Below are 144,179 nucleotides of genomic sequence, written 5' to 3' on the forward strand. Positions count from 1 at the left end.
AATGAGATTTTGATGTTGTAGGGCGCCTTTAAACCAGAGCTAATGCTCTTGGTAAATTAGTGGAATTTCAACGTCCTCGAAAGGAACGTATTTCACTGGAGGTTCCTCTACTTTGTAGTAGTGGAACTCGTGTGTTACTGGCTTTGCTGCAGGAAACAGAATCCATGAATAGAATACCTCTGTCTGCCGATATTCATGTGCCTCTATAACAAATATTACTTTACCACCTCTCGATGATACTCCATTTTATAAAAGTTTTATAGTGATTGTTTTCCTTATATTTACCGTGATGAGTATAGCATCCGGGTAAGCATGGGCGGATCTAGCGGATCTCGCGTACGCGAATTTGCGGATTAACGGATTCGCAATCCGCGACAATACGCGAACTCTCGCGGATTTGCGGATTTTCCCGTTTTTTGTGTTGGCGAGCGTTCGCGCGGATTTTGGGACAATTTCGCAATTGCGAACTTACTTTTCGGCTCGCAACGGCCGCGACTATGTTGTTTCTACGTCTGATTTATCATCACAGGTTCACAGCACCCTCTGTTTCACCACTGCCACCCTCTGGGACACCCATGCCACCCTCTGGTACATCCTCACTGCCACCCATTAGGTTTGTTTATCACTGTAGTTTATGGGGGTTGAAAAAAGCAAGCACACCTCCCCTACTTCAACTGCCATGAATTAATTTGGGGTTGATTAATGTGTCAGTTGTTTTGAAAGTTCCAGTCTGGCTGGCACCTGCTTCCTTCCTTATCTGTAATTTGCTTTCTGTTGCAGTGCAATTTTTTTTCACAGGACCTTTATGGTCTACTTGTAGCTATTCTATGAGCCTGCTGTTTGGGTCATAGCACGGTCATAGAATAGTTGCAAACTCTGGAGGGGCCCCTCAGGAAGCACTAGAGTGAATGTTACTAATGTTAAGTTTGAACTTTTGCACCTGCTCATTGCTTTCAGTTTAGCAAAAATCGTTTTTTCTGCAATTTTGCGCGTTTTTTGGGGCGCGAATCCGTGCGAGATTGATTTCGGAAGCCGCGAATGCTTGCGAATACACGAAATTTTTTTTTGCGACGTGTATGTTCGCGTGATTTTGTGCGTGTTCGCGAGGCGCTTGTAGCTATACGTTTGCCAAGTTACCCTAGCGGTCGTACACGGGCGCGGCCATCTTGTTTGCGTGACGTAATTCCGTTTCCGGCCGCTATGTGTAATCTCGCAAACTGTGCTGCTCGCTAGTACAATTTCGCGCGTGCTCGCGAGGATAATCTCACGCGAACTTACCCACGCGGTCGTGAACGGGCGCGGCCATCTTGTTTCTCATTCATTGCTATGGTTCTGGGCATGCTTTCTGTATCCTCTCTGAATCTCTGCCATCCTTTGCTTGTTTGAAGTTTATTTGATCTATTTTACTTATTATCTATCCCTCTATTTTTCTAGCTCTATATTTTTGTGTTTTCTGCTGCTTTTAGTTACTTTTAAACTACTTTTTTAAACTCTTTTCTTTTCTTCTTCACTATTCTATTTCTTCTTTATCATTTAACTTTATTTCTGCCAGACCATGGTAAAGGGAGCCGGGAAGCACCCTGAGAAGGGGAAGGGTCCCGCACCCCGTGCCCGGCTCCCGTGCGGGCGTTTGAGGGGGGAGCAAGTGGTGCCACGGGAGATCTTTAGCGCGGAGGAGGTGGCCGCACTCATCTTCCACGTCCAGCGCCGCCTCCCCAAGACGATCCTGGGAGGCGGCAAGATCGCAACCGGCTATGGCATCCGGGAGCGCCGGAAGCGGTGGGAGAAGGTGTGCCGGGCCATGTTTAAGCTCTCTGGGGTCCGGCGCACATAATACCAGGCCACCCACCGCTGGACAGATGTCATGGACCGGGAACGGGACTTGCTGGACGCGCTCGGCGTAGAGGTCCCCGGGCTTGGTGAGTAGTAGTAGCTATTCATCACTACTCTGTTTTATCCGGCTCTGTTATTTGCAAATCTTTGTTCTTTACCAAGAGCAATAATGCTGCCGATTACATTGTAGGTAAATTATATTTCAAAATCTTCTATGCATTTCAGGTGCACTGCTCTCCTTCTCAGTAGCCTTGCTTGCTACTATGCTTATTTGTTTTGTATTTTGTGTTCATTTCATTGGCCTGAGAAATTATGTATGAGTGTAGTGTACAGATAAGAACTGCGTAATGCTAGACACTAAGGGTCATATTTTCAATTACCGGCGCATCCCTGCAAAGTAGCAGGGATGCGGCAGTAATTGTGTGCCATGCCACCACCACCCATTGGCCCAAAACATCACAGAAGCCTTACGCATCTGTGCCGTAAAGGCGGCGCATTGCTGGAGTTGCGTGCCAACGATGGCGCAGCTCCAGCAATGCTCTGGGGTACCCTATCTCCCCAATGCTGCATCAAGCCGTACGTCGGCTTCAAGTGCGCAGGGTTTGAGTCATGCATCATTGTCCTAAAAGTGACTGATTGACATCTTGTAGATTTCCCTCAGCCACTTTTAGGATTCGTTCCTGCGCAGGTACGCCCTCCCTTGCGCCGGAACGCCCCCTGATGGCGCAGGGCTTTACAACGTGATGCATCGCCCATATGTGTTTTTTTTAATATATACGCCGCACCAACACCATGGCGAGTCTTTTGTTCTGCCGCTGCGTCACAAAAGTCACGCAACAATGGAGGAAAATGAGCCGCAAGGGACTTCTAAATCAGCCCCAACAGACTGAAGTCCAGTCCTTCCTTTAGACACATGGCTATAAGAAGAAATAGTGGTGGTGGTCGGTGGATTGATAGTTTGAGTATTCACTGATCTGCAAGCAGGATGGACTTTGTCTGTCACTTCGCGTGCTGCGGACTGCTGCCTGCCAGGCCTAGGCAAACCTCTTTAGTAGTCTGTTTATTGAGTTACATAGGAACTTTCTAAGTCAACGGTCCGCAAATCAGGCAATACGAATAACGTAGTATACCACATGAGATAGATCCCGTGGAATAGTTGTCTATCTATTTGCTATTTCTCCAAAATATTTTGTTATTGTTCTTTTGAAATGTTTGATTTGGTTGACAAATCTCATCCATGTTTTCTGGTCTTTCTTTCTTTCATGTTGTACATCAGCTCCCCCCAAGGGCAAGAGGAGTCGGACACAGGAGGAGGAGGAGGAGGGTGCTGTTCAGGAGGATGCAGGCCAGGATCGGGCAGGCGAGGGCTCCTTTGCTGGCCCCAGTAAGTTTAAATTTTAATAAAGAGTACCTATTTTTTCCTAGCGTTCCTCATTCGATTTTTTCTAAATTGTCTTTGATCTTCTTGTAGACTGGATATAAATTCTTATCCTGCCTCGAATATGACTCCCTGTGGTATTACTAGATTATTCTTATTAGTCTGTCTGTGTAGCTAACTAAGATTGGACATTTGGCAATTCCATTGGACTCCCATTCTATTCAGCAATAGCTCTATGCACTGTCTCCTTACTGATTAGATAGTGTGGCAGAGTCATTTAGCTCCCGAAGTCACCGATGATTGATCCCCAATGATCTTTAGATTATCCTACGCAGGACAAGAGTACGGAGTCACAGTCAAGAAGTGTCAGAGGCACTCATGCTTGCAAAAATTCCAAAACCTTTAGCTCATCCACTCTAGTCTGGAGGACCAAAAACCACAGAGTCTATTTAAGTTTAAAAGCTTTATTAAAAGTAAACACATTTATTAAAATCAACTTTGTCATAAAACTATTTAACTGAAAACGGAAAAGTGCTTAGTGCTGACGATTAATTGGACACATTTCTTGTGGTCGAGCCGAGCTCTCACCTGGTTTGAACTTGATCCTGGTCGTGTTCTTAAAAGTCAAGCTTCTGTCTGTTAGGAGAAAAAGTGGTGCGTGTTAAAAATAAAAAGCAAGCATTCATCAGTTGTGTATAAAAGTGCAGCAAGACAACAGCCTTCCCTGGAAAAAGGGACATTTTTACTTTAGAGTAGACAGTCACAAATTATTACATTGTATTCTGTTTTTTTAACATTTCTTTATTACTCCTAGACCAAATATTATATAGTAGTGAGTGGTGTATTCTAACATTCTTAAATGTACTTTGTAGGTGGAACATCTGGTGGCGGGGCCAGCGCGGAGGTGGCGGTGTTGGGCGAGGAGTCGGAGGACTCTGGGGAGGATGCGGTACAAGAGCCGGCGGACGGTCCTGTGGGGGTTCGCACGGTGGTGGTGGGAACAGGTAAGCTATATATTCCTTACTTATTGAGATTGAAGACTGCATAGTGTGCTTTCTGCACGGGTGTATTACAAATCAACCAGGTAGTAGCCTCCTCGAAATGTACTCCGACTTAGCTGTGAAGTTTTTGGTGAGAAGAATCCCAATAAGATCTTAGATGAACGTGATGGATGGGATGAACGAAAAGCGAAAGAAGGGTGTAAGTAAGTGGGACGCGAAATTTTATGATGGCTGGCAAAGAAGAACGATATGTGTTTGCTTGGCCCCCGAGGTGGCTGGGAAGGAAAGAATATGGTATGGTGCATGGCTGGGTCAATGATGAAGCAAGGATGGGTGGAAGGACAGCAGCCTGGGTGGGTGAAACAGAAACTGTATGTGTGCGTATACTTTGAATGAATGGATGCCTGGAGCATGGTATTCTCTGACTCTTAGATAGCACATGTGTATCTAGAGAGAGTAGACTGTCGCTGGATGAACTAAGTGTTACCTTGAAGAGCATGTACCACCGCGCCCGCACGTCCGTTCCAGTGTAGGGAAGGCAAGGAAAAGAAATTGTAAATGTGTCCAATACTACCATGAATAGTAGCAGTACTTTGTATTGCAACTGCAAGCACAGCATATATCCGGTTATTACGGTGGACACTCCGTACCTCTCTTAATAACTTTAGTTTAGTTGTAGTACGTCATTCATGTGTGGGTGTATCACTGTTCACTCAATATTAAGCAAAGCACCTAAAGTCATCCCATATGTCATCAAATACGTCCCATGTGAAGTGATAGATAATCAAATTATTTAGCTTCTTCATTTTCCTTTTCTAGTACTCATTTGCACTGTAGGGTCAAAGGTAAAAGGTAAATTAATTAAGCAGTAGCCCTTGTAACAGAGTATTCTCAGTGCCACCCGTAATAGAAAAGTAATAGCTTCACCACCTGCATGTACTGGACCGGTACAGTAACGCCAGTCTGTCTCACTCATCATGGTGTGCAACTGTTTTTCTCGGGTGCAAGTTCACTGTGCTGCCATTCTGCCGGCTTGCATAAGATAACGTACCAATTTTCCTAAACAAGAGAGAAGAAGAAGAATAAGACTGGTGTACTGTCATAGTCGACTGTAATGGAAGTCCATAGTGGTCGTAGAATTTGTTCATTAAACTACCACTAATGTTAGAGCAAGGCTCGAATGGCCCGGCAACGGAGGCTGGATGCCACTGTCGCCGAATATCGGCGGCTGGTGGCCCTGGAGGAGGAGGAGGACACGCAGTCGACCGGTGCAACCACAACATCCTCGACTGGGACAGCTGCATCCTCCTCAGTGACCCCACGGGCCGCCAGCATGCGCAGTGCTCCAGCGGTACGGAGCCGGGCTAACAAAGCCAACCGCCACCGCCAAGCAGCAGAAAGACCAGCTGCCCCCCACAGGAGCTGCAAGGCACGCCAACGCCTCCTAGGAGTCCGAATGTCCTACCTGGAGCAGGAGGTCCATAAGTATAAGAACTTGGTGGAGGGCCTCCGCTTCGAGCTTGCCACCCTCCGCAAGGAGTATGATGCCCATGCCGCAAAATGCACCAGCACCCTCCAGTAGTGGAGTGTCCCTTGCCCTTTTTTTAGAGACTTTTGGGGGGTGGGATTTGGGAGTTGGGGTCTTTTTGGGACTTTTCAAAGACAATCGTTGGGGTTAGGGAGGGTCTTGAGGGAGATTATTTTGTTAGGGCTACATAAATATACATTTTTAAACTTTATCTGACCATACCTGTTTTTTACTGCTTTTCAGTCTGGTGGGTGGGGGACGGGGGTGTAACAGTAAGTTTGTTTTCCTGAACAGTCGTAGGACTTTAGTAGTACTACCGTCAATCTCTCATCTAGTCCTAATACTCCATTATACTACCTCCCACCAAACGCTTATCTTACCTGTAATTTGTGTTAGAAATTAGGGCTAGGCCCAGGGCTGGCTCCACGTGAAATGGGGATTAACGTTGGCAATCCTGGGCGGGTGAAATTTCCTCATTGCGGTGGTACTAGTGGTGTGACACAGTGGCAGTTGCATGCCTATGGAAAAAAAGAAAACGTTTCCTGGTTTGTCCTTACTGTAGCATTACAACGGTTACGGTACGATCGAGAATATAGCAGGTGACAGTACACTAGAACAGTGCCATAATGTAGCCTAACAAATGGTAAAGTATTTGCTTGCAAGTATAACTAGTACTTGCGTTGAATTTATTTGACATTGGCTCCTACTACTAGAAGAAATAGTACTGAAGCTGAGTAAGTCTAGAAGATATCCTCGTATTCCTTCACCAGCCTGTTGCTATGACCTTATCCTCCCCAGCAAGTGTGTGGAATTATTGATGTCATTTTAGTCAGACATCAAGCAAAACAACACAGCCCAGGGGAAGAGGGTTAGGGTTTGGAAAATGGATGGGAATGGGGGTTTCTTTTTGGGTAGGTTTTGTTGAGAGAAGAAAAAAAATGCACAGCCTGGACAAACAATAATTGAAGATAAAGAAATCTTTGGGTACAAACTAAAGCTAAGCACATGCAGTCACACTCATAGAAGAAAACAATGGATACTGTATCTGTATTCTGTATGTTGTTGGAGTTGTCCTGTTGAATTTGGTAAGTAAGTTGCATGCAGCAAACAATTCCTCTTATTAGCGGCACTCCTCCATTCCAGCTAACGCTTCGTCCATCAATGTTGGTGACCACTGACAGAAGACACCCTGTCCACTGCCTGCCTGGCGGATGTTGACTGAAACCCGGCCTGTAATTATTGAACGGAAAACAGGAAGTGCTATTACAATACCTTTGATAAATAAATATAAGGTATGTACGCTGTGTGGTGCAAAAAGTCACACTTTGATTTCCCTAATAGACAGTACAATATTTTTGAAATTGCGTGCTCTGTCTGAGTCACCTTTTTAAGGATAAATAAGTATGGCCAAAATATTATAGCGGATCTTTCCCCTCAAGGTAGGTGTACTGTAAACTGTGTTTTAGAACAAAATTTGACCTTCCCAGCAATGCTCCCACCAAGACCCTTACTAAAGCCAGTCGCAAAAATGTAGAAGACCCCCAATCAGATCTCCAAAAACGATGCCTAGCAGAAAAATGGTGACAAAACGTACTTTGAAAGTAACAGTAGGCCCAAATACACCCTTACCGACCGTGGATTGTATTCAAACCACTTGCAAGCAAGCAAAAGTATCCATAGCCAGCATCGCTCCAAGAGTGCTCTAAAACCCCAGAACTGCGTTGCAATAGAACACCCCGAAACACATGCAATCCTGCTGCTAGGGCTAACCCTAACGAACCCTAACTTACAAAAAGTGCCAAAAGGTTTTTCCTTATGGATTTTGTCCAAAACACTTCTATCCGGTATTAGACCTTCCCAGGAATGCCCGAAGACCCGCCAACCCACCCGCAAAAAAGCACGCGACAACACCCCCAAACAGCAAAAAAGCTAAATCTCATACTTACAATATCTCTCGGCCTTCGGTCCAAACGCGCTGTGCAGCTAGGTCATCATCATAACTCCTGTTTTCCACCACGGATTTCCTGAAAAGCAAATGCAATCAAGATTAGACTGTCGCAGCAGTGCTTCGACAGAGACCCCGCAACCCACCCACGAACAGCAGGAAGCCCCCCAAAACGCTACATTGAGCAAGATGTCAGAAGAAATAGCAAAAAAAAGGCTTTTCCTTAAGGATTTTGTCCAAAACACTTCTATCCGGTATTAGACCTTCCCAGGAATGCCCCAGCCAAGACCCGCCAACCCACCCGCAAAAAAGCACGCGACAACACCCCCAAACAGCGAAAAAGCTAAATCTCATACTTACAATATCTCTCGGCCTTCGGTCCAAACGCGCTGTGCAGCTAGGTCATCATCTTAACTCCTGTTTTCCACCACGGATTTCCTGAAAAGCAAATGCAATCAAGATTAGACTGTCGCAGCAGTGCTCCCAGACCCCAAAACTCACCCACAAACACCCGGAACCCCACCAAAGAGCACCTCAAAGGCAAGCAAGTCAGCAAAAACGGCAAGAAATTTCCACCTCATATTTGGTCCAAAACACTTTTATCCATTATTAGAGCTTGACAGCAATGGGCCCAAAGCCGTCAACTCACCCGCAAAGAAGTAGAACACCCCCACAAGTGCTGAGTCCTTCTTCATTGGGCGTAATCCAGCACTCTGCTTTGAGGGAAATTGCAGTCTGGAGGAGGAGACTAGAGGAGCATGTTCTTCAGAACTTGTGAACCTGAGGAATGTAGACTGCGGCACCTTCAAATCAATAAGCAAACAAGTGAAGACAGTTCTGCTGATGGTCTTGTTTTTGGGATTAGGTGATTAAAGTTTGAATTAAATTAACTGTGCAAAACAAAGAAAGACAGACACACAGGAATAAAAGTGAATAAGGACGAAAAAGAAAGTTATTGATTCATTGTCTCATTTTCAGGGCTCGGTGTCAGGGAATAAGAAGAAGATTTCGTCATCATACTCTGCGAATTCAGGCAGGATGAGGTCAGTGCCACCGAACAGAGAACAAATCCCCTCATCTAGGTTGCCGTCCACCTCGTCTTCATGCGGCGTGCTTTCTCGTACTTTGTAATCTGGTGGTATGAGGTGCTGATTCATCTTGATCATTGTCAGCCGCTCAACATTTTTGGGCGAGAGGCGGCTCCGTTTGGGAGTTACAATGCCACCAGCAGCACTGAAAACACGTTCAGAAGACACACTTGCGAGTGGGCAAGACAAATAGTTTATAGCCAGGTTGGAGAGCTGTGGCCACAATTGTTTTTTGCCATGCCAATACTGCAATGGCTCATCATTAAGAAAGACCTCTGTTGAGTCATTCAGATAGTCCTGCACCATCGACTCAAGGTCATCAACGGTTCCTCCACTTTGCTTACTTCTTGCTGTGCCTGTGACATTTTTTCGAGAACCATACCCAAGCAAACTTAGCCAATCCTCCACAGCAGCCACTGTTACTGTTGTGTGTGGTGCAGATGATCCAGTTGCCGGTGTCTTTAACGGCTGAGAGGTCACTTGTGCCCCAGCCACAGGTGCAGAAGTGGATTCTTGTGACTGGGGATGGCCTGCTGATGCTGATGCTGATGTACTGCCTTCTCCTTCAATAACCTGCCGTTCTTTTTCAAACCTCTTGTCTGACCAGGCTAGCCAATGTTTGTACTTTTGAACATCTTCATCAGCAAAAGGAAAGAATGCTTCGCCTGCCAGCGCCTTTTTGTAGCGTGGATCCAGAATAGTAGCACAAATGTAATGCTGTTCTGACTTGATCTTTTGAAGACGTTCATCACCACGTAGGCGCTCTAATAATTTCTCAGACAAAATAAAAGGGTCTTTTTTTTTACATCTTTTTCAAACTCAGAAGACACCGCCATCAGTTGGTGCTCCAGCATGCACAACAATGGGATAGCTTTTCCCAAATTACAGTCCTCCTGGCTGACTGCACGCGTGAAGAACTCAAAAGGACGAAGCATGTCTGTCAGGCTTTTAACTATGTCCCATTGCGCCGCACCCATCCGCAGGTCCTCCTTCTGAGATGTACCCTCTGTTAAGAAATAGTGATCGAGTACCGTATACTGCTCATACAGACGCTCAAGCATGTAGAAGGTTGAGTTCCAACGTGTTGCCACCTCCTGGATGAGTGCTTTCACTGGTATTCGACTTTGAAGTAGCAGCCTCCTCAGATGCTTCCGGGCCTTAAAAGAATGGCTGAAATGGTTGCACATTTTGCGGCAGGTGGCCATTACCGCGAACGCTGCACTGTCTCTATCACTCAAGAATTTTTGAACTACCAGGTTGATACAGTGCGCCAAACACGGCACTCTGAAATAGCCACCCAGCGACATGGCCTTAACTACATTGGCCTTAACTACATTATCCGTGGAAACATAACCAATCTGGCGTTTTTTTGGGGATAGCATTTTCAAGACCTTTTTGTTAAACTCGTCCAAAATGTTTTGGGATGTGTGACTTTTCTCCAAGCCAAACATGGCTAGTGTTGCATGTTTCCGAGCAGCTTTAAAAACTTGGTCCGGGTCAACACCTACGTTTAGCTTTGCTTTAACACCTGAAAAAGAGACCCAGTGTGCAGTGATGCACATGTAATCAGCGCCTGCGCCACTGGTCCACATGTCTGTTGTCAGATGTATTGTGTGAACAGCACTCTTCTGCAAAGCTGCCCCAATCGCCTCCAGCACATCTTCATGTAGTGCTGGAACCGCAACTCTGGCAAAATAGAACCGGCTAGGAACCTTCCATTTAGGGCAGAGCGTTTCCACTAATTCTAGAAAACCTACCGCTTCTACAAAAGAAAAAGGGAGAAGGTCCACAGCTAGCATTTTAGCCAGCTTAGTGTTATACAGACGCGTCAGTGGGTGGTTGCGTTCATATGGCACGTCTGAAGAAAACATGGTTCTAATGTTGCCCTGGACCAAGCATTTACAGGATGATAATGACTTCGTTGACCCAATTTTGCTCGCTGGTGAACTTTTGCGCGTTGGTGTCTCACTCGCTCCAACACTCTTAGTGTGCCTCACATTCGGTGTGCTGCTGACAGGGGTACTGGGTGTAAGGGAAGTGTTTGACACGTCTTCTTCCTCCTCGTCATCATCAGATGCAACATCAACGTTTTCTTGACTTCCAATTCGGGCTTCCTTGATCGCATCTAGGTGCGCAAACCATTTGACAGTGTGCTTTCTCTCAAGATGACCTCTCTGGCCTCCGGTACCATAGTTGGTACCTGACTTACCACGACTAACTGCAAGCTTACAAAGGGTACAAATGGCAAACTTTGGACTTTTTTGGCAAACAGTAAAGAAGTCCCAAACTGGGGACTTGAAGTGTCTGTGGGGCCTGGAGGAGGCGGCGATACTTGTGGTGGTGGTCATGATGCTAATGCCAGATGAAGTGGAGGATCTGGATTGCCCAACTTTTGTACGTTGTGCACTTTCACCGCCACTAATTAAGGTCGAGGTGGATGGAGGTCCCTTCTTGCCAGAAAGAAATATGGAAGCGGTACGAGTTGGTGTACTACTTAACTCCAATGATTGTGGTGGTGTTTCCACTGCCTCCTCGTCGACAACATCATCATCATCACGCTCAGCAGCTTTTCGGGCTAGGGTCAAAATGTCTGTTTGCTGCATGCCCGCTGGAGCTGCAGTGACCTTTATGATGACTGGGTCGTTGTTGTCAGAGTCTTCATCAGCAGCAGTATCCGCCACTTCTTGTTGAGCCTCATCATCACACTCCATAACTCTGAGACTTTGGACGAGCTTCCTTTTACGCTTAACTACCTTTGTCAGATCATGGTGTGCCTCACTCTCAGGCAGTGGTGCTGGTTCCCAATTTTGATCCGTATCATCAGAAGGAGGTGTGCTTGAAGAAGATGTAGACACCACCCTTGATCTCTTCCTTGCTAGGGGTGTGGAAGACAATGAATGATCATCAGGAGGAGTGTCTTCCTCAAATGATACCTAGCCTTGATTGTTGATTTCCTGATGTGCCCCTACTTCGGGAGGAACAACTATTGTGGGCACTTGTGACCCTCCATGCACCTCTGCTTGCGCATCTCCTTGCGCTGCCTCTCCTTCCACATGTACTTGGGCTTGTACTTGCACATGTGATTGTTGTTGCGGCTGTGGTTGTTCAACACTCGTCAGATGAGCTACAACAACCTGTGTTGATTGAGGGACATTGCTGCTGCTTTCTTGCGATGAGCCAACATCACTGGTCGATGGTGATTGAACAACTATACTGGCTGCCTCTGCAGCACTCAAGGGCTTGGACTTAAGTTGGCGTGGTGGTGGTGGTGGCACTGAGCCCAATGGAGCAGGGGTGCTGCTGCCAGCTTGGTCCCCAGCAGATCCCGCTGCTGCTGCAGGCATACTTTTTTTTTTACTCCCAAAAAAAGGGGCGGGCGGCACACCAGTCTCCTTGGTAACTTGCTTCTTCTGCTCCTTACTGGCACCTTTCTTGCTAGAGGAGCTACGGGTAACTTTTTTTGGGGCCATCTTCTTCAGAGCAGGTCAGAACAGCAGGCAGCAGTTGCACGAGTTGCAGAGTTGTCTGTGTCCAGACGTGACGTCGCGTGACGTTATGCTGCACACACACACCGCTGCAGGACTTCTTCCTGGCACTGGTGGTTCTCTTGAGTCTTGTGCACCTAAAAGCAATGGAAGACAGAGGAACATCAGTTCAGTTATACACCCCAAAAAATCGACAAAACACAGAAAAATCAGCACAATCCCATGCCATCCATGATGTTTACATTGAAGACACCCCACAGAAAGACTAGGGCCATGCAAGTATGCAACACTCACTACCCCTGGGCATAATGGATGAAAAGTAGGCAAAATAAGTGCAGGCCTCAGACACTGCCTCTCTTCAAAATGGCCCCTTACACCCCAAGCCAGTCCACATCAACAGTACACCCCAAAAAAACAGAAAAACAGCCAAAAATCACCACAATCCAATGCCATCCAGGATGTTTACGTTAAAGAGAGTGAGACCACACTACAGGCACACTCAGTCCATGCACCACTACCCCTGGGCAAAAGGCCACACCAGCAGCCCCAAAAAAACAACAAAAACAACAAAAAACAGCACAATCCCAGCCCATCCATGGCCTCAATGGTGTTTAAATTCAAGAGGACACCCCACAGAAAGACTAGGCCCATGCAACACTCACCACCCCTGGGCAAAGGGCCCCACCAGCAGCCCCAAAAAAACGACAAAAAACAATAAAATCAGCACAATCCCAGCCCATCCATGGCCTCAATGGTGTTGAAATTCAAGAAGACACCCCTCAAAAACACTAGGCCCATGCAACACTCACTACCCCTGGGCATAATGGATGAAAGGTAGGCAAAATAAGTGCAGGCCTCAGACACTGCCTCTCTTCAAAATGGCCCCTTGCACCCCAAGCACATGTTGCCTGTACCAGCCAGCACTCAAGATGGCCACCACCACCACCCACATGGCCAGTCCACATCAACAGTACACCCCAAAAAAACAGAAAAACAGCCAAAAATCACCACAAACCAATGCCATCCAGGATGTTTACATTAAAGAGAGTGAGACCACACTACAGGCACACTCAGTCCATGCACCACTACCCCTTGGCAAAAGACCACACCAGCAGCCCCAAAAAAACAACAAAAAACACAAAAAACAGCACAATCCCAGCCCATCCATGGCCTCAATGGTGTTTAAATTCAAGAAGACACCCCACAGAAAGACTAGGCCCATGCAACACTCACTACCCCTGGGCATAATGGATGAAAAGTAGGCAAAATAAGTGCAGGCCTCAGACACTGCCTCTCTTCAAAATTGCCCCTTCTTACACCCCAAGCCAGTCCACATCAACAGTACACCCCAAAAAAACAGAAAAACAGCCAAAAATCACCACAATCCAATGCCATCCAGGATGTTTACATTAAAGAGAGTGAGACCACACTACAGGCACACTCAGTCCATGCACCACTACCCCTGGGCAAAAGGCCACACCAGCAGCCCCAAAAAAACGACAAAAAACAGCACAATCCCAGCCCATCCATGGCCTCAATGGTGTTTAAATTCAAGAAGACACCCCACAGAAAGACTAGGCCCATGCAACACTCACTACCCCTGGGCATAATGGATGAAAAGTAGGCAAAATAAGTGCAGGCCTCAGACACTGCCTCTCTTCAAAATGGCCCCTTACACCCCAAGCCAGTCCACATCAACAGTACACCCCAAAAAAACGGAAAAACAGCCAAAAATCACCACAATCCAATGCCATCCAGGATGTTTACATTAAAGAGAGTGAGACCACACTACAGGCACACTCAGTCCATGCACCACTACCCCTGGGCAAAAGGCCACACCAGCAGCCCCAAAAAAACGACAAAAACAACAAAAAACAGCACAATCCCAGCCCATCCATGGCCTCAATGGTGTTTAAATTCAAGAGGACACCCCACAGAAAGACTAGGCCCATGCAACACTCACCACCCCTAGGCAAAGGGCCCCACCAGCAGCCCCAAAAAAACGACAAAAAACAATAAAATCAGCACAATCCCAGCCCATCCATGGCCTCAATGGTGTTTAAATTCAAGAAGACACCCCTCAGAAACACTAGGCCCATGCAACACTCACTACCCCTGGGCATAATGGATGAAAAGTAGGCAAAATAAGTGCAGGCCTCAGACACTGCCTCTCTTCAAAATGGCCCCTTACACCCCAAGCACATGTTGCCTGTACCAGCCAGCACTCAAGATGGCCACCACCACCACCCACATGGCCAGTCCACGTCAACAGTACACCCCCAAAAAACAGAAAACCAGCCAGAAATCACCACAATCCAATGCCATCCATGATGTTTACATTAAAGAGAGTGAGACCACACCACAGGCACACTCAGTCCATGCACCACCACCCCTGGGCAAAAGGCCACACCAGCAGCCCCAAAAAAACGACAAAAAACAATAAAATAAGCACAATCCCAGCCCATCCATGGCCTCAATGATGTTTAAATTCAAGAAGACACCCCACAGAAAGACTAGGCCCATGCAACACTCACCACCCCTGGGCAAAGGGCCCCACCAGCAGGCCCAAAAAAACGACAAAAATCAGCACAATCCCAGCCTATCCATGGCCTCAATGGTGTTTAAATTCAACAAAACTGTTGTATCATGCACCCATAACCAACCCTGGTCCTACTGGATACTGTGGCTACCCACAATATAATTTATTTAATGTTCTGAAAAAGTTCCAAAATTGTAGTTGCAGCAACTGTAATGCCCCAAACAAACTTACTTGTGAAAGTTGATTTCTAATCCAAAAGTGATCCAAAGACAGTCAAAAAGGCCTCAAATCCAAATATGCAGCAGCACCCACAAAAAGTAATCCTTCCAGCTCCAGATCCAAATGAAAGTGACCAGGAGATGGACAAAGCACTGGGAGGAGCCTGCTGGACAGGAACAGGAAGTTGGAGACTGTGGGGCACTTCCTTCCTCCCCCCCCCAAAAAATGGACTCCTTGCAAAAAAAAAGGCCATGCAAATGTCAACCTGAGGAGTGATTCTGATAAAAATCATAATTTTCTGAAGGTTTATCCTGTTTGCTGGTGATTTTCTTGTGCAGAATTGCAAAATCTCTATTTCGCGAGTGCGAGATTGTTCCTTTCCGCCGCAACTACGTGTTCGCAATTGCGAACTCTCGCGAGGTGTGCTGTGCAAGGTGGCAAGCCGCGATTACGTATTCGCGGGCGCCAAACGCCCGCGGGATCACGCAGCAAGATCCAAAATGGCGCGGCACTCGCAAAATATGATCGAGAAAAACAACTCGGCAAACGCTTAATGACGGAAAGTGAACGCCGTGCACCACGCCACGCGCCGCAACCAAGCAAAAAATCCGCCGCAAGCGGATTCACGGATTTTCGACAAATTCGCGAGAGTTCGCGGATTGCGAATTTGCCGAAAATCCGAAAAATCCGCAATCGGAGCGGATTTTACGCCCATGCTTACATCCGGGTCATTTTGTTGGAGACGTGTGTCGTCTATAACTGCCTGAGCTGCTGCTGCGTCTCTCTCCATTTCGTCGCCACTCTCTGACAATTTGTTGACAGAACGTTTGCAGAGCAAGTTTCAGGGAAACAAAGATTAGGTGCACAATATTTTGGAACACTGTATCCTGCAACGTTGAACAGACCAAAAACGAATACATAGGATTTTTGTCCTACTCAGTTATGGCGGATATTATATCCTTTAACCCACTCCAGACGTCTATTGGAGTATTTTACGGGAAAAAGGGGTCTGTGTGAAAAGCACAACTGAGTTACTCTAGTATCTAGTGTTAAATTATCGCCTTACCAAACGCTGGGCGCCATGTAGTGTAGTTCCTATATTCCCAATACGCTCTGCGCTTTGGAATACAATATCCTATAGATTAGACGTAGGACTGAGGTCGACTAGGTCTCTATCGAATATACTAGACTTAATTGTGTGTGCCAGCTAGCTCAGAGGTCACTAGAAACTTTCTCGAATAAACAAGAAGGAATTAGTTTCTGACAACCGCATAAACATGACAACTTTGTTTCCCAAGAATAAGAAATATACCTCTAGAGTTGCAGAAACAATAGATAGTTATTTCGCTCAGTCAATCATGCATGTTTCGTTTCACTAGAGGTGCAGAGAAATAGAGAGACGGGCGTTTTCAATAAAAGGATTTATTGAACAGTCTTCTTTCTCAAGCATAAGAAATGAACTGCTACAATCGTAATACTGGTTGCAAAGTACAATGTGTACTGTACGAAGAGTATTATAAAATAATACTGTAAAAGCATGATATGGTTTCTAAGCCATAAAATACATAGAATACTTACATTAATAAATAAAGACTAAAAGTACTCAACTGGTGCTTCTAAAATACGCCTATCCCAGTGTACCTAACCTAGGTCTAGTACAAGGGAAGAAGTAAGTGAGGTGTAGCTTAATTTCAGTATTCTTTTGCCAAGAATCTATCCAAGAATTCTCTAAGGGTCTAATCAGGGTTTTAGAATGAAGGAGGTCTGGTATCTCTCTCTCAGGACTCGATTTCCCAACAACCCGCGAGGGTAGCTTGGAAACACTGGAGCTGGATTTCTCGGCAACAGAAAAGACAGCGTCTCTCTCAGTGCGTCTGCTGGAGGGTCGGCTTCCTTCGGCACTTGCTTCGGCGAGCTGTGTCGTGTAGGTAGATAGTCGAACTGCTCCAAACCACCGTATGTTTTCCTGGGCAAGTGTGGGCATATTTATACCTTGAAGGTACCTAGTTTGACGTAAGGTTGGACATAATAACGTCATCAAAGACTCAGTTCTTTGAAAACTCCATGAGTTCTTGGATAAATCAATATTCAAGCAAGGGGAACTCCCTGACTGCTAAAGGCAGGTTTTTCCAAGAAATCTTTGTGGATTTTCGGAACTAGTGGAAGTAGCCATGCCATATTTGGAATGCATAGGCTAAGTCTAAATATGGTTATGATTTCTATGCCTACATAAGGATAGGGTGATTTATACCTATATATGGGCATGAATCGGGAAAATTACACTAGGGTCCTAAATTCACATACAACAGCACCAATCGGGTTCTTGCATGTGTGCAGGGCACAGCCATCGGCCCCCATATGCCATGAGAGAGCCACTTTGAATTGAGCCATGTGCAGCGCTGCACTGATCGGACCAGAGATGTGCTTGCAGCCAAGTCAGCGACCCCGTTTGCCTAGAGGGGCTATCATGAGTAAGACTGCTGTGCAGTAAGGACCATAGCCTTGTGTGGTAGTGGGTGGCACCCCCTGTATGCCAGTAGGGGCCACTGTGAAGAAATTCACTATGATGATAGAGCCGCAACCCATGTGCTGTGAGATATTCAATCCGTACACCAGAGGGGTCATTAGAAGCATCAAGAACTGCTACTTGATCTGCTACCTCCCACCGGAGAATTGAGAACATCTTGGTAGCACCTGCACACCATCACTCACGAGAGGCACCCAAGTAAAAACTGTCACAGCCACCTCCACCAAGAGAGAAAGCTGACACACTGCAGCAGGAGCTGCCGAGAACCTCCGGTCACTTGGTGAGTGCAACCATGAGCGAGAGACTCTGCACCCACTGCATGCAGCCACCTGGACCCCTTGTGGCCAACTCACCTGAACCCAGCTATAGTCGCTGCAAGCACCTGTGGGTGGGGTGCATCTAGGAAATCCAGACGCTCCAGTCCTGCTGGAGCAGCTAAGACTAGTTTTGGGTCTGTCAGCCCCAGGGAACATATGATAAATTAGCACTGTAACGCTGGACCACTGTTGAATTTAATTCAGAGTCATATTGAACGCTTGAGTCTCAGACTTTTAGTGGAACTTATCCTGGATAATATCAATACTGAATGGGGAATAACCACGATTGATAATGCAAGGGGGGGTGGGACAGAGAATTGCTAAAGTAACACCAGCGCCTGACCTCAAGGGGGGGACTGTGTGATTGTTCGTGAATGTCATATTTTTCCTTTGTGCTGGTAGCGGTACAAAATAAAATACTTCTCTACGTCATGAAAATAAGTATTTGGCTGGATAATGATTCATTGCTGCTGCTGAGTATATTTTCAGCTGTGAGCCTGTGTTCACTACCCTATATCCAACCCTCAACCCCGAGGGAATCTTGGACTGATTAACCACGGTGTTACAAAGAGTCAAGTGCAGATGGGGTACTTGGCTTATTAGCTCAGAATCCATAGTAGGTTCGGACCCTGGACGTCAGGAGTAGAAGGCTTCAATCCCCTAGGTTTAGTCTAGTAACCCCTGCTTGCCCCGTGGCCCTCTAAAATGGTTTCTGGCATTGTATATTAATGAAAAACATCTAAATCAAGGAATACCAACATTGTGAACATCTTCAAGAGAAATTGGAGTGAAAATTCTTAAGATATAGTCGGAAGGAAAAGCCTCAATAAATGAATTCATTCTAAAGCATTCATTCACAAATATTCCACTTATAAATTGGACAATCGTGTAAGCCTGTGAACATCGTAAAATAGAATTGTGCCACAAGCTAATAGTTTTTCTCTGTTAATAGCTGAAAAATACAACCTTTGACATGTACCAAAAATGTAAGTTCTTCACGGGCCTCTGATCTTTTATATAACTGGTGTTGAAGCAGAGCACTCACTTGTAATGCCACTTAATTATATAGCATATTTTGTTGATATGCTGGTTCATCCTTTTTTTAGAGTGAAATATTTTTCTACCTCTCTTTTCTTGGTGGCAAGGTTGCCAGAAGAATACATGTATCAGAGGTGGAAGGCATATTTTGATTTATAGTTTGGGCGTGACTTACGCACTACTAAAGATGGCAGCATTTTCTTGAGCTGCGTCATGGAACAGAGCATTTTGCCATTTTAAAGCCGCAATAAGGCAGAATCCTCCTTTAAATGTTGCTGATGTTTTCCTGACACTCCTGACTTCGGAGGTGTTGCTGCATACTGGTTTCTCTGCGGCGTTCAAAGACCCGGTGCTGCGGCAGTGATATCAGGTAAAAGGGCAGGCGGATGCCATTTTATGCAGCACGCTGCCCGCTTTCCTCAGTGACATTTCGCCTCAGACGTTACCCATTCCTTCGACTAAACTACTGCAAATATGCTCATAATAACTTCTTTTGGGCATGTTCACTAGCCCTTTTTTACCTGCCTTTGTTATTCATCTCTTAGCTCTCTTTTCTGCACATTGACCCATTCCTACCTGAAGCTTCTCTGATGTCATATGGAAATATCACTGCAATTTGTGACTATTTCCCACATGCATCAAAGTTAGAAATTGCGATTCGTTATTTGCGATTTTTAAGGAATCGCAAATAAGGAATTGCAATTTTGAATGCATCATTTTTTTCGCATTTTTGGGCATTTGGTAAAAATCGCTATTTTTTCCGAATCGCATTAATTTTGCGAATTCTTAATTGCGAATGAGCAAATTGTGATTTCGCAATTTGCGAAAACACACACATGCTGAATCTCATTTAGATTACAGCCAGGAAGGCAGGGGAGTAATTGCACGCAGCTGCTCCCAGGTTTGAAGGGGAGGTTTGGCAGTTGGAAGTTGGAGCTCTGTGTGGAGGACCTGCAGCAGTGTGTGTGTCTGTATTCTTTGGACAAATGGCTAATGAAAATGCTGCTGAAGCACAAATCCAAGCCAGGAAAATAAAAATAAAATTCAGTGACCAGGAGTTGGAAATTCTTATTGAGGAGGTCACTGTGCGGCAGGAACAACTGTTTGGAAGGTGCCTGAAGCTGTTAAAAGGAATTTCTGGCTTGCTATCCAAGCAAAGGTGAATGCTGTGGGTGTTGCACATCGTGATATAAACAACTTACAGAAACGCTGGTATAACCTGAGGAGTCGTGCCAAGGAAAGACTAGCAACCAGGATGAAGGCTGCCAAAAAGACTGGTGGAGGTACCCCCTTGGATAGGCCCAATACCCCCCTTGAAGACATGGTAGAAGGAACACTTTTACCTGAAGCTGTTGTTGGAGTAATTGACATTGATACTTCAGACCTTGTTGGACATTCTGAAGGTAAGAGATTTTTAAAATATTTTTCAAATTGTACAATTGGATAGGAAGAGGTCTTAAAATTATTCACTTGATGTTCAAATAGCATTTCTCTCTTGTATTAGTTCTCTATCTTTTTAAAATTCAAATGATAACTCATTTTCAGTCATGCAGCAGTGCATTCTGGGAGATGTAGTCTGTTCAAAAATTGCATTTGTAAAAACTTAAGCAAAGATTTTTAAAAAACCATTATATTATGAAAGGAGACCAAAGCAGGCATGCAGCAAGCTATTTTTAAATGAAATGTTTTATTTAGAAAAGTAAAAAAAAAGTGCAAAATTTAAAGTAACTCACTGTTTGCACTATTTCATTCATAGATATTCAACAAGAAATAAATGAAACTGAATTGACAGAGTTTAATACTCAAGATGGACAAGACACAGATGAGTCAAATGTGGCACATTCATCATCATTACATTTAGAAAGAAGGCAAAGACACAGACTGCGCCAACTGCAGCACGCTGATAGTGATGAACCTCAAAATGATAATGTCCCAGAAATGCAGGCTGTTGAAACACCAGGAACCTCTAACCCAATGCAGAGCAGGCATAATAGAATTGTTCAGTTTTATAGGCGCAGGTCAAATGCTTCACAAAGAGGAAGAGCTGTAAATTCCGGCCCGGCGGCGAAGCTTCCGGCTTGGGGGCGGAGCTTGCGGCCCGAAGGCGGAGTTTCCAGCCCAGAGGCGGAGCTTGTGGCTTGGAGGTGGAGCTTCTGGCTCAGAGGTGGGGATTTAGCCGTATCTGAAATCTCCACCTCTGGGCCGGAAGCTCCGCCTCCGGGGCACAAGCTCCGCCCCCATGTCGGAAGCTCCGCCTCCGGGCCGGAATTTACGGCCCGAGTGCGGACTTAAAGTTAGTAGTCTTAAATCTATTCTGTGAATACCGAAAGTAGTATGTTCATTCTGTGAATCCCAAAAAGTAGTAAGTTCACTCTGTGAATCCCGAAAGTAGTAAGTGCATTCTGTGAATACCAAATAGTAGTCAGTTTAGGATTTAGTCTTAAGTACATTCTGTGAATCTGGCCCCTAGTGGCTAAGTTGTGCAACATTGCACATGCAGCAACTATTTTACAGCAAATTTCTGGGCGATATTGTAAAGCTCCTCCATTTTTATGCAGTATGCGAAAGCGAGATTTCATCACACCAAAGGTTCTTTCTATCACATTGCGGGTTGATACGTGAGCATGGTTGTACTGCTGCTCTTTTCTGGTTGCAGGATTAAGATAAGGTGTTAATATGTATGACCTCACTGCATAGGCACTGTCACCTAAAAAATAATAACAGATACAATGCATGAGCAACATGTGTCTTGAAGGCACAGGAGTATTTAAAGAATAAGTTAATTATATTTACCAAGCAAATATCCTTCTCCAAATTCACCAGCAAGCAGTCGTGTGTGGATGGCACTGTGTCTAAAAATATAGGAGTCATGGGCACTTCCTGGGTAACTTGCAACTAAGTCTGTGATGATGGTTTGAGAATTGCAAATTGCTTGTATGTTCAGAGAATGGTGACTTTTCCTGTTGCGGAAAATGTACTCATTTTCAGAAGGAGGGCAAATAGGAACATGTGTGCCATCTACACAGCCAATGACATGTGGAAAATGTGCCATGTTGTAGAAATCTAACTTGGTTTTTAACAAATCCTGTGGAGTACTTGGAAATTTAATGTGAAACCTTATCCTTTGCAACATGGCACTCAGAATAGCATTAAAAAATCTTGAAAGGGAACTCTGGGAGACACCACCAGCAATGGCGATTACACCCTGAAATGACCCAAAGGCAAGGAGGTGTAATGAACACAATACCTGAACATGGGTTGGTATTGCTTGTGTCCCGCGTGTTTGTCTGTGCAAGATTGGGTCCAATTCTGCAATTAAATCTAAAATTAAATGAGCATTGAGCCTATACTTATCATAGATTTCTGCTTCTGTCTGCCCTAGTAAGGTGATGCTGACTCTGAAAATTCTCTCTTGGATAATCCTTCATCTCCATCCTGCTGCAGCTCTCAACCTCTGCCTCCGTGCCAAAAAAAAGAGTGCTGCCATTGTTGAAGAATGTTTCAAGCATTCTGGGGCACCTTTTATACACTCCTGATGGATTTCACCTGCATTGTGCAATTTTGGAGAAATTAACACCAGGTTTGACTTCTTCTAATTTTAAGAATACCTAATTGCGATTTCTTACAAAATCGCAAATAGCGAATTTTCATGCATACAATTTTTTCGCAAAATTTGCGATTTATTTTGGAAATCGCAAAACATTTTGCGATTCCTAAAATAGCAAAAAGACGCTTAAAAGATGATGCATCCCAAAACAATGAATTGCATTCGCAAACGGCCGATTTTTGCGATTCGCATAAGATTCTACATTTGCTCTTTTTATGTTACTCACAGTTTTTTATATAATATACTAGCTTACCCGTCGCACAATGCTGCGATCTCCGAAGAAAGGAAATTCAAGGAAACTCGTTATGATAACATTCAATTTACATTGTGTCATTTTTATTGAAACTTATTCATTTTAATATGGAAAACATTTCAAAGTCTCGTTTTAATTCTATTTATTTATTTGAGTGCTTGTGGATACACGATTTTTTGTTTTCCCGTCTGGTGCGTGCATCAGTGTTCGAAAGAATATGAGGGCCCGGGGGGGGGGGGGCGATATTTAAAAAAACTTATGCCAGAAACCTTCGCGGGTGTGTACTCAACAACTTCTCAAAGTTTCCTGGCGATCGGATGAATGCTGTTTTAATTCTATTTATTTATTCGACTGCTTGTGGATACATGATTTTTTGTTTTTCCGTCTTGAGCGTACATCAGTATTCGAAAGATTATGGGGGCCTTGGGGGGCCGATATTTTAAAAAATTGTATGCCAGAAACCTTTGCGGGAGTGTACTCAACAACTTCCCAAAGTTTCCTGGCGATCGGATGAATGCTGTTTTAATTCTATTTATTTATTCGAGTGCTTGTGGATACACGATTTTTTGTTTTTCCGTCTTGTGCGTACATCAGTATTCGAAAGATTATGGGGGCCCTGGGGGGCCGATATTTAAAAAAATTGTATGCCAGAAACCTTCGCGGGAGTGTACTCAACAACTTCCCAAAGTTTCATGGCGATCGGATGAATGGTGTTTTAATTCTATTTATTTATTCGAGTGCTTGTGGATACACGATTTGTTGTTTTTCCGTCTGGTGCATACATCAGTATTTGAAAGATTATGAGGGCCCTGGGGGTCCGACATTTTAAAAATGTTTATGCCAGAAACCCTTGCAGCAGTGTACTCAACAACTTTCCAAAGTTTCATGGCGATCGGAGGAATAGAGTTTTAATTCTATTTATTTATTCGAGTGCTTGTGGATACACGATTTGTTGTTTTTCCGTCTGGTGCGTACATCAATATTCGAAAGATTATGAGGGCCCTGGGGGGCCGATATTTAAAAATCTGTTATGCCAGAAACCTTTGCGGGAGTGTACTCAACAACTTCCCAAAGTTTCATGGCGATCGGATGAATGGTGTAGTAATGCATAAAGGACAAACAGACAGACAGACAGACAGACAGACATACATTTGTTTTTTTGATATGTATAGATGAGTATATATACTTTCCTGTGCTCTTCTTCTAAGGCTTCTCTTTTCCCTTCACCATTTTATTTTTTGGCATGGATGCTATGGAGGGCCCCATTTTAATTTTTTATGGTATTTTTATTATTGGATGTACTCCTGGTGCCTTCCAATTTTCTATCTTACTGACTTAACTATACAACCGTAAGTGTGTATCTCCATTGTCTGACTTCAAGTGTCAGTTATTACTTGTCTTCAAATTGTGCTCTTTACAACTTTACTCATATGGGCAGAACAAGGCACATCACGAACATCCCTCATTGTACTATGCACTGCGCCAAGATGGCGAGCAACCTTCTCGCAGCTGCTAAAATCATCTCCTCCAGCACAATATCTAGGAGGGAAAAAAAATCTCCCTCCATCGCCTATCATGTCCTCTTATAATCCAGTCTTAGATACCATTGTGGATGAAATAAGAGGTTTGAAACCCTTTAAGTGGTCTACCAATGAAAAACGTCAACAAATTGAGGATCAATGGAATATTATGGAAAATAAATTGAGCAGGAACATTTTTCTCTCCAAACACACACAGAAGATCTTGAAAACAGGAATCTATGATTAGTGAAACTCCTGTTTCACTAATCCGGTCCGGAGTTTGCAGCAGATCGATCATCGATCGATCGAGAGAGCCGAGAGAACCGAGCAGCAGCTGCCTGAGGCGGTGTGGGGCGGAGCTTCGGAAGGGCAAACCCCTGAGAAACCACTGAGCACAGAGCCACTAAGCAACTTTCTGGCTCTGAGCCCCGAGTCCTGCAGGCTGCCAGCCGCCTCTTGAGCCCCTTGAGTCGTGTCTGGTGTCAGCCGCCCCCGCCGCCATCCGTTGTACGCAAAGAGCGGCGCGAGGTGTCGGGAGCCGGGGAGCAGAGAGTGCCGTGAAGTGCAGGCTGAAAGAGGAGCGAGGCAGGGGGGCTCGGTGGCGGCGTGAGGGCCCTGCGGTTTGCCGCGTAAGCACCGCCGTGCTCCAGCCTGTTCCTGAAGTGGTTTCCACGGCCGAGACTGTCCGGGTAGGTGTCGCATGCGAAGCTCCCAATTTGCCAAGCTGCCAATCTGCTCACAGAGACCCCAGAACCACCACAGAACCACCGAGTAAACCGTATTGGGGCCCCGGTGGGGGGGACGCCGGGGAGGAGAGACTTGAAAGGCATGAGAGTAAAAGAAGAAGTGTAGTCCTAATCCCACATACCGCCTAGTTAGCCCACATCGCTGCTACACACTGTCAAAAACCATCAAAAACCTCCTGCCAGGAAAAAGGCATAACGCCACACAGCGAACCCGGTGGGGGAACTTGGAGGGGGATAGTAATATCAGCTTAGTGAGCGTCGCTTCAATAGGGAAAAAAGGAAAAATAAAAAAAATTTAAAAATCCAAAGCGACAGTGGCAATAATCATCCTCATCCTTACTAACGACGAACCCCCTAGCAAACCTCCAGCAAACCCCCAGCCAGAGCAAAAACCCAACCAATCCACGCCCTTAGCCGGCCATGGAGCCAGGGAGTTCTTTTTGTCTCTAAGTGCAAAGAAATAAGAAAAAAGATCAGGTCCCTGGCCAAGCTGTGGGCCGCGCAAATGAGATCGGGGACAGTCCGCCAAGCGGCGACAGGCAAAGAAACAGGCAAAAAAAAACAACAAAAAAAACAAATCTAAAACATCAAAAGAGGAGGACTCTCTTCTCAATCAAACATCAAAGGGAACAGGCCTAAGGGAGAGGTTGGTCTCAGTACCTACCCGGATAACAACAACTCCAAGCCCGAAATACAAATCAAGGATCCGTAAATTATATTTTCTAAAGGATCCAATGGTGGCAATCTACGCTCCATCAGCAGAAGCCTCCCAGTTACCTAGCCCAATCCTTCCTGATAAACCACGAGTTATTGCCCCGCAGACACCCGCAAACCTTAACAACGTATCACAAAGGGAATCATCTGTGGAAAAAAATACGGGGATGCGTGTGAAAACTCGTGACCATAACAGCCCAGGTGCACCAGACAACGCTCACAACACCTGCCACAACATTTACAATAAAACCCGAAGTGACTGCTAAAACCCTTAACTTAAATGCAACTGAGCCAGTCAATAACGTTGCATTGGTGGGAAGGACCGAGACTCTCACGGAGGAAAAGAGAGAACGGGAAAACCCTAACAGCAGTTTTGTAGCTTTCAATGTAGCCCCTGAGGGATTATTAACCGCCACGGGCTCAAATGATGGAAAATTACCAGTAGGCCTCAAGGAAGAGGGTCGATCAAACACAAAATGGACTAAGACGGAAAAATTAAACTTAATAAAATCCGCAGCAAAGGCAGCCTCTAAGGAAGAAGTTCGCAGTAAATCATTTTCTAATATAAATGACTCAAACTTGGTGGAAATCCTAGAAATATTGGAATCCAACTGTCAGGGCAATGAACGCCAAGAAATGGACCCACAATCAGTATCAAGAAAAAGAACACCACAGAGCAGATCCAAAATGGTTGCATCTAAACCTTTAAGCCTATAAGGCAAACAAGATCCTAAGCTCGCAGTACCAGAGGAGGACAGTCACAGCTCTATAGGAGTCAAGCAATTAAACCTTTTATCACCAATAACTATTTCATCTATTAGCGGGACAGACCTCGGGCCAGAGGTCTCGGCGCAGCATAATGAATATCATTCCAACACTCAATGGGCTCAAACCCTGATTCACACTCTAGAACAAGCCATAAGGGTTTTGAACTTCCAGTCAGATAAAATGGATGTTCAAATAGACCTTGTAAATCTCATTGCCAGCCACATCTCAGGTGTAAACACCAAAATAGATTTAATAACATCCCTATTAACAAATAGGAAAAACATGGAACAGCTAAGAGACAACAACAAACAATTATCCATCTGCTGCTGCGGCCCCATAATAGAGAAACTGGCAACCCTTCCCGAAATTTTAAAGGACGTCCTAGGGGCAGTAAAACAATCTTGTAACAGCAAACAGCATAAAAACTCACAAAAAAGTGCTGAATTAGAGGAAAAAACGAAATGCGCCAAATTAATAATAGAAGAAATCAGTGACGTCAACAATGAATCAGAGAAAGTGGAGCCCCAGGTTCAACCTGACTTAATAGACCCCCAATTAGACTCTCCACAGAACTCCTTTAAACCAGTAACGGTGGTTGCCAAACCCACAAAAAGGGAAAGAAAGCGTGCAAGGAAGGCACGGCTTAAATATAATAAACAGCCAAGCCCAGCCTCGGAAAAAATCTTCCCGTTATTTACAGTAAAACCAGCCATGGGGAAAAAAAACATCTCCCCCCCTGCGTGGGGCGGCTCTTCCTGCAGTAGATCAACATCAAGTTACCCAGTCTCCTAAACCAAAGCAACGGAGCACAACCTGAACCACTCCAAGCCTTACATATGGATGGAGGAGCCTCCCCAGAGGCCAAAGTAGCCCATAAATCCCTCCAGGAAGTGCAGCAACAAGAAGGCAATGAAGCATCCAACACAGGAGAGGGGCAAGAAAAAACATCGCTCATGTTAGGCAAAAGAGAACCTGGGAGTAACAGGTCCGAGCACACAATCGCGGGATTTTGAACATGAAGAGAGGAAAAAGGGGTCAGAATCAGCAAAGCGGAAAGATTCTCGAGTCAAGAAGTTTCAGGCACCAACAATCCCCAAGGCTCAATACCTTACCAAACCAATTGCGGTTACAATAACTGGAAAAGCCCGACATTGCAAGTTCCTTCACCCGGACCAAGTGCCGGTGCAAACAGGGAAAAGTGCAACTAAAAATCTAGGAACGCCGGAACGGATTTCAGAGGAGGCAACCGCCGCCCCCACGAAGTGCGAACCCCGACGTAAAAAGGACACCCCACTAACAATAACTTCTGAAGCCGGAAGAAAGGAAATTGCACCCTTCCACCACAACGACCAAAATCAGTCAGAGGAGTTCGAACTGAAATTGTCATTTATCCCCGAATATTCGACCAAAGGAAGACAAGACACCCTAAACAGAGGGAACCTATTGAGGCTTTTCAATGAAATCCCAGAATTAAAAGGAATTTGCTCCCGAGACTTAATATCGGTAGAATTCAAACCAACAACAAGGATGGGAGCTGAAGAGACACTGACAACCTGGTCCTCTAAGGACCTGGTGGATAAAATATCTTCAATGAGTGCAAGGTTCGGAGTCTGGGGAATTGTGCTGAAGGTTCACAAACGCCCAAGGTACCCACATCCCCTCCTTATAAATCCAAAAGAGGTGGACTCTCCAGGGAAAAGCCATATCACATGTGTACGCGGTGCACGTTCCAACTCGCCCGCAACACCCTCCAACGAGAACAGGTACAACATAAGGGAAAGTCCCGGAAACATGGAGGGCAGTTCACAGGAAACCAGGGACTGATCCTGGGTGTCTAAAACACTAAATAATAAGCATCCCTAATGAAGATAAGAAAAGCACAACAGCAGCAAGGAGGATGGCCCCCCAAGTGGAAGACGCATGTCCAGCCAACATCACGTTCTGCTCAAGGAATGTCCATGGATTTAAAGATATGGGGCAAGACCATGAAACTATATCGTTCTTCACCCAACAAGATATAATCCTGCTCCAGGAAACTTGGAATCTGGTTCTAACCTCAATTCCAGGATTCATAGAACACCACTGCCTGGCAGAAAGATTCTCCAGTTTCGGGCACCCAAGGGGGGGCCTATCAACATTCGTTACACAAAAACTGGACTGGTCAACAGAAAAACTAGACACGGGGGCTAACTGGATCCAAGTGACCAAACTAAGTGGCAAACACGTGCCCGACGAATTAAAGTGGCAACCCCTATTATTTAACGTCTATATTCATCCGGAAAGAAAAAAGCAGAAAGGAAAATATATAATCCTAACGAAATTAATAAAATCAATGCAGAGAAGTCACGAGCACTGTCAAATAGTTATCTCAGGCGACTTCAATTGCAATCTCATAGCCAGCACTCCGCTCGGAAGGAAAAGAAAAGATATTCAGGGAGCGAGAGCATAAGTGAACGAATTAGAATCTCTCGATCTGACAATCCTGAACGGCAATACTTCGGGGAATACTCCTGCTGCTGCTACATATTAAAGCGGAAAACACTTCTCAATGATAGACTTTACCATCATTAGTAACAACTTGCTCCCACAAATCGACACATTTAAAATCACTCCACGAGTCCAAAGCGACCATCTTCCTCTCATCCTAATAATGAACATCAAAGCCTGCACAAAAAATTAAGTCTATTATGCAACCCCCTGAAAAATTGAATCTTCGAAGGTTAAAATGGCGGGGAGTGGCACCTCAATCCATTCAGGAGACAGCCATGGACTTCTTGGGCAAACAGGGCCCTCAAGCAGAAAACGATCGTGTTAAAACCTGGGAACAGCTGGCCCAGTTATTAGTTCAAAAATTCCCCGCCACTCTGGGACGCACTTCAAGAATAGTGACCAAAAGCAATCCCTGGTGCAACCAAGACCTAAGAAAACAAAAAAGAGAGATTGCAAGAGAGGTGCGATTTCAATTACAAGCAGCAAAATGGGGTTTTAAAACAGAAAAACTGAAGCTGTGCGAACTGAGGAGCAACTACAAGAGGAACCTGAGGAGCGCGAAAATAGCGCACAAAGGGACCATCTGGCTAAAATTATTGTCCGCAAGCAAAAAGCCCAATAGCAGTGACTTTTGAGGTATAATAAACAAACTGTCAACTGGCCCAACATTACAACAAGAAGCGGGAATTGGAGAAGATATGTGGATTTACCACGTGCAATCTCTGTATAGCAATACAGCAACGGGTCTCGCAGGAAGGCCCTGTGGGCGACATCTCGACCAGGAAGAAATACAATCATCTCCCACCCCGGAACCTGACTAACGCGAAGGAACTAAGAGGTTTTATATTAAAAACTTAAGACTGAGGGAGCGGCAGGTCCAAATGGCCTTCCTAACGCCATCTTCAAGAACGACCCGGAGTTTTGGTCCTCCCATCTCACCCTCCTCCTCAATGAGATCTACACCCAGACCAACATCCCGGCTTCCTGGAAGGGGAACATCATCCACCCCATATTTAAAAAGGGGGACCACCGCAAGCTGGGAAATTATAGACTGATCTCATTGATTGACGTAGAAGCTAAGCTTTACGCTTCTTGCCTGTTAGTCCAACTGCAAGACTGGATGGAGGAGAAGAACATAATCCCCACGTTCCAGACGGGTTTCAGGCAAGAGATGGGCACCACAACCAACCTCGCCATTCTAGCACTCCTAATCAAAAAAGCGCAAAAAAGGAAATCTGTGCTATTTGCTTGTTTTGTGGATAACAAATCTGCTTTTGACAGAGTAAGCAGGAGTCCTCTCTGGAAGAAACTTAACGTATGGGGCTTGCCAAGCGCAATGCTCAACGCCATCATTTCCCTGTACACGGATACCTGGGCAAGAGTTAAGCTGGGCGACGGGTTCAGCACAACTCCAAGCATCCATACGCAACGAGGCTTGAAACAAGGCTGCGTCTTAGCTCCCAGCCTATTTAACTTGTTCCTATCAGACATTGCACCAAACATTGAAAAACCCGATTCCCACCCGCCGAACATGGCCAAGGAGTCAGTTGCCATCCTACAATATGCAGACAATATCGTTTTGCTGAGCCAAACTCCTATCAGCTTACAGAGATCAATAAACAATTTAGCAGCTTACTTGGATCAGGAACAACTGGAGCTAAACAAAGAAAAAAACAAAAATTGTTTGCTTAGTGGATCCCAAAAAAAACAAGTTTAAATGGACAGCCAAGAGGCAATTGTGGAGGAGCAGCGCACATACAAATATCTGGGCGTAACAATTGGGCAGGGCACATCTCACAAAGAACATAAATCGGTACTAAAAGCAAAAGCTCAATCACTAACCCCTTCGGTGCTCATGACGAGCTCAGCTCGTCATGGCATATACCTCTCAGGTGCTCATGACGAGCTGAGCTCGTCATGACCACACCCGTTTTTATTGCTGTCCAGCACAGGAGAAGAATATCATCAGCAGCGATGTGGCTAATCTATGCATACAGATTACTACGTAAAAAAGTGGACAGCCCAAATTACACTCATCTGTTAAAAGTTATGGCCGCCCAAATCCAGCCCAGCCTGTCCTACGGCCTGGCTCCCTGGTGCAGCAAGGAAGCGCACTTATTGAACGAGCTTCAGGCAAAGATCTATAAGGTCGTTTTTGACCTGCCAAAATCTGCCTCCTCTTCCCAGGTCAGATTGGAATTCGGCCTTCATCACCAGAAATTCCAGGGAATGAGCGGCTTTGTTAAACGTTGTCATAAATTCCGCTCTTCAAACCCGGACACCTTGAACAGATTATGCTGGGACGAAATTAGGCACCAGATGAATTTCGTAATACCGAACTCCTGGGAAGCTTTCTGAGAACATCTCCGACCGAGCTGGAACTACAAACAGCATGGGAAAACGGGGAAGACAGATTAACCTTTGGCAAATCAGCAAACAGCGCAGCAAAAAAGAAATCCTTGCTGGCTGAAAAAAAGGCAATCACCAAGCGCCAGCACGGGTGGACAGTCATTAACTCCTACAGATCTTTAAGGCCACAAGCATATTTACCTGCCCATTTCCGCCCACAGCTAAAAAAGAGCTTTATATACTTTCGATTGGGTGTGCACGACTCAAAGGACCTGTATCCATTGTGGAAAAAGGCCTTTCAATCAAAGATCGGTCGACTATGTGGCTTCAAACAAGAATCTTTAACCCACTTATTATGTGCCTGTCCAGCTGTTCTGGACCAGAGGAGACAGCACTTAAAATTCATCTTCAACAATCTGAACATTCGTTCAAGCAGGCAAGCGGTGATATGCTGGCTGGAGGGCACGTCCAATATCCTGGCTTGCCGGGGGGTCAAATACATGACAATGGTTAACAGACTTTTACGGCAAGCCGATGGAGAACAAACAAAAATAAGTTGGATCTACGCAACCACTCAATAGCTGAATCTTCATATTAATAAGCGGACAGAATGTTAACCCATAAAAAGACCCCGCCCAGCTGTAGGACTCAAATAAAAAGACAGCTCAGGAATTTACAGTTGAACATTGGGGCCTTATTAATATTATCGTCTTCCTTAAGGGGTTTACACACCATTACATTTGTTGTTCTGAGTTTTAAATTTTAGCCCCTATCAGTGCTGTATTATGCTGCTTAATTGATAGCCCATCCATTTGTGCTTTATTCAGGAGACGGGGAGGGACTATACCGGAAAAAAAGTCAAAGAGCAATAAGGGTCTTATATCAGGAGAACGCTGTTAAAGTAGGAACCCTTATATATGAATTTTAACAATAAGTATTTTGTATTTAAGTACCTTAACTATGGTATTGTGTTAAAATCAGGTGCATTTTAAAACAGGATTGTAATGATATCTCCTAAGTATTTTTTTTATTCACTTCAGGGGGGTATTGTAATGATTTTAATTAATCAAACAATAAAAAATTAATTTGTCAATTTGAATTTGTCTATGAATTAACCTTTGCCTACATAGTTTAGTGGAGTCTCTTGAAGGTCCTAGCCTGCTTGGCTTTTTGACTACTCCTCTAAACATTCAGCGAGCACATCCACTTGTTCCACCTCATCCTCATTCCTCCAAGACTAGGGCAATCATTATGCTATTACTTGAATTCACAGACCTTCTTCGTATCGTTAAAGCTACCAAGGAAAAACGTTGTCTTGTCTGGTCCGGCCACACTATATTTATCTCTTAAGACATTTCTACGGCGACAAACGCCAAAAAAAAAGAAGCTCCTTGCTTCAAGACCAGAAATTAAACACATGAACATATGATATGGCTTTCTCCATCCCTGCACATGCAAAATTACTCATGAAGGCACCAAGAGATCCTGTTAAATTGAAACATTTTCTTCAAACTATTTCGTCTCATGTTATGGACACTAATGTTGAGAAGTCTTAATAAAGTGTTGGATTACACCTCTTCTTTTTTTCTTCCCTCAACATTTTTTAATACATGGGTTCCTTCTTCATATCTACTTTCATCTTCTCTCTGCTGCTGTTCTTATTATGGTGTTGACACGTCCTCTATTGCTTCTTTATTTGTTTTCTTTCAAATCTGGACTATAATCCTTCATCTGTCGCCTAGTCTAATTTTCACATTTTTTCTTCCTTTTGTTTTCTTCCTTTCCTTTCTCTCCTTTTACTTTCAGTGTGCTGATATGCCACGTAATATGGCTTTGTCCCTACCTTTTATTTTATGTTGTTTATATATGGTGTCAATGTGTCCCCTTTTTTGTTTTTGCAGCTTGTCACCCCTGTTCCTGTACCCTTATCCTTGAGTCTCCAATATGTTTAATTTGTTTTGTAGAACATCCTTAAACGTGATAAATCCTCTTAAAACACAAAAGGTACTTTCATATTTGTCTAAGCTTAATTCTCAAATTTCCTTTTCGCAAGAAACTCATTGACATGATGTGGAATCAGTCAAATTGCAACAACAATGGGTTGGCCAGGTTTTTTTCTCTCCTGCTATTAATCGTAAAGGTGGGGTTGCTATTTTTTGTAATAAAGCATCGCAACTCCAAGTTTTATCCACCAAATGTGATAATAATGGTCAATGGGTTTTGGTTGATGCCATAATTCAAAATAAACGTGTTTCCTTGTTCAATATCTATGGTCCAGTTAAACCAGATTCTGATTTCTGGTGTAATATCAAATTAAAACTTGCCAACATTGGTACTCCTAATATTATTGTGGCTGGTGATATTGGTCTTCCTAATATTATTGAGGCTGGTGATTTTAAACATGCACCAGAAAAGAGCTTCCTGGATTTTTCATGCGGAGTCTAAAACTGGTAGATGGAAATGTAATAATTCCCTATTATCTGATAAACATTTTATAAATAAGGCTAACACTTTTATATGTGAATTTTATTCAATTCAACCAATCCAGCAATATCTCAATTTCTAATAAATGGGATGCCTTCAAAGACTCATTCCGTGCTTTTACTATTGCTTACTCTGCCAAGAAAAAGTAAAATTCACAATATTAAACCTTACTCCAACACATAAAAGTACTTGAACATACTTACTTTACCTCCAATCTACCCTGATTCCACATGACTTGATCAGAGCCAAGTCTACTCTTTTCAAACTTGCTACTGTTGTTGCATGTAAAATCTTGCTTAAGATCAAGTCTAAATTTCATGGTGTTCACAATAAAGCTGGCAAAAATCTTGCTAACCATTTAAAAATAAAGACAGAACATAAGAAAATATGTCCCATTCTAAATGAATCTACTAATATCACTTCCATTTCTGAATCTGGCATTTCCAGCACCTTCCAATCCCAAATAAAACACTTTATACAGAAGACACTATCTTGTCTAACACTAATTTGTAACAGTTTTTTAATGGCCTCCCAAAACCTCCCTCACTTTTGCATTTGTTTGAGGAGCGAGAGGCAGATACCATGCTTCAAGAAATTGTGAATTCAATCAAAGCCCTGAAAAGAGCCAAGGTCTAGATGGATTCTCCATTGTATTTATTTCCTTCTTTTCTGTATTTGTTTACCCCAAATTATTAGAACTCTTTAACTCATTTCTTCTAAGTTCAAAAGCTACTGGTTCCTTTTTAGATGCCTTAATTGTTACTATCCCCAAACGTGACAAAGAACCCACCGTATTACCAGCCTATTTCCTTGATTAATTATGACTGCAAAATGTATGCTAAAATCCTAGCCTCCTGCCTTGAAACTGTTGGACCACTGCTTGTCTGATCTGACCAATCTGGATTTATCAAGGGGAGATTTGCTGGAGACTACGCCAGGATGTCCTCTAACATTCTTGCGGTGGTTGTAAAGAGCACTATAGCTTCTTAAGGCCTTATCCCTAAATGCTGAAAAACTTTCAACCGCACTAATTGGAATTTTATGTTTACGACTCTTCACTGGTTCGGATTTGGCCCAAAACTTATCTCATTTATAAAATTACTATACTCTGATCCCCATGCCAGCTTTTTTGTCAATGGTTGTTTTTCTTCTTACTTTACTTTACACAGGGGTACTAGACAAGTTTGCCCTCTTTCCCCTTTATTGTTTGTTCTTTGCCTACAGCGTTTCTTGAAAGAATACTTTGTAATACACTAATTTCTGGATTCAAACACAATTCCCTTGAGGTTAAGGCATCCGCCTATGCTAACAATGTGTTAATATATATGCCTAACCTTTTATCCTCCCTGGATCCTTTTATACAGGAGATCACATTGTACCCTAGTGTCTCTGAATATAAGCTTAATTTTTTCGCAAACTGAAGCTTTACCTTTTTACTCATCTTGGTATCAATATTTGCTCACTAATACCAATTTTATATGGTGTCCCTCTAAAATTAAATGTCTTTGTGTCTGGCACTCCTCTGCTGTAATCCACACCATTGGACACTAGTTTACAGAATTACAATCCAAATTATGAACATTAATTTCAACCTGATCTCCTTTGCACTTGTCATGGTGGGACACACTTGATACCATTTAGATGATCAGTGTGCCACGTGTTCTTTGTACTATCTCTATGTTACCTGTTAAGATCCCTAAACACTACTTTGCGCAAATTGACTCCATCTTAGGTATTAGGAGCAACCTCCCTATCCATGACCCTGTAGAAGTAATCCCCCCTGGTTGAATGACATTAACATCATTGAATTTTGGCCTACCTTCACCTTGGAATCACTCATTTCCACCCTCAAAACAGTTAAATCAGGCTCCCCCCGTGATCCGATACCCGTCTCTGTTCTCAAGAAACTGGATGTCCCCTCCCAGACCATTATTGCCGAAACTATAAACTCTTCCCTCCAGCTCTCCGCAGTGCCCTCACTCTGGAAACACGCTATGATCAGCCCACTCCTGAAAAAACCCACAGCCAACCCGGAACTCCCCGCGAATTATCGACCCATCTCACTTCTCCCCATCTTTTCAAAACTGCTGGAAAGGCACATTCACTCTGCCCTCACCCTCTTTACCGAAAATAACTGCCTTCTTCATCCATCACAGTCTGGTTTCAGAGCTGGTTTCTCTACAGAAAAAGCCTTACTAGGAGTAACCGAAAACATCAGGAAACTCCTAGATGATGGTCAGACAGTCGCACTCATTTGGTTAGATTTGAGTGCGGCTTTCGACACCATCTCCCATTCCAAACTTCTGTCCACACTTGGGAGAAACGGCATCCGGGGGATGCGCTCAAATGGATTGAGTCTTTTCTGTCACATAGAACATTTCAAATCGCATCCCCGATCGCCTGCTCCGATACGGTTAGCGCCTCCCACAGAGTACCACAAGGCTCCATCCTGAGCCCACTATTTTTTAATCTCTACCTAAGACCCCTGGCTGATTTAGCTGATAAATCAGGGCTCACTCTCATGACATACGTAGATGATTCTCAAATCATCTTCTCCCTGTCAGAATAAAACCCACTGATCCCATCCCATCTTAAACAAGGTCTCCAAAATATCTTCAGCTGGATGTCCACTAACCAGCTGAAGTTAAACGGAGATAAGACCGAAATCCTCGTCCTGGGGAAAAACAAAGACCTATGGAACGCAACCCACTGGCCCACCGAGCTTGGTACCATCCCCACACCAGCCACCCAAGTAAGAAATCTGGGGGTTACCATTGATAACACCCTGTCCATAAAGCAACAGGTAAATAAAGTGGTCGGCCTTTGCTTCACCATCCTGAAATGGTTAAAAAAGATACTTTGGATGCTGCCCCTTGCTACTCAAAAGTCCGTAGTCAATGCACTCATTACATCTCGTTATGACTACGGCAACATTCTTTACTTGGGCTCAAACCAAACCATCATTAACCGTGTACAACTGGTCCAGAACTCAGCGGCAAGAATACTTTGCAACATTCCAAAAACCTCCAGTGTGTCAAAACATCTGAAAGACCTACATTGGCTCAGGGTAGAGAGCCGCATCAGGTTCAAAGCCCTGAGCTATATGTTTAGGATCAAATCCGGCACCGCACCTAAATATCTACTAGACCTGGCAACCCCCTACATTCCGGCAAGAGCATTGCGCTCTCAATATTCTGCAAATTTTACGACCCCGAGGTTCAAACTCGCGAGAATGGGAGGAAGATCCTTCTCTGTCCTAGGGCCCACTCTCTGGAACAAACTCCCTCTCCACATCCGCAAAGAACACAGTTATGCCAGTTTTAGAAAGCACCTGAAGACCTGGCTCTTCCTGAAATAAACTCCTTGTCATGTGATCACCTTTCCTCAATCGCTTTAGTCTGCCATCGGCGCCGGGAAACCCTTGTTGGGTAGCTGCGCGCCATACAAATGTAAAAACAAATAAATATGTACAAACTACCTATGGAATAATAAACGTTACCATAAAAAGAAATCCCCGAGCACTCCTGGTAGCCTTGTACTTCAAAGCAGCCATTCCAAACAGCCCCCCCCTTATGACGGCCTTATACGCATCCCAGATCGTCAGCGGTGTAGTACTCATGGCATTTATATGAAAATACTCCCTTGTTATATCCTTCAACTGCAACACCACTTGGTTATCTAGTAATCGAGCTCTATCCATCGTCCATCTTGGGAGGGGCCCTAAACCCCACCTTCAGTTGCAGACAGAGAGCCGAATGGTCTGATAAGTGGGCTGGCAGATGTTCCACCGTACTAACCATCCTACTGTCTCCTTTTTCCACCAGAAAATAATCAATTCTTGAGGTGTGGCCATGTCTCCTATTCTTAAACGTATATTATTTATCATCCACCCCCTTCTCTCTCCACACATCCTGCAATCCAAAGTCCTGCATGCAACATCTGAGCACTGACCTCATTTGAGGTATGTTTGACTCTATGGATGGCTTTATAATTGTCCACCTATCCTTCCTAGGTTCTAGTAATAATTTAAAATCATCAGTCAAGATTATGGGGGCAGTAAAATCCAACAATTGGTTATGCAGGGAATGTAAAGGTGAGGGGTCATCTATATTCGGCCCATAATAACCAGCGATGATGTATGGTTTCCCCTGGATCTTAGCTTTAACTGTCACCCATCTCCCTGAGATCTGAGTAAGCCTCAATTATTACTGCTTGGTGTCTGCCACTCCTCTGCCATATTCCACACCCTTGGACATAATTTTACAGCATTACAATCCAAATTGTGAACATTAAATTCAACCTGATCTCCTTTGCACTTGCCATGGTGGGATAGACTTGATACTATTAAGATGCTGAGTGTGCCACATGTTTCCTGCACTATCTCTATGTTACCTGTTAAGATCCCTAAACACCACTTTGTGGAAATTGACTCCATATGTACAAAATTCCTTGCATTAGTACATCATGCAAAGGTTACGGGTAACACTCCGGGAACACTAACCGTTGCACGATGTATTAATGCAATGATGTTGTATATGAAGTTCTTACATTCATCCTTTGGAATACTAGATTTATGATTGTTTTGTCTGGATATGTTACCAGGCATTTCCCTTGTGTACATCTTGAGACTCCTTTTGAGGCCCTGATGAAGTCTGCTTTTAAAATTTTAAGTATCAGACAAAACACGTGTTGGCAAGAAACTTAACAAACAAACGGCAATTTCAAGCGTTTGGATGCTCAAATAAAGGACAGTGGATACCCAATCATTGCATCATCATTGATTCATTGAGTGCTCGGAGATTTCTTTTTAGCATTGCAGAGAAGTTTCTTTTCCAACTGATGAATATTGGGTGGCTCTCCCTCCTCCTGAGCACCAACAAACAACATACATGGACAATAGCCTATTTACCTATGACAAAATTACTCTGAATCTGTACCAATATTATGTAATGTGCGCGTATTCTCACAGCCACCACCTGGTGTTATAAAAAAAACATTACCATATTGACCTTTTAAAATGTCGCTTCCCTGATTTTAAACTTTATCACTGTGCCTTTTTAATTTGGAAATTTTGCACCCTAGTTAATGACTTTCAAGATTTGCCTGCTCCATAATGAATCGCATTTGAAAAATCTCTCATTAATGTTTTCTCATTCAAAGATATCATTCATATATGTAATTGAATGTTTATTAAAAAAACATTTTAAAGTATTCATGCCATGTATTACATATGTTACCTTCCATGACTCCATGACTCTAAATTACCACCATTTTTTTTAACCTCATAAATTTGGTATAATACATTTCTGACATTTTGTCACACATCTCTTTACTACAAGCATTGGAAAGAAAAGGGTATTATGCTTGTTCAGCAATTTGTAAATGATACTTTTGTCATACCTTTTCCTCAATTACAAAAACAATATCACTTGCTTAACTAATTTTTAAAGGAATATGAATTAATCTCCTCTTCTCTCCATTCTTTTTACGCATTCACCAATTTCCTTCTTCTCGTGCTGCATCCATTCCTGTGACACCTCTAGATGTGTTCCCTCATGATTCTATCCCCTTCTTCTAACATAACTAAAAGCTCTCTTGAATTGGTATGTGAACCAGATCTATCTATATAATTCCCTGTTCAATTCTGGGATACATTTAGGCTCAAGAAAATATCTCCACAGCTGTTTGCATTACTCAATCTCTCTTTTTTAATTATAACAGGGCTGTTATCACCCCAGAAAGTATTTCCAAATTTTACCCTATTGCATCTCCCTTATGTTGGTCATGTTCCACGTTTAATGGTTCTTTGACACATATGTTATACTATTGCTCTCATGCTCATAACTTTTGGAACTCTATTTGGTCTAAATGGTTAAAGATTTTAAATTGTGATATACCGCTTACTTTACTAAATATTTTCTTATATTTCTTAACACCGAGTTTAGAACACCTTTCATCTAAGTCTCTGTTATTTGATCTTTTAAATGCACTTGCTTTTAAAGTTATGCTTTCTTGTTGGAAAGCTGTTTCTAAATTATGCATGTTTACATTGTGGAACTGTGTTTGTGATGAACATAGAATTTATACTGTCTCATCGTTGATGTTACACCAGAAGACTAAATCAGACTTATACTGGCTACCTTTCACTTCATTTCTCTCCTTACATTCATCATTATCTTAATTTAATATGTCTCTACTTTTCCTCCTATCTCACCTCACCTCTATTTCCTACCCTCCCTTTTCCTCACCTTCTTGCTTCCCTTTTCCCTTCATCCCCTTTTTCTTTTGGTTTTCTTATTTTTTATGTAAAATTATGACATTTTCTTTTTTATTCTGTATCTTGAGATTGCAATACTTTTTCATATATACATTCCCTTATAATTGGTATTTCTGGTTGGTATTGCTCTTTCAATATTCAATAAACATTATTTAACTTTAAAAAAAGATTATATATAGTATTTGGTATGGAGTTTTACTAGTAACCCAGGTCTGTTTAAACAAGTGTAGCCTGCTTTCAGGTAGGCCCTGCTGCAATACTAAACATAACCTGCATGGTTTCCTTTAACTTAAGTTATTCTGCCTGTGTCCATAGTCATAAATGAATGTGTGCTAGTAATTGCTTGAAGGAAATAGGACAAACTCCTTGTGGCCTTCATTTGCAAGAGGTTGCGTCCCACAGAAAGAAATATGGACAAGGATGGAAAGGAAATGTTTTATTATTGTATGTCCTTGAAAAAGGTTGAAACAGTATCAATTTGGAACCCTCTCTATGGTGGAAATAGGAAAACAACTATTGAAATGGACCATGTCTAGGAAAGGGGCGAACCCCAAAACTGGATTTTTTTAATCCATGGTGTAAATGTCATAGAGCAATAGGTTATGATGGTAATACTGCTAGACATTCCAACGAGCACCCTTACCTAAACCCTGGTCCTTATCCTACCTTTATCAGAGATTTGTATTTTTTCATCAATGAAGGACGTATGTGAAAAGAAAAGTTCTTGTTGCTGTGAAACCTGCATTTAATGGATTTTTTTTATGACAGGGTGTGATAAAAACTCGGCGCTTCCCACCAGGACCTTCCAGAGTGACCACAGTAGTGAGACACTTTTTGTAGCTGCTTTTACAGTGGGAGGTTGCTCATCTGTACGCATTCATTCACTTACAGGGTCCATGGTCCCATTAACTCTCCTGATATCAATCCAGTTTCCTCAGCCTATTCTCCCTAACTTCAACAAAGTCTTAACAAATATTTTTTTACTTTTGCATGCAAAGGTCGAAATGACCCAATCCTAAATCAAGTAAAATAAAGCAAAAATGGAATGATGCTCGGGTCCATTTAAGCCATCAAAGTTCCCACCTTAGCCAATATCAACTCATCTCTTGGTCTCCCTGATCTTCTTGAATTGAATGTAGACATTTTCATAGACTTTGGTAGAGTTTCCATAGACTATTAGCACACATTTGTATTGTGAATGAATGGGACAGATAATGTTGTGCAAGTTAGCTATATAAACCTTGGCAACATTTTTCTCATCAATGCGTATTTTATTTTAAACTAGGTTCATTGACAAAGTTGCACCAAGGAAGATAAACAATCTATACCTGGCAGTGAGTGCATCAATGGTAACGGGAGGCTGTACAGAGTCATAGCTGGGCAAGGATTAGAACAGAGCTTGAGGCTTTCATACTGTGGTTAGAACACCTGCTAATGTTCAACCCACGTCTGCACCAAAACCAGTGACTAACAGTCGTGGAGAAGTGTGGCTCAATGGTTAGAGCGGCAGACCCTAATGCAGAGGTCTGGCCCGGACCAGGGTTCAATTCCTGCCTCGGCGAGTCTTGGGCTCAATTTCCCCGGACCTGATAATTCTCGCCTCAGTGCCTATTCTAATCATGGGTCCCACTCTGCAACTCTGGGCAATAGCTTGCCTAATCTCCACAACGGCCCCAACAGCGCTAGGATGCCTGGCCTCACCTTGGGGGTGCCCAGGAGTGGGCACTTCACAGGGAAAGGCCAGGAAGAGTTTCACAGCGATATGTGTACACTGCCTTGAGACTCTTTCGGGGGTGATACGTGCGCTATATAAGCACTACATTTACATTTACATTTACATTTTGTTTTTTACATGTCTGGGCCACCGGGTGAGGCTGGTTAGCAAGAGGTGTTAGAAGAAGAAAGCTGGAAACTGTATAGAGCTGGCATCAAAAGCAAGAGAAGAAGTAAGAAGCTGATTTAGAGTTTTGTGAACGGGTTAAACTGTAACAAACATGACGGCTATCTCATCGTCCTAATTGCAAGTGTCATAGAATACCTATCCACCAAACCTTAAATCAGACCTGCTTACAAAAGGTATAGGAATAGGTGAACCTGACTTTAGGAAACACGCACAAATTGCATACCCGTAACACCCCTCACTTACATACAGAGATACAGCACTAAAGCCCCATGCCGAGAACTCTATTTTCCAGAACCCCTACTTCCTTCTTTCCTTGCGTAGAGCACATATTTTGTGACAAGCCTTCTCCTATGCTTAGGGTCTATGAACTAGTATCCAAAGAAGCAGGAGCCATGTGTATGATCATCTGCATTAAGAGAACAAAAGTAGGACCTTCATACCAACTTCTGTATGGTGGTCCAGCACACAAAACATTTGCTGATCCACCTTCGTAGTTTATTCAGTGGTACTTTGGGTGTTTCCTCCTCTTGGTTCACAAATAATCAATTCCATTACCCCTTTTTCCAACAATTAAATGCAATCATCAAGTATTCTCTTGTGTTCATCTTCAATGGGTAACCGGGTAATATTGTGCACATACTATGTAAGGCAGGTTAGAACCTTTTCAAATAAATATGGTGATTATAGGTTCTAAATTCTCTGCAACTCCTCTTTATTACTGAAAAACCTCAAACCAATGGCATAATTAAATCCTGGCTTGTAAGTGAAGGATGGAAAATGTGGTGGTGTAAGCTTGGAAATACTGAATCCCGAATATTGATGGGAGAGAACATTGTTCGAACCGTATTGAAAGACAAAATAGAGAAAGGAAAGTTCTATACATTTCTGTACCTAACTCTAGATACTTACCGTGGCGATATATAAACATATATATATATATATATATATATATATATATATATATATATATATACACTGAAAAACCCATAGGTTTGACGCATGTTATAGTTAGGAATTAGCATTTAAAAAACCTTTGAAATTCACTGTAAAACCATAGGTTTGACACAAGTTATAGTTAGGAATTAGCATTTAAAAAACCTTAGAAATTCACTGAAAAAACCATAGGTTTTACACCAGTTATAGTTACATGTACATTTTACTCATACAAAACCATTGAAATTCGCATATATAGTTAGTTGCACTAACTATATATCGCGCACCCGCAATCCACTGCTGATCATGTCACATATTACATCATTCATGACATGGTCAGTGACATCACTGATGACATCTCAAATGACATCACTGATGACAACATCCAGTGACTGTATGTTTCTGTAAAGTTAAAATATGTCTTACATATTGAAGAATGAGTGGATGTATAAGTGTCTGGATGAAGGATTTAGTAGGTGCATGACTGACTGTATGAGTGAGTGATTAAATGTGTCTCACTGAGTGCATGGGTTAGTGACTAAACTGTCTTAATTTGTGCATCATTATGTCTGTTGTTCTGTAAACTGCTGCATGTGTTGATCAGTAGCTATATGAGTAACTATATGGGTTATTGATTGGTTGCCCAAGTATTTGTATGGGAGACTGAGTGTGTGTGTGGGTGGCTGGGAGGTGTATGACTCTGTGCATAGATGTGTGAGCAGTTGATTCACTAGATGTATGGGTTCAAAAGTGCATGTGGAAACAGCTGTATGGGCGGTTGACTGTGTGCATGAGTGTATTGGTGAGTGAATGGATATCTCAGTGCTACATGTCAAAGTAAGTACATATGTAAAACACAGTACATGTGAGAGTTGACATATATAAATAACTGTGCATAAGAGCCAGTGAATGTGTGAGTGGCTGTATGGATCATTGTGAACTTGTATCAGGGATTGTATAAGAGAGTAAATATGTGTTAGTATATGTTTGAATAAGTAAGGTGTGTATAACTGTATAGTTGAGGAAATGGAGGTGTGATTGATTCTTTGCATGACTGACTAGGTGTGTGAGTAACTCCATGGATGAGTGACAGTCTGTGAGTGTCTGTTTACACTGAGTGTATCTAAGGTTATATTAGAGTCTGAAGAGGTTCATTGTATTATCACATGAATGATGTCATCAGTGATGTGATCAGTAATGTCAAATGAGATGTCATCAGTGATGTCATCAGTGATGTCATCAGTGATGTCATCAGTGATGTCATTTGAGATGTCATCAGTGATGTCATCAGTGATGTCATTTGAGATGTCATCAGTGATGTCATCAGTGATGTCATTTGAGATGTCATCAGTGATGTCATCAGTGATGTCACTGACCATGTCATGAATGATGTAATATGTGACATGATCAGCAGTGGATTGCGGGTGCGCGATATATAGTTAGTGCAACTAACTATATATGCGAATTTCAATGGTTTTGTGTGAGTAAAATAAGGTTTTGTAAATGCTAATTCCTAACTATATATGGTCTATAACCTATGGTTTTTTTCAGTGAATATATATATATCTTCAAATTACATTGATGTTGTATTAAGAATAGTAAATCCATACCTCCATCTGTGCACTTACCTTTCGATATTTTTTCCTTCGATATTGTTATAACAATATTCTGTCCTGTCGATATTCACTTCTACAATTGATGGGTTTGGGTGGAGCTTTTGGAATTCCCAGCCTCCCCTCCTTTTTCAGTGGTCAGGATTGGTCTCATTAGTGTAGAAATCTGTGCTGCTGATGCTTTAGAAAGGAGTGTGAGTTTGTTATTACACAGAATTATCAGATTCAGAGGTACCATTATGTTTGGGTTTTCACCTAGGGACTCTTCAAGGCAGACCTGCACTGGCAATACTACCTGTACAGTGAGGTGTAGCCTGAAGGTTGGGCAGTGTTTGTGATGTTAAACCCCAAAATAAATGTTAATTTGGATTTTCTGTTGGGCTCGGGCATCATAGTTGCGTGTGCCAGTGTCTGTTCTAGGTTTCCATTAAGCTCAAAATCCCTCAGCACCGAAGATGCATGTCCTTGTGATCCTTTTGATCCACCCTCCTATTCCAACCACCCACACACTCAGCAGGGGAACTAAATATGGTAATGAACACTCATTGAGGCCTGATGGCTCAGCAACCAACTGACACCAAAAAACATTTGTACTGTGAGTCCTTATTTCACGTCTTTACTTATTGACCAGCTACTGTATGTTTGAGGATCACAGGAACACAGTCTGAAATTATTGCTGCTTGGCAGCTCTTCTGTGTTTTTTGAGATTGCTTGGGGGAGGAATGGGTGAGCAGAAATACATTTAAAAAAGTGTGTTTATGTCTTATTTAGGACGAATTAGGAAGTGTACTTTAAGAACTCAATATGTCTGCTAGCTTTTCATCTTTTGCAAGACATGCCTGATATTAAGACCTACATATGTAACTTTCTTTCTTCTTACAATCTACCTTGCGGAATAGTAGAAGGTTTCTTTTTGGGTTTCACCGACACAGCGCTTGCACCATGCTTGCAAACTCTCTTGTAATGAAAAAATAAATCTTAAAAGTTGTTTAGAGTGCGCCTATTACTTGCCTCTACTTACCACTTGTTGGCTCTTACGTCACTCTTGTTTCCTTTCTTCCTGTTGGTCAGCGCCTCCTCCTGCCTCAAGCTTCCTGCTCTGCTTCAGATCTTCAACCTTGCTGTGGAGCTTAGAGCAAGTACTGCTTACGGGGACTAATGTCCTTCCATTTGCTGCATTCTATTTGTTGCTTGCCTGTCCCTACCATTACCTCACGTCCATCGCTACATGCCCCTTCCCTACGTGCCCCTTCCTTGTTCATTGCTGGTCTGTCCCTCCTACCACCTCACTCCTTTCACTGTATGTGTGCTACAAGGACACCTTTATTTTTACAGGCATGAGGATAATAAGTGATTTGCCCAGAATCACAGGATGTTGAGCTGGCACTGAGATTCGAACCTGGTTCCCTACCTCCAAAGCTAGCAGCTCTGTCACAGGTCACAGACTCTCCATGCTCAGAGTTCCAGCTAGCTGCAATTTGACACAGTGTGAACTGCAGTGGTCATTTGTTCAAGAATATAAGCTGCATATTAAGTATAGGGAAAATAATAAGTTTAACTTGTATGTAAGTGTGATGTTTTTTTTATTACTTTCCAGCATCTGCATTTTGTTCGAGGTTTGCTCGTCCCTCTAAGTACCTTAATTCCATCGCTGCATGCCTCTTCCCCGATATTTGCTGCCCTGTCCCACCCACCACCTCACTCCTGTCACCGCAGTCCCTTCCCTTCCAAGAATAGCTTGTTTTATATAGCGCAAAGTCGACCGGAAGGACTTGGAGCGCTTTAAATGAGCACCAGTTACATTACACAAGGACACATTCATTTTTACAAGCATGGGGAGATTAAGTGATATGCCCAGAATCCCAGGATGTTGAGCCGGCACCGAGATTCTAACCTCGTTCCCCAGCCACAAAGAGAGCTGCTCTGGCCCTAACGCTACTGCCTCTCCATGCTCAGTGTTCCATGCTGGTAACTGCAAACGGCATTTGTTCAAGAATATAAACTACACATTAAGTAAAGGGAAAATTAAAATTGTAACATGTTTGTAGGTGCATAGCTTAAAGTAAAAATAAAAAAGCACTGTGACGCAGTCTGGTCATGTCATATCACTTTTCTTTTTATTTTAAGCTATGTAGCATAGCAGTTCGCATCTCTGTGCCATATTAAAATTGGCAAAGCCAATAAATCTTGCATAGCCAAAACCTATTGCCTTTGCCAGTGCTTGTTGTATAATAGAGAGAAGACAATGGCGCAAGTAATATGTGTAAGAAATTGCGTCCTACCTCTCAGTTCGAGAAGCATTATTGATATATTCAGGTGAACCGGGAGAACTGGTTTCTCATCCCGGCATCTCCCTGTTATCAAATACAAAATATATGTAAAGAAAAAAACAAACTGACAATTATGTTGTTAATGTTGGGAGCTCCTGTTACTATGCCTTTTCTCCTCATTACATTCAGTTATTTTTGTAAGGTAATTGCACCAAAACTCCAAGCACACAATACTGTTCTATGTACAACAAGGTGGTGCTTCAAACCAACATTAACCCCTCATTTCCAAAATTCAAGAACCTACTCAAAGTCCTCTTCCTCGGCAGCTCTCGAGCGAACCGATAAGAGCCAAGGAAGTACCTTAGCCGGAGCTCCACCGTACCTTAACTTGGGGACCGATGACACTGACTCGGAGCAAGAAAACGTTTTGGACTCCCGTCCTGATTGAACAAGGAATCCGCTCGGATGCTCGTCTGGTTTAACCTGCACCCTCCTCCCCTTTGCCCCTTCCCTTTGTGTTTGTTCTTTACTCGGCTCGAACCCCTCATGTTCTACCAACTACCTGTACCGTCTATTTGCACATAATTGTATATTTTGTGAAGTACTCTGATACCCTTGGGTCCAGCTTGTGCTATATAAAACTCCTAAAATAAATAGAAATAACATAAAACATCAGCCCTTGCTAAAATGTTCAAACCAATGCCACCCTGCTGGAAGCAGCAACTCGAATGGAGCCAAAGGAAATATTTTGGTAATGGAAGCCCATCCTCCTCTGAAACCAGGCCCTTGCACTGAAGCCCACTGCAAAGAATGCCAAAGTGGCGTCATGGCCAGTTAAGTCTTGATGTCCAACATCTCAAGTTGGAGGAGAACCTGCTAACATTAAAATGTTTGTGGCAAAGGACTCTGCTGCTTGGAGTTAGGCCGTGCCTGATTTGTAAAAGAATGACTGCCAGTGCCTAAAGCTCTGCTCAGAAGTCAGTGACCAGTGATATAGAATGTCAGTGTAGCGATTGCCAAGGCTGCGTAGTCTACAATCCACTTCATGCCTCTTTAATCCACTTCCAGACATTCCCTCCCCCTTTTTCCCATTGTTGTTGGTTCCTGCTCTCTCCGTCTGTGACCGGTATTCCGTCTTTCTCTTTATTTCCCTTTTGTGTGTTTTTCCTTCTCTTTCTCTCGGGAAATGTCCAATGAGGAAAAATAAATGCCAGATCCCAAAAATGAGAGCTGGTAGTTCCCACTGGCAACCCCCGGCTCAAATAAAGCACTTGTGCTAGGTCCATGCTACTATCAAATACGTTATTAAATACAAAAGGCCAACCCAATATTTCTTTGTGGGATTGGATATTTGAAGTCAGGTAGGTAATGATGCCAACAAGCAATAGATATGCTAAGTTACCAGCCAAAATAGCACTATAAACATTTCTAGTGGGACCACAAAAAACATTTTGATGGAGGTCCTTCATCATCTACATGAACTTATACAGTCCTGAAGAGGGTCTCACAGATGCACAACAACTGAGACCGAAACATCGAGGCATAACCCAACTTTCTCTGTAGTGATTGTTAAACTTCCTTCATAGTCTAGCCTTTCTTTGTGAAACAGGCTCTAGCTGTAAATTCAGAAAGTGGGCTTGAAATACATTGACAAATGGCATAATAACTTGGAAAAGTACGACAATGATCACGGTCAATGTACTATGAGATTGATAGTATGAACCCCTGAAATTTCAAGTTTGAATTTCTATATAAAAGTTGACAAAAAATATATACACCTTGAAATGTATTTTCCTAATATAAAAAGTATTGTACAACTTTCAATTAAGTTGCAATGTCATTCTCAGGCATCTTGAATGATCAATTCAATAATTGAATAACTTGTTGTTTGATCAAAATCCCCTGTAGGCATTCCTATCTACCTGACTATCAAATATGTAGCACAAACAAAAATATATTAAGGATACACACCCATACAAATACAGACACATACAAAAAGACACAGAAGTGCAACAGTTGCAGTAACCCACCAAACTGTCCTTTGAACCTAGAGGTTATACAAATATCACTGCAGCAGGCACTGAACCACCTGAGTTATCCAATTGTGCTCAAATAACCAATCTCTTTACTGCCAAATTATAAACTTGTTTTATGCAGCACACAGAGGCCTAAGTGCTAGATAGATTTGAAGAGCTTCAATAATGTTTACTTTTCACAATATTCCCCAGTCTCCTCTGTCCCTCATAATGTGACCCTCTGATTCGATGCAGTCCACGAAATTACACAAATCACAAAAACCCCTCCTTTCCTCGCACCATTTTTAGGTGGGCACATCAAATAATTGTCAGGAAATCTTAAAACCGCACCATCGAATCTCACTAAACTATACCCTTGTGTGTAGAACAGTAGGTATGAACACTTAAAGACCAGTAGCTTTAGGGGTCCTGAGACTACAGGAGAGGTAGCTAAGTCTCTTTTCACCACTCTGGCTGACCCACCCCACCGTCCACACGTTTAAGGAATTTATATTTCAAATATACTGCGAACCAGCTTCATGAAGGTAGAAGAGGCAAGTGGAGCGGTGACCTGCACCAAACAGGAACAGCATTTTGTAGCTTTCACAGAAGCTGACGATGAGGTGTGAACCCTGCATGTGAGAAACACTCTTCTCGCCCCGGACTGTTAATCGTGTCTAATGTTTGCCTTTAATCTCAACAAGTTAACATGGCAAAAATGTTATCAGATGGTGTACATGATAACCAGTAAAGGAGAGGTTATAATAATCTTTTCCTGCAAAATAAGACTTTAATGTAACTCATTTATGCCTGCTGAATTATTTATTTGTCACAAAGTTTTTGATGTACTCAGCATTTCTGATCTTTGTATTTGCTGTTTTTTAGGGCATAATAAACTATTTTACGATGAAGAAAAAGGTGTAGCTCTTTTTCCAAGAAAAATGCAGAACATGAGTGAATAGGGTAAAGAACATGTCCTAGGGGCATGCAGGGGACTTCCCTGACAGGTGCAGTAGAGGGTATGTTACAGAAATAGTGTAATTGAGAGTGTACTTTTTAAGGGCCTGGGAGGGCTCCTGCCACATTCTAACCTAACACATGCCCAAAAAACCTAAATAAAATAAATGACGGAATAAGGCAAGAAACACTTCTGGCTCAGGCTTCCCACAGCAGAATTGTCTCAGTGATCACCCACCTACATGCTCGGTATATGGATGCAAATCTATCCCTTAAGAGACAAAGACATTGCACACTCTGACTTCACACAGCAAAGCTATCCCTCAAGATGGATTTATCATGTAAACTAGCTTTAGACAATGCAGGTATCTGTTATGTTCCACAGATCCTAAAGACAATAGCTCCCAGACTGCTGAATTCTACGTATGTTTCCCGACCCTCAGAGGCTCAGGCACTGTGCAGCAGAGCTGCTCTGTCAGGATGTGCAGATCTTGACTGGCAGATCTGATGACAATATGCCCGACCCCCAGGAAGTAGTTCTACTCGTACTGAGTAGGCATCAGTGGTTGAAGTGGGCGGGATCGGAAGGGCACAGCATGCCCGTACTTCTTTTATTAAAAAGATTCCGTTCCCCTACTTTTTCTTTCCAAAACTGTGTCCCAGGGACTTGAGCGCCGCGGGAGATGGCTGCCAAGCGCAGGAGCTCCATGACGGCGTAAGGTGCAGGAATCCCTCTGGGCTTCATTTCTTGATTTCTGGACCAGCTGACAGTGGAATTATGCGTCGGGGTGTCCCCTCCATCTCCGGTGATGTTTGCGGTTGGATGGGGTGAGCGTTGGATATCTTTTTTCTGCGTTTATTTGACGCCTGCGGCTCAATGAGGAGCTGCGGCCGGCATTTTGCTTTTTATCCTGCGCCTACCGTTTCCTGTCTGCACTTCTGAAGTAATTTTCCTTACTGGAAGATGTCTATTTTCAACTTCAATTAAATGGTTTATCCGTTTTTTGGCCATTTTTCTCTTCCTCTGCATGTCTTTCATGACCCTGACTGCCATTTGAATGGTACGCGTACCTGCAATGACTCAATAGAGTGTTTGACCTCGACTTTTTCCTCATTTCGTCTATATTGCTGGCATAACTACTCATATTTTGTGCTTTTCAAATCAACAGGTTTTTTTTCCAACATATTTCTGAATGGCAATGCCCCGTTTCAACCGTAGTAACACTCAGCAGACTGATTGTACACCAATAGAAGACCATTACCCTTTCAGTGTGCTGCAAGAGAATATGGAAGAGCAAGTTAATGACCCGGTTGCGCCAAGTGAGGCACCTCCTAACATGCTTCGCACAAGTTCTATGTCAAGCACTAAGATGACCTGTGCACCCACTTCTTCTGGCAAACAATTATAGACACATTTTCCCCTGCCTATAAATTCTTCTTCTTCAGTATCCATGGAGCTTTTACTAGAAGAGATTCTTGCCCTTAAGCCATACATGGTAGAAACTAATTCTCGCCTTCAGAGTCTTGAGGATAACTGGTTGCATACTGAACAAAAAGTCAAGGACCTTGAACAAAGAATGGATTCTGTGCAGGCAGTTACTGATCAAGTTCCGTACATACACAGAGAGGCACAACAGCTTAAACAGTAAATTGAACATTTGGAAAATCGAAATAGGCATAATAACTTACGCATTCATGGCCTTCCTGAAAGACTTGAAAATTCTGATCCACTGTCATTTTTTTTTAACCTTTTTGCCAACTTCACTTGGTTTTCCTGAGCACCCTCCATTGAATATTCAACAAGCTCACCGCTTGGGGCAGAGTCCTTGTTTTTTCTCAGCGTCTTCCTCCTCCACGAAACCTAGAGGAGTCATCTTGACTTTTTTGGAATATACAGATCTACTCAAAGTCCTCCACGCCGCCAAACAAAAAGGGAAAATCTCCTGGAATGGTTCCAATCTATTCTTTGCCCAGGATTATGCTAAGGCGACTGCGGATCGTCGAAAGAAATTCCTTGACATGAGACCTGCTCTTCGTTCCCTGAACGCTAGATAAGGCTTATTTCATCCGTGTTTGTTCAAGGTGACTTATAACAAAAAAATTACAAACTATGAAGACCCAGCTCTCCTTCAGCACTTTTTGAACACATGTAGAGATGAATGCATGGACATTCCTCGGCCATAAATATTTTTGACTATTTTCAACTGTTTTGTTATTAATTGCTTTTTTTATCCTCATTCCTGTAACATTTTTCTTTTTTCATTAGATGCGGTCTTGTGGTCCTTCGATTTCTATTCCTTTGTTGCTCTTGGAGGGTATTTCCTGTCCATCTCCCCTCCCGGAGTCTTTCGTCCGGTGTGCTGCCCTCCCTATGCGGCCTCACCCTCCCCGCTCTCATTGTCTACATGTGGTATGTCCTTTGTTAAATTTGATTTATTTTGTTCTTCTGTTCTTTGTTTTGCTCTCCCCCTCTCCTTACTCTCTCCTTTTCCTATTTTTCTTCTTCTCCTCAATTTATGATATCTAACTACTCATTCCCTATTCTTCGGTTCCCGCCTTCAGTTTAGAGTTCTATCTTTCTTCCTCTACCTTTTGTCTCCCTCTTAATAATAGTTTTAAGATTTTCACTGTTTGCATAGCTTTTGTTCATGTAAAATGTATTGGTTACTCTCAAGGTTTATCAAGCTGACCAAAAAGCATGGGGTCAGATGTTAGCGCCATTATTCAATTACAAAGGTTTATCAAGCTGACCAAAAAGCATGGGGTCAGATGTTAGCGCCATTATTCAATTACATATTCGACTCCGGGAACATTCCAAACTCGTGGAAAGGAAGCACAATAATTCCAATATACAAAAAAGGAAAAAGGAGTATAGCTGGCAATTATAGACAAATTGCTTTAATGGATGCTGGCGGAAAGATCTTTGCGGCAGAAATTCTCGACCGGTTGAAACTTTGGGCATTTTCGAAGGGATTAATTCCCATGTTTCAAGCTGGGTTCCGATCGAACCATTCGGTTACGGATAATATAGCTATATTTCAATTTTTATTAGATAAATACGTAACTGGGAAATCGCAAACAATATACGCAGCCTTCATTGACTATTCAACAGCGTTTGATAGGGTCGATAGGCCGACACTATGGATGAAACTGAGAAAAATGGGTATCCCAGAGCCTCTATTACAATTAATCGTGAACTTACATAGTAATACCTGGTGCCGTGTCCAAATGGGGGGTGAGAGGGGCCTGTCAAAGATAATATATACATCTAATGGCCTAAAGCAAGGGTGTCTTTTGGCCCCGATCCTTTTCTCCCTATACCTGAGCGACCTACCGTCGCATTTACAACAAGGGCAATGCACTCCACCGAAAATGGCAGCTCAACGGATACATTGTTTGCTGTATGCGGACGATATTGTCTTGTTCGACCTGACACCCTTTGGTCTTCAAAATCTCTTAGATACTTTACACAACTACTCGAAAGATCATTTTTTAATTCCGAATATAAATAAAACTAAAGTAGTTGCATTCACAAAAAAGAAAAAAGAAGTGAAGTACCAATGGAAACTGGGAGGAGAGATCTTGGAACAGACAAAGGAATATACCTATCTCGTAAGAATCTTTTCGCATAATATGAGTAACAGCAAACAAATTACCCATTTAAAAAGGAAATGTGATCTACACGCTGGGGCAATATCACGCTTGTATAGGAAGACAGGAAGCAGGCATTTCTCAGCACTAATAAAAATTTATAGAGCCAAAATCTCCCCGGTTCTATCTTACGCCTCTGAACATATTCCCCTAAAACAATGGAGTTATATGGATATAAATGAAGGGAAAATACTAAAAAAGCTATTGAAAGTTTCCAATTCAACACCTGTACAGGCATTAAGGCTGGAATGTACGATCACCAGCGCATTTGCGATATCAATAGCGAGCCTCATTAGGTGGGCCTATAACCTTCTGCATTCCAAAGAGGGTACCCTACGACATTTGCTAAAAATCGAGATCTTTAGTGAGGATACCATCAACTCTATATTTGTGAAAAACTTGGGAGAGGCTTTCTGCTTAGCAAAAATTAGTGCAGAAATGTTATCATCTTGGACACCCGCACAACTCAAACTATTTTTAAAAACATTTTCTCCAAAATCGAGTTACGAGCTAGATCACTCCCATTGTACAAAACTATCTACGTACAAAACTTATGCTGACTCCCAAGAATATAAGCTAAAATTGCCATATCTGGAATACACTCTTACCCATGGTGCAAGGCGTACGATCATGATGTTACGTCTGGGTATACTCCCCTTGTTATCCTTTACCTCTTCCTGGAAACTAAACAGTCCCTCACAATGTAATCTGTGTTCGGGGGGTAAACAGAACTTAGAGCATTTGCTCTTCGTATGTCCAAATAAAGTCGTTGTCACTGCTAGGTTATCATGTCTAGAGCCTATATATCGGTCCTGCAGGACCACTAACGTAAGGGATTTCATCTCCATATGCGCTAAGCCACCTAACGAATATGTTTGTAATAAGATTTATAAATTTTTTAAAATAACACTGAAAATGTATTAAGTTGTATGCAAATGTAATATGTATTTTCTTTTTAATAATTTTGTGGTCCTCGAAAGAGTACCGAAACAAAATAAAAAACTTTTGACTTTGACTTTGGTTACTCTCAGAGTTATTACATGGAATTTTAAGGGGATAAATAATCCTATTTAAAGACAGCGGGTGTTAAACCATTTAGCCAAATTAAAAACAGACATTGCTTTAATTCAAGAAACCATGTATCTGCCCCTAAAGCATCTAAATTGAAAAGATGTTGGGTAGGCAATGTTTTTTCCTCCCCAGCTCTTGGTCAGAAAAATGAAGTATTTATTCTGTGTCACATGAAATTGCACATCTCAGTAATTCATCAAGAATCAGACTTGGGTGGTCGTTGGGTAATTCTTAAACTTCTAATTTATCAAATACCTGTAGTTTTTTTTTCAATGTATATGCACCAGTTAATGTTGATAATGTGTTCTGGGCTCATATTTCTGAAAAGCTTTGTTTATTTGATGATGAATACATTGTTTTTGGTGGAGATTGTAACCAAGTCCTAGATCCCATATTAGACAGGCATTCCTCAGTGAGATTTGTTAACACTAAAATGCACACACAATTAATTTCTGCCATACGATGTAAATCATTAGTTAACATATGGAGACTTTGTAATCCTGATCTCTGAGAATAAAGTTTCTATTTCCCTCCTCCCCTCCAAGCAATAGATATGCTAAGTTACCAGCCCAAATAGCACTATAAACATTTCTAGTGGGACCACAAAAACCATTTACAATACATCTTAGAAAGAAAGGCAATCCTAAAAATGACATTTGTATACGAAACTTTCAAAAACAATATATAAAAAACAATATGTGTATTAATATTTGTATCTGTACATTCGTAAATAAAAACAGCAAGCATATACCAGTGTGTCCACATTAGTGAGTTGCTTGCATAATTTAAAATGTTATAGTTATTAAAATGATGTCTTATCCATCTGGTTAGTGGGGCGAGTTGGCTTATTGGTCTGAAGTGACTTTCATCATGCCTGACACTTCATTTTCCGTAAGCCTGGTTCGAAGCTTGGCCATGTATTTTCCAAACCTGGCTAGGTCTGATGGAAGAGTGCAGGAGAAAAGTACAGAAACAGCTTCTTTTACTGTTCGAACCCCGTGTCGTAGCCAGATTTGTTTTAAAAAGATCCGTCGGGGCAAGAGCATCTCAGGGCAGCAGCAAATCATGTGTAACAGAGATTCGTATTTGTAGTTGCAGAGTCTGCATCTTATTTTGTGTTCCAGGGACCTCCACCTGGGGTTTAGCTCTTTAATTTGGAGGGGCACTAGTCTGGCCCATATGATGTTTTTGAGTGCTTTCCTTCCTAGTGCTTGGCTGAGGTAGGGCTGTGTTTTATGCCCTATATATGATGTTGCCAACCCGGGTGGTCCTCTTCCTGTTACAAATTCTGCTAGGTCATTTGTATATGACGAATGAAGACATTGTTTGTTTATTGCATTTTTAATCACCAGGTAGTCTGTTGGTGCATCCTTCCAATTTTCAGTTGCCAGCCTCAACGTTTCCACTGCTTTTTCCTTGTAACTATGCCACGGGTTAGCGGTCTCTCCATAAATTGGCTTAAGCATACTTTTTAAACTTCCAGCTGGGGCTGTTAAAACTTGGTAGAAGTATTTAGCATGTGTTCCCAAGCATTCCTTACTTTGTTGCTTTAGGCCAAACTCCAAACAAATTAGACTGTGACGAGTGTGTTTGGGAAGTTTAAAAATACGTTTGTAGGCCTGGCATTGTACTTTATCCAACATTCCCTCCATTTTGCCTGGGAATGCCTGTTGTGCATATCCTGCGGTTGCCCTGATCTTGACTTGTAGTACCTTTCTGATGGGTGCTGATGCTGGGCTCTGCATGAGCTCATTTAATTTGCATATCGAAAAAATTGTTGCCTGTGCTCTGGCCTTCATTTTGTGCGTGTGTGATGTAACTTTGCCAGTTTCACTTAGCCAGCACCCGAGATAGTAATATGAGCGCGTGGTTGTGATCATTTCCTTACCCACGTGCCATTTCAGTGAGGCTTTTTTTGGGAAGTGGCCAAAAACAACAACTTTTGTTTTTTGCGTGTTGATTATGAGCTCGTTGATTTCATTGTACTTATTTAAGGCTTCTAGCCCTCTTTGCAGCGCAATTTTTGTGTGGTCCATTACCACTAAATCGTCAGCATATTGTAAGATTTGCAGTTTGTTTCTCCCGATTTTTGGGGTTGCAAGGCTGGCATTCAGAAGCTTCTTCCCCAGATCTGCAGTGTATAGATTAAACAGCGTGGGGGCGAGTACGCAGCCCTGTTTTAATCCACGATTTGTCCTACACTTCTTTGTTATAGTATTGTCTGCTAGTTTTACTTGGATCCAGGTATTGCTACATAATAAAATGATGGCGTTAAGGAGTCCTACTGGGATGTGCCAATTGCTCAGTTTTTTCCAGAGCTTATTTCGGGGTGCCCCGTCAAAAGCGGCTGAATAGTCTACAAAACATTTGAAAATTGGTTTGTTGTTTTTACAGTTTGCTTGCTGGCTCAAGTATGACATGGCCACGATGTTATCAATTGTGGAACATCCCTTACGGAAGCCAGTCTGGTAGTGGGGGAGGATTTTGTTCTCTTTCTCTTTAATCCATTCGTTTAGTTCCTTCAGTAGAGTACTGGCGTAGGCTTTCCCTTAAATGTTCAGCAGAGCAATGAGTCGATAACTTTTTGGGTCTGTGTTGTCCCCCTTCTTGAAGATAGGATGCAAGTAGGACTCTCGCCATGAGTCTGGTACTTGTGCTTTTAGTCTACATTCGGTAAACAGTGTGGAGAGAATTCTACTCCAGTAAACTGGATCTTCTCTGAAGATTGCCCCGGGAAGGCCATTAGGCCATAGGCTCTTCCTATCCTGCTTATCACTTGTTTAACTAAAGTACTATCTTGTTCTTTTCCAAGTGATTCCACGAGGGCTTCCGTATTAGTTTCTTCTCCAATTGCAAGTAGGACCTCATGTTTTTCATGGGCTGTGATAGCTGCTTTCTCAGTGTAGATTGAGGCAGCATACCTTATCCAAACATCGGCGTGTACTGAGTTGCGCCTGTCCACTTTGCCGTTCTCCAAATTTGCAATAAATTGCCAAAGTTGTCGTTGTTTGTTGGGTTTTGAAAGCTCGTGTATTGTTACCCAGTCGTGCTCTAGTTTTTCCTGTTTGATTGACCATATTAAGTGTCTCTTCTTCTTTGATAGGTCTATGCATTTCTCCCTTGTTTCTTGTGTTCCTCTAATTTTGTGTAATCGTTTTGCTCTTTTTAATTTGCTCGAAAATTCAGTCAAATTTGTATTATGTCTAAACCTTGAGGTAAGCATATTTCCCGGGCCACTGACATTAGGATTGTTGACCAATTTAGCTTTTAGGTTTCCTATCCACTTTGTCCAGTTTTCCATAGTGGGTGGATTCCCCGGGCCCATCTCTTGTTTTTTTTTCCAAAGGTTGAACCGCTTAGGTTGGGACGTGTTCCATTTTATCCTTTTGACTAGGGAGTGTTCTTCAGTCCCTGTTGACTGCGATATGGCCTCGGCTTGTTCCCTCTGTAGTAAGCACAAATATAGGTCCACCTGCAGTAGTTTTTGGTCACTGGTCTCGTGTGCTAATATTTCAGTATTGGCAATTTTCTGGGCTAAGAGGTTACACAAAAATATGTGTAGTGGAACAATCCCTAAATGGTCTGGTGATTTCCATATGTCCCTTACAGATTTTAGGTCGTAGTTTTTTAGGAAGGAATTAAAAACCCTTTCGGAGCTGCTTAACCCGAGACTGTTGCTCTGGTATGTACCCAGGTGATGCAGGTTAAAATCTCCTGTGATAACTTTGGCCAGGAGTGCATTGGAGTATAAAATTTCCTTTATTAGTGTTATGATATGTTTGGTGGCGTCCAATTTGTACTTTCCTTGTGCATTGAGGTATAAATTTATCAGTAAAATGGGTGCACTATCTTTTCGGGTCCTGTCACCCTCTATTATGAGCGCCTGTAGTGAGTCAGAATCTATTTTTACCCTTTTTACCATCATCATCTTTTGATGTTTTACGTAGATCGAAATGCCCCCCGATGGTCTATCAAAGTGATTGTTTTTGGTTGCTAGTTTGTGAAAAAGTGTCCAGTGTTCTGGACTCATATTTCTGAAAAGCTTTGTTTATTTGATGATGAATACTTTGTTTTTGGTGGAGATTGTAACCAAGTCCTAGATCCCGTATTAGACAGGCATTCCTCAGTGAGATTTGTTAACACTAAAATGCACACACAATTAATTTCTGCCATACGATGTAAATCATTAGTTGACATATGGTGACTTGTTAATCCTGATCTTGGAGAGTAAAGTTTCTATTCCCCTCCTCCCCTCCAAGCAATAGATATGCTAAGTTACCTGCCAAAATAGCACTATAAACATTTCTAGTGGGACAACAAAAAACATTTTGATGGAGGTCCTTCATCATCTACATGAACTTATACAGTACTGAAGAGGGTCTCACAGATGCACAACAACTGAGACCGAAATATCGAGGCATAACCCAACTTTCTCTGTAGTGATTGTTAAAATTCCTTCAGAGTCTAACCTTTCTTTGTGAAACAGTCTCTAGCTGTATATTCAGAAAGTTGGCTTGAAATACATTGACAAATGGCATGCTAACTTGGAAAAGTACGACAATGATCACTGTTAATGTATTATGAGATATTTTGTCTAAACCCCTGAATTTCCAAGTTTGAATTTCTACATAAAAGTTGACAAAAATATATACACCTTGAAATGTATTTTCCTAATATACAAAGTAATGTACAACTTTCAATTAAGTTGCAATGTCATTCTTAGGCATCTTAAATGATCAATTAATTAATTTAATAACTTGTTGTTTGATCAAAACTACTTGTAGGCATTCCTATGTACCTGACTATCAAATATGTAGCACAAAAAACTATATTAAGGATACACAAGCATATAAATACAGACACATACAAAAAGACACAGAAGTGCAGCAGTTGCAGTAACCCACCAAACTGTCTTTTTAACCTAGAGGTTATACACATATCACTGCAGCAGGCACTGAACCACCTGAGTAATCCAATTGTGCTCAAATTACCAATCAATTTACAGCCAAATTATGAAATTGTTTTATGCAGCACACAGAGGCCTCAGTGCTAGATAGATGTGAAGAGCTTCAATAATGTTTACTTTTCACAATATTCCCCATTCTCCTCTGTCCCTCATAATGTGACACTCTGATTCGATACAGTTCACGAAATTCCACAAATCACAAAATCCCCTCCTTTCCTCGCACTATCTTTTTAGGTGGGTACATCAAATAATTGTCAGTTAATCTTAAATTCGCACCACCGAATCTCACTAAACTATACCCTTGTGTGTAGAACAGTAGCTATGAGCAGTTAAAGACCAGTAGCTTTAGGGGTCCTGAGACTACAGGAGAGGTAGCTAAGTCTCTCTTCACCACTCTGTCTGACCCACCCCACCATCCACACGTTTAAGGAATTTATATTTCAAATATACTGCGCACCAGCTGCATGAAGGTAGAAAAGGCAAGTGTAGGGGTGACCTGCACAAAACAGGAACAGCATGTTTTAGCTTTCACAGAAGCTGATGATGAGTTGTGAACCCTGCATGTGAGAAGAACTTTTTTCACCGCAGACTGTTATTCATGTCTAATGTTTGTCTTTAATCTCAACAAGTTAACATGGCAAAAATGTTATCAGATGGTGTATATGATAACCAGTAAAGGAGAGGTTATAATAATCTTTTCCTGCAAAATAAGACTTTAATGTAACTCATTTATGCCTGCAGAATTATTTATTTGTCACAGTTTTTGATGTACTCAGCATTTCTGATCTTTGTATTTGCTGTTTTAGGACATAATAAACAATTTTACTATGAAGGTAAAGGCTTAGGTCTTTTTCCAAGAAAAATGCCGTACATGAGTGAATAGGGTAATGAACATGTCCTAGGGGTGTGCAGTGGGCTTCCCTGACAGGTGCTGTAGACGTTATGTTACAGAAATAGTGTAATTAAGAGTGTACTCTTTAAGGGCCTGGGAGGCCTCCTGCCACACTCTAATATAACACATGCCCAAAAAAACCTAAATAAAATAAAAGACGGAATAAGGCAAGAAAGCCTTCTGGCTCAGGCTTCCCACAGCAGAATTGACTCAGTGATCACCCACCTACATGTTCGGTATATGGATGCAAATCTATCCCTTAAGAGACAGAGACATTGCACACTCTGACTTCGCACAGCAAAGCTATCCCTCAAGATGGATTTTTCATGCAAACTAGCTTTGGACAATGCAGTTATCTGTCATGTTCCACAAATCTTAAAGACAATAGCCTCCAGACTGCTGAATTCTACATATGAGTAGGCATCAGTGGTCGAGGTGGGCGGGATGGGAAGGGCACAGCATGCCCCTACTTCTTTTATTAAAAAGATTCAGTTCCCCTACTTTTTCTTTTCAAAACTGTGTCCCAGGGGCTTGAGCGCCACGGGAGATGGCTGCCAAGCGCAGGAGCTCCATGACGGCGTAAGGGGCCGGAATCCCTATGGGCTTCATTTCTTGATTTCCGGACCAGCTGACAGTGGAATTATGCGTCGGGGTGTCCCCTCCATCTCCGGTGATGTTTGTGGTTGGATGGTGTGAGCACTGGATATCTTTTATCTGCGTTTATTTGACGCCTGCGGCTCAATGAGGCGCTGCGGCCGTCATTTTGATTTCTCATCCTGCGCCTCCTGTTTCCTGTCGGCACTTCTGAAGTAATTTTCCTCACCGGAACATGCCTACTTTCAACTTCAATTAAAAATGTTTTATCTGTTTTTGGCCATTTTTCTCTTCCTCTGCATGTCTTTCATGACCCTGACTGCCATTTGAATGGTACGCGTACCTGCAATGACTCAATAGAGTGTTTGACCTCGACTTTTTCCTCATTTCGTCTATATTGCTGGCATAACTACTCATATTTTGTGCTTTTCAAATCAACAGTTTTTTTTTCCAACATATTTCTGAATGGCAATGCCCCGTTTCAACCGTAGTAACACTCAGCAGACTGATTGTACACCAATAGAAGACCATAACCCTTTCAGTGTGCTGCAAGAGAATATGGAAGAGCAAGTTAATGACCCGGTTGCGCCAAGTGAGGCACCTCCTAACATGCTTCGCACAAGTTCTATGTCAAGCACTAAGATGACCTGTGCACCCACTTCTTCTGGCAAACAATTAAAGACAAATTTTCCCCTGCCTATAAATTCTTCTTCTTCAGTATCCATGGAGCTTTTACTAGAAGAGATTCTTGCCCTTAAGCCATACATGGTAGAATTTAATTCTCGCCTTCAGAGTCTTGAGGATAACTGGTTGCATACTGAACAAAAAGTCAAGGACCTTGAACAAAGAATGGATTCTGTGCAGGCAGTTACTGATCAAGTCCCGTACATACACAGAGAGGCACAACAACTTAAACAGTAAATTGAATATTTGGAAAATCGAAATAGGCATAATAACTTACGCATTCATGGCCTTCCTGAAAGACTTGAAAGTTCTGATCCACTGTCATTTTTTTTAACCTTTTTGCCAACTTCACTTGGTTTTCCTGAGCACCCTCCATTGAATATTCAACAAGCTCACCGCTTGGGGCAGAGTCATTGTTTTTTCTCAGCGTCTTCCTCCTCCACGAAACCTAGAGGAGTCATCTTGACTTTTTTGGAATATACAGATCTACTCAAAGTCCTCCACGCCGCCAAACAAAAAGGGAAAATCTCCTGGAATGGTTCCAATCTATTCTTTGCCCAGGATTATGCTAAGGCGACTGCGGATCGTCGAAAGAAATTCCTTGACATGAGACCTGCTCTTCGTTCCCTGAACGCTAGATAAGGCTTATTTCATCCGTGTTTGTTCAAGGTGACTTATAACAACAAAATTACAAACTATGAAGACCCAGCTCTCCTTCAGCACTTTTTGAACACATGTAGAGATGAATGCATGGACATTCCTCGGCCATAAATATTTTTGACTATTTTCAACTGTTTTGTTAATAATTGCTTTTTTTATCCTCATTCCTGTAACATTTTTCTTTTTTCATTAGATGCGGTCTTGTGGTCCTTCGATTTCTATTCCTTTGTTGCTCTTGGAGGGTATTTCCTGTCCATCTCCCCTCCCGGAGTCTTTCGTCTGGTGTGCTGCCCTCCCTATGCGGCCTCACCCTCCCCGCTCTCATTGTCTACATGTGGTATGTCCTTTGTTAAATTTGATTTATTTTGTTCTTCTGTTCTTTGTTTTGCTCTCCCCCTCTCCTTACCCTCTCCTTTTCCTATTTTTCTTCTTCTCCTCACTTTATGATATCTAACTACTCATTCCCTATTCTTCGGTTCCCGCCTTCAGTATACAGTTCTATCTTTCTTCCTCTACCTTTTCTCTCCCTCTTAATAATAGTTTTAAGATTTTCACTGTTTGCTTAGCTTTTGTTCATGTAAAATGTATTGGTTACTCTCAGAGTTATTACATGGAATTTTAAGGGGATAAATAATCCTATTTAAAGACAGCGGGTGTTAAACCATTTAGCCAAATTAAAAACAGACATTGCTTTAATTCAAGAAACCATGTATCTGCCCCTAAAGCATCTAAATTGAAAAGATGTTGGGTAGGCAATGTTTTTTCCTCCCCAGCTCTTGGTCAGAAAAATGAAGTATCTATTCTGTGTCACATGAAATTGCACATCTCAGTAATTCATCAAGAATCAGACTTGGGTGGTCGTTGGGTAATTCTTAAACTTCTAATTTATCAAGTACCTGTAGTTTTTTTTTCAATGTATATGCACCAGTTAATGTTGATAATGTGTTCTGGACTCATATTTCTGAAAAGCTTTGTTTATTTGATGATGAATACATTGTTTTTGGTGGAGATTGTAACCAAGTCCTAGATCCCATATTAGACAGGCATTCCTCAGTGAGATTTGTTAACACTAAAATGCACACACAATTAATTTCTGCCATACGATGTAAATCATTAGTTAACATATGGAGACTTTGTAATCCTGATCTCTGAGAATAAAGTTTCTATTTCCCTCCTCCCCTCCAAGCAATAGATATGCTAAGTTACCAGCCCAAATAGCACTATAAACATTTCTAGTGGGACCACAAAAACCATTTACAATACATCTTAGAAAGAAAGGCAATCCTAAAAATGACATTTGTATACGAAACTTTCAAAAACAATATATAAAAAACAATATGTGTAGTAATATTTGTATCTGTACATTCGTAAATAAAAACAGCAAGCATATACCAGTGTGTCCACATTAGTGAGTTGCTTGCGTAATTTAAAATGTTATAGTTATTAAAAGGATGTCTTATCCATCTGGTTAGTGGGGCGAGTTGGCTTATTGGTCTGAAGTGACTTTCATCATGCCTGACCCTTCATTTTCCGTAAGCCTGGTTCGAAGCTTGGCCATGTATTTTCCAAACCTGGCCAGGTCTGATGGAAGAGTGCAGGAGAAAAGTACAGAAACAGCTTCTTTTACTGTTCGAACCCCGTGTCGTAGCCAGATTTGTTTTAAAAAGATCCGTCGGGGCAAGAGCATCTCAGGGCAGCAGCAAATCATGTGTAACAGAGATTCGTATTTGTAGTTGCAGAGTCTGCATCTTATTTTGTGTTCCAGGGACCTCCACCCGGGGTTTAGCTCTTTAATTTGGAGAGGCACTAGTCTGGCCCATATGATGTTTTGAGTGCTTTCCTTCCTAGTGCTTGGCTGAGGTAGGGCTGTGTTTTATGCCCTATATATGATGTTGCCAACCCGGGTGGTCCTCTTCCTGTTACGAATTCTGCTAGGTCATTTGTATATGACGAATGAAGACATTGTTTGTTTATTGCATTTTTAATCACCAGGTAGTCTGTTGGTGCATCCTTCCAATTTTCAGTTGCCAGCCTCAACGTTTCCACTGCTTTTTCCTTGTAACTATGCCACGGGTTAGCGGTCTCTCCATAAATTGGCTTAAGCATACTTTTTAAACTTCCAGCTGGGGCTGTTAAAACTTGGTAGAAGTATTTAGCATGTGTTCCCAAGCATTCCTTACTTTGTTGCTTTAGGCCAAACTTCAAACGAATTAGACTGTGACGAGTGTGTTTGGGAAGTTTAAAAATACGTTTGTAGGCCTGGCATTGTACTTTATCCAACATTCCCTCCATTTTGCCTGGGAATGCCTGTTGTGCATATCCTGCGGTTGCCCTGATCTTGGCTTGTAGTACCTTTCTGATGGGTGCTGATGCTGGGCTCTGCATGAGCTCATTTAATTTGCATATCGAAAAAATTGTTGCCTGTGCTCTGGCCTTCATTTTGTGCGTGTGTGATGTAACTTTGCCAGTTTCACTTAGCCAGCACCCGAGATAGTAATATGAGCGCGTGGTTGTGATCATTTCCTTACCCACGTGCCATTTCAGTGAGGCTTTTTTTGGGAAGTGGCCAAAAACAACAACTTTTGTTTTTTGCGTGTTGATTATGAGCTCGTTGATTTCATTGTACTTATTTAAGGCTTCTAGCCCTCTTTGCAGCGCAATTTTTGTGTGGTCCATTACCACTAAATCGTCAGCATATTGTAAGATTTGCAGTTTGTTTCTCCCGATTTTTGGGGTTGCAAGGCTGGCATTCAGAAGCCTTTTCCCCAGATCTGCAGTGTATAGATTAAACAGCGTGGGGGCGAGTACGCAGCCCTGTTTTAATCCACGATTTGTCATACACTTCTTTGTTATAGTATTGTCTGCTAGTTTTACTTGGATCCAGGTATTGCTACATAATGAAATGATGGCGTTAAGGAGTCCTACTGGGATGTGCCAATTGCTCAGTTTTTTCCAGAGCTTATTTCGGGGTGCCCCGTCAAAAGCGGCTGAATAGTCTACAAAACATTTGAAAATTGGTTTGTTGTTTTTACAGTTTGCTTGCTGGCTCAAGTATGACATGGCCACGATGTTATCAATTGTGGAACATCCCTTACGGAAGCCAGTCTGGTAGTGGGGGAGGATTTTGTTCTCTTTCTCTTTAATCCATTCGTTTAGTTCCTTCAGTAGAGTACTGGCGTAGGCTTTCCCTTAAATGTTCAGAAGAGCAATGAGTCGATAACTTTTTGGGTCTGTGTTGTCCCCCTTCTTGAAGATAGGATGCAAGTAGGACTCTCGCCATGAGTCTGGTACTTGTGCTTTTAGTCTACATTCGGTAAACAGTGTGGAGAGAATTCTACTCCAGTAAACTGGATCTTCTCTGAAGATTGCCCCGGGAAGGCCATTAGGCCCAGGAGCCCCGTCTCTTCCTATCCTGCTTATCACTTGTTTAACTAAGGTACCATCTTGTTCTTTTCCAAGTGATTCCACGAGGGCTTCCGTATTAGTTTCTTCTCCAATTGCAAGTAGGACCTCATGTTTTTCATGGGCTGTGATAGCTGCTTTCTCAGTGTAGATTGAGGCAGCATACCTTATCCAAACATCGGCGTGTACTGAGTTGCGCCTGTCCACTTTGCCGTTCTCCAAATTTGCAATAAATTGCCAAAGTTGTCGTTGTTTGTTGGGTTTTGAAAGCTCGTGTATTGTTACCCAGTCGTGCTCTAGTTTTTCCTGTTTGAGTGACCATATTAAGTGTCTCTTCTTCTTTGATAGGTCTATGCATTTCTCCCTTGTTTCTTGTGTTCCTCTAATTTTGTGTAATCGTTTTGCTCTTTTTAATTTGCTCGAAAATATAGTCAAATTTGTATTATGTCTAAACCTTGAGGTAAGCATATTTCCCGGGCCACTGACATTAGGATTGTTGACCAATTTCGCTTTTAGGTTTCCTATCCACTTTGTCCAGTTTTCCATAGTGGGTGGATTCCCTGGGCCCATCTCTTGGTTTTTTTTCCAAAGGTTGAACCGCTTAGGTTGGGACGTGTTCCATTTTATCCTTTTGACTAGGGAGTGTTCTTCAGTCCCTGTTGACTGCGATATGGCCTCGGCTTGTTCCCTCTGTAGTAAGCACAAATATAGGTCCACCTGCAGTAGTTTGTGGTCACTGGTCTCGTGTGCTATTATTTCAGTATTGGCAATTTTCTGGGCTAAGAGGTTACACAAAAATATGTGAAGTGGAACAATCCCTAAATGGTCTGGTGATTTCCATATGTCCCTTACAGATTTTAGGTCGTAGTTTTTTAGGAAGGAATTAAAAACCCTTTCGGAGCTGCTTAACCCGAGCCTGTTGCTCTGGTATGTACCCAGGTGATGCAGGTTAAAATCTCCTGTGATAACTTTGGCCAGGAGTGCATTGGAGTATAAAATTTCCTTTATTAGTGTTATGATATGTTTGGTGGCGTCCAATTTGTACTTTCCTTGTGCATTGAGGTATAAATTTATCAGTAAAATGGGTGCACTATCTTTTCGGGTCCTGTCACCCTCTATTATGAGCGCCTGTAGTGAGTTAGAATCTATTTTTACCCTTTTTACCATCATCATCTTTTGATGTTTTACGTAGATCGAAATGCCCCCCGATGGTCTATCAAAGTGATTGTTTTTGGTTGCTAGTTTGTGAAAAAGTGTCCAGTGTTCTGGACTTATATTTCTGAAAAGCTTTGTTTATTTGATGATGAATACGTTGTTTTTGGTGGAGATTGTAACCAAGTCCTAGATCCCGTATTAGACAGGCATTCCTCAGTGAGATTTGTTAACACTAAAATGCACACACAATTAATTTCTGCCATACGATGTAAATCATTAGTTGACATATGGTGACTTGTTAATCCTGATCTTGGAGAATAAAGTTTCTATTCCCCTCCTCCCCTCCAAGCAATAGATATGCTAAGTTACCTGCCAAAATAGCACTATAAACATTTCTAGTGGGACAACAAAAAACATTTTGATGGAGGTCCTTCATCATCTACATGAACTTATACAGTACTGAAGAGGGTCTCACAGATGCACAACAACTGAGACCGAAATATCGAGGCATAATCCAACTTTCTCTGTAGTGATTGTTAAAATTCCTTCAGAGTCTAACCTTTCTTTGTGAAACAGTCTCTAGCTGTATATTCAGAAAGTGGGCTTGAAATACATTGACAAATGGCATGCTAACTTGGAAAAGTACGACAATGATCACTGTTAATGTATTATGAGATATTTTGTCTAAACCCCTGAATTTCCAAGTTTGAATTTATACATAAAAGTTGACAAAAATATATACACCTTATAATGTATTTTCCTAATATACAAAGTAATGTACAACTTTCAATTAAGTTGCAATGTCATTCTTAGGCATCTTAAATGATCAATTAATTAATTTAATAACTTGTTGTTTGATCAAAACCACTTGTAGGCATTCCTATGTACCTGACTATCAAATATGTAGCACAAAAAACTATATTAAGGATACACAAGCATATAAATACAGACACATACAAAAAGACACAGAAGTGCAGCAGTTGCAGTAACCCACCAAACTGTCTTTTTAACCTAGAGGTTATACACATATCACTGCAGCAGGCACTGAACCACCTGAGTAATCCAATTGTGCTCAAATTACCAATCAATTTACAGCCAAATTATGAAATTGTTTTATGCAGCACACAGAGGCCTCAGTGCTAGATAGATGTGAAGAGCTTCAATAATGTTTACTTTTCACAATATTCCCCATTCTCCTCTGTCCCTCATAATGTGACCCTCTGATTCGATACAGTCCACGAAATTCCACAAATCACAAAATCCCCTCCTTTCCTCGCACCATCTTTTTAGGTGGGTACATCAAATAATTGTCAGTTAATCTTAAATTCGCACCACCGAATCTCACTAAACTATACCCTTGTGTGTAGAACAGTAGGTATGAGCAGTTAAAGACCAGTAGCTTTAGGGGTCCTGAGACTACAGGAGAGGTAGCTAAGTCTCTCTTCACCACTCTGTCTGATCCACCCCACCTTCCACACGTTTAAGGAATTTATATTTCAAATATACTGCGCACCAGCTGCATGAAGGTAGAAAAGGCAAGTGTAGGGGTGACCTGCACAAAACAGGAACAGCATGTTGTAGCTTTCACAGAAGCTGATGATGAGTTGTGAACCCTGCATGTGAGAAGAACTTTTTTTCCCCCGACTGTTATTCATGTCTAATGTTTGTCTTTAATCTCAACAAGTTAACATGGCAAAAATGTTATCAGATGGTGTATATGATAACCAGTAAAGGAGAGGTTGTAATAATCTTTTCCTGCAAAATAAGACTTTAATGTAACTCATTTATGCCTGCAGAATTATTTATTTGTCACAGTTTTTGATGTACTCAGCATTTCTGATATTTGTATTTGCTGTTTTTAGGACATAATAAACAATTTTACTATGAAGGTAAAGGCTTAGGTCTTTTTCCAAGAAAAATGCCGTACATGAGTGAATAGGGTAAGGAACATGTCCTAGGGGCGTGCAGTGGGCTTCCCTGACAGGTGCTGTAGACGTTATGTTACAGAAATAGTGTAATTAAGAGTGTACTCTTTAAGGGCCTGGGAGGCCTCCTGCCACACTCTAATATAACACATGCCCAAAAAAACCTAAATAAAATAAAAGACGGAATAAGGCAAGAAAGCCTTCTGGCTCAGGCTTCCCACAGCAGAATTGACTCAGTGATCACCCACCTACATGGTCGGTATATGGATGCAAATCTATCCCTTAAGAGACAGAGACATTGCACACTCTGACTTCACACAGCAAAGCTATCCCTCAAGATGGATTTTTCATGCAAACTAGCTTTGGACAATGCAGTTATCTGTCATGTTCCACAAATCTTAAAGACAATAGCCTCCAGACTGCTGAATTCTACATATGTTTCCCGACCCTCGGAGGCTCAGCCAATGTGCAGCAGAGCTGCTCTGTCAGGATGTGCAGATCTTGACTTGCAGATCTGATGACAATCCGCCCGACCCCCAGGACGTAGTTCTACTGGTACTGAGTAGGCATCAGTTGTCGAGGTGGGCGGGATGGGAAGGGCACAGCATTGCTCTACTTCTTTTATTAAAAAGATTCAGTTCCCCTACTTTTTCTTTTCAAAACTGTGTCCCAGGGGCTTGAGCGCCACGGGAGATGGCTGCCAAGCGCAGGAGCTCCATGACGGCGTGAGGGGCCGGAATCCCTCTGGGCTTCATTTCTTGATTTCCGGACCAGTTGACAGTGGAATTATGCGTTGGGGTGTCCCCTCCATCTCCGGTGATGTTTGTGGTTGGATGGTGTGAGCACTGGATATCTTTTATCTGCGTTTATTTGACGCCTGCGGCTCAATGAGGCGCTGCGGCCGTCATTTTGATTTCTCATCCTGCGCCTCCTGTTTCCTGTCGGCACTTCTGAAGTAATTTTCCTCACCGGAACAAGCCTACTTTCAACTTCAATTAAAAATGTTTTATCTGTTTTTGGCAGTTTTTCTCTTCCTCTGCATGTCTTTCATGACCCTGACTGCCATTTGAATGGTACGCATACCTGCAATGACTCAATAGAGTGTTTGACCTCTACTTTTTCCTCATTTCGTCTATATTGTGGGTATAACTACTCACATTTTGTGCTTTTGACATCAACAGTTTATTTTTTCCTACATATTTCTGAATGGCAATGCCCCGTTTCAACCGTAGTAACACTCAGCAGACTGATTGTACACCAATGGAAGACCATAACCCTTTCAGTGTGCTGCAGGAGAATATGGAAGAGCAAGCTAATGGTCCTGTTGCGCCAAGTGGGGCATCTCCTAACATGCTTCGCACAAGCTCAAAGTCAAGCACTAAGATACCCTCTGCACCCACTTCTTCTGGCAAACGATTAAAGACAAACTTTCCTCAGCCTAAAAATTCTTCTTCTTCAGTATCCATGGAGCTTTTACTAGAAGAGATTCTTGCCCTTAAGCCATACATGGTAGAAACAAATTCTCGCCTTCAGAGTCTTGAGGATAACTGGTTGCATACTGAACAAAAAGTCAAGGACCTTGAACAAAGAATGGATTCTGTGCAGGCAGTTACTGATCAAGTCCCGTACATACACAGAGCGTTACAACAGCTTAAACAGCAAATTGAAAATTTGGAAAATCTAAATAGGCGTAATAATTTACGCATTCATGGCCTTCCTGAAAGACTTGGAAGTTCTGATCCACTGTCATTTTTTCGAACCTTTTTGCCAAGTTTACTTGGTTTTCCTGAGCACCCTCCATTGAATATTCAACAAGCTCACCGCTAGTGGCAGAGTCCTTGTTTTTTCTCAGCGTCTATCTCCTCCACGAAACCTAGAGGAGTCATCTTGTATTTTTTAGAATATACAGATCTACTCAAAGTCCTCCACGCTGCCAAACTAAAAGGGAAAATCTCCTGGAATGGTTCCAATCTTTGCTTTGCCCAGGATTATGGTAAGGCGACTGAGGATTGTCAAAAGAAATTCCTTGACATGAGACCTGCTCTTCGTTTCCTAAACGCTTGATATGGCTTATTTCATCCGTGTTTGTTCAAGGTGACTTATAACAACAAAGCAACAAACTTTGAAGACCCAGCTCTCCTTCAGCACTTTTTGAACACTTGTAGAGATGAATGCATGGACATTCCTCGGCCATAAATATTTTTGACTATTTTCAACTGTTTTGTTATTAATTGTTTTTTTTTATCCTCATTCCTGTAACATTTTTCTTTTTTCATTAGATGCGGTCTTGTTGTCCTTCGATTTCCATTCCTTTGTTGCTCCTGGAGGGTATTTCCTGTCCATCTCCCCTCCTGGAGTCTCGTCCGGTGTGCTGCCCTCCCTATGTGGCCTCACCCTCCCCGCTCTCATTGTCTACATGTGGTATGTCCTTTGTTAAATTTGATTTGGTTTGTTTTTCTGTTCTTTGTTTTGCTCTCCCCCTCTCCTTACCCTCTCCTTTTCCTGTTTTTCTTCTTCTCCTCACTTTATGATATCTATCTTCTCGTTCCCTATTCTTCGGTTCCAGCCTTGAGTATACACTTCTTTCTTTCTTCCTCTATCTTTTGTCTCCCTCTTAATAATAGTTTTAAGATTTTCACTATTTGCTTAGCTTTTGTTCATGTAAAATGTATTGGTTACTTTCAGAGTTATTACATGGAATTTTAAGGGGATACATAATCCTATTTAAAGACAGCGGGTGTTAAACCATTTAGCCAAATTAAAAACCAGACATTTCTTTCATTCAAGAAACCATTTATCTGCCCCTGAAGCATCTAAATTGAAAAGATGTTGGGTAGGCAATGTTTTTACCACCCCAGCTCTTGGTCAGAAAAATGGAGTATCGATTCTGTGTCACAAGAAATTGCACATTTCAGTAATTCTTCAAGAATCAGACTTGGATGGTCGTTGGGTAATTCTTAAACTTCTTATTAATCAAATACCTGTAGTTTTCTTTCAATGTATATGCGCCAGTTAATGTTGATAATGTGTTCTGGACTCATATTTCTGAAAAGCTTTGTTTATTTGATGATGAATACATTGTTTTTGGTGGAGATTGTAACCAAGTCCTAGATCCCATATTAGACAGGCATTCCTCAGTGAGATTTGTTAACACTAAAATGCACACACAATTAATTCCTGCCATACGATGTAAATCATTAGTTAACATATGGAGACTTTGTAATCCTGATCTCTGAGAATAAAGTTTCTATTCCCCTCCTCCCCTCCAAGCAATAGATATGCTAAGTTACCAGCCCAAATAGCACTATAAACATTTCTATTGGGGGGCCACAAAAAACATTTTGATGGAGTTCCTTCATCATCTACATGAACTTACACAGTACTGAAGAGGGTCTCACAGATGCACAACAACTGAGACTGAAATATCGAGGCATAACCCAACTTTCTCTGTAGTGATTGTTAAACTTCCTTCAGAGTCTAACCTTTCTTTGTGAAATAGGCTCTAGCTGTATATTCAGAAAGTGGGCTTGAAATGCATTGGCAAATGACATGCTAACTTGGAAAAGTACGACAATGATCACTGTTAATGTATTATGAGATTGATTGTCTGAACCCCTGAAATTTCAAGTTTGAATTTCTACATAAAAGTTGACAAAAATATATACACCTTGAAATGTATTTTCCTAATATACAAAGTATGGTACAACTTTCAATTAAGTTGCAATGTCATTTTTAGGCATCTTAAATGATCAATTAATTAATTTAATAACTTGTTGTTTGATCAAAACTACTTGTAGGCATTCCTATGTACCTGACTATCAAATATGTAGCACAAAAAACTATATTAAGGATACACAAGCATATAAATACAGACACATACAAAAAGACACAGAAGTGCAGCAGTTGCAGTAACCCACCAAACTGTCTTTTTAACCTAGAGGTTATACACATATCACTGCAGCAGGCACTGAACCACCTGAGTAATCCAATTGTGCTCAAATTACCAATCAATTTACAGCCAAATTATGAAATTGTTTTATGCAGCACACAGAGGCCTCAGTGCTAGATAGATGTGAAGAGCTTCACTGTTTACTTTTCACAATATTCCCCATTCTCCTCTGTCCTTCATAATGTGACCCTCTGATTCGATACAGTCCACAAAATTCCACAAATCACAAAACCCCCTCCTTTCCTTGCACCATCTTTTTAGGTGGGTACATCAAATAATTGTCAGGAAATCTTAAATTCGCACCACCGAATCTCACTAAACTATACCCTTGTGTGTAGCACAGTAGGTATGAGCAGTTAAAGACCAGTAGCTTTAGGGGTCCTGAGACTACAGGAGAGGTAGCTAAGTCTTTCTTCACCAATCTGTCAAGATGGTGCCCACACGAGTGGACGTGTCAGCTGACCGCTCCTCGACTCACCTGAAGGCTCGCTGAAAACGGTCGGGAGAGAAGCGGCGACAGTAGAAGCCGGGTGCGAAGGAATCCTATTTTTGTGTGCGGAGGATTAGCTAGCAGTGGCAGCTTTTAAAATCTGGCGGTCGACGTCTCTGGCTTTTCTCGGAAGCCGCTGTAGCTGTGGCGGTTCTGGTGCTGCATTCATGGACTCGTGGACGCGTACGCTCTCGCCAGCCTTCACTTCGGCGGCCTTCACTTCGGCGGCTCCATCAGCTGTGGAGAGTCCACGGTAATTGACTGGAGCAGCTGGGGAGAGAGCCGCGTTTGCGGTGGACGGCAGCAGGTAGAGAGCAAAAGGAAGCAAGCAGGAGAGCGTATTGCAGCTATGCCAGCCAAAGGAATAAGGGGAAAGCCGCGGATACCTCAGGAGCAAGGGGAGAATGGCGTTCCCCTGGAGGTGAGCAGAAGTGCGACTACCCCTTCGCAAACAAGCGTTAAAAACTTTAAAGGCTCCTTGGACAACGTTAAAGCAAAAGGAGGGGGGCAGAGAAGATTAAAATTATACCGGTAATTTTTGCAACTGCATTAGGAAAGGATAAATCTAAAGGGGAGCCTGCAGGGCCGGATGTAGAGGAGTCTCCCCCTTTAAACATTACTGCAAACACACAAGTGATTCAACAAAGTGGGGAAGATGAACTTGGAGAAAATGGCGTACCCTTGACATCAGGAAACAGCGGAGGGGGGGATGGTCAACTTGTACAACAGGATGCGGACTCTGGTGATTTCTATTCGATGTCAGAACCATCTTTACCCTCATCTTGCGAGGATTTAGTTGCGCAATATGCTCAGCATATGAGTATGGAAGGGGGTAGCCCAGCCAGTAGTATTTGTCTGGATGACTTAGCTGAGGACAGCCCATCTACCGTTCGTAAAATTGTAGGGAAAAATACAATCAATAGAGGTGAAGATGGAACCCTACATCAATTTCAGGAGGGCTCTTCCAACGTAGCAGACGAGGATATATTGCTAGCTCTGATTTATGAATCCATAATGTCCCTCCGTGACGAGACAAGGGCAGAAAGTCAGAGGGTCCAAAGTTTATGTCGCAAGCTTCCGAGCTCGGTTCGGCCGATTGCCAAATCACAGGCAGACTCCGCATCTAGGCTCAATGAGGCTGAGACCCGCATTTCAAACTTTGAGGACATGGCTGAGCAGCAGAAAGGAGCAACAGATGCACTACAGGGAATAAAAGAGGACACCCAGTGAAAATTAGCGGATTTTGAAAATAGAGCAAGCCACAATAATTTGAGGGTTCTCCAGGTGCCAGAAGGAAAAGAGGGTCAGGATCCACGTAAATTCATAGTGGACTTATTTAAGAACGCTTTCCCTGAACTAAGCAAATGGGACTGGGACAGGGAAATTGAAAGAGCACAACGTTTTCCTTTCAATATACGGGGACCCGCTGTCCAGTCCACTGGCAATTCAGGTGGGAAAAAGCTGGGTAGAACAGGGTACTGTTTATTTCCTTCAACAGTTTCTTAGCTCGGGAGGATGTTTTCAGACTTGCCAGACCTGATAAGCGGAGACCTGGCCGAGGCTTTGAGTTTTTCGTCACCCCGGATTTTTGCAAGTATACCATGGAAAATCATTGGCAACTTCGCCAATTAATCACACCGCTTCAAGCCAAAGGAGCACAAGCTTATCTTCTGAACCCTGCAAAATTGAAGATCATATATGAGGAGCGTACACAATTTTTTACTAAAGCAGGACTGGCTAAGGAATTTTTTAATAGCATTTAGAACTTAAGAACATTTTTGGCCAACTTTGTAACAGTCTAATAGATTGGATCCTGATTTGGACTGTACTACCTTTGTAATGCTGTGTCTTCAATCTAGTAGGCATTCTTGGTGGCTCTTTTGGCTTGTATCGCTTACCATTCTTCTTCTTTTCTATTTCTTCGGGGTGAAATCAAGATAAGTGAGAGTTGCTTATAATTATTGTTTTCTTTTATTCTCTCTCGCACATGTAGTCTCTCCTGTTTTAAGTGAGGAGACTTTTTCTGCTTTTTTGGTTTCAGACAGCTTGTGGGTGGGATGAGGAAGCTGACAGCTGGCATCTGCAGGACCATAAGTCCTAAAGCCTCGTTATTGGGAAGGGAGGGGAGGTACAGGGGGGTTTGGGTTTTCGGGTGTAGGGGTGGTAGGGAAGGTTTTGGTGGCGGGAAAAAAGGGGAGAAAAAATCCACATTTTCAGACAAAAAAATAATAAAATATAAAGAGAGTTAATAAAAAGCTTTAAATGCTGTAGGAAAGAAAGTTTTTTGTGGTAAAGGTACTGTTTAGTTGCGACAAATATTATTTGGGAATTTTATTAGGGATACATGGCTGCTAGAGACATTCGAATATGCTCTTTAAATGTGTCAGGCTTAATAACTTTAATAAAAGGAGGAGGGTAGCTGCTGAGTAACGTTATTTCTGCCGGACGTTGTTTGCATTCAAGAAACCCATTTGCCATGGATTAAGCATCATTTGTTAGCAGAGTTGGGTTTCACTGTTCTTGTCTCTTCACAACAAGCGGGAATGACACGGGGGGTGGCTATTTTAGCTAAAAAGAATATGTTTAATGTACGGCGGAAACTAGCAGATAAATTGGGCCGATGGGCTATAGTGGAATGTGTAGGGCGGCTCAGGACCTTTACTTTATGTAACATCTACGGGTCCAATTTAGATGAACCAGCGATTTTGGAAGAACTTCATATGGAACTTGCAACCTGGACCACCTCCCTAATTATCTGTGGTGATATGAATATCAATTTAACTGGTCAGGATTTTGTCGGAGGGATAACAAAGTATAAAGGTCGGAAACCACAGGTGTGTAAATCGCTTCTTAATATTTTAAAGGATTATGGCCTGGCAGATGTTTGGAGTACTTTATTTTCTGTAGACCCAGGATTTACTTTTTACTCCCACCCACATAAAAAGAAAGTGAGGCTGGATTATTTCTTCATGAGCACCGCGGACCTAGCTAAAGCTAAAATGCAGATTTATCCTAAAATTGCATCAGATCATTCTCCTATTGATTTAACACTTACTGGGTGGGGGGCAATGGGCACTGTTAAAAAAAAAAAAAAAACTTTGACCGGAAGCTGTGTGTGAATGATAATTTTATAGATTATATGTCAGGGTGGTTAAAGGAATTTTTTGATAATAACACGGACTCGGCTAACATCAGTATTGTGTGGGACACCTTTAAAGCTTGTTTTAGGGGGGAGGTGCTAAGTTTTGGGTTAGCTCATAAAAAAAATCAAAATCGGAGATGGAGATGTATTATCTTGAGCTGCAACGGGCTGAGGAGAAATTGACTCAGGGTATTGCTATTCAGGGTAACATAGCCGTGTTAGAGGATGAGGTTGCTAGGAAAAGGGCAAACATTTTAGGAGTTTGGGATAGGGAGAGCGCGAGAAGGTATTTGACACAGAGGAAAATATGTCATGAATATGGCGAATCAGTAGGAAAATCTTTAGCCCTTAAACTGCGCATGAATGAATCAAGCCGAAATATTGTTGCACTAAAAGATAACACAGGGGTCTCAAGGTCGGATCCAAAAGAGATTCTGGCCATTTTTCATCAATTTTATTCTAATCTTGACACTACGGAGCAAGGCGGGATTGTGGAATTAAATTCTATTTCATTCGGGGAGCTTTCTAATTAGATTCTGCAGATGTGGACATGTTGGATTCCCCGATAACGTTGGAGGAGCTAACCAACGCAGTGAAAACATTGGCAATGGGGAAGGCAGCCGGCCCTGACCAGCTACCTGAAGAGATTTATAAAGTCTTTTTTGACGATTTAAAAGAGATGATGTTGGCTATGTTTAGGGCGGCTCAAACCGGGTTAGCTCCAAAGACATGGAATGAAGCTACAATTGTAGTCTTTAGCAAAAAGGATAAAGAGGTAGAACTCCCTGGCTCATATTGGCCTATTTCACTTTTAAATTGTGACGGAAAACTATATTCTAAAATTTTAGCCAATCGCCTATCTAAAGTCATATCTTCTCTAGTTTCCCAAGATCAACACGGCTTTATACCTGGTCGGGGCATGGTGACACATATTAATAACGTTATTACTTTGTTTGATATAGCGGAGGTAGAGAGACGTAAACTGGTGCTGATTCTGCTAGACGCAGAAAAAGCATTTGATCGCGAGGAATGGCAGTATTTATGGCTATTAATGGAGAGCATGGGATTCCGTCAAACGTTTAAGACTGCATTGCAGGCTTTATACGAGTCACCTATAGCGAGAATAGCATCAATGGGATCAACCTCAGAAATAGTGCGGATTACCAGAGGTACGAGGCAGGGGTGTCCCTGTTTTCCCCTACTGTTCACGTTATACATCAAACCATTTATTGTAAAGCTTTCTAGAAGTCGGCTTATTAAGCCCTTTGTGGTCCACAGTATCCCCTATACAGTATTCGCATATGCGGATGATATTGCGATAACATCTGAGGACCCGGCCTCCGCAATGACGGAGATTGAACGGCTAGCTTCTAAATTTGTCCGGATGTCCGGATACAAGCTCAATGCCATGAAAACGCAGCTTGTATGTACCGACAGGCTCACTGAAATAATATCGACTACCAAAATATCGACTACCCAAAATATCGACGAGAAAATATCTACAACCAAAATATCGAGTTTGTATGTACAAACAGGTAAGTACAAAAATATCGAGTACAAAATATCGTGTACAAAAATATAGTTGTAAAAAATATCGACTTTAATAAAAACAATGTTTAATTACATTAATATAAAAATTAATTACTAAAATATAATTAACAATACTTAAAATAACTTTTAATAATTAAATAATTAATGAAAGTAAAAAAATAATATTTTTTAATCATATTTCTTAAAACATATATATATATAGTAACAAAATTTAATTAAATAGCCAATATTATCAACGTACAAATACAAAAGAGTAAAAATTACTATTCCCACTGCAAAGAGTGCAACAGTGGATATATGACGTTACAACGCAACTTTTACAACGCACTACCATTACAACGTAAGTATTGGTAAGTATATAATAATTTTTTTTAATTTAAATTATTTAAATATAATTTAATTTAATTTCATAAAATTAAATTAATGTAAATTTAATTTTACTTTATTTTTACACTGTACCCCTGTACCCCAAAACTGACCCTGAACCCTAAAAAAACCCTATACCCAAAAACCCAAAACTGACCCTGAACCCTAAAAAAACCCTTTACCCAAAAACCCAAAACTGACCCTGAACCCTAAAAATACCCCTTTACCCAAAAACTAAAAACTGACCCTGAACCCTAAAAATACCCCTTTACCCAAAAACTAAAAACTGACCCTGAACCCTTAAAATACCCCTTTACCCAAAAACTAAAAACTGACCCTGAACCCTTAAAATACCCATTTACCCAAAAACTAAAAACTGACCCTGAACCCTAAAAATACCCCTTTACCCAAAAACTAAAAACTGACCCTGAACCCTTAAAATACCCCTTTACCCAAAAACTAAAAACTGACCCTGAACCCTAAAAATACCCCTTTACCCAAAAACTAAAAACTGACCCTGAACCCTAAAAATACCCCTTTACCCAAAAACTAAAAACTGACCCTGAACCCTAAAAATACCCCTTTACCCAAAAACTAAAAACTGACCCTGAACCCTAAAAATACCCCTTTAATTTAACATAATTAGCAATTAATCAATTAAATTAAATTAATTACCAATTACATTTTAATTAATTAACAAATATTATTTAATTACCAATTAATTAAATATTACTACCAATTAATACATTTACATATTTAATAAATAATAATTAAATTACTTCCCACCCTATTCCCCTATAAACCCACAACCCGCTACAGGAAATACATTATTTTAATTTACATAATTAGCAATTAATCAATTAAATTAAATTAATTACCAATTACATTTTAAATAATTAACACATAATATTTAATTACCAATTAATTAATTATTACTACCAATTAATACATTTACATATTTAATTAATTATAATTAAATTACTTCCCACCCTATTCCCCTATAAACCCACAACCCGCTACAGAATACAATTACACAATAATTTAAAAAAAATCATTAATTAAAAATAATTATAACATAAAATGACACTTTTCACACATATTATAACATAAAAACACTATAAATAATTACATATTATATAAAAAAAGATATTTTTTACTTTCGATATTATTTACAGTCGATATTACTTCACTTACCTTAAAAACGATATTTTGGCTGTCGATATTCTGTCCTGTCGATATTTTCTCCAAACGATATTTAAAACTCGATATTTTGTCCATTCGATATTGTGGAGTCGATATTATGTCTGTGCACCGTACCGACACTGTGGTAGTAGATGACTAAAGAGTTGTTGTGGAAGCTACGTACTTGGGAGTCAAGATTCAGGCATCTATGTCTGCTGTTGTGGAGGCAAACTGGGGATTATTATATAGTAACATTGCAGATACTCTGGAGAGGTGGGGGAGGTTGCATTTTACCTTGATCGGCAGAGCGAACATCTTAAAAATGAATATATTGCCGTGGGTATTATACCTTTTAAGAGCAATGCCATTAGAAATTCCGGTAATCCAACTACAGAATCTGCAGGCTCTATGTTCCAAATTCCTATGGGCTCAGGGAAAGCCACGAAGAGCCATGAGATTTATGACATTACCAAGTGCTAGGGGAGGTTTAGCAGTACCTGATTTTGTATTGTACTAATATGTCTGTTTTTTTGCAAAAAACGGCTGTCTTATTATGTGGGGTAGATGAGAGCAATTTAACAATAACAACACCCAGCAGTTTCATTTTTCATTTAGTTTTAGGAACTGAAGTTAATCGTAGTTTATTCCGGGAAATTGAATGGAGTTATTTTAAGAGAACTAGGTACAAGATCGTAGATGCAGCATTTAAAACATGGAAGAAAGTACATAAATTAATTAATTTAGGAGCTCTCTCCTACTATACTCCTATGAATGCGACAAAACTGCTCCCATCTATATTTGGCGATAGGACTGCGAGGGTTTGGCAAGATAAAGTAATTGCTTTATTAGGGGATTTGTATGATCAGAGGGAAATGTTAAACAGTTTGAGGATCTAGCAAAGGCTTATAACCTGTCACAGTTTTTTAAGTTTCTACAAGTACGTGACTTTTGTTAAAGCGATACAAAAGGGGATGATGGACGGAGCGTTTGAGCAAATCAAAAACTCACCCCCAGTCAACTGATCTGGGTTTAATCCATCACCATTCTTTAGCTCACTCGGCCACCCCAGTCGAGACATGGCAATATGCAAATCAGTCTGACCCTGTGCCTCATGGGAACAGTCCAGCCCGAACTGCCAAGCCATGTCTTCCCTGGACCGGAAACAAGCATCCTGGGACCGGTTTCGGATTCATAATCCTCATCAGCCAGACTATCTTGAATCCAGAGGCCAAGTGAGCAAGGGACTCACGTCTGAGCATACCCTGCCACACTTAGGGCTGTCTCTTTCTCCCCCCCTTTTCTGTCCTTGCACCGATACAATGACGTGCTGAAACGTGTGGCTGTTTGAATAAAATTATTCGAGTTACGCTTTGAATATTTACTTAAGTACGAAGTTTTTTATTTAAAGCTGTTTTACTCAAAGAATCCTTTCTGTGTGGTTTATATTTTCCCAGTACATCCGGGCATGAAGGTTTCCCCTGCCACGAGCCCAGGGGTTACTTTTCCCGAATCTGTTAAGTGAGTCAACATTCTTTTATGATATTTCCTGCTTTCCCGTAAATGAGGGTGTTTTTAGACGTTTAGGATACGGGCAAATCCTCACTAAAGAAAAACGTTGCAGAATCTTGAGATTTCTAATGAGACTATCCAGCCCCTGCAGACGGTTACAAATAACGGCTAAACTTGCCGAAGGCATGGCACACAGTAAAGGGTAACGTCCCTTTTTTTGGGTGATGTTACTAAAGAAACGGCACTAATAATAACCTTGAGTAAGCCATTTACTTACAAGGGCTGTGCTCATACCTACATTTTGTAATAATGTGGAATTTCTCAATCACGAAGTGGGGGTGTTTTGCACTTGATTAACAAGGGTTTGATGATATATGTATAAGAGCTGCCTATGATGAAATACAGATCAAATTGCTGATCTTCTTTCATTTTAATACATTGTTTTTCCAGATCCAACAGTACCTACGTGTTGGAGGGGTTGCACGTGTAATTCCTAGTGCATCAAACTACAACCAAGTTGGTAACATTTTTATTTCACTTTTCTTTGCCCCCCATGGTTTTAGCGCCTTAGTGAGTGCTTCCCATGAGGTAAGGGTATGTTTGGTCCTGAAGAATGCTAGGCTAACTATTGGCCGTTGAGAGCAAGAAACATGTCGACCTTTAATAAGGACATTTGGTTCAAATTAACTTAACCATACACATGTCCTCTTTTCTACACTACTGTTTTTAATAGAGTTAGTACTACCCCCACATTAAAATTCTGGTTTGTGGAGTAGCCAATACTCTTTTTAACTATGCACTTTTTCCTTTACTACGTAGTTTTTCACGTACTCACCAAAAGAACCCAATGAAGACAACTGGCAACCGACTTTTGTTGGTGCCTGAGGGTTCTTCTTTTTCTTGATTTTATCAAACCCCACTTTATTCCTTCAATGTTCCTAAACTATTGGTGGTGGCAAATGAGAGTTTATCTCTTTTCTGTCTCTTGTATTATTAAGGTACTCTTCTGTTGTTTAGATATGTTATTAATAAGGGGTATAAGAGTTGCCTAGTGACCCTTTCTCTCTTGTTGTTTATTTGAATAGGGTAAAGAACATGTCCTAGGGGCGTGCAGTGGGCTTCCCTGACAGGTGCTGTAGACGTTGTGTTACAGAAATAGTGTAATTGAGAGTGTACTCTTTAAGGGCCTGGGAGGCCTCCTGCCACACTCTAATCTAACACATGCCCAAAAAACCTAAACAAATTATTGACGAAATAAGGCAAGAAACCCTTCTGGCTCAGGCTTTCCACAGCAGAATTGTCTCAGTGATCACCCACCTACATGCTCAGTATATGGATGCAAATCTAACCCTTAAGAGACAGAGACATTGCACACTCTGACTTCACACAGCAAACCTATCCCTCAAGATGGATTTATCATGCAAACTAGCTTTAGACAATGCAGTTATCTGTCATGTTCCACAAATCTTAAAAACAATAGCTTCCAGACTGCTGAATTCTACATACGTTTCCCGACCCTCAGAGGCTCAGGCAATGTGCAGCAGAGCTGCTCTGTCAGGATGTGCAGATCTTGACTGGCAGATCTGATGACAATCCGCCCCGACCCCCAGGATGTGGTTCTGCTCGTACTGAGTTGGCAACAGTGGTCAAAGTGGGCGGGATGGGAAGGGCACAGCACGCCCCTACTTCTTTTATTAAAAAGATTCAGTTCCCCTACTTTTTCTTTTCAAAACTGTGTCCCAGGTGCTTGAGCGCCGCGGGAGATGGCTGCCAAGCGCAGGAGCTCCATGACGGCGTAAGGTGCCGGAATCCCTCTGGGCTTCATTTCTTGATTTCCAGACCAGCTGACAGTGGCATTATGCGTCGGGTGTCCCCTCCATCTCCGGTGATGTTTGCGGTTGGATGGTGTGAGTGCTGGATATCTAATATCTGCGTTTATTTGACGCCTGCGGCTCAATGAGGAGCTGCGGCCGCCGTTTTGTTTTTCATCCTGCGCCTCCCGTTTCCTGTCGGCACTTCTGAAGTAATTTTCCTCAACTGAACATGCCTACTTTCAACTTCAATTAAAAATGTTTTATCTGTTTTTGGCCATTTTTCTCTTCCTCTGCATGTCTTTCATGACCCTGACTGCCATTTGAATGGTACGCGTACCTGCAATGACTCAATAGAGTGTTTGACCTCTACTTTTTCCTCATTTCGTCTATATTGCGGGCATAACTACTCATATTTTGTGCTTTTGACATCAACAGTTTATTTTTTCCTACACATTTCTGAATGGCAATGCCCCGTTTCAACCGTAGTAACACTCAGCAGACTGCTTGTACACCAATAGAAGACCATAACCCTTTCAGTGTGCTGCAGGAGAATATGAAAGAACAAGTTAATGATCCTGTTGCGCCAAGTGGGGCATCTTCTAACATGCTTCGCACAAGTTCTAAGTCAAGCACTAAGATACCCTCTGCACCCACTTCTTCTGGCAAACGATTAAAGACAAACTTTCCTCCGTTAAAAAATTCTGCTTCTTCAGTATCCATGGAGCTTTTACTAGAAGAGATTCTTGCCCTTAAGCCATACATGGTAGAAACTAATTCTCGCCTTCAGAGTCTTGAGGATAACTGGTTGCATACAGAACAAAAAGTCGAGGACCTTGAACAGAGAATGGATTATGTGCAGGCAGTTACAGATCAACTCCCGTACATACACAGAGAGGTACAACAGCTTAAATAGCAAATTGAAAATTTGGAAAATCGGAATAGGCATAATAATTTACCCATTTATGCTCTTCCTGAAAGACTCGAAAGTTCTGATCCACTGTCATTTTTTCGAACCTTTTTGCCAACTTTACTTGGTTTTCATGAGCACCTTCATTGAATATTCAACAAGCTCACCTCTTGGGGCAGAGTCCATTTTTTTCCTCAGCGTCTGCCTCCTCCACAAAACCTAGAGGAGTTATCTTGTATTTTTTAGAATATACATATCTACTCAAAGTCCTCCACGCCGCCAAACAAAAAGGGACAATCTCCTGGAATGGTTCCAATCTTTGCTTTGCCCAGGATTATGCTAAGGCAACTGAGGATCGTCAAAAGAAATTCCTTGACATGAGACCTGCTCTTTGTTCCCCGAACGCTAGATATGGCTTATTTCATCCGTGTTTGTTCAAGGTGACTTGTAACAACAAAATAACAAATTATGAAGACCCAACTCTCCTTCAGCACTTTTTGAACACTTGTAGAGATGAATGCATAGACATTCCTCGGCCATAAATATTTTTGACTATTTTCAACTGTTTTGTTATTAATTGTATTTTTTTAATCCTCATTCCTGTAACATTTTTCTTTTTTCATTAGATGTTGTCTTGTGGTCCTTCGATTTCTACTCCTTTATTGCTCCTGGAGGGTATTCCCTCTCCATCTCCCCTCCCAGAGTCTTTCGTCCGGGGTGCTGCCCTCCCTATGTGGCTTCACCCTCCCCGCTCTCATTGTCTACATGTGGTATGTCCTTTGTTACATTTGATTTGTTTTGTTCTTCTGTACTTTGTTTTGACTCCCCCTCTCCTTACACTCTCCTTTTCCTATTATTCTTCTTCTCCTCACTTTATGATATCTATCTTCCCATTCCCTATTCTTTGGTTCCAGCCTTGAGTATACAACTTCTATCTTGCTTCCTCTCTCTTTTTCTCCCTCTTAATAATAGTTTTAAGATTTTCACTGTTTGCTTAGCTTTTGTTCATGTAAAATGTATTGGTTACTTTCAGAGTTATTACATAAAATGTTAAGGGGATAAATAATCCTATTTAAAGACAGCGGGTGTTAAACCATTTAGCCAAATTAAAAACAGACATTGCATTCATTCAAGAAACCCATTTATCTGCCCTGAAGCATCTAAATTGAAAAGATGTTGGGTAGGCAATGTATTTTCCTCGAAAAACCAAAGGTGGTGATGGACGGAGCGTTGACAATACAAACACTCACCCCCAGTCAACTGATCTGGGTTTAATCCATCACCGTTCTTTAGCTCACTCCGCCACCCCAGTTCAGACATGGCCATATGCAAATCAGTCTGACCCTGTGCCTCATGGGAACAGTCCAGCCCGAACTGCCAAGCCATGTCTTCCCTGGACCGGAATCAAGCTTCCCAGGACCGGTTTCTGGCATTACAGCCGTCTTCAGCCGTGCTTGCTTGACTCCAGTGGCAAAGTGAGCAAGGGACTCACGTCTGAGCATACCCTGCCAACTTAGGGCGAACAAAGAAAAACCAAAGGTGGTGATGGACGGAGCGTTGACAATACAAACACTCACCCCCAGTCAACTGATCTGGGTTTAATCCATCACCGTTCTTTAGCTCACTCCGCCACCCCAGTTCAGACATGGCCATATGCAAATCAGTCTGACCCTGTGCCTCATGGGAACAGTCCAGCCCGAACTGCCAAGCCATGTCTTCCCTGGACCATAATCAAGCTTCCCAGGACCAGTTTCTGGCATTACAGCCGTCTTCAGCCGGGCTTGCTTGACTCCAGTGGCAAAGTGAGCAAGGGACTCACGTCTGAGCATACCCTGCCAACTTAGGGCGAACAAAGAAAAACCAAAGGTGGTGATGGACGGAGCGTTGACAATACAAACACTCACCCCCAGTCAACTGATCTGGGTTTAATCCATCACCGTTCTTTAGCTCACTCCGCCACCCCAGTTCAGATATGGCCTTATGCAAATCAGTCTGACCCTGTGCCTCATGGGAACAGTCCAGAACAGTTTGGTTTTGCTTTGTTCGCCATAGGTAGGTATGAGCAGTTAAAGACCAGTAGCTTTAGGGGTCCTGAGACTACAAGAGAGGTAGCTAAGTCTCTCATCACCACTCTGGCTGACCCACCCCACCTTCCACACGTTTAAGGAATTTATATTTCAAATATACTGCGAACCAGCTGCATGAAGGTAGAAGAGGCAAGTGGAGGGGTGTACTGCACAAAACAGGAACAGCATTTTGTATCTTTCACAGAAGCTGATAATGAGTTGTGAACCCTGTATGTGAGAAAAACTCTTCTTACCCCAGCCTGTTATTCATGTCTAATGTTTGTCTTTAATCTCAACAAGTTAACATGGCAAAAATGTTATCAGATGGTGTATATGATAACCAGTAAAGGAGAGGTTATAATAATCTTTTCATGCAAAATAAGACTTTAATGTAACTCATTTATGCCTGCAGAATTATTTATTTGTCACAAAGTTTTTGATGTACTCAGCATTTCAGATCTTTGCATTTGCTGTTTTTAGGACATAATAAACTATTTTACAATGAAGATAAAGGTGTAGGTCTTTTTCCAAGAAAAATGCAGTGCATGAGTGTATAGGATTAAGAACATGTCCTAGGGGCGTGCAGTGGGATTCCATGACAGGTGCTGTAGAGGTTATGTTACAGAAATAGTGTAATTGAGAGTGTACTCTTTAAGGGCCTGGGAGGTCTCCTGCCACACTCCAATCTAACACATGCCCAAAAAACCTAAATAAAATAAAAGACGGAATAAGGCAATAAAGCCTTCTAGCTCAGGCTTCCCACAGCAGAATTGACTCAGTGATCACCCACCTACATGCTCGGTATATGGATGCAAATCTATCCCTTTAGAGAAAGAGACATTGCACACTCTGACTTCACACAGCAAAGCTATCCCTCAAGATGGATTCATCATGCAAAATAGCTTTAGACAATTCAGTTATCTGTCATGTTCCACAGATCTTAAAGACAATAGCTTCCAGACTGCTGAATTCTACATACGTTTCACGACCCTCAGTGGCTCAGGCACTGTGCAGCAGAGCTGCTCTATCAGGATGTGCAGATCTTGACTGGCAGATCTGATGACAATCCGCCCGGACCCCCAGGACGTAGTTCAACTCGTGCTGAGTAGGCATCAGTGGTCGAAGTGGGCGGGATCGGAAGGGCAAGGCATGCCCCTACTTCTTTTATTAAGAAGATTCAGTTACCCAACTTTTTCTTTTTAAAACTGGGTCCCAGGGGCTTGAGTGTCGAGGGAAATTGCCGCCAAGCGCAGGAGCTCCATGACGGCATAAGGTGCCAGAATCCCTCTGGGCTTCATTTCTCGATTTCTGGACCAGCCGACAGTAGAATGATGCGTCTGGGTGTCTCCTGCATCTCCGGTGATGTTTGAGGTTAGATGGGGTGAGCGTTGGATATCTTTTTTTCTGCGTTTATTTGATGCCTGCGGCTCAATGAGGAGCTGCGCCGCCATTTTGTTTATTATTCTGCACCTCCCGCTTCCTGCCTGCACTTCTGAAGTAATGTTCCTCACCAGAACATGCCTATTTTCAACTTCAATTAAATGGTTTATTCGTTTTTGGCAATTTTTCTCTTCCTCTGCATGTCTTTCATGACCTTGACTGCCATTTGAATGGTACGCGTACCTGCAATAAATCCATAGTGTGCTTGACCTCTACTTTTCCTCATTTCGTCTATATTGCGGGAGTAACTACTCATATTTTGTGCTTTTGACATCAACACTTTATTTTTTCCTACATATTTCTGAATGGCACTGCCCCGTTTCAATGGTAGTAACACTCAGCAGACTGATTGTACACCAATAGAAGAACATAACCCTTTCAGTGTGCTGCAAGAGAATATGGAAGAGCAAGTTAAGGATCCTGTTGCGCCAAGTGGGGCACCTCCTAACATGCTTCGGACAAGTTCTAAGTCAAGCACTAAAAAACCCTCTGCACCCACTTCTCTGGCAAACGATTAAAGACAAATTCTCCCCCGCCTATAAATTCTTCTTCTTCAGAAACCATGGAGCTTTCACTGGAAGAGATTCTTGCGCTTAAGCCATACATGGTAGAAACAAATTCTCGCCTTCAGAGTCTTGAGGATAACTGGTTGCATACTGAACAAAAAGTCGAGGACCTTGAACAAAGAATGGATTCTGTTCAGGCAGTTACTGATCAAGTCCCGTACATACACAGAGACGTACAACAGCTTAAACAGCAAATTGAAAATTTGGAAAATTGAAATAGGCGTAATAATTTACGCATTCATGGCCTTGCTGAAAAACTTGAAGGTTCTGATCCACTGTCATTTTTTCGAACCTTTTTGACAACTTTACTTGGTTTTCCTAAGCACCCTCCATTGAATATTTAACAAGCTCACCGCTTGTGGCAGAGTCCTTGTTTTTCCTCAGCGTCTTCCTCCTCCACAAAACCTAGAGGAGTCATCTTGTATTTTTTAGAATATACACATCTACTCAAAGTCCTCCATGACGCCAAACAAAACAGGAAAATCTCCAGAAATGGTTCCAATCTTTTTTTTGCTCAGGATTATGCTAAGGAAACTGCGGATCGTCAAAAGAAATTCCTTGACATGAGACCTGCTCTTCGTTCCCTGAACGCTAGATATGGCTTATTTCATCCGTGTTTGTTCAAGGTGACTTATAACAACAAAACGACAAACTATGAAGACCCAGCTCTCCTTCAGCACTTTTTGAACACTTGTAAAGATGAATCCATGGACATTCCTCGGCCATAAATATTTTTAACTATTTTCAACTGTTTTGTTGATAATTGTTCTTTTTTATATCCTCATTCCTGTAACATTTTTCTTTTTTCATTAGATGCGGTCTTGTGGTCCTTCGATTTCTATTCCTTCATTGCTCCTGGAGGGTATTCCCTGTCCATCTCCCCTCCCTGAGTCTTTCGTCCGGTGTGCTGCCCTCCCTATGTGGCCACACCCTCCCCGCTCTCATTGTCTACATGTGGTATGTCCTTTTTTATATTTGATTTGTTTTGTTCTTCTGTTCTTTGCTTTGGTCTTCCCCTCTCCTTCCCCTCTCCTTTTCCCATTATTATTCTTCTCCTCACTTTATGATATCTCTCTTCTCATTCCCTATTCTTCGGTTCCAGCCTTGAGTATACACTTCTATCTTTCTTCCTCTATCTTTTTTCTCCCTCTTAATAATAGTTTTAAGATTTTCACTGTTTGCTTAGCGATTGTTCCTCATGTAACATTTATTGGTTACTTTCAGAGTTATTACATGGAATATTAAGGGGATAAATAATCCTATTTAAAGACAGCGGGTGTTAAACCATTTAGCCAAATTAAAAACAGACATTGCAATCATTCAAGAAACCCATTTATCTGCCACTGAAGCATCTAAATTGAAAAGATGTTGGGTAGGCAATGTTTTTTCCTCCCCAGCTCTTGGTAAGAAAAATGGAGTATCTATTCTGTGTCACAAGAAATTGCAGATTTCAGTAATTCAATACGAGCCTTTATACTTCAGTTGATTTTCTTGCATTCAGTGAATTTTACGTATTGTTATTTCTTGTTGTTTCTAGTGATATAAAGTTTTAGATACATTCCTTGTTCCTTTTCCTTATCCTCCCCCCTCATTTTTGCTGCATACAATATGTTCTTTGATAATGATAATGTTTTGGTTCTATTTCTTCTCTTTGTAGTTATAATCGGATGGAGATACATTGTACTTCTTGTTCATGCTATTTTTCATATTGTTTTTTGCATAAATAAACTTCAAACAGACAATGTCCTCTTCTTTTCTGTGCTGGCAGCTGCCCCCCCCCCTCTCTTCCTATTATTCCCTTTCTGTCTTGCTCTTCACTTACTGAAAACCATGACTTGAAGAAACCTCTCTTTCCTTCTTTCATTTAGTTGCTTCCCTGTGAAATGGATCCAAAAAAGCAAAACACTCTTGCGGGAAATGCCCTTTTTCTGACATTTTTCTATTCCAAAGTGCAGCCTTGGGATGGAGAGAAATAAAAAGTTTTAAATATGAAGAATAAATACATAACTAAATAAAGCAAGACAGAGTGATTGCAAAGTGGCCTGATTGGTTGTATTCACATCCAAACACATCAACCTCACTTCACAGACTTTGCAGTGAAGGGCTACTTTTGTTTTCTCGTCTTTCTTTGAACAGCACTGTTGTCCCCAGGTGGGGAATTCCTGGATGTATTGCAATACCTGGTTGATGGGTGGATTGGAAAACAAAATGTGTACCATGGCTCTGTGTTTATGGATGTGGTCTTTTTAAACCATACTGCTTATGTTTTTTAAGGATATAAGCGATGGACACTGAAACGGTTCCCTTCAGGTCCCTGTGGTCATGGCCTTAACTTTTCAGGTAAAACCACTCACTGATTTCTGAATAGTGAGTGAGAGATCGTTAAGGTGACCATGTTGTTTCTGCTAACAATTCACATGCTTTACTTAATCTTGCATTCTCTATGAGTGTTTGCTTTTACTTTTTCTTTTTTTAGGCAGCATATTATCTTATCAAGTGCATAATTTGAATTGAGCCACATCCAGGTGTGTATAGCGGGCACAATTAGGTTGTAGCTGAAGGAAGTGCGAGTTTCTGTCAGTGGGGCAGTATGGTGTTCAGTGGGGGAGAGGATGTGGCACTATGGATGGAACTGTCGAATTTGGAACCGGGGAACCGGGTTCAGCCTTCATGACCAGTCCACCAGACCACTCTACTGAGAGAGCATATTCCCATGCTAGAGCTTAGAAGGCCCCACTAGACCTTAGAAGGCCTGATGTCTTAGCACAAGAGGGTACTCTAGTGGTGTCAATTGTGGGTTAACCGTGAAGGCCTGTCCACCACAATCCATACTGAAGTTCATCTCCAGTCTTGCGGGCAGGCCTACGCAGCAGCACACTTGAGAGCAACAGTGATCCAGTCACTGTGACTCTGTCACTGAGGTCACATGAACCTTGAGCAGGTTAGGGCGGTGCGAACGGTGTGACCCCAATGGGTACCTATTTCGGGTGGTTGGGTAGTGTTTGCAAGTATATTATGGTTTAAAAAAACTCGCTGCCTCCTTCTTGGCCTCCAGCATTTTTCAGCAACAATAAAAATGTCATGATAACTTCGGGGATTAATGTTCTTCCTAGAGAGAGATTGAAGTTTTGCCTAGTGGAAGGACTGACTCCTGGAAAGGTAGCATGGAGGGTTAATGTGCCTGCTGCAAAGAACATGTACCATGCAGATCACAAAGTGCATATAATGTTAACTAGGTTAGTAGGTTACTGCTTTTGTCAGAGAGATCCTTTTGTTACTTGCAGTTTATAAGTTAAAATCCTAACATAGAACAGTGAGCTCTTAAACTATACTACCTACTAGTACGGTGGTCATGTGGCTTCTGCACCTTGTAGTCCTTTGTCTTACAGTGATTTACACACATATAAATGATTCTCTGTGTAGTTTGTGTAAAGTGCTCTGACACCGTACACTGGCATGAGTGGTGCTGTAAATCAAATGAAATGCATCTGGGAAAATATGTGGTTATGGAGACTTGAGGGGGACTGTTAAAGGGTGGTAGTTAGGCAGTCCGAGGCATAGGTGATCAATGGGGGCACCAACAAACATTGTTGCACAGGGCGCCACCAGCACTAAAGCGGGCCATGCCATCGAGGTCTGTCCGCCTCACCCATTGGTACCTCCACTGGCCTTGTTTCAGCAGTAGTAGCTGCAACTCACCAAGGATCAGCAATGCAGGATTTGCACGCACACCAAACTAAGTTTGCAAATTTCACAGTCTCTCTGCTTCATGCACAAGCACTTTTAACATGTGCTACCTGCTCTAGAGCCACCGGAATTATGCAGCAATGGGGGACAAAATGATGCCGCAGTGTTGACTAAATTATGCAACAAAAAAAGGCTGCAACGTAATGCAATATATTTTCTTATACTTTATTATTTAGACATTTTTACACATGTTAAGTCTCTGCAAAGATTCTGCCTCATTAGTATCAGTATAACATACAAATGCAGCAGTGAGAAAGGTGATCAGTCAACCTTTGCAAAGGGCCATCCACTTTGCAGCAACTCAAGTCACGTTTTTTAGTAACTTATTATCCGTTTGAGCTACAAAAATGATTAGCTAAAACTGAAAAGATTATGCAGTGGTTGATGTATTATGTGGCAAATATGGCAGAGCCATAATTATATAGAAAACATTTGCAAACTAGAATATTTTGGCATTCATGTTTGACCTGCTCTTGTGGAAGAAGGGAGAAGTGCTAATGAGAGAAACTGCATGTCTTGGAGACAAATGGCTTGTGATTATACTTTTTTGTTCAAATTTGTTTTATTGATTTTAGAAAAGGACAAATATATTGCAATACTGTTGTAAGTCCACAAGGTTACGCCAAGGGCTAACTGTAATAAGCGCGTTACATTGATCTGAACATTGTATACGGGAGCCCTCTGGTGCTACAAATGTCCTAGAATATTGCCTCTGTGTCGTCTTCTGTACCTGGACGTAAAGCTCTCTTGAGAACAAACGAGGAAAAGCAAGGAGAACAACACCCTCCCCCCTTCCCCAAAAACACTCCCCGCCCCAACCAGTGTGCCAACATGGGTGATTAGATATGACATGTGCCTGATAGTCTCATTATGCCTCTGGCCTGGACTTGGCGTCAGCGTGGTGTGCCTCAGTAAGGCGTCGTAGGCGAAGGTATTTGGGGCAGGTTATTTCATTGAATTCCACTGATAAGAGTGATAACATCGGCTGCCAGACTGTGTGGAAAGAGGCCGATAATTGCGTGAGTGTGGCTTGGATGCCTTCCATATCCAGCGTATACCAGAGTTTGTGTAACCAACACGTGTGTGAGGGTCGTGTGTATGTTCCCCAAAGGGATAGGATGTGTTGGGAGGCTGCCTGTATTGCCAGACCCATCTGTTGCCCCCTGGGGGATTTCAGCGGAAACGTGAGCGTGTTTGGAAGTCCCAGAATAGTGTATGTTGGAAATCATGGAATTTCGGTATCAAAGTAAGTGTCTATGTCATTGAGAACAGACGTTCAGTAGGCCGTGACCTCTTTGCTGTCCCAGAGAAGATGCGTCAGGGTACCTTTCTTACCGCACCCTCTCGAACAGGTCGAGCTGCGGGATGGGTTGCCTCTGTGTAGCCTAACTGGAGTCAGATACCAGTAAGTTGCGAGGTTCACAGCCGTCTCCCTGCCTGCCATATTCCTCGCTGTGTGATTGGCCCTATAGTATATTGAGTGCCATTCCCAGGTCATGAGCGTTCTTCCCAACTCCTCGTCCCAACGCAGCTGACCTATTGAACGGTGTATCTCAGGAGGTGGGGAGAGCATCTTTTAGAGATTTGTAATCAAGTTGCGATCTGAATCTTTGGTAACTAGCCATTTTTCGAATCTTGTCATTTTCCTACCTACTAAGGGACTAACCTCAGGGTGCATTAACCAGTGTCGCAATTGAAAGTATTGAAAACGCTGTGGAGCAACAATGTCATAGAGCTGTGGCAACGTTGAGAATCATATAAATCCCTCCAGGTCAAAGAGATGACCTGCCGATCTGCAACTTGATCCTCCCTATTGTGGGAACATGTGAGTGTCCATTCCTCAGTCAGGATTGTCAAGCAAAGGAGTTAGCAGGGAAGTGAATGCCGTCAGCTCCCTTTTAGTGGCCACCGAATCCCATACGCCTAACACCGTACGGGTGATGGGTGATTTCTGGAGATATCTTGGTCTGTGCGCTCCACGGAGGAATGGTATTTTCCATAACGAGGTCTGGGCCATTGCCCTGTCTTGGAAGAGCCATCTCTTCTCTGACATAGGCCTGTACCATTCCACCAGATATCTCAATTGTGCCGCCTGGAAATATTGCTGCAGGTTGGGGTTCCCCAGGCCACCCTCATCCGGCCCTCGAAAGGCTAGGTTTCTATGCATTTGCGGTCTCTTCCCTGCCCAGACAAAGTGCTGTAGTGCCTCTTGCAAAGTCTTGATGGTCCCCGCTGGGGGTAGCACTGGGATATTTTGGAAAACATATAGTATCTTGGGGAGCGCTGACATTTTTATCACCGTGATCCGATAGTAGGGATAAGGGTTGTTTCTGCCATCTCCTGAGATCCCCTTGGATCTGCGCTGTAATCAAAGAGTAGTTTATGGCAACCGTTTGTTCAGTATACGGGGTGAGGACGATTCCTAAGTAGGAGAGTTGAGTTTGGACCAATAGTCCCCCGTCGTGCAGGGATGACTCATGTGTGGCGTGGGAATTGCTGCTGAGTGGCAGTAACATTGACTTCACTTTATTTATTCAAGGCCCGACACCCTTCCAAAGGCGTCCACCTCATCCAGGAAGGCTGGCACTGACAGCGCGGGATTATCGAGCGCTGCCAAGATGTCATCGGCGTATAGGCTAATTGAGTGCGGTTCTCCACTAAAAGTTGTGCCGTGAATATTCGGGTTGTCTCGCACCCTTTGCGCTAACGGTTCAATATAGAGTGCGAAGAGGAGGGGCAAGAGCGGACACCCTTGTCTAGTGCTGCATTGGATTTAGAATGGGCTGGAACCCAACCCGTTGATTCAAATCCGTGCCTGTGGTCGCTGATAGCAGCTTGCAACCCACGCTCTGAAGCGTTCCCCAATACCAAAGTGCACCAGGACCTTCTTGAGAAAACCCCAATCCGCTCTATCGAACGCTGTCTTAGCGTCTATGGATAGGAGCACGGAGTCTGACTGTTTGTAGTGGGATTTATCGTTTAAGCGGAGAATGCGTTTAGTGTTATCGCTATATTGTCTACCAGGGATGAAGCCTAACTGATCTGTTTTGATAATACCTGGAAGACGTGGTCCAAGCCTTGAGGCAAGCACCGCTGTGAAGAGTTTGAGGTCGAGGTTAAGAAGGGAGATCTGCCTGTATGCAGTGCAATGGGTGGTATCTTTGCCTGGTTTAGGCAACACTATGATGTCAGCCTCCAGCATGTCGGGTGGGATGGAGCTGGGACCCTGGAACGAGTTAAAAAGTTTGGTAAGAATCGGTGCGAGTAAGGGGCAAAAAACTTTGTAAAAACCTGAGGAGAAGCCGTCCGGGCCTGGTGATTTCAGGGGCTTAAGACTGGAGATTGCACTAACCACCTCCTCAATTCTGATAGGTGCATCCAATGATGTCGCACTTTCCGCATTGAGAGCGGTGGTGGCTGCGTCTTGCAGGTAAGCCTCTGCGTTCTTGTCAAGCGGGGTCTGCACTGTAGAGGGATGCATAATATTCCCTGAACGCTTCCGCGATCCGTACCTCGTCATATATCTTCTCCCCGTGCTTATCGTGTAGGGTTGAGATTTTTGATCATTGGACTTTGGCCCAGAGCGCACTGGCCAGGAGGCGCCTCGTTCTATTCCCACCTAAATAATACGTGTGCCGGAGCGTGAGTGCGGCATATTCGGCCCTGTCTATGTCTAAACCTGCCAGGTGAGCCCTCACAGCTTTCAGCTGTTTCCAAATTCTCAAAGCTCATGTGCGACTGTGTACCCTTTCCAGTTCAACCACTTTGGCTGCTAGTGATTCTCGTTTGTCTTTGCGGTCTTTGATTTCTGCCGCTGAGATTGCTATCAATGCTCCTCTCACCACCGCCTTTAGGGCCCCCCAAACGGCCATCACGGGCGTGTCTGGCCAGTCATTAAACTCAATGTAGTAAGTGATGCGCTTGTGAAGTTGCTGGACTACCTCCCTGCATTGCAAGAGGGCTTCCCTCAACCTCCACCGGCCCTGTGGTGTCTTAGTGCGTGGGACCCTAATCGCTATTTCCATGGTGTCATGATCTGAAATGCAGGCTAGGATGATGTCCACGTCCTCTATCTGAGCCACCAACTATGAGGAGCCTATGGAGTGGTCCAGTCTGGCATATGTGTGGTGCACATGAGAATAGAAAGTGTAGTGCTAGGTCCCACATGTCCACCAACCCCCTTTGTACCAACCAGTCTCTCCCGTCCGGCAAAAGTGCACCTGTGCTGCCAAAGCGGTGGCCAGGCCTATCTCTCTCCCTATCCATAACCAAGTTGAGGTCCCCTCCTATGAGTAGGAAGTGTTCTGGGTAACGTAGAGACTCTGACAGGGCATTTTTAAGAAAGGGCTCCTGACTCGTGTTAGGGGCGTACAGGGATCCCACTGTCAAAGGCATGTTGCCCACCTTAATGTTATAGGCAAGAAGCCTGCCTTTAATCCCCCCGACTTTGTCCCCAATTTAACTGTGAAAGTGTTTGGCAAATAATAGCGCCATGCTGCCTTTTTGCCGGCAAAACAAAAATGCCAGTACTGCTCAATAAATTCAAAGGATTTCCGCAAAACAATGAACACAACACTGCCCTGCAAAGACTAGCCGTTCAGTCTGAAATAAATCTTAGAATTAATTTGTTTATTCAAATCCTTTTGATACTTTTTTAAAATTTCTAATGTGATTTACAATCAGTTATAGTCTCACAAGTATATTTACAAGGGGAGCTCCTAAGTTACACATTTTATATGCAAATATATACAAGACAAAGATGTAAAAGAAAGAAGATTTTTTTGGTGAAAAAAATCTCAAGCATCCGTTTTAGATTCATCCACTACCAATCTGTGTCACATTCATACCAAACAAATATAGTGCAATGGAGAGACAGAGAAAAGAAAAGAAAAGTAGTTTGTGTGTGTGTGTGTCCCTTCCAAATTGCGGGGATTATCCTAAGGACCACAGATGGAATTAATCTAAAACAACAAGAAAAACCATTCTTACTACCAAGCACAAACTAAGCGGTCTTCAAATTTGATATTCAGTCTTTCACAGCACTCAAACTTTACCTGTCATTCTTCAAGTGATCTGTGTTGAAGCTGTAAAGTGTTGACAGAAAAAAGGGGGAATCAATTGAAATGAAAAAACTCTTTTAAAACATCCTGATCAGGAGGGGAAAGCCAAAATTGCATGGTACTCACTTTTTTGTTTTTGGAAGATGGTCAAGATCTTAATTCTCTTAGCGTTTTGTTTTCCATAGATTGAAGGACCAGCTAGGAATGTAGATGTAAACATATTTTAATATCCATATATATGGGACCTTATGTTCTGGTAGGCACATGTTGAATATTTACCTTAGTTGTTCTCTTAATCTCTCAAAGTTAGGAATATGGAGAACAAAGAACAATGACCGGTATAAAATTCGTATTTGTATCACTGTCTAACAGATATTCATGTTATTTTATTTGGTTTTGTATTGTGACCGCAACAACGTGTGGAATATGAGTTTAACGCGTTCTTTTTGCGTCACTAAATACGGTTACTTGCCGTTTCTGATTTGGGCGATTCCGAATCAGATTTGGGTGAAAATATAGCCTTGTAAATCATGGTGCTGACATTTCCAACGGTAATGCAAAGCCTGTTGCTACGCAGTGTTTGTTAGTTGATTAGGAATCTAAGTTTACAAAGCTGTGTTGTGAAATGTTGGTGGAACAATAAAGTTAACATGAATCAATCAAAATAGGCATGGCGTGAGCGTAGTTGTTTGTTCATACAAAAAACTCCACATCGGTGGAAAAATGTTAAGCGGTTATCATGTGGTAAATCCTTTCACCTGAAATTAGCCATTTATCCCTCGTATTATTAATAAATAACGCTGTATATTAGTCTAGTCCATAGGTCGAACAAGCTCACCTTCCTCTCAAACCGGAGTGTCCCGACGACAAAGTCTTATTATTCCGACTGCCATGTTGGTTCTGCTCGTGGTCCCATTTGTTAAGTTACGCGAGAGGAGACGGGAATCCTGGGATTCGTAGTGCGATGTGCTCGCTTTGCTTGAGATGTCATTGGACAGCCATGATCTTTGTTCTATCCAATAGTTGTTCCATAGATGGTGGTAAATGTTGTACTGTGTGCTTGTTGTAAAATGAATGTGGCTTGTTTTATAACCCTAAAGTTTCACGGATCAGTTTTTTTTATATATTGAAGCTTGGCCACGATATTAGAAAACTTGTTCTTAGGAAACGCTAGGAATAGCTGTATATTTAATATCTAAGTGGGCACATTTTTAATATTCACTTTAGTGCAATGTGAAATTATCCTCCAGTGTGGTTACTTATAAGCAGCCTATCATATTAAAGGGTGCAGTAAAAATTCGATGGCTGTACTTATGTCCTTAAAAAAGATGTAAAATGTGAACCTTAGAATGGTCACTTTGGTGCATCTTCGGTGTTTCACTAGTCTTATTGGTGGATTCACAGATGATAGAGGTCAGATATTTCATTCAATCCGTTTGTCGCAGTGTTATATTTCAGAATCAGTAGTGCCTCTCTTTTGGGCAGTTTGTCTTCAATATCCCCACCTCTTGGGTCTGGCTCAATTTTGGATATTACTGTCCACTTTAGGTGTATGCAGTCTTTCCAATGTTGGACTAAAGGTGCAGTGAGAACACTTTTTCGAATTCGCGATTTGTGTTGAGAAGTTCGCTGTCTGATTTCTTTGTTTGTTTTGCCAATGTAAAGTTTGTTACAAGAGCATACAATCCCGTAAACAACATATTTTGTTTTGCAATTCGTAAACCGTTCATGTTTCCAGGATACTCCATCATGTTGGAAAAGGGCTCCTTCTATAGTAGAGGAGCAACATAGAAATGTCCCACACTTATGGTGTCCAACAATTGGGGGCAGATTGACATAATCCCGTAAAGTTGCACTCTTTGTTTTTGGTAAAGCAGCTCTTATAATCTGGTTTGGAATGCTTTTATCTTTTTTGAAGGCGAACAAAGGTGCTTCCGTAAACTGGGTGTCCAACTCTTTAATTAAATGCCAATTTTGATGAATAGCTTTTTTCAGCCAGTTGGATGTGGGACAAAAAGTTGATACGCATACTATGCGGGTCTGGGTCTTTTTTCTTTTTTTTCACAGCAAAGTTTTACGTGGCGTCCACCAGGCTCTTTTTATTTCATGCTTAAGGAGTTTAGAGGGGTACCCTCTGTTTAGTAATTTCTCCCTCAAGGCGTTGGCATGTTCCATATACTCGTCTTTGAATGAACAGTTCCTTCGAATACGAAGGAACTGACCGAACGGTAAGTTCTCTTTTAAGCTTCTCAGATGGTTGCTGGTATAATGTAGGTATTTGTTCCTGTCTGATTCCTTCTTGAAGAGTGTTGTGACCAATTCTCCATTTGAGCAGTATACTTCAACATTTAGAAAAGCCATTTTTTCTTTAGAATGTTGCATGCTGATCTTAATATATAGAGTGCGGTTATTTAGCCACTCGTGAAATTCAGTGAGTTCTTTTTCGTCACCTGTCCAGGTGAGGAAGACATCGTCTATATAGCGGATCCATCTTCAAATTGGCTCATATAAAGAACTGCCAATTCCGGGGCAAAAGGGCAGCCCATCGCGACTCCTTTTATCTGATAAAAGAAGTCATCCTTAAATTTGAAGTAATTTCTTGTAAGAGCCACTTTTGCTAACTCCAGAATAAATCCAGTTGGAACTTTCATTGGTCTGTCTCTGGTGTTAAGATACAAATATAAGGCCTCTAGAGCCTCCTCTTGTGGAATTTGGGTGTATAACTGGAGACTTGCCTGCCCTGGGGACGCGACTTGCCTGCCCTGGGGACGCGATCGACTCTATGACCGGCATCAGGCAGGACTAGCTTAGTCAGAAGAGGCAGGCAGCGGCCATCTTTGTGTGGGCTCGCGCTGCACGTCGCGCTACAGAACGCTTAAAAGCAGACGTAAATGGCTCCGCGCAGCGGACGCGCATTGCGGGCGCGCCGGTCGCGCGCCGGAGTCAAGCCAGAGTCCTGCCCGTCTGCGCCCGTCCGCGAACGACCGGGGCGCGGGGCAGGACACCCTGGACTAAATAACACTGCTCGGACAGCTATTAGGGAGAACTCCCAACAGCGAATCCTATATACAAGGGCTACTCTACTAGAAATAGGTAAGATCCCCACTAAATCATGCTGGCACTCCATGGACCCTAGCGTGCTTCCACCACAATGCACTATATGTAATCATTCATTCCACATTGTCCCTAACCGCAATTCCCTTGTGCCTAACTTAAAATTGATGCTATTAAATTGTAGGTCCATGATAAAACATAAAGTGGAAATAAGGGACCTATTACAGAAACATGATTTTGACGTTTTGTTCCTTACGGAAACTTGGTTAGAGGAATCTTCAGCCCCTGATATACTTGAGATAGTGCCTTTTAACTACAGTTTGCTGAGAATCGATAGACCTAAGCAGCGGGGCGGAGGTCTGGCTATGATTTTCAAACAAGAACTGGAATGCACCCTTACCAGTAAAACCATCACTAATAGTGAAAGTGGGACATTCTCTATAAAAGTGAACCCGTCAATGACCATTACTGGTCTTCTCATTTATCGGCCCCCGGGCAATTCTACCCCTTTCTGTAACCAGCTCATAGAAACAGCCACGCAACTAGCCATAAAACATAACAACTTTATGATGCTTGGTGACCTAAATCTTCACTTTGAAGATATGAATGCTAGAGAAGCCCAATTACTTAAAACAGCTCTCCACGCATTGGGAATTACATTGCTCTCTACTCTGCCTACACATCAACATGGCCACCTCCTTGACCCTGTTTTTGCCACCTGGGAAGGTATCGAAATACACTCCCCTATCCCAATAATTTGGTCGGATCATTACATGATTACCTTCAACATACCCATTAACAAAACCACGAACAGTGTGAACAGTCCTCTGTACACTAAGCGCCGCAACTGGAAAAATTATACCCCTGAACGTCTCATCACTGAATTAAAAACTAACCTTCCCCCACCAGGACAATCTCTTCAAGACACCTGGAACAACTACGAACTTTGGCTGAACACGGCACTAAATATAGTTGCGCCTTGGACTTCCAAGCCCCCAGTCAGGAAATCAAAATCTGAACCCTGGTTCTCAGAAAAATTAAAAACAGCTAAAGCCCGCTGCAAAGCGATTGAAAGGAAATGGAGAAAAAATTATTCTACTGAACTCAAGGAAAGCTATAAATTGGAATTAAAATCCTATCACAAATTAATAAGAGAGGAAAAAAGTCTCTTTTATCAGAGCAGAATTGAAGAAGCCACCAACCCAACCAAGGAACTGTTCCAGATCTATAAGGAACTAACAGACACTTCTAGATTAGATACTCAGGATACTTACTCAAACGAGTTATGCGAGCAAATAGCGGATTTCTTTGTCAATAAAGTAGAGAAAATCCACGCTACCTTCCCCACCCCCTCTACTTCGGGAAAGGCAGCGTCTCCCTCTCAAACAACCCTCCTCACCCAATTTAATACTCCTGACAAAGCACACCTGTCTCGCATAATTAACAGTATCCACTCTGGCTCCCCTAATGATGTGTGTCCTCTAGAAAAAAGTAAGGACATCATGGACCATATACTTATGGATCAAATAAGTCAGATGATAACTCTCTCTTTTAAAGAATGCTATGTTCCAGAAGCCTGGAAAACTGCTCAAGTTATTCCTCTAAAAAAAAAAACCAACATTCCGGTTACTCAATTTCAAAATCTTAGGCCAATTTCTCTTTTGCCACAATGTGCCAAGATAATTGAAAAAGTAGTAAATAAACAATTGATGGCTTTTTTAGAATTAGAAAATGCACTCCACCCTACCCAATCTGGCTTTAGAGCCAATTATTCCACGGAATCAGCTGTTCTGTATTCCACGGAATATATCCGCATGATGGTAGACGAGGGGGAGACAGCAGCGTTGGTCATGTTAGACTTAAGCGCAGCTTTTGATACTGTGCTTCATGCCACGCTGCTGTCCCGACTATCAGACATCGGAGTAAAAGACCATGCTTTGGCGTGGATTAAATCTTTTCTTACGAAAAGATCTTTTCAGATACATTGCCCACCCTTTAAATCATCTTCTCGTGACGTGAGCCATGGGGTTCCACAGGGCTCTAGTTTGAGCCCCACCCTGTTCAATATCTATATGGAGCCCCTGGCTCGGGTCGTAGAGAACTTCGGGGTGGGCATTGTTAGCTACGCCGATGACACCCAGCTCATGTTTAAGCTTACTCCTGACACCGAGAAATATGCCTCCAATTTCTCGAATTGCATGGCTGCTGTTGCCATGTGGATGGATAACAACTGCCTCCGGCTGAATGGAGATAAAACAGAGGTGTTGGTGGTAGGAAATAAAGCCTCTTTATGGTCGCAGGCGTGGTGGCCCACTACATTGGGCGACTGCCCTCACCCTGTTGAAAAAGTGAAAAACCTTGGAATTATGATCGACGCTGATTTGTCAGGAAAATCCCAAGTCCATAAAATAATAGGCAAATGCATCGGCACGTTAAAAATCTTAAGAAAAATCAAAGAGCTCATTCCCACTGAAGCCAGAAAAACCATCGTACATGCGCTAATCACACCTCATTTGGACTACGGGAACGTTCTCCTATTAGGATTGAACCAAAAACACCTCCATCAGCTTCAATGCTTACAAAATGCGACCGCGCGCATGGTACTGGGTTTACCCAGAAGAACATCCGCCAAGGCAGCTTTGTCCAAATTGCACTGGCTCCCTGTTAGGGAAAGAATCAAATTTAAGGGCCTCTGCTATGCCCATAAGATAGCCCACAACAAAGGTCCCACCTATCTAAGAGATCTTTTGACTATCCACCGCCCTACCAGAAACCTTAGGTCCTCAGGAATGTCACAATTCAAAATCCCCCGTATCCATAAAGCGAAAATAGGTGGCCGCTCTTTTCGTTACCTTGGAGTTAAACATTGGAATGCTCTGCCTACCCATCTAAGAATGGAACCCTCAGAGACTCTTTTTAAAGCTAAACTCAAAACTCACCTGTTTCCCTAATATCTGTTTTCTCTGACCGTCCCTTATCATTTCTCGGTGAGTTTCGTAGGCAATTAGCGCGGGGATACACAGTTGTGCAGCCAGGCGCTTTATAAATCTCTTATTATTATAAAGACACCACATCCATACTTACTAAAAGATCTTTATCTTCAGTAAATGGTAATGTCTTGAGTTTGTTAATAAAGTCCGTGGTGTCTTGCAGATAAGATCTAACGTCCGCCATGAACGGTTTAAGAAAAAAATCAATACATTTTGATACCGGTTCGAACAGTGATTCGCACCCCGAAATAATTGGTCGTCCGGGCGTTTTTTTTATCGTCCTTATGTACCTTAGGGAGAACATAGAACATTGGGATTCTTGGATGTTTGTTTTGTAAATATTCAAATTCTTTTCTACCTAATAATCCTTGTTCACAACCTTTGTTCAATATCAGAAATAGTTCTTTTTGGAGATCTGATGTTGGATCCTTGTCTATTTTTTTTATAGCATTCACAGTCCATTAGTTGTCTATTTACCTCTGCTATGTATTCTGTTTTTTCCAGACCACAATAGACCCACCTTTATCGGCTTGCTTTATAATCACATTGTCATCGTTTTAAAGAGAGTACAGAGCCTCTTTCTGTGCTTTTGTTAGGTTAGGTTTAACAAAACCACCTCTTTTCTTTTCTTGGGAAGCTATTGTAGAAAGAACGTTTTTTTCGAAAGTAATTACTTCCTTAGGAATTTTATAAGCCGGGGGACAAAAATTACATTTCTTTCGCAATCCGGTAGTTTCCATGTGAGTTTCTATTTGATTTCCTGAGACATAAGTAGTTAAGCGAATCTTTCTGCAGAACTCTATGAACTCAGATTTGAATCGGACATAGTCAGTTGGTTTTGTTGGAACAAACGTTAGGCCTTTTTCCACAACACTAATTTCTGTTTCTGATAGGACCTTATCTGACAGGTTGTTAATAGGAGATTTTTCACATTTTGTAATTTTGCCTCCTGGTGGACATTTCCCATGGTTGATTTTGGAACCGGGTTTTGGCTCGTGTCTTTGGATGGCCGCGCCCTAAAAAAGGCTGATGTTGTTGTTGCGGGGCTACTTGTTGAGAACTCTGTTGGAAGTTTTGTTGGTAGTTTGGTTGGTATCCTCCTCTCCTTCCAAAGTTAGATCTATAATTTGTGTTATCTGTATCACTCCCACTGGACGAAGATGTATCAGAATAGGTAATAAAGTTATTACGTGATCGTTCTTGGTTGTCCGGGAGGTAGCGTCTAGCTTCTGGTTTAGAATAATAATCCTGTTGGAGGTAAGGGTAAGCTTTTTCCAATGAAAAATTCCGTTTGTCTTTCTCAAAACTATTCTCTTTCTGATTAATGGTATAATCTTTGAATTCAATAATCTCCTTTTCAATTTTATCTAAAAACGCCTTTGAATCCGTGATGAGTTGATTCGATTTTATATCTGCTTCTAAAGCTTCTATTTCGTCTAGTTGAACTTTTGACAATCTCTGGGCTGTTTCAACAGTGAGGACCATGAGGTCCCTACTGCATTTAGTTTCAATGAAACTATAACCTTTTTTATAAATGGGGTCCTCAGTAAAAAATCACTGGGATATTTCTTATGATTAATCCCGTAGGGATCGTGCCAGCTCTCAGATGTTGGATGAGGTAATGTCCGTGTAGGTCCGTATGGATTTGTTTCTTTTTGAGGCGAATTAATTTGTCTGATTCGTTACTGATTTTAGCAGTACTGCTGAGTGCTGCTGAACTGAACAAAGGAGGATCGCTTAGTAGTTTTTTTATATGGTCTTCTCTGTATGCAAATGTTTCTTGCTTTGACATGTTATCTCTATTCTACTTTTTGTATTCTTATCTTTCTCACTTATACATTCAATCACTGTGTTCAAATCACCAAACGTGCTTTTTCACATCTAAAGTGTACAAAAAATATTATATAGAAACCGTATAAAACTATCCACAAAATTGACAAACCAACAAAATTTGAGAAAAAACAGCATATAAAAGCGACCACAAATTTCGACACGTTGGTGACCAATTTGAACCTTGCGAGCCAGTGCCCACTATCAAACCAATTCAACAACAAGGGTTTGGCTTAAGCGCAGTAAGGCTACGCCACTATAATTATCAAAAAAACAAAAATGCCAGTACTGCTTATTAAATTAAAATGATTTCTGCAAAACAATGAACACAACACTGTCCTACAAGGACTAGCCCTTCAGTCTGAAATAAATCTTAGAATTAATTTGTTTATTCAAATCCTTTTGATACTTTTTTTTAAATTCTAATGTGATTTACAGTCAGTTATAGTCTCACAATTATATTTACAAGGGGAACTCCTATGTTACAAATTTTATATGCAAATATATACAAGACAAAGGTGTAAAAGAAAGAAGATCTCAAGCATCCGTTTTAGATTCATCCACTACCAATCTGTGTCACATTCATACCAAACAAATATAGTGCAATGGAGAGACAAAGAAAATAAAATAAAAGTAGTTTGTGTGTGTGTGTGTCTTTTCCCTAGTTATTTATATCTTTTAAGTCAGGTGGGGGAACTTGCTAAATAGTCAATCAGTTACAAATATTATTTTGTACATAAGAAAGCCATCATAAATTATTCAAAATTCTACAAGACATCCATGAAGGTATGATTGGCCTAATAGAACAAACAAACAAACAAAGGGTCAACGCGTTTCAAATCCCCCAAATTGCGGGGATTATCCTCAGGACCACAGATGGAATTAATCTTAAACAACAAGAAAAACCATTCTTACTACCAAGCACAAACTAAGCGGTCTTCAAACTTGATATTCAGTCTTTCACAGCACTCAAACTTTACCTGTTATTCTTCAAATTGAGCCAGACCCAAGAGGTGGGGATATTGAAGACAAACTGTCCAAAAGAGAGGCACTACTGATTCTGAAATATAACACTGCGACAAACGGATTGAATGAAATGTCTGAACTCTATCATCTGTGAATCCACCGATCAGACTAGTGAAACACAGAAGATGCACCAAAGTGACCATTCTAAGGTTCACATTTTACATCTTTTTTAAGGACATAAGTACAGCCATCGAATTTTTACTGCACTCTTTAATATGATAGGCTGCTTATAAGTAACCACACTGGAGGATAATTTCACATTGCACTGTTATGTTAATATGTTATGTTAATATTTATTTATTAAGCGCAAGTACGCCCAAGGGCTTCATGGCGCTATCGAAGGGAACATAACACAGAATAATACTCAGCAATAAGCCTGATTAAACAGCCATGTTTTGAGAGAATGTCTGAAACTAAGAATGTCTACGCTCATTTTTAAAGAAAACGGGAGCGAATTCCAAAAGGTGGCTGCAAGATGGTCAAAGCAGCAGCCGCCAAGGCGTTTTTTTTTTAAAGGACGGGACAACCAATAAAGCTTTATGAGCAGAACGAAGATTTAATGAGGGGTTATATCTGGAAACAAGGTTTTTTTATAAACTTATGGCCGGTATCCTGTAGAGTCTTAAAAATAATACACCCAGTTTTAAATGCAATACGCTGTGCCACAGGTAACCAGTGAAGTTGTTTCAAACCAGGTCTAATAGACTGCCATTTTGTTTGTCCAAGGATGAGCCTGGCAGCTTGATTCTGAACAAATTGGAGCCTTTTTTGCAAGCCCGCTGGGAGTCCCAAGTAAAGACTATTTGAAAAGTCCAGTCGGGACAGAACGAGGGCAATGGTAACCTGAATAAGTGCGGCCTGCGTGAGGAACTGGGTTCTTTTTTTTATTTTCTTAAGTTGATAGAAGCTGGCAGAGACTACAGTGCCAACTTGTCCTTTCAAGGAAAGATCCGCACTAAGTGTAACTCCCAGACTTTTGACCGAGGAAGATCTCACGGGTGGAGCCCCCATACTAGATGGCCAGAAGCATGGACTCCAACTTAATTCACTTTTAAAGTGAATATTAAAAAATTGCCCACTTAGATATTAAATATAGAGCTATTCCTAGCGTTTCCTAAGAACAAGTTTTCTAATATCATGGCCAAGCTTCATATATTAAAAAAACTGATCCGTGAAACTTTAGGGTTATAAAACAAGACACGTTAATTTTACAACGAGCACACAGTACAACAATTACCACCATCTATAGAACAAATATTGGATAGAACAAAGATCATGGCTGTCCAATGACATCTCAAGCAAAGCGAGCACATCGCACTACAAATCCCAGGATTCCCGTCTCCTCTCGCATAACTTAAAACACGGGACCACGAGCAGAACCAACATGGCAGTCGGAATAATAAGACTTTGTCGTCGGGAGACTTCGGTTTGAGAGGAAGGTGAGCTTGTTCGACCTATGGATCCGGACTAATATACCGCGTTATTTATTAATAATACGAGGGATAAATGGCTAATTTCAGATGAAAGGATTTACCACATGATAACCGCTTAACATTTTGCTACTGATGTGGAGTTTTTTGTATAAAGAAACACCTACGCTCACGCCATGCCTATTTTGATTGATTCATGTTAACTTTATTGTTCCACCAACATTTCACAACACGGCTTTGTAAACTTAGATTCCTAATCAACTAACAAACACTGCGTAGCAGCAGGCTTTGCATTACCGTTGGAAATGTCAGCACCATGATTTACAAGGCTATATTTTCACCCAAATCTGATTCGGAATCGCCCAAATCAGAAACGGCAAGTAACCGTATTTAGTGACGCAAAAAGAACGCGTTAAACTCATATTCCACACGTTGTTGCGGTCACAATACAAAACCAAATAAAATGAATATCTGTTAGACAGTGATACAAATACGAATTTTATACCGGTCATTGTTCTTTGTTCTCCAGATTCCTAACTTTGAGAGATTAAGAGAACAACTAAGGTAAATATTCAACATGTGCCTACCAGAACATAAGGTCCCATATATATGGATATTAAAATATGTTTACATCTACATTCCTAGCTGGTCCTTCAATCTATGGAAAACAAAACGCTAAGAGAATTAAGATCTTGACCATTTTCAAAAAAACAAAAAAGTGAGTACCATGCAATTTTGGCTTTTCCCTCCTGATCAGGATGTTTTAAAATAGTTTTTTCATTTCAATTGATTCCCCCTCTTTTCTGTCAACACTTTACAGCTTCAACATAGATCACTTGAAGAATGACAGGTAAAGTTTGAGTGCTGTGAAAGACTGAATATCAAGTTTGAAGACCGCTTAGTTTGTGCTTGCTAGTAAGAATGTTTTTTCTTGTTGTTTCAGATTAATTCCATCTGTGGTCCTGTAGATAATCCCCGCAATTTGGGGGATTTGAAACGCGTCGACCCTTTATTTCTTTGTTTGTTCTATTAGGCCAATCATACCTTCATGGATGTCTTGTAGAATTTTGAATAATTTATGATCGCTTTTTTATGTACAAAATAATATTTGTAACTGATTGACTAATTAGCAAGTTCCCCCACCTGACTTAAAAGATATAAATAACTAGGGAAGGGACACACACACACACAAACTACTTTTCTTTTCTTTTCTCTGTCCATTGCACTATATTTGTTTGGTATGAATGTGACACCGATTGGTAGTGGATGAATCTAAAACGGATGCTTGAGATTTTTTTCACCCAAAAAATCTTCTTTCTTTTACACCTTTATCTTGTAAATATTTGCATATAAAATTTGTAACATAGGAGCTCCCCTTGTAAATATAATTCTGAGACTATAACTGACTGTAACTCACATTAGAATTTTAAAAAAAGTATCAAAAGGATTTGAATAAACAAATTAATTCTAAAATGTATTTCAGACTGATGGGCTAGTCCTTGTAGGACAGTGTTGTGTTCATTGTTTTGCAGAAATCATTTGAATGTATTGAGCAGTACTGGCATTTTTGTTTTGTTGATAATTATAGTGGCGTAGCCTTACTGCGTTTAAGCCAAACCCTTGTTGTTGAATTGCCTTTTTGTCGGCAGCGGAGGAGAAGAATTGCTAAGGGAACGCTCAGGACCTCATCCTGTGTCAATCTTTGGTGAGTAAATGAGTTTCTTGTAGCAAACATATAGCGGCACCTGAGTTTTCTAAATACGATAGGACCACCCTCCGCTTAATGGGGTTGTTGAGCCCTTTTACATTCAGAGTAATAACTTTTAACGTGACCCTAGTCACCTCACCGATGAAGTGTAGTAATTGCCCATTCTAATGGAAGCCGCCCTTGCTGCATATCTCCTGCGGGCCCCAGACTCTGTCGGCACACTGGTTCCCTCCCTAACCTCTCAACCCACCCGAAACCCATCCCCCTCCAACAAGCCACTCCCCCATCCCGTCCTCCCCAACATACCAACTTTTGAATGGCACCCCTTCACCCCCCACCCTAAACCCAACACAAAAAATGCCACAATGTGTCATAGTCCTAGGCCAGGAAACTCGTATCGCAGGCCTGTGGGGAAAGGTCGTTGTAGGGCGTGTAACCGAGGCGACTCCTTGGGCCCCCCGGATCAGCATTGTTGCAGTGCATTTATGTCCCCATCACTCAGCCGACTCATTCCGCCGGCGATGTGTCCTTCGACACCTCCTGAATGGCCATGACCAGTTCCTGTGACATGGTGGCCTTATCTGTTTTCAGGTCCGCACCAGACAATCTTCTACGACCAACTCTTTGCCACCTTCCCTGCTAGGGTTGTTGGGATGGTCTCGGTGATGTTGGACCTTCTTCGTGTTCAATGCCTAACAGGGCACAAGTATCTTGGAGGGGTCGCAATTGTTGTAAAGTTCCATTCCATTTAAAGATCAGTTGGAATGGGTGTCCCCACGAGTACGGGATCCCCTTGTCTCGCAGAAACTTTGTGGCGACCCTGAACGCCTTTCTCTTTTGAAGTGTAATGGCCGATAGGTCTTGGAAAAGTGCCACTGGGTAACCTTGGTATTGGAGAGGTGGCTTTTTTTAAACTTCACGCAGGATTCTCTCTTTCAGAGGGAAGCCGGGTAAAAAGGCCAAGATGTCTGGTGGCGGAGCAGGAGCGCGTCTCGCTAGCCCTACTCTGTGTGCCCTGTCAATGCGAACATCAAAGGTCGCCTGTGCCCCCAAAATCTCTCGGAATAGGCCATGTAAGTACTCGGTGATATCTGCCCCTTCTGCCTTGGATTGGACAGCACGGACCCGTATGTTATTGCGCCGAGATCTGTTTTCGAGATCCTCGGCGTGCGCCTGTAGGTCTACCTGTTGATATCGGAGACGGAGCAGTTCTTGCTGTAGCTGTTCGATTTCCTCGCCTTTGGTTTGATCCAAGTCCTCGATTGCTGCCACCCTCTCACCCAAACCGTCCAATTCATGACGTATCTCCCGAACCTCTCCGGCAACTTCCTGCTTTAGTGTGTGGAAATCTTTCCGCAAGGAGTTGAATAGGGTCTCTAGAAATGACTTGGTGATGGGCACCGCCCGTCTCCCGAGTCTGTTTGGTGCTTCAGCGCAGCCGAAGAGTGGGGCCCTCTGTCCCCTTTGGATGGGCCTTTGAGGAGCATGTCTGTGAGCGTACGCGCACCCTTTTTCCTAGTGCTGTCCATGCCAGGTCGGTATCCTTTGGGCCTGTGCCCGATTTGTACTGTTGGGCGTTATGGGGCTGCCCTCCTCATTACAGCTGTGGTGTATCAAGCAAAGGGATGTAGGCGCTTCACGTGGTCTGTGGGGGTATTCCCCTTCACCCTAGGGGGACCGTGTGGTAGTGTGGGCCAGGGGGGAGTGGCACCACCAACCCCCGGGCCCTTTTGATGGTCCTTGCCGTCCCCGCTGCTCTGCTGTCACCTTTGACCGTCGGCCTAGGGTGTATGCTTATGAAGGTTCCCCGTAGTAAATTAAAACAGAGTAAGACCCATAGACCTGTACGGGAACAGGGTTACAAGGTTGAACAAAAAACAATATCCCAACAGGTAATATTTGGTAGACAATTATACATGTATGTTGAAAACATTACACGAAAGGAAATAAAGGAGACAATTATTCAATTACTTTTTGGTTGTTATTCATCTTGTATTCAAAGGGAATTGAAAAGCAGGGTGATGATCAGACAGTTGTAGCAGCACTGTATTTAGTCAAATCAAATGACAACCATAAAATACTTGGTGCTCAATGGTGTGTAAGTGAGAGATGGCAAAGCAAGTGGTAGGAAAAACAGCGTGAACGGCGCAGCAAGGGTGTGAGTGCAAGTATCATACAGTGGGTGGCTTAGTGAAGTGAACAATTCCAGTGACTTAAGTGTTCAATTCACATTTAAGCAAATAGCCACAGTAGAATTTGCGCCAATGAATGTGCTGTACAGTGGACGACGTTTCAACCCTCAATAGTTTGGGGTCATCTTCAGGACGCGGTTGTCGGCTTAGTTCTAGTGCTGCGGGTTGAAAAGGACATGTCAGGGGGCGAATGGGAGGGAGATACACATACGGGCGTGCGGAGACAAGGGGTCGGCGGGGAAGAACTGAAGGCTTTGGGAGCGCGGATGGAGGGGGAGGGAAGGGTGACAGAGCAGCAAGGAGAGGTACAGGAAACCTTGGCGTAATGGTGGCGAGAGGAAGAGCTCAGGAAAGGGTCACATAGGCAGCATGGGGCCCATGATGGACTAGCGAAGGAGCTGAATGCCCGTGAGGATCACGGCCAGGGTAATGTTCAAGGGGGGGGGGACCGAATTAGATCGTACCTGAGTTGGTAGGAGTAGAATGCTGGGCGGCTAATTGCGAGCAAGCATACGAATGACAGGGCACCTGGGGAGAGAGAGAAACGTGAGAAGGGAGAAGGACGGAGGAGAAAGGGGGGCGGGAGGTGGAGCAAAAAGGGAGGTGTGCGGCGGAGGACTTACATGGGTGAAAGGAAGGTTCCCCAACATCAGTCACTGGCCTCCCCAGGCTCACCACTCCAGTCACTCTGCGCCGCTGCTCACCTGGTTGTAGCCCCGCTGGCACCACTGCTGGCTCTGCCTCCGTGCTGTGGGCCTAAAGCTAGAGGGCCTGTCCCTGGCCCTGCTGTGCTCCAAGCGTGGGCCATCGTAGGCCGCAGACGCCGCTCCCCTCTCGCTCCCAAGACGATGGAGCTCCGTGAGCAGTCCTCGGGAGTCAGCCCCTGGATCTCCGCCCCTCCGGTGTAGGCCCCATTGCCCCGGCCTCGATTTGCATGCCTCCGCGCTTGATGTGACCCTCTTCTCGCTCGTGCTCGGTGGAGGGCCGCAGTCCGGCTCTCGTTGCTCCGTGGGGTTGCTGCAGTTGTGCTCCAGCCACCCTCCGATGCGGGCAGCTCTCCACCGGCAGACTCGCCCAAACCTCCCAGGCTCCGGGTCTCCTGTTCTGGCCTCGCTCTTGTGTGCTTCGGCGCTCTCCTCGTTATGCCAACATTTTGTGGTGCCTGGGGCTTGGTTCTTCAGGACCACCACTGCCTCTCCCTAGCCCCAAAATCACCTGGGGAATCTGCGCCCGGCGTATGCTCGTTTCTCTGCTTCCTAACTTCTCCGACAGGCAGCAGGCAGGCGCCGCTCCTCATCTGCCCCCAGAAGATGGGATTCCGCTGGGGAATTGCAGGAGGTAGTGCCCGGACCACCACTCCTCTGATGTAGGCCCCGCTGCCCGGGCCTCGATTTGTGCGTCTCCCCGCGGGATGCGACCCTCCACCTGCTTGCTGTATATGGGGGCTAGAGTTAGTCTCCCGCCACTCCGTGGGGTCGCTGCAGCCGCGATCCAGCAGCCCTTCAATGCAGTGACCCTCCGCCGGCCGGCATGCCGGTCCTTCTAGGTGCGGGGTCGCCTTCTCAGTTCCCATCCTTGAGTGCGCCTGCTCTCTCCCCGTTAGGGCGCCATTTCGCGGGGTCTAGGGTCGGGCTACTCAAAGTCATCGCTGCTTCTCCCGAGCTCCAAATGCACCAGTAGAATAGGTGCCAGGTACGTGCTTGTTTCCCCGTCAACTCCTGTGCTGTGATGGGGAAGCTTTAAGCAGGATTTGGCCGGAGAGGGGAGAACAGAGCGGGGAGCCACTGGAACCAGCGTCCTCCTAGGTCGCCATAATCAAGTGTATCCATTGGTTGAATTAAGTAACACAATAAGCTGTAACTGGTCAGTAAAATGCCAAACAAATGCTAAAAATTGGGATGTTTGGCATATTCTGGCCACACCTCTGACTCCACCCACTGATCCAATCCTTGGGTTATCCCCGCCCTCGGAGTCTCCGGCCACAGTTCCCATTCACAGTTCGAATTCCCACTTCGACCACTGGTAGGCATAGACCACAGGCATCAGCGGCTCCTCCGTTATGCGAAGGAGCATCCCCCCCCCCCCCCCAAGCTGCAAATTTTTAAAAATAAACGAAAATAAACCAGGTTTATTATCATTTTATTTTTCTCTCCCAGGCGAGTCTTGGGGGCCGAGTAATCGCGGATGGCGGAGTGGGGGGAGGGGAGATTTCGGGTTGTTGGGGGTCAGTGGGAGGGGGCGGTCACAGAGGGAAAGTGGAGGGCCCTGTGATTCAGTGCGCAAGACGGTTTGGCCGAACATCTCATGCTGGCCAAAGCTTCATGCGCACTGAATCTCTCACCAACTCCTGCTGCATTGTTGGGTTGGAGACAGCAGTGACAGCAGTCATAGGCTCCTAGTCTCCCTGTGAGTGCAAATCAATGGAGCTCAGGCTCAGGCCATTCCTGACCCTACTCTCATGAATAAAGCAGCGTCAGGATTGGCTGAAGGGGATTCTTGGAGTCTGTGCTGGTGAGGAGAAGAGCTGCAATGCAGGAAGGGGATTGCGGCAGGACAAGCGGTAACATACTTTTACATTTTTTTTTAGTATTAGTCTTCCCCCTACCCCATCCCCCTGCCCTGCCACACAGTGCAGAAACGAGCTGCTACTGATTTCAAGGCCACACTCTGGTGGCGAATAGGAGAGATTGAAAGATAAGATAGCTGGAGCGACACAGTCTCATTTGCAGCATTGTCTCTCATACTTCAGGGGATTCTCAATAGTGTTTCTATGAGTTAACGTCATGTGTCTACTGTAGGTTTGAATAACAAATATTTAATATGGTTCAAGATCAGAAGCAGTGTAATAACAAAGATGATTTATGTGTCATGTTAATTGGCTTCGGAAGGGTGGGCCGCAGTGACCCTAAGCCACAGTGGAGGAATCCTTTACAAGAGATGCTGAACTCCAGAATCACAGCAGTCCTGGAAGAAAGGTAACACGAAGTAAGGTGCAAAAAAGCCAAATTGTAATCCACAAACAGGTCAAAGTTCAGACAATAAGTCAGGGAACCAAGGGACTTAAACAAGGAGCAAAATAACACCATGGAGGACCTCAGGTACTATATGGTGAAGAGCAACAGTTAAGGGGTCACTACAACATAAAATGTTGCCAGGTATCTTCCGAAGGGTAATGAATTGTTTATAAAGCAGTACTGTCACTCATGACTTAAGTCTCCCTGCTTGACCTTCCCAGGATGGTAGTCATGGCGCCCCAGCCTCTACAGTCTCATAGGTATTCTTGTACATAATATTTTGCATGTTTCAATGACAGCAAGTCCTAGTATCTGCATACCCCACACATTGCTAACATAGACTTAAAGTAACACAGAAAAGTAGCATTTGGCTTTACACAACTGAGCTATCAATCAATCAGGTAACAGACCTCTTACAGAATGTTGTTTAAGACAGCAGGGGCCAGATGTAGGTAATTCCTATTTACGGACTCTTAAATACCGACTCATATCGAATCGGTATTTAAGAGTCGGTAAATAGGAAGGAGGCAGATGTAGGTAAAACATTACCGATTCTGTAAGAGTCGGTATTTACCGAATCTGTAAATACCGATTCGGTATTTCACATTGATTCCTATGGGCTTCAAGGCCCATAGGAATCAATGTGAAATACCGAATCGGTAAATACTGAATCCTGCAAGGGTGCAGGGGGTGTCACTTTGACACCCTCTAGCACCCCAAGTACAGACATGTGTGCCATGGGGCACACATACATGCCCTAAGGGCATGTCTGTGTGTCACATGGCACAGGTGTGCATGCACAGATGTGCATGCACACCTGAATTCGGTATTTTACCACCCAATAGGATTAGGTGGTAAAATACCGACTCTTAAGGGCATGTGGCACTCTTAGGAGTGTCACCTACATATGGATTTACAGAATCGGTATATTTACCGATTCGGTAATATACCGAAGTGGTAAATTTACCGAATCTGTAAATAAACCGATTCTGTAAATTCAGACCCACCTACATCTCAAAAGCCAAATACCGGTCGGTAACGGCCGAAATCGGCCGTTACCGACCGGTATTTGGCGACCTACATCTGGCCCCAGATCTTTTCTTCAAGCAATATCACCTTATGGGCTTTGGCAACCAGCAGCAGAGTTACCTCTCCGGCTATACAGAATTACAAGTAAGGGCCTCAACAAGCAGAGCTATCCCTTAACTGATGTGTTATGTACGTGTTTCGGCCTCAGACAGCAGACCATCTTACAGGTTGAAGCCATAGGCAACAGAGCTATCTCTCATTTATGTACTGACTAGAAAATCAGGGCTTGATTCACAAAGGTAAACTGAGACGAAAGTCTAACTTTACGATTTTCAGTATTCACAAAAGAAATTTACGAGTAGTAAAGTTAAACTTTTGTCTCAGTTTAACTGAAGTTTTGGCCTGGGTTAAACTGAGACAAAAGTCTAACTTTACTACTCATAGATACCCTTTGTGAATAGCAGAAGATGTAAAGTTAGACTTTCATCTCAGTTTACCTTTGTGAATCAGGCCCTTATTATTTATGGTTTAAATCTTTTATTGATTTTCAAACATAGAAAGAAGAACAAGACCCTCTGCTCCTTAAAGACAGTGCAATATAGGCAACAAATGTCAATAATGAGAGTATTACCAAGCAATATGCAGGGAGCGGGTCTATAAAAGAAAGCCTTCACTAGGACTAAAGGGAACAGAATAGCAATTGTCTCCCTCACCCCTGTCCCTCCCCCCCCCCACCTCCTGTCCACAAAACGAAAAAGCCCCAGGGAAGGGAAAGGGTGCTGGGCATTAGGCAGTTTATTGTAGCGTTTTGGGATTGCGCTTTGGTGGGATCTGTACATCCGCTAAACGGAGAAGCCAAAGATAGCGAGGACATGTAAATTCCCGGAATTCGGTTGTAAGCGAGATCAGGAAGGAGCGCCACAACTCCGGAAATTCATCCCCCCTGTCCGCCAGTGTGAGGGATAGTTTCTCCATTCCCAGTATCGTCCAAAGCCTCTGTAGCCAACCTGAATGGGGGGGGGGAGTCTGGGTTGAGCGCCAATGAGCTAATATGTGCTGGGTGGCTGCCCTTAGGGCAATGGTGATTAGTCGGCCCCTCTGGGATTTCAAGGGATAAGTTAACGGGTTGGGCAGTCCAAGGAGGATGTGTGCTGGGAAGCGCGGGAGTTGAGTATTGAGATGAAAAACTATGTCATCGAGAATTGGTGTCCAGTATGGTTGGATGGGGGCACAGCTCCATAAAAGGTGTTCCAGGGTTCCCACCTCCCCACAGTCACTCCAGCACAATGCGCTAAGGTGGGAGTCAAATTGATGCTGGCGCTCTGGTGTGTAATACCAATAGGTGGCAACCTTGGTCAGCATTTCCGTAAGACCTGCGTGATAGGTCAAGTGTCGGGCCCTGTAGTGTATGCCGTCATATTCCTTGTGAGATAAAGTCCTACCGAGCGCCCACTCCCATCGTGCCCGTCCAGCATTATATGTAAGGGTAGTGGTTGCCAGTAAGTATTGATAGAGGTCAGAGATAAGTTTTTTATCTGAAGTTCGGGTGATCAGCCGGTTCTCATATGGGGTTAACAGGCGTTGAGCGCCAGGTTTGACCTGTGGTTGGAGTGCCCAGTGTCTGAGTTGTAGATATGGCAGGCGTTCCATCTCCGGAACACCATAGTGTGCTCTAAGTTGTGGGAATGGAATGATACCCTCGAGATCGAACAGATGACCCAGAGATCTGCATGGGGTGGAGCGCCAGTTCGTGAACGCTTTAGGGTCTACTCCAGGGTGAAAATCAGGGTTATTAAACAGTGGTGTCAGGGGGGAAGAGAATGAGGTCAGCTCGTGTGTGATAGCGGTGAGGTCCCATGCCTCCATAATTGTGCTTGTGATAGACGAAGCATAGAGATTAGGCGGTCTATGCTTCTTCCGAAGGAAGGGGACACCCTGCAGGGGCATGGCTGTGACTGCCTGGTCCTGGAACAACCAGTGTTTTTCGGATTCTAGGCGGTTCCATTCCACCAGGTAGCGAAGCTGTACAGCATAAAAATAAAGCTGTAGATCGGGTATTCCAACACCTCCCCATTCTGGGGGCAGGACTGCGATCGCGTGCTTGAACCGTGGTTTGCGGACCTGCCATATGAATTGTGCCAGGTCTGACTGGGTCAGAAGGATCCAACCAGCGGGAGGGAGTAGGGGGAGGGTCTTAAATAGATAAAGGATCTGGGGAAGAAATGTCATTTTGATAGCAGCTATTCTACCGAGCCAGGAGAGGGGATAGTATTTCCATTTGGCGAGCTCCCTTCGATTGTGGGTGTGAAGCCTGTCATAGTTAGCAGTGACAGTGGCTGTTATGGTGGAGCCTAACTGCACCCCTAGGTTAGGGACCGTGGTGGTGGACCACTGGATAGGATGCTGTTCCTGCATGCTTGGTACATGGCTTGGTAGTTCGGACTGGACTGTTCCCATGAGGTACAGGGTCAGAGCTGATTTGCATATAGCCAGTGTCTAACCCAGCGTGGTGTGGAGTGCAAAAAAACGATGGATTTAGGCCCAGATCCTTGTACTGGGGTGAATGTATGACATTGTTCTACATGCTGTCCATCAACTGTGTTTTTTGCAATTTTCACCCCGAGAGGGCTGGGTATGCTCAGACGTGAGTCCCAGGCTCTCCACACCACTGGAGTCAATCTATTCAGGCTGATGAAGGCTGATAGCCAGAAACCGGTCCTTGGATGATTGATTCCGGTCTGGGAAAGACATGGCTTGGTAGTTCGGACTGGACTGTTCCCATGAGGCACAGGGTCAGAGCTGATTTGCATATAGCCAGTGTCTAACCCAGGGTGGTGTGGAGTGCAAAAAAACGATGGATTTAGGCCCAGATCATTGTACTGGGGTGAATGTATGACATTGTTCTACATTCTGTCCATCAACTGTGTTTTTTGCAATTATGGATTGCCAGCGATCAAAAATGTCCTTGAGGGGTTTCACTTTGTTGTTTCTGGCTTTGGACATTCTGTCAATCCCGAGCCGGCGGTCGCCGGTCTGGGTCCGGGGCCCAGAAGGAGCCCCTTGCAGGATAGCTGTCCCCTCCGAGCAAGCAGGAGTTCCTCGCTGTCGTCTCCGAGGTGATAGCAGCTCTTTAATGCAAAACTAATGGCGGTGTCCCCTACAAGGCAGCGACCGCGCCGACTGCACTCTTACGTGGTTGTGCTTGTGCTGTATCCCCAGGGTGAGGGTTAATGTGGTGGTGGTTACCCGTGTATCTGTGTCCCCTGACCCCGGGCCGTCACCAGCGGCCCAGGTTCCACCGCCGGTCAGGCTAGGAAGATCGCGGGCTCAGCGAAGTGTGCAGGGTCCCAAACAGGGCAGGCGCCAGGTGTGAACAATGACATGGTCAAAGTGAACAATGCAGGGCCCAGCCTCCTGCCGCCCCTCCACTGCCCTGTTCAGGCCAGGCACTGTGCACTCCGCAGGCACTGTGGCGGTGTCCGAGGGCCACTTCAATACCGCCTCTGCCCCCGCAAATCTTGAAGCCCTCTCCTTACCGCTAGTGCAGGCAGCGCGGCCCTGCTACCTTGGAGGTTCCTGCAGGTCAGTGAGTGGCTCCCCCTCTAGTGCTTCATGATCGGCGGAGCCAGCTGCCCCCACAGAGGGCAGACGATCATGTCTGTGTACTGGAGGGGGCCCCCAGAGATCCCGATCCGGAGATGATAGGGCCAAGATGGCGTTGGGGCCAATCCCGGAGCCTGCGGTGTTGCGTCGGCTCTAACCGGACACCTCTCGTCCTCAGCGGGCCCGAATCTACCCCAGACTGGGGATCACAGCGGCCCAGTGCTTCAGTTAGGCCCGGGTCCCTCCTCTCATGCTGCTTGTGGCCGTGTGCATAGACCCCAAGGGCCTCCTCTACTGCTGTGGCGGGTGCCCGAGAGTATCACCAGTGCATGCAGGGGGAGGCCTCCGAACCCAGCATGGGCAGCGGGCAGCTCCCTCTGGTAGCGTCGACTGCGGCTTTTCTCGGCAAGCGGACCAGCCGGCTGTCACCCCACTACCAGCAAGTTTGCAATCAGGTGGGCGAAGAAGGGGCACCGGGAGAAGAGAGGTCTGCCTCGGTGGTCTGAACCTGGAGTACCGTGTTATGGGGGCTGACCTGGCGTAGGGCGGCTGGGTCCATTTCCCCGTGCCACCAATCTCGCTCCCACGGCCACCGCTATAAGGCAGGCTCCGGGCCCAAACCAGGTCTGGAGGGTGTAGGTGGTGTTACTGGGTCAGCTCACGCTGCTGGGGCCCCTGGGGGGGGCACACAGTGCTGCTACGGACAAACAACGAGCAGGAGTTGAGAATCGAGCGTCCTACCTTGACACCATCTTGGCCACGCCCCACGCCCTCAGTATTTAGAAAGAATATTGGAAACAGAAATATTGTGGGACAAAATATTGTTGACAAATTAATCAGTTCAAGTTCCACATCATTGGAAACTGTTCTGAACAGTAGCAGTGAGTTAGACGGGGGAGGGTCCTAACAATGCACCTCCTAATTAAGCATGGGCGAATTTTGCGAATTCGCGATTCGCAAATATGCGGATTTGCGAATTCGCGATCCGCAAAATTCGCGAATTTCTGCGAATTTGCGGATTTTAATATTTTTGCGTGTTCGCGGGGCGCTTTGCGTGTTCACAGGGCGTTTTGGCATGTTCGCGGGGTGCTTTGCGTGTTCGCGGGGTTTTTTTTGGGCGAGACCGTGATGCGCCCTCTGGTTCATCACTGCCACCCTCTCGTTTTTTATGCCCTTCTGCCCTCTGTACCACTCATTTTTGTGCCTTTCTGCCCTCTGCCCCACTCGTGTTTGTGCCCTTTTGCCCTCTGCCCCACTCGTGTTTGTGCCCTTTTGCCCTCTCCCCCACTCGTTTTTGTGCTCTTCTGCTCTCTGCCCAACTCGTTTTTGTGGTCTTCTGCCCTCTGCCCCACTCGTTTCTGCCCTCTGTCCCACTCGTTTTTGTGCTCTTCTGCCCTCTGCCCCACTCGTTTTTGTGGGCTTCTGCCCTCTGCCCCACTCGTTTCTGCCCTCTGTCCCACTCGTTTTTGTGCTCTTCTGCCCTCTGCCCAACTCATTTTTGTGGTCTTCTGCCCTCTGCCCCACTCATTTCTGCCCTCTGTCCCACTCGTTTTTATGCTCTTCTGCCCTCTGCCCAACTCGTTTTTGTGGTCTTCTGCCCTCTGCCCCACTCGTTTCTGCCCTCTGTCCCACTCGTTTTTGTGCTCTTCTGCCCTCTGCCCCACTCGTTTCTGCCCTCTGTCCCACTCGTTCTTGCGCTCTTCTGCCCTCTGCCCAACTCGTTTTTGTGGTCTTCTGCCCTCTGCCCCACTCGTTTCTGCCCTCTGTCCCACTCGTTTTTGTGCTCTTCTGCCCTCTGCCCAACTCGTTTTTGTGGTCTTCTGCCCTCTGCCCCACTCGTTTCTGCCCTCTGTCCCACTCGTTTTTGTGGTCTTCTGCCCTCTGCCCGACTCGTTTTTGTGGTCTTCTGCCCTCTGCCCCACTCGTTTCTGCCCTCTGTCCCACTCGTTTTTGTGCTCTTCTGTCCTCTGCCCAACTCGTTTTTGTGGTCTTCTGCCCTCTGCCCCACTCGTTTCTGCCCTCTTTCCCACTCGTTTTTATGCTCTTCTGCCCTCTGTACCACTCGTTTTTGTGCCTTTCTGCCCTCTGCCCCACTCGTGTTTGTGCCCTTTTGCCCTCTGCCCCACTCGTGTTTGTGCCCTTTTGCCCTCTGCCCCACTCGTTTTTGTGCTCTTCTGCTCTCTGCCCAACTCGTTTTTGTGGTCTTCTGCCCTCTGCCCCACTCGTTTCTGCCCTCTGTCCCACTCGTTTTTGTGCTCTTCTGTCCTCTGCCCAACTCGTTTTTGTGGTCTTCTGCCCTCTGCCCCACTCGTTTCTGCCCTCTGTCCCACTCGTTTTTGTGGTCTTCTGACCTCTGCCCAACTCGTTTTTGAGGTCTTCTGCCCTCTGCCCCACTCGTTTCTGCCCTCTGTCCCACTCGTTTTTGTGCTCTTCTGCCCTCTGCCCCACTCGTTTCTGCCCTCTGTCCCACTCGTTTTTGTGCTCTTCTGCCCTCTGCCCAACTCGTTTTTGTGGTCTTCTGCCCTCTGCCCCACTCGTTTCTGCCCTCTGTCCCACTCATTTTTGTGCTCTTCTGCCCTCTGCCCAACTCATTTTTGTGGTCTTCTGCCGTCTGCCCCACTCGTTTCTGCCCTCTGTCCCACTCGTTTTTGTGCTCTTCTGTCCTCTGCCCAACTCGTTTTTGTGGTCTTCTGCCCTCTGCCCCACTCGTTTCTGCCCTCTGTCCAACTCGTTTTTGTGGTCTTCTGCCCTCTGCCCAACTCGTTTTTGAGGTCTTCTGCCCTCTGCCCCACTTGTTTCTGCCCTCTGTCCCACTCGTTTTTGTGCTCTTCTGCCCTCTGCCCCACTCGTTTCTGCCCTCTGTCCCACTCGTTTTTGTGCTCTTCTGCCCTCTGCCCAACTCATTTTTGTGGTCTTCTGCCCTCTGCCCCACTCGTTTCTGCCCTCTGTCCCACTCGTTTTTGTGCTCTTCTGTCCTCTGCCCAACTCGTTTTTGTGGTCTTCTGCCCTCTGCCCCACTCGTTTCTGCCCTCTTTCCCCACTCGTTTTTATGCTCTTCTGCCCTCTGTACCACTCGTTTTTGTGCCTTTCTGCCCTCTGCCCCACTCATGTTTGTGCCCTTTTGCCCTCTGCCCCACTCGTGTTTGTGCCCTTTTGCCCTCTGCCCCACTCGTTTTTGTGCTCTTCTGCTCTCTGCCCAACTCGTTTTTGTGGTCTTCTGCCCTCTGCCCCACTCGTTTCTGCCCTCTGTCCCACTCGTTTTTGTGCTCTTCTGTCCTCTGCCCAACTCGTGTTTGTGGTCTTCTGCCCTCTGCCCACTCGTTTCTGCCCTCTGTCCCACTCGTTTTTGTGGTCTTCTGCCCTCTGCCCAACTGGTTTTTGAGGTCTTCTGCCCTCTGCCCCACTCGTTTCTGCCCTCTGTCCCACTCGTTTTTGTGCTCTTCTGCCCTCTGCCCCACTCGTTTCTGCCCTCTGTCCCACTTGTTTTTGTGCTCTTCTGCCCTCTGCCCAACTCGTTTTTGTGGTCTTATGCCCTCTGCCCCACTCGTTTCTGCCCTCTGTCCCACTCGTTTTTGTGCTCTACTGCCCTCTGCCCAACTCATTTTTGTGGTCTTCTGCCGTCTGCCCCACTCGTTTCTGCCCTCTGTCCCACTCGTTTTTGTGCTCTTCTGCCCTCTGCCCAACTCGTTTTTGTGGTCTTCTGCCTTCTGCCCCACTCGTTTCTGCCCACTGTCCCACTCGTTTTTGTGCTCTTCTGCCCTCTGCCCAACTCATTTTTGTGGTCTTCTGCCCTCTGCCCCACTCGTTTCTGCCCTCTGTCCCACTCGTTTTTGTGCTCTTCTGCCCAACTCGTTTTTGTGGTCTTCTGCCCTCTGCCCCACTCGTTTCTGCCCTCTTTCCCACTCGTTTTTGTGCTCTTCTGCCCTCTGCCCCACTCGTTTCTGCCCTCTGTCCCACTCATTTTTGTGCTCTTCTGCCCTCTGCCCAACTCGTTTTTGTGGTCTTCTGCCCTCTGCCCCACTCGTTTCTGCCCTCTTTCCCACTCGTTTTTGTGCTCTTCTGCCCTCTGCCCCACTCGTTTCTGCCCTCTGTCCCACTCATTTTTGTGCTCTTCTGCCCTCTGCCCAACTCGTTTTTGTGGTCTTCTGCCCTCTGCCCCACTCGTTTCTGCCCTCTGTCCCACTCATTTTTGTGCTCTTCTGCCCTTCTTCTGCCCTCTGCCCAACTCGTTTTTGTGGTCTTCTGCCCTCTGCCCCACTCGTTTCTGCCCTCTTTCCCACTCGTTTTTGTGCTCTTCTGCCCTCTGCCCCACTCGTTTCTGCCCTCTGTCCCACTCATTTTTGTGCTCTTCTGCCCTCTGCCCAACTCGTTTTTGTGGTCTTCTGCCCTCTGCCCCACTCGTTTCTGCCCTCTGTCCCACTCGTTTTTGTGCTCTTCTGCCGCACTCGTTTCTGCCCTCTGTCCCACTCGTATTTGTGCTCTTCTGCCCTCTGCCCAACTCGTTTTTGTGGTCTTCTGCCCTCTGCCCCACTCGTGTTTGTGCCCTCTGTCCCACTCGTTTTTGTGCTCTTCTGCCCTCTCCCCAACTCGTTTTTGTGGTCTTCTGCCCTCTGCCCCACTCGTTTCTGGGCCCTTCTGCCCTCTGCCCCACTAGTTTGTTGTCCCCTTCTGCCCTCTGTCCCACTTTGTGCCCTTCTGCCCTCAGCCCCACTTACAATGGCGCCGGCAAGCTGCCAGCGCCATTCTAAAATAGCTACAAAGTCAGCTTCAACAGGAAGCACTAATAGATAAAGTAAAGCAGGTGCTCGAGTTGAAGGTCAAATTAAGTTACACAATCATTAATCACCCCGAGTTTGGGGTGATTAATGATTGTGTAACTGAATTTGAGCTTCAACTCGAGCACCTGCTTTACTTTATCTATTAGTGCTTCCTGTTGAAGCTGACTTTTGTAACTATTTTAGAATGGCTCTGGCAGCTTGCCGGCGCCATTCTAAAATAGTTACAAAATTCAGCTTCAACTTTTGACCCAATCCGTTCCGCTCGCGGATTTTGCGGGGAATTCCCGAATCTCGCGGATTACAAATGTGCCGAAAATCCGCGAGCGGAACGGATTTTCCGCCCATATTTACTCCTAATAGCGAGAATAATTTTTTACAAGAGGTTCAAACAAGAAAGAAAGGCAACAGAGAGAACGGGCGCCCCGTACCAGTGGCAAAACAAGGAGGGGAAAGAGAGGGGGCTCAGGGAGTAATATTTATGCATGCAATGTGCAGATAAATGTTTAGATACACCACAGACGTGTGCTGAGGATTTCCTTCAGTGCTGTAATAAGTAATTTAAAAAGTCAAGTTATAACAGTTAACATATTTGCAACAATAATTACAAATATTTTGTGACAGAGAATAGAATGAGATTAAAAACATAATTATAATTCACATACTCCAGAGCCTACATTCTCTTCAGTGACCTCAACTTACACCTGGAAGATCGAAACAACCCCTGTGTCACAGCAATCCTCGAAAGCTTGAGCAACATCAGACTCACCCAGCTCATCTTAGAACCAGCGCACACCACGGGACCCCATCTTCACAAGGTACAGCATCAAATACAAATCCACTACACTGCTCACATAGACCAACCACTCCATCAACCACTTCCAAATCAACACACCTCAAGTCAACAGCCCTACCAGGTCCAGCATTCCAAGACGCAGCTGGGAAAAAATCACAGAAGCAGACTTTCTCAGCACCCTTAGCACAGATCAACATAGCCTCACGGAAAACTTCAACAAGGGCATCAACAACTCCCCCGCATCCCTCAAACCCAAAAAGCATAGTAGATCAAACAAACAGGACAGCTGGTTCACAGAAGACCTCCAAGACACCAGACAACACTGGAAAGAGCTGAAAAGGCAATAGTGTGCTAGACACCACACCACCAACAGAACTGCCTACTAGGTTACACTCTATCAACAGAAAATAAGGGACACCAAGACACAAAGCCCTAGTGGACCACATCAAAGGAAGCTCCAACAGTTATAAGGAAATCTTCTTGATCATCAAGAATTTCACCTAGCCATCAGCCACTTCTAACAACATCACTGCCTCCTAACAACTCTGCAACAGCCTATCTAACTTCTTATACAACAAAATTGCAAACATCTACAGCAACTTTGCACACCAACCCAACCTCAGAGAACTAATCACTAACCTACCCACCACCAACCAAGATGGCCACCTGACCGAATGGACAACCCTCACCAGAAAAGACATGATGGCAATCATGTGGACCATCCATTCAGGGTCCCCGAAGAACGCATGCCCTCCCATGTATCTACAACCTGGGAACATCACCAATCAGCACCACCCTGACCTACATCATCAACACCTCTATCACTTCAGTCACTTTCCTGGATGAATGGAAACTTGCAGAAATCAATGTCCTCCTCAAGAAGCCCACAATTAACTCAAATCAACTGAGCAACTTCCAACCCGTCCCCGTGATCCTCTAGCGAGCCACAGTGATTGAGAAGGCCATCAACAAGCAACTCTCAACCCACCTCGAACTACACCATCTAGATAACACTCCATCAGGATCCAGAAAGAATCACAACACAGTAACAGCACTCATTGCAGTCACTGACAACATTTGAATCATCCTGGACTGAGAAGAAACACAGGCCTTTAACCTGATAGACCTCTCCTTGGCCTTTGACACTGTCTCCCACAATACCCTCACCAGAAGACTCCGTAATGCCGTGAAGAACCCAAAGGTTCAGGCTGCCATCCTTTTTTTTTTTTACGAACTTTTATATAGCCCGAACTTGACCCGAAGGTATCGGGTATCAGAGCGCTTTACAGAAACACCACTTGCGTTTCATGAGGGCACATTCCATCAGAGCTAGTACCAACACCCACAGATCGCACAAGAAATCTAGGGATTATCCTAGATGACAACCTCAACATGATGGCTCATGTCAAGGCAGTGTGCACCTTCGGTTTCCACATCCGATGCATGCTGCAAAAGGTCTTTAAATAGTTGCCTCAGAACACCAGACAGACTGTCACCCTTCACTTCAGAGACCAAGAACCTGATGTGCAACCTCACACAGGCATCATCCCTCAGCCTCAGAATTTTCAACAGATGCCTAACAGCACTCGCCAACACCATCCAATCACAAGAAATCTCCATCTTTCCTACACCGATAACATCCGACTTATACTCTCCTTGACAGACTAGACAACCATCACCAGAACCAACTTCACCAACTGCATGACTATGATAGCAGACTGGATGCAAACCAACTGCCTTAAGCTCAACTCTGAGAAGACTGTAGTACTGGTCTTCTGCAACAAGACCTCCCTATGGGACTTCCACCTGGTGGTCATCAGAGCTAGGACCAACACCCACAGATAACACAAGAAATCTAGGGGTTAATATAGATGACAACCTCAACATGATGGCTCATGCCAACGCAGTGTGCACCTCCGGTTTCCACATCCAATGCATGCTGCAAAAGGTCTTTAAATAGTTGCCTCAGAAGACCAGACGACTGTCACGCAAACACTCTTCACCAGGCTGGACTACAGCACCTCTCTTTACCTTCAGAGCCTCCTTCTCACTTCTTGAGTTCCTCCAGGAGCTAAAGACATGGCTCATGGAACCATGCACCTACACACCTGCCTAAGATCCTCTCGGGTGATTAGGGCCCTATACAAATCAACATAGCATAACATATTAATGAAGAGAGCTCGATTTGTCGTTATTCCTCATCTCCTCAATATACATAGGTGGCCCTTAGCAGCACAAATGTTACATCTAGATTGTATGTTATTCCTGTATTGTCAGCCAGCACAATGAAGGCTAAGATGTGGCTAAAACATATAAGGTAAGTAGCCCAATATGATGCTGAGTTCAAACCTTACTTCTTCTGTTGTCCTTTATCTGCTTATTTTATTTCATTATTTATTTATTTATTTATTTCACAAAGCTTGTGATTGTTCATAGGCATCCTTGCACTTAAAGACCTATTGACTCATGACTAACCGAACTTTCAATATTTATAAATTAGCATTTTCTCAAGAGAATGATAAGACTGAAAAATATTGTTATTTATGTATTAATTAATGTGCCATATTTTAAAAATATTTTGTTATTTAAATTCTCCCACCATGTCCTCTTCATTTCAATGTATGTTGACAGAATCGTATAGTCATATATGAGGACTCATGAATTCCATTTTTATATTCTATCTGTTTACAGAATTCTCATCTCTCTTGGTAGAAAAGAAGTTTTGATAAAGGCTGTATGTTTCAAACTGATGGTGGAGGGTCTAAGCCTTACTCTCACCATGGTATGGCTTGTTTAAAAGGCCATTTACGCCGCAACTGTTTAAATAATGTATTTATCAAGTGAAATGTTATTCCCTATTTTGACTGTATGTGGAAGCATGAAGTCTCATATGAAACCTCAATTAATGCTATCTTCGGATTCTATGACATTATTGTTTTCACACGTTTTGATTACAATTAGTTGTGGCCTTATGGCTATGGTCTGCAGCTTGAAAGTTCAGAAGTTTGAGTTGGTGACATTTTGCATCCAATAGGTGAATTTCTAATCGTTGTCATATCACAACATTTACAAAGGTTTTGTTTTAGATAGAAGAGCAAGACTAACAGTATATATGATTTCTGTATCAATTTGAACTTGTTCATTGCTTGCATTCTCTCATGACTTATTTTTTTTCTCACCTATCTTCATCTATTATTCTTAATGTCTGCAAATGGCAGCTTTCCATTACATATGAAACTTTACTGAATTCCAATTTTGGGTTCTATGTCATTAGTACATTTTCAATACGGTTTACCGAAGGTTTGTCATGGCATAATGATAAGGTCTCTCCTATTCTCAATCTGAACGTTGAGAAGTCCATGCCATCATTCACTGTGGTGTTTTCCCTCCTGTGTCTGCTAAAGTGCCTGTTCATTAAAGTAAATAACGAATGCCTCTAATAAGAGAAAACATCGATAGGTATATTGCTGCTATCATATTTCCACAATTTTGTATTAGGATGAAGAATAAGACAAAAATAAACATGCTTTTTTTATTAATGAGAACATGTTATCCTTCCATCCTTGCTTCCTTTTCTATACCATTACTAAATGTTCTCTTCCCTTATTTTAGAGTTGCCCATGGTCTAATGATCAACGTCTCCGATTCTCACTGTTATGATTGAGGATCAAGTCCTTCTGCCTATTAAGAGAACTATCAACGAATTGTTATTACAACATTGCCACAGTTTTCTCACATGCTGTCGCTCTGGTCCTGTTTCTGATAAAAGGTCTTTTCACTAACCTGTTTGAATAATGTCTCTAATACTTGAACTTTTAGTGGTTATCACAATGCAACAACATTGCAACACATTTTGGTATAGCAACAAGAGAAAGACAAAACTGTGGGTGGGTACAAACTGATACAGAGATTACTTTGCAGTCAGGGAAAGAAAACTAAAGTGAAGTATGTGGGGGGTGGTGGGGGCGAGCTAACCGAAGAGCGAGATGGCTGCTTTCTGAGCGAGCTCCTCGCAACAGCCCACACTATCCTACAGCAATACCCTAAAGAATGACCTGAGACACATCAAAACTGACAGCGGAGCCAAGAAGGGGAGCCGTGAGCCTAGCGACACAACTTTGCACACCCCTAAGACTACACTGATGCCCCGGACCAAGGTGTGGACGCCTGAGGCCTGGCGACAAAAACAAAAGTGAATCCACGGGCTGGAGCGCGAGTCCAACCCTGGACGCACAGCACGCAACACGGCCAGCAGGGGTGAGCGGACCCGGTGGACCTGCGCTCGGGGCTCCAGAACGTGCGGATGGTGGCTGCAGCTGCGGGGGCAGAGTGAATCCCCCCGTTGTGAGAGGGCCGGTGCGGCAGGCCGCGCAAGAAGCCTGGAAATGTATGAAGGTGCAGACGGGGGCTGACTGGATGCAGGCTGAGCCCGAGGAGCGGATCGAGTTGACGCCCCCAGCGCCACTGTCGAGGAGTCTTTGAGCCCAAGTGCCGGGGGAAGGGCAGCCTGGTCGACCCTGCGGGCATATGTGAGGCGGAGAGGCTGAGTCTGGCAGTCAAGTGGGCAGTACTGAACTGCAGCACAGAAGGGTGCACTCCCGAGTGGGGCCTTGGCTGGTGGTCTGGGCGGGCAGGCCTCATTGTGGGACATTTGAGGTGACGACCTCCTGGACGGACCCCTGGTGAGTGCACACGGGGCCTGGAACATCCTGGGACAGCCGGAGAGGCCCACCGGAAGCAGGGCCCACTGTCGACATAAATTAACACAGAAGGATTATCGCTACCCCATATACTTACGTGTGGTTGGTCGCGGCACGGCCAGAGGTGCCAGTCAGACCAAGAGTGCCCCGGCGTTGGAGCAGAGAAACAACACACAACTACGCAACAGGGGATACACTGGGGGACCACTGGGCTTGGCAGTAACTACAGGTAATATAAGGCAATAAAAGGGAAAAAAGGTGTTAATTGCTACAGCGCAGTTCCCCAGAGAAGATAATAGACCATTCCTGGTGTAGGTGACCTGCGGCAGAGTGCTTGAGGGCTGCGGGAGGAGCTGGTGACAGCGGACTGGTGATTCTATAGTGGGCTGGCCCTCTGGTGTGCTCTGGCCTGGGGTACAGAATACTTCACGACACGTTCCTAACGGAGGCTGCGAGCCAGATAACTTTGAAACATGGGGAAGCCGGAATGCGCCCAATCTAAAATAAATTTCAACCAGGCTAAGAAACACCAGGAATAAAGCGTGGATGCACAAACTGCGACACAATCTATGATGGGAGCAGCTGGAGTGGTAACAAATAATGACATACACTCCATGTTTACCACAATTCAGACCGTACAGTCCAATATCGATGGGAAGATAGACACCCTGACATACAGAGTGGACAGGATGTCTGAAAGACTTGATAAACACACAGAATGGATTGACATGGCGGAGCGGAGAATATCGGAGGCAGAAGATACCCAGGTGCAACTAGATGCGAAGCAGACGAAGATCTAGAGACAAATGGCGGCAATAACGGCAAAGACGGAAGATTTGGAAGCCCGGTCGCGGAGAAGCAACATTCACTTGATGGGAATTTCGGAAACAACAAACACGGGCCCAATGGAACAATATGTCGAGCGGCTGTTGATCTCCATGTTGGGCAGGGACACCTTCTCGGAGATATTTATTGTCGAAAGAAACCATAGATCGCTAGCGCCGAAACAACCAACTGGATCCAGACCGCAACCGATCATTGCCAAGATTTTGAACTACAGAGACCGCGACGTGGCACTTCGGAAAGCCAGAGAACTGGGGAAGCTATCTCATGGAGGAATGGATATATCCCTATATCCGGACTTTACCTCTTCGGTGCAGGAAGCGCGAAAGAAATTCATCACTGCAAAACAGAAACTGAGGGAACTGAGTATTCCATACGCCATGCTATACCCAGCCAGTCTCAAAATCACTGTAGACGGCAAGACGCGGATATTTACTGAACCGTCGGAAATACAGAAGTTCCTACAGCAAAAAGGCCAACCGGGGTCACGGAGGAGATCTCCGAGAGAACAACATGGAGAACAGAACACAATGTCTGATGTTGAATAACTATGCTTAACTGACATATATTGGACACTGTTACGAACTGGCTATATAAACTGGAAAATACTCTCCTCCGGAAGGTGGAAGAAATTGGGAATCAATTGTAGAATGACCCTCGAAATGCACCTCCAGATAAGTTGCCAACTAATTTGGATACCCTGTAGAATTGTTAATGTTCATGTGTAAAGGATGTATTGTGTAGTATACATTTTGGGCTTGCAAGTGCGGCTGTCCAGACGGCTCTCTTATGTACTGATTGGTAATGATAACACGTGTTGAAGTGTCGCTATGTATGTAGGGCGTTGTCCCATGTGGGTTGGGCTGCAAGTAACGGGAGGGCAGCCCCCTACGCGTGTACCGCACTGATTACTGTATTGCCTTTTTTTCTTTTATTTGTTGGGTATGTCGATGGAAGTTAATGGGTGTGTCTTCGCTACATCGGGGGTAGTGGAGCGGGAGGGGGGAGTGGGTGGCAAACAAAAAACTCCGACTAGAGGCGCAGTGGTGGGTAGATTCACAATTGATACTATTAGGCATCATAGGCACACAAATAGGACAGATGATGATGACACCACTAATGGCTGACACCCCAAATCAGAGTAGACCACTGGCACTCCTCTCCTGGAATGTGAGAGGCCTACATAACCCACAGAAAATACGGAAGGTTTTGGCATACCTAGATAGGCACAAAATAGACGTGGCCTGTTTCAAGAAACTAACAAAAGCGACTAGGCCGTTCCTAAGGAAAAGGGAAGAAGGGGAAGAGAGCAGTCACGAGAGGGGTAGGGATAGTGCTCAGTGGAGGACTATCCTGGGTGTCCAATTTGTTGGATATAATGGCCTCACACACCCTTGCGAGTGTCATGCTTCATCATCGGCAGTGCTCCTCGTTGGACAGGCGGTGCAATGTCCAACGGGCTCACCTCAAAGAGGGGCTCTTTGGCGGAGATCTTTTATCCAACTGCCTATGGGTGAAGTGTGGGTGAGGGGCCAGGAGAAGGAGGATAGTGTGAGTGAGGTTAAAATGTGGCACAAGGTACCGGAGATCAATTTATTATGGTGGTCCCTTGCCACAAGTAAAATCAAGAGATAGCCTGTAATCGCAGGAAATTTAGGATTCCACGTCGCGATACGGGACTAAAGTGCATTACGTGTGGTCAACATGTTTCTCGCCTAAGCACATTGGCTGCGATTCTTCAGGACCTATTCTTTAACTACTATCACAAAAAACATGACCTAATAAAGTATCAGTTTTGTTATATCATCAGTTGTACTACCTGTATGGTACTCCTCTCGCCTAATGGTCAAGGTGCGTAGGTGTCAACAGTACCCGGTAAATCTGACATCAAGGGGGAACCATAGGGGTTTAAGGTTCAGCCTGCCTCTATCAGCGCCCGTTGTGCCTACCCATATCCACCGGGTCCGGATAGTGAAGAAACACACTTCACTGAATCTAGAGAAAAACAAATCGGAGCGAAATGGACCTTCTTCCGATTGACATCGTCCTATTCTACATACGCTCGGGGTGTCCTGATATGGGTGAAGCGTACAACCCCCGTCACGCTTATAAAGGCAGTGTGTGATGATCAGGGGCGATATGCGATCTTGCAGGGTAATTTTGGGGGTACGCCGCCAACCATAGTAAATGTATACGGTCCAAACACCGACGACTCCTCGTTTTATGCTAAAATTTGGACACAACTGAACGATTTCCAACCCGCTACTATCCTGTGGGGCGGTGATTTTAATACTTGTCTAGACCCCACAATACACAGATCGACAGGACTGGATAGATATGGGAGAAACTCAGCCAAGGTCATACGAGAAGGGATGACAGATTGGCATTTGGTGGACATATGGCGACAGAGGCATCCAGACAGAAGGGAAGGGACGTGCTTCTCATCAACACACCAAACTTGACTACTGGTTAGTTACGCAAGATGTATGCACATGGGCCACTGAGGTGGTACATCTACCTAAGACATTATCTGATCATGCACCGGTTCGTATCCAATTAAACATTCCGACACACACCCCGCAGCAGTTCGCATGGAGGCTACGACCGACAGCGCTACAAGACCAGGTGTTTAGGGAAAGGCTCTGACAGGCAATACTAGCTTTCTTTGAGCAAAACACTGGATCCGTCCAGAGTACAAGAACCCTCTGGGAGGCATTTAAAGTCACCATACGGGGACATTGTATAAGCACACATGCAGGCATACTGAGAGATATACAGAGACAGCTAGAGAAAACTGAGACTGACATTCTGGGATTAGAGCGTGAATTTGCGGAAACCCAAGGCACCACGATGTTGGCTGAAATTAGGAAGCACATTGATAAATATAACAAATTTGCAGATGACGAGGTTAAATACATTTCACGCAAATACACGGCTAGAAACTATGGGGAGGGGGGCAGACCTGGTAGAGCATAATCATATAAAATCAGACCCACCCACACCACAGCGTATATCACTCAGCTTCAGGATGAACAGCACACGTCAGTATACGACACTCCAGCTATATTGGAATGTTTCGCCAGATTTTACACTAAATTGTATACGGCCCAGGTATCGGCCTCCACTTCAGACATAAGGGAATATCTAGATGACATAGAGATGGCATGGTTGTCAGACACTCACCGGAAATACTTCTGTCTCCCTGTCTCTAAGGATGAAATAATAGACACGTTTAACTCTCTCCCTAATAATAAGACTCCAGGACTCGATGGGCTCCCAGGAGAGTTCTACCAAGAACATAGAGACATACTAATCCCCCACTTCACAGAAATGCTCGAAGAAGCGTATGAAGAAGGGGCATTACCAGCCACACTAAGCGAGGCTCTCCTGATAGCACTCCCGAAGTCGGAAAAAGATCCCCTAGAATGCGAACCATACCGGTCCCAATCCCTGATAAATATTGACGCTAAGATTCTGGCAAAAATAATCGCAAATAGAATACAACAACTTCTTTGTAATCTAGTGCTACCAAATCAAGCGGGCTTCATGCCCACACGGTCCACTACCCACAACCTTCGTACTATCTTCTTGCTCTATCACCACCTAGATCCGGATGTGCCAGCAGCCGCAGCTCTACTGGATGCCGCTAAAGCATTTGATTCTGTTGAGTGGGACTTTATGTTTGTCACTCTACGCAAGATGGGATTCCATGAACCCTTTCTAAAGTGGAATTCATTACTATACACAGCACCTAAAGCCACGAGTCAGGATTAATGGCTCTACCTCTGACCCCATAGCGATCACAAGGGGAACTAGGCAGGGATGCCCTCTGTCGCCAATGCTCTTTGCCATAATCCTCGAGCCTTTAGAATGCAAAATCCGTCAGAAACATTCCGAGAAAGCATTACAATTTGAACTCAGGCCAATCAGAATAGCATTCTATGCGGGTGATATGGTTCTGTACACAATGCATCCTGATAGGAATCTAAATTTGCTTATTAGAGAATATGTTAAATATGAGAACTATGCTGGGCTTCGCATCAATTGGGATAAATCAGTTGTGATACCTCTCACCGCAGACACAAAGGTGCCCGAACTGGAATTCCCCTTGAAATGGAGTACAGACCCGGTTAAGTACTTAGGCATTTGGGTTCACAAAGACCCAGAGATAGTCATCAGGGAGAACTATGGAAAGGCAATCACAAGACTAGAGGACCAAATAGACAGGTGGATAAAAATGCCCTTCTCAATGGCGGACAGGATAGCCCTTCAGAAAATGATAATACTGCCTAGGTTCCTGTATCTGTTCTGGAACATACCAATATGGCTAAACAAGACCGCTCTCTTATACAAAGACTGACATGGGTCGGCAAACAGGCTAGAGCCAGTTGGAAGGTACTCACACAACCATACCACCAGGGCAGTTTTGGTGCACCGGACTTTTAGTTATATTACCTTTGTGCACAGGCGCAACATGCACATTACTGGACGAATTCACACGCATACATACCTCACATTGCAGTGGAAAAAGATAACACGTCCCCCGCTCCACTGACTGCATTGTTAGCTGACCCACTTTGCTATACGCCAGGTGAAAAGATATACACGGCTAAGTGTACCTCCAGAGCGTGGCACGAGTTGGCACTCAGGGCACACAAATTACCAATATATGCACGCGCGCTGCCCACAGCCCAACATCCCAGTCTTACGGTAACCCAAGAAAAGAATATGCAAGCGCTGCTTACGAAGATGGGACTGACAACTATGGGACAACTGTTTCCACATAACACATTTATTAAATGGACAGACCCTTCCCTGGGTGCACATCAGCTCCCCCTGAAGAGCTTTGCGTATTTAAGGCTACGCACGGCAGTGAGGTCACTGTATAACACGTTCCCGGCTGAACCCGAGCAATTGAATCCATTACAAATACTATTGACAGCTCCTAACCGAAAGAATTTAGTAACACGGCTATACAAGGCAGCCCAGAATGACCAGGCTATGAAGCCTGAAGCAGGGCTAGGTAGGTAGGAAAGGACATTGGGTGTATCAATCGAGGAACAAGACTGGCCATACAGCTGTACACAACTCACACTTCTTACGTCCAACTGTAACTTGCGCATTATACATTTCAAATTCATCCACCAACTATATTATACACCGGCTAAGCTACACAGAGAGGGCATTAGGGAGACAGATGCTTGCCAGCGGGGCAAGCGCTAGGTGCGGATTTCTTAAATGCGTCATGGGCATGCCCACAACTGCAGGTATACTGGGGTGAAGTCACCACCACACTAACTGAAATGTTATCAGAACAAATCCCTAACACCCCCTTGGTATGCATATTGGGAACTAAAAAGCTCAAATACGCTAGGCGCAGGAAATTCCTGGCAGTAGCCCTACTGCTTGCAATGAGACGGGTGGCGATTAGGTGGGGAAGCAAAAAGCCGCCCAGGTTCAAGCATTGGATCACAGACATCACGTATTGTAAAGAACAGTTAGAAACTTATGCAGAAGACATCCCACAAGCATCGAGGCCCAGAGATTTCTGGGAGCCACTTGTAAATTACTTGCAAAACACTACAGAACCAGAGACGTGATGACGAATGCCTATGTAAGTGACATTGCAACACTCGGACGAGACAATCACACTGAGACTAAGCGAAAGGTGTGGAGTGAAGTGCTACTGCAGGAGGGAGTGGAGATGACAAATAGAATTACTTCATTGTCTGCGGAAACTGATTTGGGTAAAGTATCAATGATTATGTGTGTAATCTGTATTGTATTATAAGATGTCAAATGTGCCAACAAATCTGATACAAGTAAAGTCTTGTTTACTGTAACTGCTGGTCAGAAGAAAAAATAAAATAATTAAAAAAAGAAAAGTGAAGTATGTGAAAGTCCTGCTGGCGTACATGAGGTGTGAAAGAAAAGCTGGAAGATGTCATTTTTTACTAACACACAACAAAATGTTCACATTCAGTGGTTAGGAAAGCAACGTGAAGCACATTATTTTGTAATTCAGAAGTGAAATGGAAACAAAGATTTTAGTAGGATCAGCACAAATCAAGACACTTTACGTGGTGATGCACAAAAAATAAATATTCACTGAAACCTGATTTCCACACACCAACATTTGTGTGCAACAGAGTTTTATATATAGAGCTGCATGTATGTGCAAATTTAGTGAATATTTCAATCGAAAATATGCTGTCTGCAAATAACAATTATCTATCAAACTATGCTTTAGTTACATTAAAATATTGCCTGCCTCATGTCCATTAAAGCTAGGTGGGTCGCAAACGTTTATTGTATTTAAAAGTGGGTTGTGGTTCTAAAACGTTTCGGAAGCACCGGAATAGGCATATGCTGGAACGGTTGGGATAAAGAGGCTATCACAAATAGGAATTTGAGAAACCATTCCACATGGTGGTAACCAAAAGTAGGGAATATATTCTCTAAGGCATGACATCGAATGAGCAGAACATGGAGGAGGGAGAGACTGGTATGCTTACAACTTATAATGGCAGACATAAGGAGGTAAAGCATAGTCTCAAGAAAATGTAGGAGTTACTGAAATGTGACACAACCTTGAGAAGGGTAATGGAAGACATCCCTAGGACAGCATATCATTGAGGCCCTTTAGTCGGAGACATCTTAGTCCACAATGATGTTGGATAAATTAGTTAATCTGGGATTTCAGATTTCAGGGATTTCTACTGATGGGGCAAGTGCAAGGTGTGTGAAGAGAGCACCATAATTAATAAATACCCGATGCTTCATTGAAAAGGTATGAGGGAGACAACACAGAACTTCACCTGTAGCTTTAACTTCATAGTATACATTTTGGTATGTCCCTCTAAACAAAGGGATGGCGTAGGCATGATTCATCCTGTAAAAAAGAAAATATTGGAACACATGCGGGCAATCAATGCTAATGGCGAGCATTATCCTGTAGCAAAGCATTTCTCACAGGTAACTTTTGGTGACCGCAATCTACTTAAGTACAATGTCATAGCACAGTTTACATTTTTGAGAAGGGCAGGTAATAGAAAACTTGACCTGAGATGTAGAGAATCCAGGTATATCTTAGATTTAGAAACAAAGACTCCTAATGGATTGAATAGTGAGGAGAAGATGAACATTCATCTAGAGAAATAAAATGACGAAGATGTAGAAATTTTGGTATTTCTGTTTTCGATCAGCTGTTGATGGGCGATATTTGTTACTTTCCTTTTATTTTTTTATTTCTCTCATACAGTACACTGGACAAGCTCACCCTGACTGTTCTCAGCTTTTAGCGTAACTTTTATTTCTTACTGCCTTTAAATTTTGGTATAACTTGTTAGATTACTGCACCTTGCACTTACCAGAGGCACTGGTGCTCCGCTTGGCCCCGCCCACTCTCTCCGTTCCACTGCGGTTCTTCCGTTTGCATGGAGGGAGCGGGTTAGAGGGGCGGAGTTTAGGGAGTAACTTCCGGGTGACGGGCTACTAAAGCCGCATGGCAGCGCGGACGCACAGTGGCTGGATAGGCTGACATTGACTGTTCTCAGATTTTAGCATTATTTTTATTTCTTCCTGCTTTTACATTTTGTCATAACTTGTTAGATTACTGCACTTTGCACTTTCCACTGGTACTGGTGCTCCTCTTGGCCCTGTCCACTCTCCGTTCTACCATGGTTCTTCCATTTGTGTGGAGGGAGCGGGTGAGAGGGGTGGAGTTCAGGGAGTAGCTTCTGGGTGACGGGCAGAGTGGATGAGCAGCAGACGCGTGCAGTGGGCCGCGCCACTGGCACACCGATGGCGTGCCTACGGCAAGCCCATCTGGGCTCGTCCACCTCTGACAGGGGCCAGGGGCCAGAACCCCTGCCCTTTCCCCTACCGGTAAAATTGTCTATTCACCCTTCCAACTCCTAAAGCTAAGAAACCGATGTAAAGATAACTGTTGTCATTCTATGTATCTATCTAATGGTGGCTCTCTCTGCACTCACTGCTCTTTCAGGCTGTGCCCGGTCTTAGAGAGGCTGCCTGACTTACAGACATCCTATAAATTCAAAATGTTTCTATAAAATGCGATCATTACCAAAACACTCCTCTGAACTTAATATATTCATGGCGGTACTAGCCCTAGTGCTTCCAAGATTGAACTATTGAAGCACCACTCTATGCAGTCTTCCCAAATACAAGCTTGCCCCACTGGGGGCTTCGCTTAACGCTGCAGCCAGACTGGTCTCAGGAACTAAAATAAATACCCACATCCAACCTTGAAAGCTTTAGACTGGATACCCTACGAGGCAAGAATACACCTTAAGATCGCCTGCATGACTCAAAAAGCCCTTCATAGCAATATTCCCAGCTACTTAGCTCGAAAGATTGAGCGATCAGTAGGATGCAGACTATTGCGTAGTGCGAGTATATACTTCTGAAACCACAATCCTTCCACAAAAAGAGAACTGGTTGTAGAGCATTCTCAGGGATCGCTCCGAAGATCTGGAACTCCCTACCTCCAGTGGTTCTCAAAATCACTTCCTTTACCTCCTTCCAAAAAGAAGTAAAACTGCTCCTAATGAACAAATTCACATCCTAAGACTTTAACTCTATGATGACTAACAGTCTCCTATGCTACCCTCTTACTACTGTCTACCTCTTTTGTACTGAATGACAAATATCGAATGTATGTATACTACCTCAACCTCCTAATATATAATAACCTGTGTATTGTAAAGTGCTCTGATTCCATCGTGGATCATTCCTTAATAACTACTAGTCTCCGATGCCACCCATATACTCCTATCTATCTATGTTGTACTGAATGGCAAATACCGAATCTTTGTATACTACCTTAAGCATCAAATGCTCAACAACTGCATAGTGTAAAGCATTCCGATACCCCTGTGGGTCATGTTCGCGCTAAATAAAACTTTATAAACAAATAAATAGAAGAAGAATTCTCTCCTCTGAACCTAATATATTCATAGAAGAAGAATTGCCAGATGTGTTATTTTTAACTGAAATCTGTCTCCATAAAAAGTCTGAACCTGATTTGGTGCAAACCCTTCCTCCTGGTTACAATATCCAGCGGAAAAATCATGATAAGAGAAAAGGTGGAGGCATTGCTATTATTTATAAAAGGTCCTTCAAATGTCGTGCTGAACCTAACCTTATCTCAGACTGCTAAAGATTATCCTTTACTATTTCGCTCTCCACCATTCACTTTTTCTCAGGAGTTCTAATCTATTGTTGTACAGGTGTGTGTGGGCAATTTCTCAAATCTCTTCCTGAAGTAGCAGCCGTGTTAGCAGGTTTCTCCCCAACATTACACTTTTGGGTGACTTTAACCTGAACTTTGATGACCTAAAAAAAGCTGATGTCTCGGATCTTATTCAGGACCTATTAGCTATTCGGTTAATACAAAAAGTTAAAGACCCCACACATAAAAACGTACACACCTTAGACCCTGTTTTCACCAACGATGCTGAATTGTCGGTGGGTGACCATATCCTCCTGCCTTGGTCGGATCATTCGCTGACCCCTATCTCTCTAAACTCGTCGGTTCGACCCCCTGCCACTAAATGTATTGGCAGGAGAGTCCGCCCTTGGCCCAAACTTCCTGTAGACTCATGGATCTCTGTTCTTAAAAATTCAAAGCCTAAATTAGACTCCAGTCCTATCTTATCCTCGGTAAAATTCATTGGATGAAGTCCTCACTGGACGCAGTTATACCAGTTAAATCCAGCTATAAAAAGGTGAGAGAGAAAATGTCACAGTGGTACTTGCCCAAGCTTCGATCATTAAGATGGTTCAAGAAAACAGAAGTCTAGAGAGTCTATAAAACTCTACGAAACTGAAATTAAAAAAGCACAGGTACTTTACCTTGAAGGAATAATTAATTCAGCAGCTAATACTCTGTGGGAAATCTTTCGCCGAGCAAAGACCCTACTAGAGCTCCCTTCTTAAGGAATACTATCTGATATTTCCTCAGATCGTTGTATCGAACTTGCTGAATTATTTCAGAAAAATATTCAAGAACTATACAATGCATTTCCTGGTTCACCATGGCCTAGTGAACTTCTACTAATGGACAATCCCCCACTTTAAACTAAGCATTTATTTGAAGAACTTCCTAATATGAATTTGGATACTCCATAGGAAATCTTTTCCCAGATAAAATTTGGCTCCCCCCTTGGTCCGGCTTCTCCCCACTTCCTTCGTAAAGCCAAAGGCGTGATACTCCCACCTATACTGGAGGTGATTAATCTATTTATTTCCACCAGCCAAGTCACAACACCCTGGAAACATGCCATGGTGAAGGCTCTTCTCAAAAAGCCGAGTTTAAATCCAGATGTCCTGGGCAACTATCGTCCCATCTCTTTGCTTCCTGCGATCTCTAAGACCTTGGAAAAGTATGTCAACATTACACTCTATGAATTCTTAGAAACCCATGGTCTTTTGCACTATTCTCAGAATGGTTTTCACCCTCATCATGGAACAGAAACTGCTCTTCTTGCAGTGGTCAAAGAATCTAAGAAAATCTTTGATCAGGGAAGAGCAATAGCTAGTATCCTCCTTGATATAAGTTTGGTACTTGATACGGTCAATTTTGACATTCTCTTAAACAGACTCACGAGGGTTGGTGTTTCAGGTGGTTTTCTTACCTACTTAGATGGTAGAACACCCCAGGTCTTTGAATGTGAGACCACTTCCAGGAGCCTATCACTCAGCTGTGGAGTTCCTCAGGGCTCGTCTTTGAGCCCATTATTTCATGTTTACATGAGACAGCTTGCTGATATGATTTTGCCTTATAGGATTAAAATCATCACCTATGCTAACGATAAGCAGTTGGTAGTTGCCTTCAAACATCCTCAGAACTCTCCCTCTGACCTTGAATCCTGACTGGAGAAAGTGGTACTATGGATGGAACAATCCTGTCTCAGGCTTGATGGAGGAAAAACAGAACTAATGCTCTTGGGCAACATGACTGACACAGATCTTAAACACACTTGGTCAATTTGCCTTGGCCCTACCCCAAACCTTTACACTCAGATCAAAATCCTGGGCGTCTGATTGGATAATTCCTTTAATTTCAACCACCAAGCAGTGAACTTGGCAGGATCTTGCTTCAGCAATCTCAGACTGCTTCGGAAAGTTCTCCCTCTCTTTCCCATGGGGGTAAGGAGAATTCTGGTCCAGGCTGTGGTCCTCTCTCGTTTGTACTATGGCAACTCCCTCGACCTTGGAGCACCTAAATCAATGATAAGGAAACGTCAACTCAGTTGTTGCTCGGCATTCCTAAAACTCAATCGGCTAAGCCAGCTCTGAAGACCCTACACGGGTTGCCAATCTCGAAAAGAATAACATTTAAATCTTTGTGCATAGGCCATAAGACCCTATGGGGGAAGGGCCCAGTAATCAATAGCTCTTTCATCACTTTCTACTGCCCTAGGAAATGCCTTTGTTCAGCTAATCTAAACTTAACGGTTATTCCCAAAACTGAGAGGGTAAGAAGTGGAGGTAGGTCCTTCTCTTACAATGTAGCTAGACTCTGGAACACTCTGCCCCTACTAACATCTTCGCTCAGAGTCTGACCATCTTACCGTTTGAAAGCTTCTTAAAACATGGTTGTGTCAAAATGCCACTCTATAAAACTCTCAGTCTCCTCCTGTCCTACTGATAGTGCTGGGATGCCTTGGGGTAGCTATGCGCTCAATAAATGCTGAATGATAACACACAGGAAGAGGATGAAGGCACTCTCATCAGAGCAATTGTTGGTTGATAAACAAGAGGCAGTGGAGCCAGGGGTCTGCTAATAGACCCTGCATTTCTTTTTTACTACGACTTGATCGGACAGATAAGATACTTGGGGCCAGATGTAGGTAATTTCCATTTACCGATTCATAAATACCGACTCATACCGAATCGGTATTCCTGAATCGGTAAATGGTATGTAGGAAAAAAATCGGTCAAAGTTACCGAATCGTTATGACTCGGTAACCAAAATCGGTAATTACCGAATCGGAATAATCCGAATCGGCTTTTTCCGAATCGGTGAAACCCAAGCGAATGAATGGAATTCACCGAATCTGAAAAGCCGATTCGGAATTTACCGATTCGGAATTCACCGATTCGGTAATTACCAAATCGGGAGTTTGAAACACGCCATGTGAGCCTGCCAACCAATCAGGGACAGCCTACACACCCCACAACCAAGGCCCTGTGAATCCAACCAATGAGAGTGAAGCACCCCACCCCAGTACCTGGGAGTGGCCACACCCATGCAGGTGGAAACCAACAGAACAAACAATTCTTCAGAGGAGAGAGGAGCAGAGCATCCACAGGCAAGCAGAGTGAAAGAATGGAGGCACAGGAAGGCCAAAAGGATGGTGGTGAGAGGAAAAGGAAGCTAAAGTTCAGCCCAGAGGAACTACAGGTGGCTGTGGATGAAATAGTGAGCAACTACAGCCAAATATTTGGGAGACAGTCTCTGCATGTTGTAGAGACTGTGAAGAGGAACATTTGGATAGCCATTCAGGCCAAAGTCAATGCCATTGGTGTGACCCATTGGGAGATTGAGGACATCCGAAAGAGGTGGTATGACCTGCGCATCGTGACGAAGAAAAAAATAGCTGCACAGAAAAAGGATGCGGGTTTGACTGGAGGTGGCAGGAGCAAAGCACCAAAACTGACACCAATAGAGGAGCTAGTGGAAATCACCATGGAGCCAGAATGCATCCATGGGATAGGAGACCTGGATAGCACAGCGAAAGCAGCCAAGAAACAAGGTAAGAGGCATGTTCCCACATCCACCCCCAGCAACCCAACCCTGTACCCCACTGTGTACACACATCACACTGCAGAAGAGCTCAGATTTTGTGGCAGCAATGCATCATGGTAGACGAAGTCATGTATACATAGATGCTAAGTACAACACACATGACTCAGCAAGGCATGCCACACACATCACCAAACAAGCAATGTGGACTGTGCAAAGGTGTGCAGACTATTTAATTAAGAACCACACACAGACAAACAACAACATTGACCCTATGTCAATTTGAATCCACAGGCGAGTCGTCACGCAGTTCAGCACCGCCGAGGGAGGAGAGGGCAGCACCAACTAAAAGAGGGGAGAAAGAAAGGAGGAAAAATTGTCACAGCGCAGGAGAAGGAGGGAACGATCCCACCCATGAGCCATCATCTCCAAACCCACCCACTACACCTGTCCCAATGTCCCCTCTGTTGTTTGGAACTCCTGACCTCACAGACACACCCAGTGCAATGTCCAGAGGGTCCATGCCGGGAGGGGAAAGTAGCCATGCGGAGCCCCCACAGAGGATCCTGCAGACCTCTGAATCAGAGGATGAGGAAGATGTCCCACAAAAGAGTGCACCAGTGGCGGACAGGCTAAGACCAACTATTGCTGCAGGCGCAGCGCGCACCAGTGTCCTTGGCAGGAGGGCACGTGAGGGTGGGGAGGGCCAGGAAGGGGAGAGCGTCTTCTGTGGCCTGGAGGGCACGATGGTGAAAGTACAACGCCAGCAGGCCAAATCACTGCAAGCCATGCATAGGCAGGTTCGCTGTTTGAACACCAAAATGTCCAACATGGACAAGGGCATAAGCCAAATGGCATCTAGCCTGGAGGTGATTGCACAAGGAATCACAGACATCTCAACATACATGGGAGTTCTCTCCGACAAGTTGGACAGGGATCATCTCCAGCGTGCCAGGGAACGACATGACATGCGCCAACAGACAAAGGCCGTGAATAGGTTCGCACCCAATACAGCACTCCTCTGCAGACGTTCCATTTCAATGCAGGAAGCAATAGAGCACTGCTGCACAGACTTAACACGGGGCATGGGTAGAGTGACCTCTGCGATGGAGCAGATGTTGAACTCCAACACAGGCAATGCTGGTGACAAGGGTGTGGAGGAGACTGAGGGGTCAACCAGCAGGAGTGGCTCCAGTACACCTGTACCGGAGGTGCGCCGGAGCGGCAGGCACAGCCATGCTGAGTCAGGCACCAGCAGGGTAACTGAAGGAAGGGCACCAAAATCCTGCAGTGTAGTGCGAGGACGCAAGCACTGACCTATGCGGGAGACAGACTCAACTGCACACAGTGACTGAAACTGAGAATGTGCAGCCAGTGACATTGACGTACATTTATGGATCCACTTCAGATGTGACTATGGTGAGGTAGTGCTGATTAAACTACTCATGTCATGAAGCATACCTGTGTATGTGTCATACTTTACCTAGAAATATCGTCGTGTTATTTCTGTCCGTCTCAATCTACCATCTAGTGCGGCAGGTCCTGTTGCCTGGGGCCCTGCATGTTCTTGGTCGTCATCTATGTTCTCATGATGTGTCAACTCCACCTCTGTGCCTTCCTTGGTAGCAAGATTGTGCAAAATGGCACAGGTGACTATTATTTTGCAACACAGGATGGGGGTGTACTGTCGCGCACCTCCACTTTTGTGGAGGCAACGGAACCTGCTCTTCAAGAGTCCAAAGGTTCTCTCCACTACGTTGCGGGTGGACCTGTGTGCCACATTGTATCGCCTTTCTGCTCTGTTGGTTGGGTTGAGGTACGGTGTCAGCAC

Source organism: Lissotriton helveticus, chromosome 11 (genome assembly GCF_964261635.1).
Source record: "Lissotriton helveticus chromosome 11, aLisHel1.1, whole genome shotgun sequence".
NCBI lineage: Eukaryota > Metazoa > Chordata > Amphibia > Caudata > Salamandridae > Lissotriton > Lissotriton helveticus.